At 35.0% G+C, this 144,179-nt stretch overlaps 10 protein-coding genes and 2 non-coding genes across 14 annotated transcripts; 8 read left to right on the top strand and 4 right to left on the bottom strand.

Moving 5' to 3' along the window:
- Nucleotides 1-1,646: 1,646 nt before the first annotated feature.
- LOC132550724 (uncharacterized) lies at nt 1,647-21,958 on the top strand. 3 transcript variants are annotated; one of them, XM_060214815.1, is made up of 13 exons: nt 1,647-1,735; nt 2,917-2,952; nt 3,882-4,028; nt 7,642-7,727; nt 8,518-8,629; nt 9,390-9,509; nt 11,284-11,316; nt 13,508-13,531; nt 15,832-15,940; nt 17,750-17,871; nt 18,972-19,115; nt 19,636-19,761; nt 20,241-21,958. In XM_060214815.1, exons 2-13 carry the CDS (start codon nt 2,934-2,936, stop codon nt 20,981-20,983), a joined length of 1,785 nt encoding a protein of 594 aa, XP_060070798.1. In that variant the 5' UTR covers nt 1,647-1,735; nt 2,917-2,933; the 3' UTR covers nt 20,984-21,958. The 3 variants fall into 3 exon arrangements, with proteins under 3 accessions (XP_060070798.1, XP_060070799.1, XP_060070800.1); XM_060214816.1 differs by lacking the exon at nt 13,508-13,531; XM_060214817.1 differs by lacking the exons at nt 11,284-11,316; nt 13,508-13,531.
- Nucleotides 21,959-39,655: 17,697 nt separating this feature from the next.
- Nucleotides 39,656-45,051, top strand: LOC132550752 (fucolectin-6-like). Its single transcript, XM_060214843.1, has 3 exons — nt 39,656-39,908; nt 43,500-43,739; nt 44,843-45,051. The coding sequence occupies exons 1-3, from the start codon at nt 39,656-39,658 to the stop codon at nt 45,049-45,051; spliced, it is 702 nt and encodes a 233-aa protein (XP_060070826.1).
- A 7,919-nt stretch (nt 45,052-52,970) lies between these two features.
- Nucleotides 52,971-55,488, top strand: LOC132550751 (fucolectin-like). The gene is made up of 3 exons (XM_060214842.1): nt 52,971-53,235; nt 53,932-54,171; nt 55,280-55,488. Exons 1-3 carry the CDS (start codon nt 52,971-52,973, stop codon nt 55,486-55,488), a joined length of 714 nt encoding a protein of 237 aa, XP_060070825.1.
- Nucleotides 55,489-59,286: 3,798 nt separating this feature from the next.
- LOC132550733 (B-cell lymphoma/leukemia 10-like) lies at nt 59,287-64,317 on the top strand. The gene is made up of 3 exons (XM_060214826.1): nt 59,287-59,373; nt 61,388-61,667; nt 63,169-64,317. The coding sequence occupies exons 1-3, from the start codon at nt 59,320-59,322 to the stop codon at nt 63,723-63,725; spliced, it is 891 nt and encodes a 296-aa protein (XP_060070809.1). The 5' UTR covers nt 59,287-59,319; the 3' UTR covers nt 63,726-64,317.
- A 1,704-nt stretch (nt 64,318-66,021) lies between these two features.
- Nucleotides 66,022-71,385, bottom strand: LOC132550729 (microtubule nucleation factor SSNA1-like). Its single transcript, XM_060214821.1, is given in 4 exon segments — nt 66,022-67,556; nt 67,751-67,950; nt 71,215-71,325; nt 71,328-71,385. Coding segments are annotated over 4 exon segments (483 nt in total). The 3' UTR covers nt 66,022-67,442.
- Nucleotides 71,386-74,199: 2,814 nt separating this feature from the next.
- On the top strand, nt 74,200-81,980 carry LOC132550750 (uncharacterized). Its single transcript, XM_060214841.1, has 10 exons — nt 74,200-74,253; nt 75,072-75,336; nt 76,034-76,138; nt 76,985-77,075; nt 77,497-77,588; nt 78,270-78,429; nt 79,038-79,186; nt 80,004-80,234; nt 80,897-80,932; nt 81,880-81,980. The coding sequence occupies exons 1-10, from the start codon at nt 74,200-74,202 to the stop codon at nt 81,978-81,980; spliced, it is 1,284 nt and encodes a 427-aa protein (XP_060070824.1).
- A 2,457-nt stretch (nt 81,981-84,437) lies between these two features.
- On the top strand, nt 84,438-89,121 carry LOC132550754 (PR domain zinc finger protein 12-like). Its single transcript, XM_060214846.1, has 6 exons — nt 84,438-84,537; nt 86,937-87,118; nt 87,569-87,724; nt 88,315-88,429; nt 88,687-88,899; nt 89,018-89,121. The coding sequence occupies exons 1-6, from the start codon at nt 84,438-84,440 to the stop codon at nt 89,119-89,121; spliced, it is 870 nt and encodes a 289-aa protein (XP_060070829.1).
- Nucleotides 89,122-94,412: 5,291 nt separating this feature from the next.
- On the bottom strand, nt 94,413-103,360 carry LOC132550735 (WD repeat-containing protein 38-like). Its single transcript, XM_060214828.1, has 8 exons — nt 103,212-103,360; nt 100,691-100,811; nt 98,795-98,911; nt 98,063-98,160; nt 97,548-97,628; nt 97,040-97,171; nt 94,752-94,949; nt 94,413-94,505 (listed from the first exon to the last, which is right to left on the bottom strand). The coding sequence occupies exons 1-8, from the start codon at nt 103,275-103,277 to the stop codon at nt 94,413-94,415; spliced, it is 906 nt and encodes a 301-aa protein (XP_060070811.1). The 5' UTR covers nt 103,278-103,360.
- A 4,041-nt stretch (nt 103,361-107,401) lies between these two features.
- Nucleotides 107,402-107,516, bottom strand: Trnal-caa (transfer RNA leucine (anticodon CAA)). The gene is made up of 2 exons: nt 107,479-107,516; nt 107,402-107,447 (listed from the first exon to the last, which is right to left on the bottom strand). It is a non-coding gene; the product is annotated as a tRNA-Leu (tRNA).
- A 2,511-nt stretch (nt 107,517-110,027) lies between these two features.
- Trnal-caa (transfer RNA leucine (anticodon CAA)) lies at nt 110,028-110,142 on the top strand. Its single transcript has 2 exons — nt 110,028-110,065; nt 110,097-110,142. It is a non-coding gene; the product is annotated as a tRNA-Leu (tRNA).
- Nucleotides 110,143-114,889: 4,747 nt separating this feature from the next.
- LOC132550748 (deleted in malignant brain tumors 1 protein-like) lies at nt 114,890-126,410 on the bottom strand. Its single transcript, XM_060214840.1, has 10 exons — nt 126,323-126,410; nt 122,075-122,228; nt 121,513-121,730; nt 120,904-121,060; nt 120,187-120,395; nt 119,539-119,735; nt 117,578-117,963; nt 117,095-117,396; nt 115,276-115,661; nt 114,890-115,087 (listed from the first exon to the last, which is right to left on the bottom strand). The coding sequence occupies exons 1-10, from the start codon at nt 126,408-126,410 to the stop codon at nt 114,890-114,892; spliced, it is 2,295 nt and encodes a 764-aa protein (XP_060070823.1).
- An 11,882-nt stretch (nt 126,411-138,292) lies between these two features.
- On the top strand, nt 138,293-138,844 carry LOC132550747 (integumentary mucin C.1-like). Its single transcript, XM_060214839.1, has one exon. The coding sequence runs from the start codon at nt 138,293-138,295 to the stop codon at nt 138,842-138,844; it is 552 nt and encodes a 183-aa protein (XP_060070822.1).
- Nucleotides 138,845-144,179: the final 5,335 nt, after the last annotated feature.

Below are 144,179 nucleotides of genomic sequence, written 5' to 3'. Positions count from 1 at the left end.
GAGAAACCTTGTACTATCAATATCAAACAGAATTGATACTGTTGGCATAATGATCTATTGGAAAAGGGGGGCTGTATGATACTGAAATGTATACACAGTCATCCATCAATCCACATTGTTTCTGTCAGCACAGTGATTGAGTTTCCATTTACCAAAAACCAACTCTACCATCAACTTATACCACATGTTCACAATACTCACATTTCTTTTTCATTGAGCATCAGACATTCGAACTTCAATTATGAAGACTTGTCATTTACCCTAAAGTGAGAACATTTATGTATACAACCCGTACACATTGTTCCCGGCTGGAGAAGACATATTGTTCTACTAAGAATGTATAGAACTCAGCTTCACAGTTATAACAGAGAAATGACGAGAAAAGAATTGAGTCAAATAAAAAAAGTGTACTTTGTTTCAGTTTTTTTCTGATTAAGAGTTGTCTCCCTTACACTGTTCATACATATATATATACGGAAAAAATCATGCTCGACAAATTTTCGATAATCTATCTCATGTTTACTTCAACCCAAACTATTTTTTGACAATGTGATTTGATCGCGCGATAATATATTAAATGCTGCTGGGGTTACGCTCACTATCGCTCTCTACACTCCTGAAACATGCGCGACATCTTGTGGATAGGATGAGAAGATAATTTAATTATTTGATGTACCTCAAACAAATCAAGAGGTCACATAACGATGTGTTGTATTGGCTTCACGAGTTTCGCTCTTTTATAATCTTCAGAGGAGCGTACCAGTCTGTGATTAGTCAGGTTTCCCCCTCTAGTCCACTTAGAGTTGACCCTGGATTACCGATGATGATTCAAACTTTAATGAGATCCTCAAAAAAATCCGTCTTTAAATTTCATCATTTGAATGTCGATGTTCATGATTTTCGAAATGTACTAAATGATTTTTTAAAAAAAAAAGATGTAAAAATAAGGGGTTTGATTTGCCAGGGACGTAGTTAACAGTTATCTACGTCCCTGGATTTACACATCGAAATACATATGTGTATGTATTTATTGAAGATTCTCGCGTACAAATACCAACAATTTTGTGCTTGAATATTTACGACCAGTGAAAATTAAAAAAAAAAAAAAAACAAGAGTCATTTCCTCGTGTCAAATACATACTTCGTGCATTTACAATTACATTGTAACTGTGTCCAATACATTTTTTCGTAGTTATTTAGATTCCTTCTTGATAACAAATTGAACTATATATAACGGTGTTCATGTATAGACCGTATACTTTCCAAGGAAGTTAGAACACTGGCTTATATACTCAAAGGGATGGGGTGGAGAAGGAGGTTGCTGCACTCGGTTGGTTGGGGGCAAAGACGTATATAAAGCGGTTATATTGCTAATCATAGGGTGCACGTGGGGCGGTTGTAATATTTATGCCCGTACAAGCACCATAATGAAATAAGCAGCATTGTCATAAGGTGCAGTATATATGATTATCTACAAAATTTACAACGCCCGCGGTATGGTCCACTGAAGCGCTGATACGGTGTACAATAATTGTAGAGCAATGTTTGTGTGTGTTGCACCTACTGATCACCATACAGGTGTGGTATAACTTGATTGCCTTTGGGCATGCGCCGTGTAGGAATGTAATATGGCGGCAAAGTAATCATAACGTTCACTAAGATTGCAAGACCTGTTGATATTTTGGCTGAGGAGAAGAGAGATAGAAAGACTGGTTCTTTTTCGATCACAACATTTGTAAGTGATACAAAACAAACCAAATCGATGTTGCACGCAATCTCTCGTTTGCTACTTGATAAAAAAAAGCTAGTGGGAAAATGAGGGCACGGTTTATGATTCATAGGCCGGGTTTCCGGGGAGTTCCGGCCTGTTATAATTAGATGGTCTGTACTATTACCTGAAGGATATTGTTCATGTTTCCATAGGATTTTTAAATGTTGAGATTTAGTCATGATTTGGAATATTTGAGGGAGCGATTTTTTGTCCCGATGTCCTCGAAGTTGTAATAATGCACCGTCAGTTGTAGGGTCGCACGGACAGGGCATACTGTATGTACAGTGCATGTATTTAGAGTCTGTCGGTCGATTATCTAATTTGTGTATCTCTCACATAAATGATCTCCTTTTTTACCTGATATACATAGATTTGGAAAAGGAACAAATTCTGAATACTGTAGTTCCCATTGAAATGATCATCATTTTCTTTTAACCTTTTGTTGTAATTTTAGTACAAAATAATACAAAGTTAAATTGCAACATTGTTAGTTTTGGACTCGATAAGTAGTATCGTTGATAATTTCTTTTTCACTTTGTAAAAGTATTAAGTTGTGATATTTTTGTTTTGTTTCAAACTTTATAAACACTAGAAAAAGCAAGTGCTTGGCACGAAATAGCTAGTTAGGCCTATCACAAGAAATAATATGTAAGTTACAACATCAAAAGTCAAGAGTGAAGGACCATATGCCTGCCTGCCAGAGAAAATTGCACTCTAAACAAAGTTATGATGCTTCGAGCAACAGAACTACACTATACGCAGTGTAGAAGAGGTCATTTGAATCACCCCTAACACAAGTAGTCATATTTTGTCTCTGGTGAATTTTATGCAATGAATATTAAAAGACCTGTGAAAAGTACCTACAAAACATTAGAATTTACTGTGAAAGCATATTAATAGTGATCTGAAAGGTAAGAAGTGTTTGTAAAAGTTACATATATTGTATTTACATTGCAAAAATGTCTCAGTTTTGTACTTTTTTCAGAAGTCTGAATGATGTCATTTCACCTCAGAACTTTCACTCAGAACTTTCACAAAATGATAATATATCTTATACCAAGAAATTCTGTTGTATTTCTGGTCAATATTATTTTGTATTGCCAGGTTGTTTGACATTGATTAATTTGTTTTGATACCTTTTCCAGAGAGAAGCAGAGTCAGGATGGCTGAACCAAAGGAAGGTAATAATGAACTGTTTATCAGCTTTATAACATTACTTACAAGGTCATTTATTACAAATAGAACTCCTGCCTTATATTTTCTGTTCAACCTGTAAAATTAACTCAATTATTTGACAAAGCAAACCTTTGTAATTAACCAATAGATAACCAATACATTTACTTTAAACTCGAAAGTATGGGGATGAAACATTCTGATCTTTACTTCCCGGGGATGATACATTCTAATCTTTACTCCCCGGGGATGAAACATTCTGATCTTTACTTCCCGGGGATGAAACATTCTGATCTTTACTTCCTAGGGATGAAACATTCTGATCTTTACTTCCTAGGGATGAAACATTCTGATCTTTACTTCCCGGGGATGAAACATTCTAATCTTTACTTCCCGGGGATGAAACATTCTAATCTTTACTTCCCGGGGATGAAACATTCTAATCTTTACTTCCCAGGGATGAAACATTCTGATCTTTACTTCCCGGGGATGAAACATTCTGATCTTTACTTCCCGGGGATGAAACATTCTGATCTTTACTTCCCGGGGATGAAACATTCTAATCTTTACTTCCCGGGGATGAAACATTCTAATCTTTACTTCCCGGGGATGAAACATTCTGATCTTTACTTCCCGGGGATGATACATTCTGATCTTTACTTCCCGGGGATGAAACATTCTGATCTTTACTTCCCGGGGATGAAACATTCTGATCTTTACTTCCCGGGGATGATACATTCTGATCTTTAATTCCCGGAAATGAAACAGTATAATCTTTACAAGCTATTTTGTCATGTAAATTCTTGTCCATGATTAGTGCCTTCAATATTGACACACCCCCCCCCCCCCCCCATTCCTTCTTTCAGTGTGATTATTATGAAAATGATGTTTATTCAAGAATTAATTAAGATTTTATATTTCTTTTGCTTTCCTCCAGAAATTGTCATGACCCCATCCAAGAAGGGGAAAACAACACAAATCCGTATTGAGAAGAGAAAGAAGTTAGACTTGGGCCTAGATGACAGTGTTGAACATGTGGGTGGTGGAGAGAATGCTGGACTTGTTGTCAACAAACAAGCTGAAAGTGAGTCAAGTCATTTCATTGTTACTACAGCTGTACTTGCATCAAGGCATTTCATTGTTACTACAGCTGTACTCACATCGTCATTTCATTGTTACTACAGCTGTACTCACATCGTCATTTCATTGTTACTACAGCTGTACTCACATCAAGTCATTTCATTGTTACTACAGCTGTACTCACATCAAGGTTTTTATGGTTACTACAGCTGTACTCAAGTCAAGGTTTTCATTGTTACTACAGCTGTACTCACGTCAAGGTTTTTATAGTTACTACAGCTGTACTCACGTCAAGGCATTTCATTGTTACTACAGCTGTACTCACATCAAGGTTTTTATTGTTACTACAGCTGTACTCACGTCAAGGTTTTCATTGTTACTACAGCTGTACTCATGTCAAGGCATTTCATTGTTACTACAGCTGTACTCACATCAAGGTTTTTATTGTTACTACAGCTGTACTCACGTCAAGGTTTTCATTGTTACTACAGCTGTACTCACATCAAAGTTTTTATTGCTACTACAGCTGTACTCACGTCAAGGTTTTTATGGTTACTACAGCTGTACTCATGTCAAGGCATTTCATTGTTACTACAGCTGTACTCACATCGTCATTTCATTGTTACTACAGCTGTACTCACATCAAGGTTTTTATTGTTACTACAGCTGTACTCACATCAAAGTTTTTATTGTTACTACAGCTGTACTCACATCAAGGTTTTTATTGTTACTACAACTGTACTCACATCAAGGTTTTTATGGTTACAACAGCTGTACTCACATCAAGGTTTTTATTGTTACTACAACTGTACTCACATCAAGGTTTTTATTGTTACTACAGCTGTACTCACATCAAGGTTTTTATGGTTACTACAGCTGTACTCACATCAAGGTTTTTATTGTTACTACAACTGTACTCACATCAAGGTTTTTATTGTTACTACAGCTGTACTCACATCAAGGTTTTTATGGTTACTACAGCTGTACTCACATCAAAGTTTTTGTTACTACAGCTGTACTCACGTCAAGGTTTTTATTGTTACTACAACTGTACTCACATCAAGGTTTTTATTGTTACTACAGCTGTACTCACATCAAGGTTTTTATGGTTACTACAGCTGTACTCACATCAAAGTTTTTATTGTTACTACAGCTGTACTCACGTCAAGGTTTTTATGGTTACTACAGCTGTACTCACATCAAGGTTTTTATGGTTACTACAGCTGTACTCACATCAAAGTTTTTATTGTTACTACAGCTGTACTCACATCAAGGCATTTCATTGTTACTACAGCTGTACTCACATCAAGGTTTTTATGGTTACTACAGCTGTACTCACATCAAGGTTTTTATGGTTACTACAGCTGTACTCACGTCAAGGTTTTTATGGTTACTACAGCTGTACTCATGTCAAGGCATTTCATTGTTACTACAGCTGTACTCGAGCCAAGTCATTTCATTGTTACTACAGCTGTTACTCGAGCCAAGTCATTTCATTGTTACTACAGCTGTACTCACATCAAGGTTTTTATTGTTACTACAGCTGTACTCACATCAAGGTTTTTATGGTTACTACAGCTGTACTCACATCAAGGTTTTTAGGGTTACTACAGCTTTACTCCAGCTATAAGTCCTTGTCTTTCCGCTAAATAATTACATCCCATTATTAGTTTTACTTTTAGACTATTAACCTCAGAGACCTTGATATTGAGCCAAACCCTGAGGAGATGTTAATCTTTTAAAGGCGATTTATTGCACAAGTCAGAGGGCCTACAGGTCGCAGATCAGCCTCAACACTTGTCTTTGGATCTACATCCATTTATTTCCAAATTAACTCTGGAGCCATGATTATATTTGATTTTTAAAGATAAATAGCAGCAGTTTTCCACTGGTACTCCTAGAGAGACTCTTCAAGTGTGCACCCTGTTTTCACTGACTCTCCATGTGCCACCTTAGTTAACTGTCCATATGTCATCATGGTTAACTGTTCATGTGTCACCTTGGTTAACTGTCCATATGTCACCTCAGTTAACTGTCCATGTGTCACCTCAGTTAACTGTCCATATGTCATCATGGTTAACTGTTCATGTGTCACCTTGGTTAACTGTCCATATGTCACCTCAGTTAACTGTCCATGTGTCACCTCAGTTAACTTTTCATGTGTCACCTTGGTTAACTGTCCATATGTCATCATGGTTAACTGTTCATGTGTCACCTTGGTTAACTGTCCATATGTCGCCTCAGTTAACTGTCCATGTGTCACCTCAGTTAACTTTTCATGTGTCACCTTAGTTAATTGTCCATATGTCACCTTGGTTAACTGTCCATATGTCACCTCAGTTAACTGTCCATGTGTCACCTCAGTTAACTTTTCATATGTCACCTTGGTTAACTGTTCATATGTCATCTTGGTTAACTGTTCATGCTTCACTTTGGTTAACTGTCCATATGTCACCTCAGTTAACTGTCCATGTGTCACCTCAGTTAACTTTTCATGTGTCACCTTAGTTAATTGTCCATATGTCACCTTGGTTAACTGTCCATATGTCACCTCAGTTAACTGTCCATGTGTCACCTCAGTTAACTTTTCATGTGTCACCTTAGTTAATTGTCCATATGTCACCTTGGTTAACTGTCCATATGTCACCTCAGTTAACTGTCCATGTGTCACCTCAGTTAACTTTTCATGTGTCACCTTAGTTAATTGTCCATATGTCACCTCAGTTAACTGTCCATGTGTCACCTCAGTTAACTTTTCATGTGTCACCTTAGTTAATTGTCCATATGTCACCTTGGTTAACTGTTCATATGTCACCTTAGTTAACTGTCCATATGTCACCTTGGTTAACTGTCCATATGTCATCATGGTTAACTGTTCATATGTCATCTTGGTTAACTGTTCATGCTTCACTTTGGTTAACTGTTCATATGTCATCTTGGTTAACTGTTCATGCTTCACTTTGGTTAACTGTTCATATGTCATCTTGGTTAACTGTTCATGCTTCACTTTGGTTAACTGTTCATATGTCATCTTGGTTAACTGTCCATATGTCACCTCAGTTAACTGTCCATGTGTCACCTCAGTTAACTTTTCATGTGTCACCTTAGTTAATTGTCCATATGTCACCTCGGTTAACTGTCCATATGTCACCTCAGTTAACTTTTCATGTGTCACCTTAGTTAATTGTCCATATGTCACCTTGGTTAACTGTTCATATGTCATCATGGTTAACTGTTCATGCTTCACTTTGGTTAACTTCCATGCCTCAGCTTGTTTAGGGTTTTTTGGTTCTTTTCTTCTTTCACTCTCAATTTCATTATTTCATATGCAGAAATATGAGTAACTCCAGGAATAACAGGGTTTGACCCACAGAAATTTAGCTCTGAACTTCTTTGGTTCATCATAGATTATCAATTACACCACATTGTGAATCTGAAGAGATCTAGGACAAAAAATGTGTTTCCTCACCAAAACCTGACCAACTTTATATCTTGTGCCTTCCCTGGTGTTTTTCTAGTCTGTCTACTCTATATATTGTTGTTATAGATATTGTCTTTCAAGGTTTACCTTTAGTATCACTGTAGATTTTACATTAATGATTTTAACTGTGTTTCAGATGATGACATGGATCTTGTACGTCCCCAGTTACAAATTGGGTTTAATTGTTTCCTCGTCGACCAAAAAACGCAGCACAGGATGGTGGTATGTAGTTTATTGTAGACTGATTAAAACTTGCAGGTATAACAGAATTGCAGGCTACCAATAAAGACCTGTCTACTGATATGTTGTAGTCATTACTTAGGTGAAATTTTGGTCCTTTGTCCAAAGATCTGCAATATAGGAGTAAAATATCTCTTGGCTTGATACATGTCGCATAAAGACACTGATAAGATTAATTTGATTATCCAAGGATATTGAGACTTTTTACATTCATTTGATGAGAAAAGTCTCTGAAAAAGGAAGGAAACAGCTTTTTTTTTTAAGCTTCAATTTCTTAGACTCGTTCATTATCCAAGTCTTACAAAAATGTTTAGGTTGTTTGTGGTGGGTACAAAATTTTCGATAGATTATCATCATGTTTTAAAAAATGAATGATTCATTATAAATCAACTGGGAACTAAAAAGTATATTTATCTACCACAAAGTATTTATTGAAATGTATGAAATATGGGAACATTGACTTGTATGTTAGAATTTATTTGTCAATTTGCATTTTAAGTACATAACAGGTCTGTTTTAAATCACAATAACTCTTAAAAGTGTTAATGTGATAGTCAAACTATTTTTGATCTTAAAAAAATTAAAATCAACTTATTATATTCAGATGTAGAATGTCTAACCTTTTTTAAATTATTTTTGGCAAATTTAGAAACTGAAATTCTTTTCATTCTTGAAAAACATTTAAAGATTTTAATTATCTCCATTGTGACATTGTGATTTAACCAACAAGTTGACTTCAGTTGTTACACAAAGTTATGCGGGTTGTTTTTAGGAATCCAGACGTCTGAAGTTTTGGTATGTAGAGGGAACAGAGTATCTGGACCAGGTGACAACAGCCTATGAGTTCTTCAAAGAACTAGTAAAGCCTGAGAATTTCCCTAGAGGTAAATTAATCATATATTAACATAATGTCAACCTTTCACTACTTTTTGAAGGATGCAGATTACAGATGACCTGTTGCCTTTAAAGGATTTAAGTGACCAAGGTTCAAATATATATACATACACACACAAGAATCTGAGAAGATGTCTTATTACTCAAGTTCAACATATAAGAAAGAGCCAGATTGAGAGATATCTATTAGTTTATATGATGTTCACATATTAATGAACTCTTCCCATGTGACACCTTTTTATGTCTGTTTTTTTCAAGCTACTGCTACACTTTTGTATATAAACTTTATTTATTTTACAACAATTACGAAACAAGTTATGTCAACTTATACTAATCACTCTTGTTAGCCTGGATGTAAGCGCGCTAGGGGTCTTATTTGTGGGAGGAACCCGGAGTACCCGGGGAAAACCCACATGGTCAGGCAGGTGACCACATACCTTTTCACGTCCGTTCCGGGGATCGAACCCGATTGGCTAGGTGAAAGGCGAGTGCATTACCACTGCGCCACCAGACCACTTTTGTCTATGATAACCAATGGAAAAGACTTGACTTAATGTTCTTTGATGGGTTTTTTTTCAGTATCAAGAGCTACTCATCGGTGAATTTCAGGAACTCATTTCTAGCCAGAAATCTTCATGAAATAGAAATTATAGCATCCCTCAAAGTGTATGATTGGAGACTTATTGCCAGTTCTTTCTTAGAAACCTAGATTGAACCTTTTAGCACTATACTAATTAAATTTGGTTTCAGACTACGTTGGTTTCATTAAGAAGTGTATGAAACAGATGCAGAAGCCTGAATACAAATTGGCACAGAAGGTGGACCTGGAAATTAAGCTTCTGGACGAAGAAGATGCACCATTAAGTCCAGGTGAGTTTCCTAAATATTTGATACTGGCATGTTGACATAGTTACCAGTTCACAGTACTTGTAAACATTTAATTGCAAAATGACAACATATAACTATTAGCCTAAATGTATTGTTATAGTGTAGACAGAATTACCAAGAGGCTTTTCCATTAGTGGTAATATTGGCTTTCTCTTCAGGATTACAGAAAATCTGCAGGTTTTTCAAATTGTGTAATTGTTGACATCAACACTGCTAAATAGAGAACTTGCTAACGCTTTAAAAATCCAAGCCTACATAAAACACATAATGTTGATGTGCTATTAAAAAACCTGCAGGGTTTCTCAGTAAAGCCAATGTTGACTGTTAAATGTTAACTGTTATACATGTTAATAGCACTCTAGTTTCATGAGCGAAATATTTTAAATATATTCATAAGAAATCTTGTTCTGAAAAGTGAAACTTGGATATTTTGCAAACTGATATGTGCATAAAGTTGATGACAGAGAATAGCACTGTCACTCCTTTTGTGTCTCGAACAATGTGATATGCATTGGCATGTGGAAAAAGACATGTGAAGTTTGTATGTCAAATTCAGATCATTTGTACAATTAGTGGAATTTTTAATGTGGAAATTAAGTTTTCATGAAATTAAGTGATAAAAGATTTTTATGTATTTGTAATATCGATGTGTGACAATAGATATATATCAGTTTATGATACTCACAAAATTTTGGCCTATTCCATTAACTTTGGTTTTCTTTATCTTTTTATGGTATATATATGTCCATGAAGTTTTATTTTGAATTAAATGTGAATATGACAAAAATCATTTTAAGCATAATTTTCCTCTGACATTGCTCTATTCTCAGTTTCTTGAACTATTTTACTCATCTTATAATTTTAGGAATGTTTTTTTTTTTTTTTAATTTTCATTTGATAATTTTATGTATTCCAGGCACTTTTCAGCTAGTTGACATGTAATTAACAGAATTGATAAATTTGAAAATCTCTTTCCAAAGTTTCTGTTCATGTTTTCATAAGTTGATTAACCAAATTTCATGGGATAGATACCTAGGTATATGTATAGTGAGTGTTGTACATAACAGAGTATTTAACAATGACTAACCTGCCACATCTCAGAATTAATTAGTTTAAATTGAGGATTCACATTCTTGATACTCCAGGGGTTACAATTACTTTCACTCTCTGCACCTATGGTACATGTCATAGCAAATTTGAATGTGCAAGCAAAGTAATTTGATTGGCTAGAGTGGTCTCAAGGAGAAAATACTGATCAATCACAAACTGATACGCTCCATTGATGATTACAAAGGGGTCTACACCCAACTTCTAAGCCAGTACAACATACTGTTATGCAACCTTAAGTCTTGTTTGATGTACATCAAAGGGTCAAGCTAGCCTTTTCGTCTCATCCACAAGGTGTCGCAAGGTGTTCAATTTTGTGAAATGACTTGTTCCAGGGGTGTAAAGAGCATAAGTAATTGTAACCCTGGAGTATCGGGGATGGAGGGTTCATACTCAGCATTGTAAATCTGAACATCTGATCACTGAAGAAACAAAGAAAGTATCTCCTATATTTGTGATGTGTCCATTAATATGTAGTATTGATTCTGGAAAATGCATTTGTACTGTGCATGTACACAGTTGCCAACAAAAACAATTGTGAACATCAGATTTACAAAAAGCTGATCTATCAAATTATATAAAAAGGACCTGTTTAAAATTTGTTATGTGTGATGGTGTAAGTTGATCACTATTGTGTGCTTGTCACCAGAAGGAATTGTTTCCACCATTCTGTCGGAGAGAGGTAGGTCTCAGGCATACCATGTTTATTGTGTGATATCCTTATTTGGTCATGAATCAATTACCGTCGCTTGCTCACACTACTGAAACCATGCCAGCACTTGTCACCAGTTTGAGTTTCTCTCTTTTTCATTCTTTATTTATACAATATTTTTTTATGAAGGGTCATCACTTTTCATTTGTCTTCATAAAGATACAAATAAAGTGATATATATATATGCTGTTTATTTGAGCTGTTAAGATTTGCTTACATTGTATGTTTAAACCAGTATACCATGCATCAGTGGGTATTGTATTACACATTATGTCCCTTGGTACCTGTGAAAATTTATGTTTGAAGTGGATGTTGTATTATTCTGGCTGTTGTTAAATTTTAAGAGTTGTACTTTTATTTCCTATTTTGATATCGCCAATTAATTATGTAATTCTATATTTATATATATATATAAATTGTATATAAAAGCTCTTATGCACCATAAACTTTCTTCTATAGAGGATTGAGTTTAAACTTATTCCTACACATTGGCCACATATATGCATGAGTGGCTTTAACTAGGATATTGTTTTTTTTTGTTGTTTTGAACTTAGGACAAAAGTTTTGTTTCCCATTTTCCCACCGACCCACTAAAATCTGGTGTCGTCAACTTGCCTGATTTCATTCAGCCAACTTGATATTCATTGCATATTGACCAGCTCAAATCATGAAAGAATCAGCTTACATTTCATTGAATTTAACAGTCTTGTTTAAGCATAGCATTTGATCACAATATAAGAATATATAAATGAAACACCAATACTTAAAATTGTGTACAGTATAGACTTTTCAAACAAAGACTTTTTAATATTATTTCTACCTTGATTCTGATGGATTATTGGATCTCTGCAGATTAATAACACTAAAAATCTACTGTTTTAGAGATAAAGGAACAGTATTTATCTTTTCAATAGGTTCAAATGATCCTAAATTTCATAATTGTGCAAACAAACACTTCTTTCTAGTGTTGTAATGTCATTGGCTAAATATAGGTTATACATCTGTAAATTTACGGAGAGGAGAGTCATACCGTACCTCTCATCCCCAATCAATGTCATCACCCTTGCAACATCAATTCTGAAGGGATTTTGATTTAGTAATACACATTTGGTAAAAAACCTAGAATGAAATGCTTCAGATGAGTTCACTTTTTCAACTCGAGATCACTATTGCTTTTAACACAAATGGTAAAGGAATGATATGTTGCTGCATGAGAGAGTGTGGGGATTCATGCCATGCATATCAACAATTACTAATTGGAAAAAAAAAAAAATTCATCCAAAAGTTTTGCCTTTGTTTCTGAGACATAGTTAAGCTGTCTGTGTATGTCCAGGAACGAAAGAAAAAAAGACTAAAAAATTTGAAAATTCATAACTTGTGATGAACATTATTTTATTGCAAATTTTTCACACATAGTATTTTCAGCTCACCAGTTACCCCGATAAAACAGACATTTTGGATATCGTTCATAGCATGAATATTTGTGTCTTTTTCATGATTATGTTTTAACCCTATAAACTAACTAAAATCCAAATTACTGTATTCAGTGAGAAGTACTTGTACACACTGTTTGAGAATCCATCATTTAGTCATTTATTTAGATGTATAAATCTCAAATATTTATTAGGATATTTCAATCAGGAAGCTATCTGTTATATTTTCATCATTTCAGTACTGGCCTGTTTTAAAATTTGAAAACCATATTTTAGAAAATCCTGAATGAAGCACAGTTGACAACAACCGATGATTTTTAGGTTTTCTGCCATTCTGTAATGTAATTATGTTTTTGACGTTGATGCTGCAAGCTAATTTAACTAATTAATTAGAGGCCTTGATGAAGCATACTGATATTACATATCTGTTCCTAGTCATATACCAAATTGCAATATATATCAAATATAAAAAAATAAGCCCTGATATATATATATTATGCACTTATTTGACAGACTTCAAGTAGGCCCAAAATGTACACCAAGTTGGAATATCATAAATATCTATAGCAGGCTGTGACACTGTTCACTAAAATCTACATAGCTAATCTGGAGCAGGCCCCTAAAACTACCCTAATATATCAATTTATTTTTTCATGTATTTGTGTAATGTTCTGATGTTTAGTCCAACTTGTAAAGGTTTTGTTACATATTGATTATATGCTAATCAGGGAGGAATGCTGAGGATATGTTTGGTAAGTACTGTGTTATATCTAACAGGCACTTGGATTGAATATCTGTACAAACCTCTATACCAGTGGTCTTGTCCCATAAGTCACAAGGATGTGAACCTTGTTTCCAAATTACATGGATCAAAGTTTTGTCTCGAGGTCAAACTAAAATCTAAAGCCATTTCTAAAGTCACCTTCAAGATCACAAGAACCTGTCCTTGATTGAAGGTTACAAGGATCACAAGATCACAAGAATCTTAAAATTATATCCTTTGATAAGGAAGCATCCTTATGTCAGATCACAAGGCCTTCTGTGTAAGTGAGTGGTACAGATTTAGACATATATTTCTCTGGATAATTGTATCTGATGGTTGTGTTTTCTACAGTGGTATCTCAACAATCAATGTAAATGCTACATTTCATTTGGAAAAGATATTTGTTATAAAATTTTAAAATGAAGTATTGGAAATGATTTTGATCTGTCTTAAAATGTTGAGATCATTGACAATAAAGTTACCATTATGCACATGAAAATTGATTAAAAAAAATAAAAATGCCTTTATGAAACTGTTTTGGATGAATACTGTTTGAGATATGACGACTACTATGAATGTTATAAGTGATATATTTCCACTCCCTTTTGAATGTTACATGAGCGGTTGTTTTGAAGATATAGTGAAATCTGCAGAATACAGATGTAGTATAACTAAAGCCTATTATCATATGAACATTAAATTGTTCAGGATTATTTCAATTAAAAAATATAAATGAAACATAGAGTATTTATCAGTTTTGTCATAAATAATTGACTCATTTGAAAGAGAGTTTAAATATTGTGTGGTTCCAAACCTTTTTGTGACTATTCACTATATCCTCATTTTATCTGTAATTCCCTTCCATCCCATGACAGTGAGGAACAACAGGAATATATAGCCATCACACAAAATGAAAGCAATTTAGATTTTTCTTGTTCTTAAAAAAAATCTCTGCCTAAAATTAAAATTCAGTGAAATACAATGAGATTACCTACACCTGACATGCAGGCAATACTTCATCAGAATGTTGATCATTATTATTCATAAATAGAAACATGTATGGAAAATGTGATGGCTGCTATAATCCTAATATTGAATGGTGACTGGTATTTTGGATTTAAATGATACTGTATATTTCATTCTATTGAAAATTTGAAAATATAAAAATGTACATCTTTTAAAATGCACTCGAGCATGGAATGTACATATTTATACATTGTTTTATGATGATTTCAAGCATAATTGTTTTATCATAATTATACAAGTACAATCTTTGCATAAATACATTCATTTGCCTGATTTATATTTATTGACATATAATGGATTATAGGGTTTTGATGACCTTGTTTCATTTATAACCAACCTTACAGTTCCAACCTAGAACACAGGAATACAAAAGTTTCTGTTCTGGAATTGACCTTGTGTGAACATGTAATTGAAGTGGTAGCTTATAGTCAACACTGCATTGCAGTTCTATAAATTGTCATGTTTGCGGTCATGATTTCCTTTCGTGTAATAATTTTGCTTATAGTATTTAAATGGGACTTATATTGACGATGTCTATAAAGTGCTCAAAGCATCAAGGGAAATAACTCAGACGAATAACAACATGATTGTGCAGGGTAACTCTTAAAAAGTCTTCCAATAGTTAATTTGTACCTGTTTGATGATTGACTATAGGTATGAACATTGAAAATGGGGATTTTTTAAAATTTTAGAATACAGAAATTCTGTACCATTACGGTTTTAAGTCTACTGATATTATTTGTAGATTTTCAGGTTCTCTGTAAAATATGTTGTACACCTGTGTATCGGTAAATGATGTTATGTTTGGCACAATACTTTCTTGTTTGTAGCACTGCATGGAGTTTATTCTTTTTCACAAGTTTGATGTTTCTAAGTGACTGTTTTGTTTAGTTTTACAGGAAATGACAGAATGATGAAATATGTCTTATTTTTATTTCTGATGGTATACATGTCACTTAAATGGAGTATTGGAGGTTCCCATTGAACATTTTAAGACTTATTGTTTAACATTTAAGGATGACCAGATTAAACTAATGTGAATTTCTAATAAATGATAGTAAATTTTCATTTTATGGGGTAATGTATTTAAGACCAAAAAATGTATGTACCAGTATCCTTATTGTATTTGAATTCTTGTACTAGAACAAGAGTGGACATTAAGTTTACTTCTTGGTGAAAGAATCGAAAAATTAAACACACCTAGAGCGCAGGAAATGGGTTTTTAACTTTTTATGTTTTATTGGTAGAAATTACTATTTTCAGGGCTTAACAGAGAAGATAAAAGACCAGTGGAGGAAATTCTACGAGAAAAGATGCTTCATATCCTTGAGTCAGCCTATCCTAATGTATTGGAGGTGGATGACCTGATCAAGTAAGTCCTAGATGGTGAGATATTCAGGCAATCATGACATATTTAAAAACCATGTTTGAAATATCATAATGCATGAAGTCGTCAAATGAATCTGGAGGATGCATCACGGTATGTTGTACTGGCTTTGAAGTTGGGTGTTTCCCCTTTGTAATCTTCACAGGAGTATATTAGTCTATGATTGGTCAGTTTTTTACTAAAACATTCTCTAGACCAATCAAATTACTATGGACATTGTCAGGAAATATTTCAAGGGTGCAGAGCAAAAAGTGATCGTAACCCCTGAAATATCAAGGATACAAGTGCATTTGTATATTTTGACCCATGCCACTGAAACTTGGCATACAGGTAATGACAGACCACAAAGACTTAAAAGTCCACAAATACTGCTGGACAAAGGGAAAATTCCCACTAGCCAAGACTAGTAGTAAAGATGATGTGAATACTCCACTTCTACATGTTACATATATTCCCAAAGGATACAATCACTGCATTACATAGCATTGTCAGTGATTGAGACCTGATGTAAGACAACTATTTTCATTTGGATTTTTTTAAACCCTTGCTCTTACCTTTTATGACTCATTTTGAAAGTTATTCTTTTTACCAAACTATTTGCCCAACCTTTTCTTCAAATCTACAGCTCAGTACACTCAAATATAATGAAACTTGAATCATTGATATTATTTCAAAGCTAAGATATAAGTTTTCCATAGAATTCTTTTGATACACAAGGTATTTGTACAGCAACAAAAAACATTTTCAAGTCTTACTATTATTATAATTTTTTTTTACATTTAAAAGTTGAAAGTCTTTAGTCAATTCTTGTTTCCATTTCATGTTAACATAGGATAATTGATACATTGTCATTTCTTCATACATCAATAAATGTTTAATTTCAGTGTTTTTGTGTATTATATTGCAATCGCCTCTGGCGTCAAGCATTATGTGTCTGTAAATAATTTAACATTTCCGACTTCTCAAAAACCTCTAAACTGATTTCAATTTTGTAGAAACCATTCCTGGCCTAAGATGGATTAAAATATTGAATTTTATTATCCCCACCCTACAGGGGCCTGAGGGGCGAGGCCAAATTCCAAATTGACACAGATTTCAAAAATCTTCTCAACACCCAGATAGGGTAGATTCAAATACTCTTCATGGATGGAAGCATCTTAATGTGCTTTACCACAACCATGAATTTCATTGCCCCATGGTCTCAAATTTCTCTGTGGGGAGGGGGTAAAGTTTATTATAGTTTATTTGCATATTTGCATATTTCCAGTGGAAATATTTTTAACTTGGTTAGAATTATGAGCAAGGGATGATGGCTAGATGGCATGCATCTTTGATTCTGACTGACCCCCATTGGCTGATGAATGGGGCCAAATTTGACTTGAATTTCAAAAGTTTTTCTCAACACTCTAGTTATGGTAGAATCAAATGCTTTTCATTGATTAAAGCATCTTAGGGTGCTTTAATCACCGAAATGGGTCTCACATTTCTTCCTGCAGAGGAGGTTATCTTTACATTTTTGAGCATAACATTGTTTATTTTCCACTGGAAATAACTTTATTAGAATTATAAGTATAGGATTAAGAGTATTGATGGTATGTGTGTATTGACACTGGCTTATTGTTATAAATGTCACAATTTCATGACACTTAAAAGCTACTTACTAACTTCATAATCAATATTGTCTATCTCAGGTGGCTGGTACAGCCACTAGGCCTCTTGTTAATATAATTACGATATCAATTGAAATACGATTCTTCTAAAATAAAGTAATAATATTTGTAAGACTTTGATTAGAATGACTCAGGCTGATGAGGCCATGGTGATGCTACAGTTGGCGGAACTGAAACAGCGAGACTTGGTACGTGATGTGGAGAATGGTAAAATAGTACGACATGTGCTGGAGGACGACAAGACAAGTGAGTAACTGAAGGCAAATGTATATTTGAATTAGGCAGAACAGAAGTTCTTATACTACAACCAGTAGAAGATTTGAGTGTGAAGTTTCAATGACTACATGGTCACATTTATCAGACAAATGACCACTGTGGAGCATTGATGTACAAAGTGTACAAGATGGTAAGGAATCAACCAACTTTTTCGACTGATCTATAACCCTATGTACACTAAGGTCGAGAAGGTTAATGGATTACAGATCAAAAACATACATTGTCATTTGTCTGATGAAGGTGGCCGTGTAGTCATTGAAACATCACACTCTAAACTTCTACTAGGTATTTTATAGGAACTTATAATCTCTTGACATTACCAACCTGATGAGAATATTCCAAAACTTTTTTAGTGTTAGTTCGAAATGTATAATGCCATTCTACAAGTTTTAACATCCAGGTTTTAGAAAGGATTTATGTCTGACATGATTAAAACCACATTTGATACTTGTAATGACCCTTTCCTGACCTAGTCGGGTTTGAAATGTAGGATTGCCACTATAGATACAAGTCTTCAGATTTTCTTCAGATTTGTTTATCAGTCAGGCCCATTTCACCTCTTGATTTAGTCTTTCATTAACATCGCATGTTTTGAAGCATCAGACAATGAATTCAATTCTTCCATTGTTCTTTTTCATAAGATCTGAGTTTACTTTATATTTTTACATTTAACACTTACTAATTGCAAACATGTGATTCATCATGGTATGAATGCCACCTGATGACATGATGTAATGATTCTATATAACGCTTACTCTGTTCTCCCTTGCCTTTTGAAACTGGGGGTACAGTGTACCCATAACAATGTATTTATATAGACGAGTGCTTGAAAACATGGGGGTTAGGTATTGAATTACATCAATTTGGGGGGGTTTTGTTCCTACATCTGGAGGTAATGGGGAACGTTGTGCAGCTCTGTTATAGTTAGATGATCGGTGTGGTCAAGTTTACATTTATTGTGTCTCTAGTAACCGGTATGATATATATATTTCGGTATGACCTTGGAGAGGTCAACCTTCTTTTAACTATATTTCGCCACTATACTGTATGTTATATTTGTAATTTTCTAGCGGTCGAGATGGTGAAACAGATGCCAACCATTGCAGCCAATCTGCAACCAACAATAGCCGTCATCACAGCCAATTATGGTGAAAAACTAGCTGTCGATGCTATGATGGAGAACAAAACCACTTTTGTTAAATTCAAGTCAGAAGGTAAGTCATACACAGTGTCTATGATTGCCGTCAGCACTTTCGTTTTGATACAGTTTTGTTTTAAATCATCACACTACCAATATATACAGTGTTCACTAACAGGGGTATATTTACTGATAATTAGCCCATACCTTGTTATGAGCCAATCAGTAAGTGTACATTTACGATTCAGTAGAATAAACTATTTTTCTGTCCTTTAATAAGCTAACCTTTCAAGTTTAGTGTAAAGGTATTGTGTTTGGGCCCCTTGCCTATTAGCAGGAGGACACAATCACTTTGATCCATACTTAATGCCTGTATTTGGTAGCTCTGTAGCCAATGAATATAGTCTGGGCTCTGTAGGTCAATACATTATTCATCAAAGAATTGAAATAATATTACAGTGTAATGAGAAGGATATTTTAGGTATTTTGCTGATGATATCAGGGTCATTATTAAATTATCCTGTATTGCTTCATATACATCAGTAAGTCTTAAAGCAGTATGAACACAACTCTTATCCAAACGATTTCTTAAACAGGTGAATCTAATGTGTACACAATGGGCTATATCGGAGAACATCGTGTTGTATCCACCAAACTTCCAGCCATCGGACATGCCCGGGCAGCCCAGATCTCTTCGGGAAACACAACCACCAGACTACTGGGTATGTTTTCCATTCTCCTTGACCATCTTAAAAATACTTTCAATGTTAATATTTTAATCTGAAAACTTCCAACACTTACTTTAGAAAATTATTAATTCTTCTTTTGATTTATATTGTCTTGACAGGCTTCAAGATAAATATTGATAAGCCGTACCACTTAGATTAAATAGTACACATTGTATTAGAAACTCCTATATTTTATATTCACATACATTTTGCTGTAGTGATATTTTGCATTTCCTATTTATTTCCATTCCCAAATATTTTCAGAAGTATGCATGTATGTATAATTCTGAATCTGAAAGAAAAGTTTTTTTTCCTTTCACATGTCAGGTTCAACTGTCAATGTAATAAGCCAAAAAAACCTTGTAATTGCAGTGACCTTTTATGTGAGTTCATCCTGAGATCTTCCTTTGATATTTATTTCACAGCAAAAGGTGTTGTAGGTAGTATAATGTGCTGTAATTGTTGTGTTACAGGGACATTCCAGAACATTGAGCATGTATTTGTAGTGGGTATCGCGGGTGGAGTACCACACTACACAGATTACTTTAAACATGTGCGTCTGGGCGACATTGTCATCTCTTCCTGTGATGAAAAGGGCTACATCTACTATTACTGCGAGAAAGTCTTACGCAACAAGGAAGGTGACATTCAGTTCAAGATGAAGACTTATGGCCCAAGGGAGATGGATCTGCAGCGTGTTGTAGAGAAGCTGCAGGACAGGTCACGAAAGAATCCAGGAAAAACCCCCTGGGACAGATACATCACTGAGGGATTGGAAATACTCAAGAACCAGGAGGCCGACTTCAACCGTCCCCCTCCAGAGAGTGATCGACTCTACATGGGCATTGGGGATGATAATGTGATCGAAGTACAACATCCAGAGGCACCTGAGAGTGACATAAATAACCACCAGGGGACGCCCACCATCCATTACAGCCCATTAGGTTCTGGTCGTTTCAACAGATCAGAGCAAATGAGGCTGGACTTTGCTAATCGTCATGGTATAATGTGTTTTGACACTGAATTTGATCAAGTGTTAGAATCCATTGTAGGTAATAGGAAGGACAGCTTCATGATTATCAGGGGTGTAGCAGACTACGGCGACGGAACGAGGAACAAGGAGTGGGGGCCGTATGCCTCCCTGGCTGCTGCAGCAATGATGAAGGCCATCATAAAAATGATCTCCAATCGGTACCTCAGCGAGGACGAAGACTGAGGTGTTCAAGTTATTTTTAAAATAGAAGAAGAGTTAACCACAAAGACACCATATCTAGACAGAACTTTAGTTACTTTATTGCAGAAACATTTGAGAAAGAACTATAAAGATAATTGTTAAATAAAAAATACTGGAGTGTTTTTCCAGGAACATTGTAAAGTGACTTCAAGCTAAAGAAATGCTATCTCTTGAATGAAGCATAAGACGTTACATTTATTGTTTGAAAAAGTAGGGCATTTGGAGATATTTTAATATTTATTCATTGACAGCTGGCAGAGTTTGTTAACCTGTTTCTCAACAGGGGAGACTTTAAAATCTGCCAAGCAAATTTGTAGGGTTAATTTCATTTCAAAATCGAGTAACATTGAGTAATGAAATATCAAATTAATAAAAAAAACCCAATGAAATAAATCTTAAAAAGTATCAGAGAATATCAATGAGTGTAATTCAAGCCACTTGTCTTTTTTAAGTGAGTTAATTTGAAACTTATTTCTTGTATTTGGAATATTTGTAAGTTTGATGTTTCTTTCATGGCAGAGAGAATTGAAAATTTATCTAAAATTGAATTACAAAGGACATGAATAACATCATCAGGAATCTAACTAGTTCTAAATACTTCAGCTTTGTCCAACGATATGCCTGCTAAACAACTGTCCCAAACGGCAGGTTACTTGATTGAAAAATAGCCATACGCTGGGTTACCACTGATGCAAGTTTCATCCAATCATAGAAAGCACCTAGCATCACTGTTTAGGGTGTTTTGTAGGTAACACTCTACTCATAATCACACAAGGATCAAAATACATTAAGATCCAAATGTATGCTAGTGTCTTCTATTCCCCTGGACAGCTAGAATACATCATTATTGTTTGTAGGAATTTTTCTTTACAGAAATGTTTAAAGTGCTATCCAAATAATCCAGGATGATCTGTAGGATGCATTCATGTTGACAAATATTCTTTAAGCAAAATGATGCAGGAGGTTTTTTTTTTTTTTTTTTTGTTTTTTTGTTTGTTTTTTTTTTTTTTTTTTTGACTTTTTGAAGGTGAACGTATCTATATAATTAAATGTGGTGAAGACTAGATGGCTCACCTGATACCTTTAAATCAGTTTTTGGTATATTTTAGTACAGAAATGTTGATGTGGAACAATGAAATATTTTAATATAGGAGCCAACACTGTATAAAAGGTGAGTGTTATACTATGTTAGAACATCTAGACATAAATCATATATATTGTAACAGATCTGCAAATTGGATGCACTAGAGGTGCCTTTTATGATTATTCATTCACCATGTAAATTTGAAATGTGATTCACTGTGTAACCAAATGAAGACATATTTTTACTGCTGACGCTAGGTCTTGAATGCGTCATAATACTGAACTTGCATGTTGTATCGGTTCAATGTATGATATATACGAGGATTGTTGATGCTCAAAAGATTGAGAAGGTTTTTTGTTTGGTAAACTGTTGAAATTAATAGTTGTATTTCACGATCATGTTAATGTTGTTTTATATCATCACTAGTTGTTAATTGTTTCCATTTTGTATTGTCATGGCAAAACACAAGAGATGGATCTTTAATATACTTGTCCTTTTCGATTTTTTTTTTTTTTGTTTTTTTTTTTTGTGGGGGGGGGGGGGGGGAGGGAATGAGGATAAAGATGTAGGTGTAGATACATTTGTATGTGACGATTATTGTACTTTTAAAGGTAAAATTTTGCTATTGTGAGATTCTGTTAAAAATAGATGCAGATTTATACATGTATAGTTTTTATTGTCTTGGTAATAAAGATTTAAATTTAAAAAATGCAGTTGTCAGATGACACATTGGTAGAGTACCACATATCCTCTTTTATTTGTCAAAATCACTTTTTTTTCTACCAACCTTTTTCAACCGACATTTGATGTAGTTTTCATACTTAAAGTACGGGTGATTCATAACTTGTCTCTAATATTTTATCTTCAATAAGTAAATAGTTCAGGTAAAAACCATTTTGTATTGGAGGTGTTGGTAGGATTTTGAATAGGTAGTTTCTTTTTCTCCTTTTTTTGTGAAAATGTGATGAAAATATTTGAAAATAACAGGTTGTTGGATGGATAGTGTTATTTTGTCTTTTGTTTATAATTTTCAATTAACAAATTTACCGGTAATTGTAAATATTTCATTATAAAATTGTAGAATTTTTATTTTGCCATTTATTTTTACAACACTGGTGCATTTATTTAGTACAGGTTGTTGTTAACAACAGTTAGTGACCATTTACAGAAACACAGCTTATTTATTATTGAAATATTTAATGTATTATCTTGCCACTTTGGCCAAACCATGTAATCAATTCTGTGTTCAGTCGTATTCACAGATTGAACATCAATGTATTTGTAATTATATGCTTGGGAAATATTATTGTTGACATATGCAAATTTTTCTGATCAGTTTTGACCGATTAGATCACGAAAGGGACACAACCATGTATGTATCTGGATGCAAATGTTGCAAATTAGCTTTGAAAATTAAATGTTAATGCGAATGAGTTATATGTAGGTCATTTTCCAGATTTAACTTTAAACAATTCTTGAAATTTGGATGAAAATTTCTGTTGAAAAATTAAATATTGTTTTCATGATGAATAGCTGTAATTATTGAAATATTTGGTGTTAAACAAGAACTTGCCATAGAGTGGTCACTATATAGAAAATTGTTTAAAAAAATTGAGGTCCTTTTCGCCTACCACTATAATCTTCAAATTGAGTTTAGAATTTACAAATTTGTAATCAGAAGATATATTTGGAAGAGTTTTCTCTGCATATTAGTTTAAAAACTAGTCAAATTGGTTCTGTAGATGAATGTGGTAGAGGTTGTGATTAAAACACTATTTTATACATCTATACATTGTTTTTACTTAGATTATTCAGCATCCCAATTCTCTTTAGAGCATTTGATTTGGAATTTGTTTTTCATCCACACCTGTGCAATATCTCAATGATTCACCAATAAATCTTATAATGTAGTTTTTCTTATTTGGGTGATTTTAAAATCAAATTCTACAGAATACATTAACAACTGCGATACCTTTCATTGTTGACTTCTTCAGTCGTAACAGAGTCTGAGGTTTGTTAAATATATTTTCAAAAATGGCTGATATTCCACTTTGTACTGTATATGTAATACCTTGTCAGATTATTGTGTAAAACATTTTTGAAATGTTGAAATAATCGCAAGTTTAAATACAAAAATTTTATATATTACATTGAAGTATTTTTATGTAATCATGCCTTTGTGAGTGACGGTTTTCACAACTAGAATCGTTCTTCCATAATATATGTCTCTACTGTTCTACTTCAAGGCAAAAGCCTAGTTGTTTTTAAGTGCTGTGTAACTCTAGAACACACCAATTTATCAATAGAAAATATTTTCATATTCATTGAAACCAGAAGTGAACAGTTTTCTAATATTGGTTGTCTTTTCTCTGCATACATTGGAATTCTGTGACCTAACACAAGAAGGAAATTTAAATCACGTGCACAATTTAATTTGAAAATTTGAGTCAATACCTGTCTAAAGTTAACAGCACTATGAACAGCCCAGGCCTACTACATCCTATTAGGCAGCTTCATTTTCACAGCTTTCAGGAAATTTGAGTTTTGTAGTCTTGCGTGATGTAGTGTGAAGTAGGTATTAGTTTGTAGTTTGTGTTGTATTATAGTTTTGTTTTTTGGGTTTTTTAGGGTTTTTTTTTCCTATTTTGCATTTGTATCCTAGCAGTATTTGAACTTGGCCTTACAATCCTACACCACGTATATATAACATTTTTGAAATGAAAGTGAACACTTACCCAATTAAGTTGTCTGTATCCATCTCTTTCTGCAGTAATTGTGTATGGTTGGTTTTTAAACCTTGCTAGAGCTTGTTAAATTCTAGTGATATTAGATCCACATGTAGTTCATGGAAGATTAAACATTTTTACAATATTGTTTACGATCAGATTTACACCAGATTTCAAACCAATATGTATCCTCAGCATCAGCAGGAATGTAGATATATAGATGTTAAATGTTTGTGTTTTCCTCGGAGAAGTGTACCATAGGTACATGTATGGCCTGTGTTATAATCCTGCTAATCCTCCACTATTCTGTATAGATAACTATTTATGTTATACTCCTAGCATTCCACTTGTTATTGCCTGTGTTATTTTCTCTTATATTGTCGGGCCCTACTTTTCTTGCTCAATCGTCTACTTGCACCATATACTTCATTTGGTGCTTTTCAATTTCCATACTGAGTCTCAAAAGAGGAAAACAAGCATTGGAGGCATGCAAATCCATAGATATGATACAAGACATAAAGAAAATGCTTTGTTTATTATACCTTATTTTAAAAAAGTTTATTTTGGCAAATTTAATCACTATATTTCTATATTGCATGTTAAATCTAGAAAAATACCTAGTTAGTGTAATGTTGTATATCCAGTTTCTGGCAGTCATACTATATAGTGATGATAAATATATAAGCAACAACTGTTTGATGTTATTTAGTATCGTAAACAATTCTGGACTGTTTGATCCCTATAGGATGTATCTCGGTTCTTTTGAAATGTGAATTCTGCTGTATTAACACATGCCATACACTATTATTGTGGTAGGATTATCCTAACAACCCCATGTCAGATTGTTGGGAGTGATGTCTTTGATGAATTTAACATGATCGTTTTTTGCATTGACCTCATTAATCAAAACTGATATATTTCTATTTTTAGAGAGGCACTATGTGAATTTAGATAACATTTATACAATGTTGGTGTGAAGTTGAGTAACCAAGGTGTGTGTTGGCTATATATATATATAAGATATATTCTTAGTAATATTTAATAGATCATGTTAACGTTTTTAATATGTTGGGTTTTCTTCGTAATTTCAGAAAAGCTGTTGTTACATATTTGTGCTGTTAGGACCCTGCTTAGTCTACTCTCCAGACCTGTTGCTGTATTGTTAACACATTAACTTAATTTCGTATTGTTATGTCCTTATAAATTGTCTTCATAGTCACAAACGAGTAGTAAGAAACACCACCCAAGTGTATTACACTATGAAAACCAGAGTAAACACTGGAAAATTACTGTCTTAACACATTCAACTTTGGAGTTATTATAATCAAAACGCCTCCACCCATATTTCTTGTTAGAAATGCCTTCAAGCCAAAACTGTTAGGTGGGGGGGGGTAAATTAGCATATTAGTAACACAGTTAAGTTTAGTATGGAATGACATTCTGCCAGATTTTTATCTTTATCCTACAAAATAAAAATATGATATATATTTAGGTAAAATTGCACATCATTATTCCATTATTAATTAATACTGTCCCTCAAACTTGAAGTGTGCCATTTTATTCTACTGCATTCTTTACTACTAACTTCAGTGCAAAGTCAGATATATGATTGTTCCAATCACAGAGAATTGCTTTTTCCCATGATCATGTTTCTTCTTTTTAAGTTCTGAAGCAATGAAAATACCAGGAATGTGAGCTGTGTTTGTTTTTTCCATCATTAGTCACATCACAAAATTAATATTGACGCATTAGGTACAGAACAGTTATTGCTGTGGTCAGATACAAGTGCACTACAGGAAGTTACAATTTTTTCTCAGCCTTTTTTTATGGAATGTTGATTTAAACACCCATCCACATTACTTTCCTTGAAAGAACCCTCATGATTGATTTAGGTTGAATTTATTAATTGAAATGAAACATGAAATTTTAAGCCCACCATCTGAGGATAGTTGGTGTTTCAAATCGCCCTACTCTGTGGTTTGTGGCGAGTCCATCATTGTAAACAATTCTTGTAATGCTGTTTTTTATGAAGTACTGGATGGATCTTTCTGATATGTACAAACATAGGTGCCCCTTGCCACCAAGTTGTGGCATTTTGATGTTTGGACCGATCAGAAAATTAAAATTGTGGACATGCCACCCTCTTGAATTTGGCAGTAAAAGACTATCACTATTTCTGAAAGAAAAATTTTCAAATTTAATGTAATCAAGAGTTAGAAGAGAAAAGAAGGAAAAGATCCAACTTTAAATCAAAGATTCAGTAAATATCAAACGATGATGGGTGCCAAGATGCCTGTAGGATCTCTTGTTAACTCTAATTAATATTATGATTAAAAGATATTCCAAATTCCTATGTTCTATTTGAACAATTTCATAAAACCAGCGAGCTTGTCTGTAGGATATATTTCATTGTTTAGATGATATCCGTATTACAGGTAACACTTCTGGTATTTGTACCTGGATATTATCCTTTTATAAAGGAAAACGTTACACATTACATGTATACAACCCATTTTATTACAGCCGCCTGGTTGGGTATACAACTAGAGGCTGTTATTTGTGAAGACCTGGTTGTTTTTTATGACGAAGATACCATTGCTGAACTAAAAGAAGTATTAGACTTGTTATTTTATAGTTGTGGAGGATGTTATCAGTTGTTTGACTCTAATTCTACTCAAGCTTTTAATGCAATAAATTGTAGCTTAATATCATTGTATTTTGTTTTCTGTGTCATAATGCAGGCTCGTCGTCTGTCGGTCTTCAACTTCATAAATTGGCTCAACTTGTCGATGGGACTGATGAGTGTTTGCCATCATGTTAGCCATCCGCCAATTTTTCTATTAAATTACGTCTTATCCAGAACGACTGACGTGAATTTAACCAATTTACTGGGAGTTAAAAGCATTTAAAATTTTGAAATAAAATCTACGGGTATTTGACATATGTGACCGTTCCACAGCTTCGGGTGGGAGGTCAACGTTACTTCTTGGGCTGCTTGCAGGATCGTTGCCGTTGTGTTCTCGTTCTCCTGCTTGGGAGAGCAGGACAATTTCACCAGAGTTCTCCTGATATACTATTCTATCACCTATTTGATGGCGAAGATCATCGTTTTCGGGTCTCGGGAAACTTTCTCCGGTAGAGGGGCGATTTGCTGATGTACGCTGTGTTGGATGTTCTGAACAACTTGCGTATCGGGTGTCGTGTACACGTACAGCCATGGCAATTCTCTGGACGTCATATCAGAGACGCTTCCCCGGGATCGGTTGGTTGAAAACTTGTGTCCCCAGGAGTAGAAGGAAGAATAAAAGATTTCTGAGAAACGCCTGATTGGAGATGTTGAACACCTGGAAGAGGGATCGGGGATGGGGGCGTTAGTGTTCATTGGGGATGATGTCTCAAACACGCTGTCCGATAATGGAGACGACACATATGGTAATACAATACAATACAATAAGCTTTATTTTGTGTCGTATATGATAAACTATTTTGTGTCGTATATGATAAACAAAGTCAACATTAGCTCAGAGGAGCTATTATTACGACAAAACATATCAATATAAAAGAAAAAAAACAAAATGTGAAACATACGTGTATGGACATAAAACATGCACAGAGTAGTAACTCGAGATGTTAATTACGGGATTTCCATTGATTAAAATGTACATAAAGACACAGTTTTTAAGTTATGAAAGCACTAATGGTTATAAATTAAAATGGCCCAGAGGTCTGGTAAGTTGGGCCAATATAGTCCCCACAAACCAGGTCCCTAGTCCATAAAAAATATATAGAAACAAACAGTAAGAAATAAACATTGGCAACATAGACCAAATGACAAACACACACAGAAAACAGATCAAGGTTTCATTTTGGCACAGATAGAACAGGAACATATCGGGCCATCCCAGGTGTGGATCAGCCTCCTGAATTCTGGGTAGTATTCACACTTCCGTAATTCATTCGGAAGGCTGTTCCACACCCGTGCTGCCTCAAAACTAAACGATTTTTGTCCATACGTGGTAGACTTTACATTTGGCACAGTGACTGTGTAGTCCTTCTTAAAATTATAAATAGACTCTTTACATTTCACCAGATCTTAAATGTATTCAGGGGACAATTTGTATAAAATTTTGTAAACTTCACAGCCCATGTCTTTAAGTCTCTTGATGTGTAAAAGAGTAGTTTTACTGTTTGTTAAAAGCTGAATAAAAGACGACTCATAATCACTTTCAACAAATCTTAGAGCACGCTCATGGATCTTTTCCATCTTTCGCACACTTTTCATACTTGTAAAATGCCAGACTAATGGGCAGAATTGGAAATTTGAAAGTATAAAAGAATTATATATAACTTTTCTGCCCTGTTTATTTAAGTAAGTTCCTATTCTTTTCAGAACATTCAATTGTCTGGAGGCCTTTATACATAGCTCCGAGACATGAAAGTCAAAATTTAAAAGTGAATCAAAATAAACTCCAAGCAATTTTACAGTTTTCTCAGGTAAAATGGTTACATTATCTATTTTGAAATTGGCATGTGCCTCCATTGATTTTTTAACTACACATAGAGCCTGAAATTTTTCAAGATTTGCCCTCATTTGGTTCTTGCAAAACCATTTAACCAAGTTTGAACAGTCTGTTTCAACAGCTTGTTTTAGAGTGAGGGGATCTTTGCTAGAGTTACTGATGGTGTTATCATCAGCGTAATTATATAAGTTGGATGACTTGACATAAAAACAAATCATTAATGAAAATATTGAAAAGTAAAGGGCCCATGATTGAGCCTTGAGGGACACCTTTCAGCACTTTCATCCAGTCACCGCATTTGGAACCCAGCCTAACCTGCTGAATTCTGTCACTCAAATAGCTAGAGACCAGGTCTACTGAGTCAGAGCTCAGACCATAAGCCTCAAGCTGTCTGAGCAGCAGATCATGAGGAAAGCAGTCAAAAGCCTTGGATAGATCCATGAGTATGGCGGCGACATACTCCTGGTTATCCAAGGCCTTTCGCCAATCCTCAGCTAATCTCAACAGGGTAGATTGACAACCAAATCCTGGTCGAAAGGCGGCTAGAAAGGAATTAAAAATATTACTGAAGTATTGCCCGAGTTGGTCATTCATACTCTTTTCAAAAAATTTTGAGATACATGGCAAGATACTGACAGGTCTGTAATTTTGCTTATCCATGGCATCTTTCTTTTTATAAACAGGGACCACTTGAGCCATTTTAAGTTGACTTGGAAAAGTACTGGATTGGAAACTGAAATTGATAATATTGCAGAGTGGATAGCTGATGTAGTCTGGCCGAAATTCCATCAAGGCCTGTTGCCTTTTTGGTAATTAACTGCTTTATACTTTTGTGAACATACACAGGAGAAACTGGATTAAAATCAAAAATGTTATTTTCAGGACTTTTGATATTGGTAATGATGTCGTCATCATCTGCGACATCACCACCAATATCACTAGCCACATTTACATAAGTCATTTAAAACATTACACACTTCAGTCTGGTCACAAACAATTGTTTCATTTTCTTTCAAGATAATGTTATTGTCAGCACTATAGCCATTTTTGGAGAGGAAAGGTTTGATGTTGTCCCGAGATTTTGGCCCACCAGCACACCTTTCAATAAAGTAGTTTCTCAAAGACTGTTTTCAGGCCTTTGTCACCAAATTTCTTTGCTGTCTATACATCTCCCAATTATGTTGTTCTGACCTTCTTATACTTGTTAAAAAGCATACGCTTACGATAAATAGCTTTACGAAGCGAGCTATTAAAAAATGGACATTTCTTTTGCCTTACCTGCTTTTCCTTAATGGGGGCATGCTCATCTATAACTTCCATGAATAGTTTTTCATGAGCCCAATAAATATTATCTACATTTTCAAAAACATAAGTAGAATGAAAAGGAATGTTGCCCACATCATCATTAAAAGCTTTTTCATCAAAGTTTTTGAAACTTCTAAAACTTTTCTTTCCCTTGGGCATTGGTTTTAAAAACCCTTTAAAGACAGTAGTGATCATGTTATGCCAATCACTTATTCCCGTGTTAAAAGACATGGTACTATATAAAAATTGACGACTATTAGTTAAAAATACATCAACTAATGATGGAATGCTATTTTTCATGAAGCAAGTAGGATTCTTAACTAGATTTGTCATGTCAAAAAGGTCACATAAATCAGATGAAATATTTTCTGATAAAAGCATATTTACATTCATATCCTCAGCTATTCTAAAGTGATCATACTGTGAGCTGATTCTATCTAAACCAATTGTCAAATCGTCATACACAGATGGTTTAGAGTTGGATGGGGGATTGTATACTCTTATGATGGCCCATTTCCTATTGTTGATGGTTACCTCCAACACTATAGACTCCACCAGCTGGAACTCTAAGTCGGGTCTATGTCTACATGGTAAATTAGAGTTTACAAAACACATGAGGCCACCTCCACGGTCAGACCTATCCTTACGAAAAGTAGTGAAACCTTCCACTTGAAATAGGGATTGGTTAAAAGAAACATTTAATTTAGTCTCTCCGATAAAAAGAATGTTCGTCGTGGACTTTCTGAGGACATCCGACAGTTCATTAAACTTATATCGTATACTGTTTATATTAATGTAGGATAAAATCAAGTTTCTTGCGTATTTACCTCTAAGGTCATACAGTTCTTTAAAAGAGTTTTCCACTGTGTCCGATTCGGTTGAAACATCCTCAGCAGAGCTATCAGTACCACAGTTGTTTACTGTTTGGTAACTGTTTAACTTTTTATTGTCTCTACGAATAGGAGAGGGAGTAGATGCAAATGATAGTGCTCTTTTCGTAGTTGCTAAACGGTTGTCAGACATGTATATTTAAATGTAAGCGAGACACTACAGTTCTCATAGGCGCATACCGTGCTTTGCGTGTACATGTACGTTTTTTCAGTTCACGGTTCACTTGTCACAGGTATGTTACGCAATAGACAACATAAACTCAGGAGGAATTTCCCGAATACAGTGAAATACTTCATTTACATAATAACGAATCAGTTACCTCAATTGGCAGTCGTATACACATCATTACCTCCGTAAAGTTACAATTCACGTATTACTCGCAGCTCTGTAAACACCGTCTACGTCTCCCAAGGGCAAATAACTCCCATCTTATTTGTCGTATTTGTATTTAAAATGATACAACATCCACCAGGATAAAATAAACCGATTGCTATAATTTGAAGTTAAACTTAAATAAATGAAATGTTAAATCCAATACATCATTAGGTCAAATTGTTGACTTCAAATGGTGTGTTTTTCCTATAAATTAAGTCATTGTGACAGATGTAATTGTGAACATTTTATGTTTCCTTCATTTCTTATTACTTTTACCAAATGATAACGGCACTTTGATTTAGATGAAGGATAGTGGTTAACCTATGGACATTTTTGTCATTTTGCCGTCCATATAGTTTATTTTGAACCGTTTCAAGTTGTTTGCCATTCATAAAAGGGTGATAGTTAACAATTGTATAGGATGATCATGTGATTTCACCAATACATTATGTAGTGGTATTAATTACGCAAATATACAGTCATTGGAATGACGAAATAGTTATTGGTGTCATGCCACCAAAAGGAGGGGTCTTGTATGGTGTTTAGTTTGTATGCTTGTGTGTTGTGTTGTACGTATGCCGGTTTTTGTTGGGTAGAATTGTGTGAGATTCTAGATTTTGAGATTGTGGTATTGGTGATGTGTTTGCATTTTGGCCCTACAGCCGGTCTTGAATAAACAGTTCTGTATAAAAGTTATAGAGAACTCGTTATCCCCGTTACCCTACCTAACAAGGTTTCATATGCTACCAGCCACGGTAGAAGACCCGAGTCCGACTGCCAACTAGTCCATGTATCCCGAAGCTCCCTTTATGTTTAATTTATACTGGACGCAGGGCCTTAAATGTGGAGTTTGTTTGTGTTTTTTCCTTCCTATTAAGTGGTTTATTTAACAAAGATTTGAAAAGGCTTGTTTACTGGTGTATGCTGTTTATTTTTGAGTACAACTTCGGCACTAGCATTCCGCTCGGAAAACTCCTGGGTACACAACTGCCTTCGCTGTATGTGCACACTATCTTACAAATGTGAATGCGGGGGTTGGAGCACAGATGAAGACACCATATACCTCAGGAGGTGTCAGTATGCACCAATGAATGAGGGGATCAGTAGTAACTCTCCCTGGTACAGTCTCCCTGGGTATCCTGGGAATCCTACCTGTTGTGAATAGTGTTGTGTCGGTGTTGGATGTTTTGGAAGTTGTCTCCCTTCGACCTTTCGGATTACCGTTTATATTTTATATAAGTAGTCGATATATGCACTAGTGACATGTGACTTGATGTTGAAACCTAGCTGGTGAATGTATCATTGGATTCTTATTCTTTTGAATTTGGCAATGAGATCCTTTCTTTCCTGATCGAGTCTCTTGCAATACATAAAAATACAATCAATTGTCTCTGCCGTTTTATAACGCGTACAATCTGGTGATATGCCTTTTGTTGGTTTTGTCTAAAATTTCGCTGCTAATTTCCGGAGTGTCTTATTTCCAGGACGGAGTGAGATTGGAATAATTTCTTTAATTTTAACTTGGTCTAAAGTGTGTTCGACAAGAAGTTGGTTTGTTACATGGTTATATGGTGGTTAATCGTGTTGTTTTAGTTTATCTCTATATTTAATGTTCTTAGTTTTTTTTCTCTCCTAAGTTTAAATGGTATTTCACCAGTTTCCGCATGTAGACTTATGATGGGTGTGTTTTTATTGCCCCTGTTGCTATTCTTAATGCTTTGTGTTGTATTATAACTAGTGTTTTCGCGTTATCTGAGGCCGAGGTATAAATTTGACATTCATAATCTATTTTTGACCTAATAAATGCACTGTATATATTTAAAAAGTTTACTTTATTTGTACCAAGTCTGTTTCCCGAGCGTTAATCATTGTACTTCGAGCTCAATTTCAATTTCCTTTAATGCTATCTATATGGGGTGCCCAGTCTAATTTTCGGTCAAATATCATTCCTAAATATAGTGTTTTAAAAATAAATTTGATGTTTTGGTTGCCTAAGTAGAGCTCTGGTGTTTTGGCCGTTCTTGAAAATGACATAGGTACGGTAGTGCCTTTTGAAATTTTAAAACCTCACTTATCAGCCCATTCCTGTAGGGTATCTAATGTTCTCTGTGTTATTGTACCATTGTATGGTGTAACTTTATTTGTGTGCCAAATACTGGTGTCATTGGCGAACTGTCCTGTCTTCCCTAGATTTTGTTTATTTCTTTATCTAATTTGTTTATATATATACGTTGAACAAGGTAGGAGATATCATACTATCATGTGGGACTCAATTCTCTAAGGTTAATTAATCGGATTCTTCACTGTGTTTTGCTATCTTTTAAAAAGTTTCTTATGAATTTCAACATATTTCCTGTAATTCCTACTTTTTAATAAAAGCAAGAGATCCTCATGCCAAACCATGTCATAAGCCTTTCTAAATCTAAAATTCTGCCAAAGTATGGTAATTTTTACGTAAGGAGTTTTTAATTTCAAAAGATAGCCTTACTTATGAATCAAAGGCGGATCATAATTCCGGAAACCGCTTTCATTTTGCCTTATTACGTTATGGGTGGTAAGGTAGTGCTTTCATCTATTATTTATTATTATTTCTACGGTGGGATGTTAAGGATATTGGTCTATATGATGCCGGATCTTCCTTTTCCTTACCCGGATTCAGGAATAACAGTAGCCCTGTTCCATAATTCTTGGTAATTTCCTGTCTCACGAATAGTGTTAATGAAGTCCAAAACAATGCGGTTTATGTTGGTATAGGTTACACGGGGTATACTGTGTTCTATATCTATGATTGTGTTTGTAAGAGTTGTTGTATATGTATCTACATTATCATTTTTGATGGAGTGTTTATTTACTTTAGTACATACATTTGGAAATTCGTTCCTATCAACCTTATCGAAAATCCATTGAATGTAGGGTAGTGATTTGATCCCAGTGTGCTGTTGCTAGAAGTACATGTGTTGAGAGTGGTATTTCCGGTGACGCTAATGTAAGATCTAGATTTGATATTTTTTCAGTTATTATATCGACCGTTGTTGCCAATTCAGGGTCGTTACGTACAGTGATGTCGTTATCAGATATCCAATTTTCTATAAGACACCCTCTTTTATTTGTTTTATTTCTACCCCATGAATTGCTTGAAGCGTTAAAGTCCCCAGATATTATGAAATTATGATATCCATTAATGCTTTTTTCTATGTCTGATTTCTCCAATGTGATACTTGGGCTTATGTAGATATTAAAAGCATGCTGTAACTTTGGTTGGTTTGTTAGTTGGTACCAGAGACGTATATATCATGATATATACGTCTCTGTTGGTACACAGGTTTTTCGTCTCCGCGACTCCTCCCGTGTTCGGGTATGTCTCACCGACGAATGTCAGTGTTCTGGCGACGTGAGTGGGCGACCTGCACCCCCTTCAGATGGATGGAAAAGTCTGCAGCAGTGATCGTTTGATTATACCTGAAGACGGTTCCAAGACATTTGCCCTGGTAACTTTGTTGATCACCAGGCTTTTATCAAATGTGCTCATAGTCACCAGATCCTCATTGAAAGTCATGAACAGCAAACTATAAGCATTAAGATATGTATGGTGTGACCAATTTTGAAACCCGCCGTACCATTTTGTGTTTAGACACAATGAATAAATCACCTAACCTAGTTAACCTATGCATAACAAAAGGTAAATTGTCTGCAATGTGTTTCGGATTCAACTGATCATATCAATATGGGAGTTGAATAAAATAATTAAACCAAGTGAACATTCCCATTCCTTGTTTAGCACATACTTTAACTAAACCAATATTTTAATCCGAAAAACAATCAATAAGAAAGCACACGGATGAGTGCGTTTTGTGAAAGTTGATATGATGGTGGTAATTAATAATGAATCAAACCTATAATTAAATCCATTAGTACATTATTCCATTTTTTGATTAATTAAATTATAATTATCGATCCTCATAATTTCCCCCTAAATACAAGATAGCTTTCCATAGAAAAAAAGAAGGGAAAAGGGATTTGAAGTGACGTTATTGGCTATTTATCTGACAGGTTTTACGTCCATTATTACAGCCTTTCGGACACTCAGCGGACGGAAATAGAAATGCCTGTGCTTGACCTTTTTATAGTTACCACACGATCACGTGAAGTTCATTTTTCTTACATCCGACTGGTAAATCGGCATTGTGATTGTGAACAAATGTTTTATGAACTGACAAAACAAACTTATGATTTAGTCCTTATCCTTGCCATTATCTCATGAAATAGTAAGGACAGAAGCTTGTGTACTGTAACAGTACCTATTCAAAAGCATTTTTGATTTTTAGATTACATAGCATTATCCGTCATTGGTAATACATACCCCGCAGTGTTGGCAACACATCGATCGGTGATATTTGCAACAAATCCATTAAACCAACAATACTGCATACAACATTTCCATTATATATCGACTTGTATGTAGCTATTTAATAAGAGGCAGTTTCATGGCAAAGATTTTTTTGAAGGACATCAATATTGTTGTGATTATGCTACATTACAAAAGAAATTCCACTCTTCAGTTACATGACGACAAGTTCTTGTAAATCCCAAGCTGTTCTTTACAGAAACCGTGAACATTTAACTCGGATTTATACGAAAACAAAACTTAGCATTTCAATATCTACCTGACATGTTTAATCTGCTCAACTGCTATATGTGCTTCCAAGTCTAAAATTATTGGGATGAATTGGGATAGTAGTATATAATTAAAAAGCAAAGAGTCTAAGGATATATCTCTGCTTTTGCCTAGTGCGCATGTTGGTGTGTTCGGTAACAAGATCCTTGCATCTTTCGCCTGCATCGTTCGACGGAAACACCCGAGTGCAATTGTTTTAATTCCACCAATCGCAACATTCCGAGTTTCCGGCATTCTTCGGAAATAAATAAGGTTGCCGGAATTTCCACGCGCTGTTTAAATTGTTAGTAGTTTGAACATACTGAATTCATTTAAGAGAGTCGAGCAAAAAAGTCTCAGCGTAAAAGTCCTTTAACGGTACACGATATTGACACTGTGATACACTTCTGTACAGCTCCAGGTGCTTGTACACCGGACATCGTATCAATGATTCTGGGGTAATGGAAATCTGAGTGTGCGCAAGTTCATTATATCGAGCCGAGCTATTGCAAACACAGGGACAAATTTAAATACAGCTTTAGTGGAATTTGGTTCTACGGCTGAATGCTCTTTGACAAGCCTGAAATAGCGATTTCGAGCTAATGTATAACGATACAATCATGGAGTGCGTACGTATTCTTCAAAGCATGTACATGCTAGGAGTGTTCTGTGCTTCATTAGCTCTGACAGGTAAGCGGATTTGAAAAAGTGCTTTGCTATCTCATTTTTTAAAACACGTAAATGACAAGCACAGAATCATACAAGTAACGTTTTACCGTTTCCTTTCAATATCTTAAAACTTCTTCCGACTTCAAGTTTTCCTCTACATTAATAGAACCTTCAAGGTAATGTATCAAAAAAGGCATGAACAAAAGAGATATATTTTTTGTTCAGATATACTGATATTGTATTTTGTGAAAAGTTTTGGGTCTTTTTTGTTAAATTTTAAACGTACCAAAATGTTCTTTTTCTAAACAGTTATTAAAAGAATAGGCGACAGAAGTGTCATAAGCAAACATTCTAGCTAGAGAATACAAGTTGTCTGATATGTCACTTAAGATTAGAAACAAAAGTGGCCTTTGGTATTGACCCTTGTGGATCTCCGGCATTATTGTCACTTACTGATGAACATGCTTCTCTAATGAAAAACTTTTTGTTTGTTACCACTCAAATAATCTTTTAGCCAATGTAGATGACTGCCCTGGATACCATTACAATGTATTTTTGTCCGCAGATCCTTTTGCTAGACTCTGTCGAAAGCTTTTGGAAATGTCGAAAAATACCATACATGTCTGGGGTTTACTATCTAATTCTAAGCATAAATTATCATATATCTCAATTAGCTGATATACAGTAGAGTGACAAAGAACAAAACATGATTGATATTTATATAAAAGGTTATTGGAAAATTATGTAAATGTTTATACACAGCCCTTTCGAAGACTTTACTAACAGAACTAAAAAATGAAATCGGCTGTAATGTACCTGTAAAAAAGTTCATTCTTTTGAAATAAAGGCATAACCACTGCAGGTTTCCATTGTTGGGGAAACACTGATTTAGAGATAGATTAAATAATATTTTAAGAGGTTCACAGACTGTCTCAATAGTGTTCTAAACATATTGTGGCTAATTTTATCATATCCAGATGCCTTATTCAATTCTATTGCTTTACAATGTCATGTGTTTCGTCCTTTGTTACTGTCTGTGTTTCTAATCTATTTTCGCACCTGGAAGTGTTGCGACGCCGCTATCCTAGGTTGCCGAACAGAACTACCTGGCATGAGCCGGGGGGAGTGGGGGGGAGGGTACACATATTTGCAAACTCCGTTAATTCGGAAGTAAAAATATCATATGCTTCATTTGGTGATTTTAAGAAAGGCGAATTGACATTTTTATCGATCATAACTTCATGTTGAAATTTTCTCTCATTATTCCCGGAGACTTAAGATTTAAAAGTGTAGCCGAGTGATCACCGATATTTTTATCAATAGGATAACTGACGATTCAAACAAACAAACACATACTAATGAATATAGGACCAATTAGAGTACGGGTAGTGTCCGTGACACACGATAACATTAGTTAACAATAAATCCATTGATTTTATGATTTATACTGTTAGCATATCGTTTGTCACCATAATAATATCACTGAGTAAATGCTTTTTCTATTGAATATTGAAAGTTGTCCCAAAAAGGTGTAATATCACCTTCAGGACGGTATACAGTGCAGATTAGATAAGTTCTGTTACTTATGTTGTTTTCCATCCAGATAACTTCACCACTGATAAATTCTAAATCATTTCCACGTTTGAAATGTACATCGTTTACTATAAACGGATACCCCACCCCTAAAACAGTTCCTGTCAAGCACGTGAGGCTCGGAAAATCCTTCCAGTAACAGGTCAGAATTATCCACAGTGTAATCCAAATGAGGCTCTGTGATAGACACTACGTGATAATCATGGACAATAGTTTCGATAGCCGAGAGCTTATTACGAATGTTTCTGCTATCTAAATGGGAAAAAAGAAATTCCACTAAAAGCACAAGGTCCCGGATTTGTTTCAAAATCATAACCAAGTAATAACATTAGTAAAATAGCTGTAACCATAGTAGACTTATTGCTGTTCTAACTTTGTGTTTAAAAGAGTCTTATTGAAAGGGACTAAAGGGTTAGATTTTAGATTATTTTCCCCATGCGTTTGATTTCGGGCAAGTGGATATATTTAAGATAAGACTGTTCACAAAATTACAGAGCTTTCTGAGAAAATTGGAATGATATCAGCTTCAAGCTGAAATTGGTCGGCACTCGTTGTTATGCAGTCTACCACGTTCATCACGTGACTTTTCGAAACCTCGTTTTAACCCGCCACTTTGTTATGACTTTCGCAGTCTACCACGTTCATCACGTGACTTTTCGAAACCTCGTTTTACCCCGCCACTTTGTTATGACTTTCTAATTTATAAGACATTTTTTTACACTCTCCGAATATAATGATATGAAGAATTGCTTATTTTCTACGCAAAATTATTGCAAATTCCTTATGTTAAAAAGTATGTTTGCACACAGGATCAATTGATATACATTTATATAATTAATGCATTTCATCACAGAATTCCGACAGAACTTTTTCCACCTCGACAGAGGGTACGATAGTAAATTACCTGAAGACGGAATAAAGTGGAACTTCATCGTGTCAAGTCTCGCCTCGTGTGCACTGGAGTGCTATCACCACACCGATTGTATATCTATGTTTTACAAGGATGGGCAATGCATTGGATGGAACACGAGACTGAACGACCTGTCCCCGACTTCGCTAGCCGACAATATGCGATATTATGAATTGAGAGGTAATAACGATTTTTTTCATCAGTCCTCTTGACCTGTATCATTCGTTATTCACATTAGACATGCCATACTACAAAAAGAAAAGAAACAAAATATCCCTCATAAAAAACGTCCGACTTTATCACATGTAATACGTTTTCATTTCAAAACCTCATTTCTAGTTCTTTTTAAGGGTTTTAAACACATATATAGAATCATGATGGAGATTGAGACTATTAAACGTTAACACATTTGCATAGCTCTATATACAGTACCAGCTTTTCAAATCAAAATTCTCTGTAGCGCAAATACAGTACTTTAAAAAAAAACATGATGTCGTGATATCAACAGACTATCATTTATAAACGAGAGTGATCTTCAATGAAACGGTTTAATAGCATGCCTCAATATGTGTTTCTGTCACGAATGTAGTTATATATGTAATGTCTGACCTTTTTACCACTACAAGACCTCATCATGAGTAATTGACAATATGTAAATTAAAACAAAAATGACATCACCATGTCGCCCCAAGTTAAAATGCTAGGAATTATTAGACAAATGGAACAGAGTGTTTTTTCTTTATGTTTTAAGGTTGATGTTTTATACCCCGTCACCGAACTCTGGAAATCTTTTTTAAATATGACAAAATCCAGTATTAGTTAGGACGTCAGTTAAATATTAATAGGTAATTAGCGGAAGTGATGAGCTCAGAGTAAATTGTTAAGTGTGTCGATGTATTTATTAATAAATGTAAATTGCATCATTACAGAAATCGTTCGTTATAATGAGTTTTTATTCATTGCATCTATTTTCATTTCGAGTTCGTGATTCGTAAATTTAATAGATATATATTTGGAATGGTTATCTCCATCTTTTCTTGTATGTGTAGTTGAATACAAAAAATGTATACCACGGAACAGTCTAGCTTTCATAAAACCCTTCGTTCAACGCTGAATCGTGTTTTCTATTTTGTATTTTGAATAAGATAAAAAGAACATGCATTTTGTATGTTACACAGAGCTAGTACAGTATATATTGATAACATCATTATTCTGATATCAGTCTTAGGCATTACCAATTTGGAAATAAAACACAATTTGAACATCCTCTAAACTTTAGCAAAATATGAAGGAAAGATATATGCATGGTTGCTTAATAGTGATACCTTTCCCGAAATTAATAACTGCATCATATAGCTGTTTTGTCCTTCCTAGAATCGTCAGTGATGTTTGGGTGGTCATGAGTGTTGAGACAACTTAGCAATTCCAACACTGACCATGTGTTATAAGTGCCTGCATATATGTTCCGTTTTTAGTTTAAGATCGGGTTTTTATAGTTAGTATATCGTAGACTATTTCCGGTGATAACGTTACTTGTGTTGGCTTGGTGATAATTGAGTGTAAATAGTAATTATACAATTAAAGATGTGGGCGTTTATTTTAGTAAACGACATTTGTTATTTGGTTCAAAGTTTATCATTTAAATTTAATAAACAAGTCTTAGATGGGGCTCATCATCACCATACATAAACATAAAGCAATACAGTTAATACAAGTCAAGAAAACAAACATTGTACAAATTTATCAGATATGAAGGAAAACTTTACAGCATATAACAAGAACATGACATACCTGGATGTTATACTAAAGGGTAGACAATTTAACATTAATTGTGAATTATTGAATGGTACAAGTTCAGTAACCCAGAGACATATATATATATATACATCTCTAAATGACCTAATCAACAACTCAGGCTTAGGTAATGACTTTATGAAATTACAAACTTAACACAGCGGATATGACGAGTCATGTACATAGCATAAACGCTTGGAAAATATATATATATATATATATATATATATATATATGAAGGACACTTCCTATTCATATTTGATGGAAAATTGAAACTAATGAAAAATTCTCATCATCCAAGTCTGGAACAATTTAAAAGAAATGAACAATATATAAAGGCTCAAGAAAAGAAAGGAGGAAAGTAGGGGATGGTGGTGGGCTAAAATTGAATGAAAATGTTTTAGTTTACCAATGATATAAATAGACTAATATAAATTAAATAAACTGGCCTTGACCGTACGAACCTTGTTCCGCCATATTCTGCTGTCAGCTTCTGAATAGAAAATGCTGCGTCATTTATATTTATAGCGGTCTAAAATTAGCCAACGAATTAGTGCGCACGGGCGACAGTTGGGCCACCTTGCTCCACCCCCAAATTACCTCCTTCCGCTAATAATTTAATCCTTGTATATAATCACAATCAGCCTGTATAAATAACATTAAAACTAGTTTTAATTTGCATTTATACAATTAAAGATGTGTCAACGTCAGCAGAGGATCGTGATATCGACCGAGTTGCCTGAACCATTCATCGTTCGGTTGATGTTACCTTCAGAGCTCTATATAAGCAAATTAATTAATTAATTGGTATTCATTTGGTCCTTCGGCAAGTGAAAAAATTGGCTGAAAAATTCAATGGAAAACAAAACGAGAGGTTGAATTCCTTTATCCTGAGCACCTGATCTTATTCTAGCATTTTTTCGTGAGGTTCATTACCTTAACAGGAGATGATTGATATAACTTTTCCTTAATTTTCCAGTAAGTGATTTTGTTGGTTTATTTATTGCAATAGATGTGATTAAACATAGTTTTAGTTCAGTGGTAAAAAATGACAGGTTTTATGTACATGCGTACATTGGATGAGATTTTTCTTCATATTTGTGAGCTATGGGAAGCGTTTAGTTTGCCTATTTAAGAAAGCGTCAGTTACCTATACTTACATGGCTACCATAGTCAATGAAGTGAAAAACGATTCCGGGACACCTCTGATCTTATTCTCTCTCTACCTTTCCCATGACCTCCGTTTATATTACAACGAAATTCATGTAATTGTCTAGATTTTCATTTCGTATTTATTTAAAAATACAACTATTTTACATTTTTCCCCTAGTTTTTACTTTAATATTGGAATATCTAATTCACTTTCAGATGAACTACTCAATGAAATAAACATTTAATTTAAATTAGTTGTTACCGGATCTTTTTTATGGGGAAAAAAGTTTAGTACAGTGTTTCACATACTTGTTTAGCAGTAGAAGGGGTCGGGTGAGAGTTTTAAAGGAAAATCATTACTAAGTGACGAATACAATACCGTCGTGTTTACGGAATCGCCAGTCTATTTTTAGAATATTTGTTCACTGCTACAATCAATTGTACAGTAGCTTTATATCATGCATAATAATTAATCATTGTTTGTCAGGTAAACATCAGCAATCTGTAAATTTTAAACATTACGTAACCTGAGTTGTGATGTACTTCCTGTTAATTTGAAACATTGGTAAATCAATCGTGTTATTCATAGAGCTGTGTAAAATTCACTTAATGTACTTATATAATGATCACAGGGCCCTTTCTTTATTTGATAGTTCTATGGCTTGAGATCGGCTTCGTTTATCATTTGGTATAGAATCGTTATGTCAAACGGGGTGAATGATTTCATAGCCCTTAACTACAATAACGTTTTATACCCTGTATAATGAAGTTTTATTCCCTATAGAAAGGTCTATTATGATGACACTATGACGATCCATTATACAGGTATATATGGTAATGTTGCTAAAGGAAAACCAGCGGTTCAGTCATCCACCTTTCCGCCTTTCCAAGGATCATACGTCGCTTCCAAGGCCGTGGACGGAAGCAGATATCCCGTCGCTTTCCAACCGGACGATTCCTGTTCGTGCACGGGGAAGACGACCTTGGAATGGTGGCGGGTTGACCTTTTGGATACCTATCTAGTGACAGACGTAGCCGTGCTGAAGAGGCAGGATGATATATTTGGTGCGACATTTATCTTCCTGATGTAGCTGTTTTATAAAATGATCGATAAACTATTGTAAAGATTTTTCAAAGATTCAAAGTTTCGCAAGTAGAAAGAAACAGTCGAAACAGCACCATTTACAGAACAGTACTTCAGAAAAAACCATTGTCTTAATGGAGCTAGTACAATTTCTATATATTTAAATAGTCTATGGAGCCATTGACACTGACAAAATACCCATGCAGGAGGAGCTGTCATTACTAAAATCATATAAGTGATATTCATTTCCCAGATAGAAAGTTATTTGTATAAAACGCGTGAAAGATGACCCTAGTACAGTTCTTGTTACACATTCCATAAAACTTGTTCAGTTATCTTTTCCACATTTTTGTCTATGATAACAAATCTTTCAACTGAAAATGTTTTAGGTATTTTGTTTGCGTTCTAGTTTTCGAAGTCAACCTTCCCTTCCTTATTTATGTACTTCATTTCACGTATTATTGAGAACTTGTTTGTTTATCTGTCTGTCCGTGAGGCGGAGAACTTGTTTGTTTATCTGTCTGTCCGTGAGTCTGAAAACTTGTTTATCTGTCTGTCCGTGAGGCGGAGAACTTGTTTGTTTATCTGTCTGTCCGTGAGTCTGAGAACTTGTATGTTTATCTGTCTGACCGTGAGTGTGAGTACTTTTTTGTTAATCTGTCTGTCCGTGAGTCTGAAAACTTGTTTATCTGTCTGTCCGTGAATCTGAGAACTTGTTTGTTTATCTGTCTGTCCGTGAGTCTGAGAACTTGTATGTTCATATGTCTGTCCGTGAGTCTGATAACTTGTTTGTTTATCTGTCTGTCCGTGAGTGTGAGTACTTTTTTGTTAATCTGTCTGTCCGTGAGTCTGAAAACTTGTTTATCTGTTTGTCCTTGAATCTGTGAGTCATCGATACAAGGATTATCATCAGGAATGCAGTTACAGCTGAAGGACTTATTTATTTATGATAATACAGTGATAAGTGTTTATGTTGCATTAACAGTCGAGAATGAGCGTGGTCTTGTATTATGTTTCATATATGTCGTTGGTGATGTCAATATTCTGGTATTTAAGGATCCCAATTTGTTTTGTGTACTTTCAGGGATGACTCTGGTAAATGTCAGTATCGATGTTGCCTTGGATGTCGGTGGTCCTTTCTCACATTGTTACAACACCGGTCCCACATACTCCGTGATGAGATTTGAAACGTTTACATGCCAGACGCCAATTTATGGACGTTATGTAAAACTCTCGAAACTTGTACAATCTTATTATTGTATGTGTGAGGTTGAAATATACGTTCTAGCATAAGTTTTGAATGAAAAAAATGATAATTGTCGTTACTGTTGTTGCTGCTCTGGAAATTTCGTCGACTACCAGGAACATTTTTTCCATTCCTAACCAAGCTTTAACGGCACTTAGAAATATATAAGCTCACGAGTTGAAAAGCTCCAAATTTAAAAGATGAACAACACCGATAATGTAAGACCACGGCACTACAACAGTAGAAACAACAGCATAAAAGATGAAACATCGTTTGTATCAAGATTCTATAAAAAAAAAAAACCTTATCGACTTCCATCAGCACTGCTACTGATGAACGAATTTCCTTGATGTATAAAAGCAACTGAAGTTTCCAGGCAATTAAGTAGCATTCGATTATACATATTCAAACGAAATAGTCTAGGTACGAGGTTGTTATTGGAGCCCATAGTTTCATTATCATAATAGAGAGCTTCACATTTCGTGGTTTTATGATAACAGAGAGCTTTACACTCAGGACTCGCGTGTTTACCAAATATTCCATGGTTTTATGATAATAGAGAGCTTCACAATCAGGACTCGCGTGTATACCAAATATTCCAGGGTTTTATTAGGATAACAGAGAGCTTCACAATCAGGACTCGCGTGTTTACCAAATATTCCATGGTTTTATGATAATAGAGAGCTTTACACTCAGGACTCGCGTGTTTACCAAATATTCCATGGTTTATGATAATAGAGAGCTTCACAATCAGGACTTGCGTGTTTACGAAATATTCCAGGGTTTTATTATGATAATATAGAACTTCATAATCAGATTCACGTGTGTATCACATATTCCATGCAAATTATTTTAACGTCATTTTGTTTTATGTAATAAAAAGCGTAAAATTTCCAAAACAGGATGTTGTATATTATGAAATTATTTAACGCCAGAGATAACTTTGGTCAAATAGCACAATGTAGCCGCATTATATGTCAAGGTAGGCATGAACGTGTGTTAAATACTTAATATCACTAGAAATATGAAAAAATGTAAAAAGAATCTGAGCAAAATGGATAAAAGGAGAGTTGAGCAAAGAGGTACTGCAAAATATCAACATAAGGATTATTATTCCTACAGTCAAACGGTTTCGGTCAATCTCGGAGCTATTTGTACCTACATTGTTATTCATCAAGACACAAGGTCACTGCCAATCTCGTGCACTATTAGTCCCCTAGACACAAGGTTACTGCCAATCTTGTGCACTATTAGTCCTCCAATCACAACATTACTGCCAGTCTCGTGCCCTATTAGTCCTCCAGACACAAGGTTATTTCCAGTCTCGTACATTATTAGTCCTCTGGACACAAGGTCACTGCCAATCTCGTGCACTATTAGTCCCCTAGACACAGGGTTACTTCCAATCTCGTACATTATTAGTCCTCTGGACACAAAGTCACTGCCAATCTCGTGCCCTATTGGTCCTCCAGATACAAGGTTACTTCCAATCTCGTACATTATTAGTCCTCTGGACACAAAGTCACTGCCAGTCTTGTGCACTATTAGTCCTCCAATCACAACATTACTTCCAATCTCGTACATTATTAGTCCTCTGGACACAAAGTCACTGCCAGTCTCGTGCACCATTAGTCCCCTAGACACAAGGTTACTGCCAATCTCGTGTACCATTAGTCCCCCACTCACAAGTTTCCTCCAGCTAAACGAGAATGTCCTGGCCTCGAATACAGTCAGTCTGAGGAGTCAACCATCTTGAAATACAAGTTTGACGCCCAAATAACAATAGATAGATTTACCCTGTGACCTTTTCATATATACTTAGTGATATAAACGATTGAAGGAAATTCATTTAAAAAAACATAATTCAAAAACTTATATAACCATATGTCTCTACGTTCATTCCCTCCTTATCACACACTAAACTTCTATTAGGTAAGTGCCAATAGTCACAGTTACTCTACTTCTGTTGCTTCCCAGATACACAAGGTTTTTAAAATGTTTGATACTTGCACAGACCACAGTATTACTGCTATTTCAAACACTTCTGGCAAAGTCATTGTTGCTCGACAAAGCGACAAATTATTTTCTTCAAACTGTCAATTTTATATAAAGCAAATTGTAATATTACTTTGAAGATGTTACTGATGTTGGCATGGCAATAAATCATGCATGCACGGTGTTATTTTAGAAGTAAGGATAGAAATAGACCGCGAACGCGATAGGGTGGCATTCAAAATGCTCTAGGGCTTGTATCCAAATAATTCATTCCATACTGAATATTATTTGCGGAAAGCTTTTAAATGATGCAAATTTAATTACAGAATACTAGAAAGGCTGCTTAGTCGTCATGGCAATCTTCGGTGACCGTGTGGTGTCTCTGATACCAATTTTGAGAACATGGCAAAGGCAGGCTTTTATCCAATTTCCATTTCCGTCGACAAAATGACAGATGCTGAAGTTTTCTTGTATAACTAGCATTATTTATCAGTTTATTGATTTCAAAATTGCTTTTGTTAATGATGAGTGAGCAAACATCTTTCAAATCAATGAGGAATAAACAATAAGTAAACAAAAAAATAAGGTCAGCAGCCCTTTCTGCAAAGCGCGGCAGTGGATATTTTGTCACAAATCAATTTGGTTTCGTACGCCTTTGTAGCAGTATCTATATATCGTTTCATTGGGATGATGTATTTTGCAGCAATATCTATGTACCTTTTAACTCGGATCATTTATCTTATAGACGATGCTTGGTTTCCTCTCGGCAAATATCTTTTCAAGAGCTTCCAACACCATGCTGGCCTTCTTGTTCTTCAGGTGTAGCACCGAAGTATTGCCTGAAAAGTGATGCACCACCACTAATAAGGAAGAGGTGTCATCGTTATAGTCTATGATGTTGGAGACATGTTCTCAATCGGGATCCCACATGTAATCCACTGCCTGTGTCGAACCAGTCTTCAAACGCTGTAATGATCTTGATTCTGCCACCAATCGGTGATCTGTGATAGACTTTTAACTATTGATACCCTCGTTGAATGTTTTGGGGTCGTGAAACCCAGCGTGTGTTTTGAGTCTTCCTCAGAAAATCTGCTTTTTCGACAACATGTTTTCCCTACAACTCGCGAATGGTTATAAATCTATAAATGATTTTCTACAAACATCTAAAATCAGTTCTTTGTACACAAATTTTTGGAAAATATTTCACAAAATAACAATCCTGGTATTGTCTATATAATTTATCGCTTTCTGATAATAACTTTTTGTTTTTCGTTTTTTTCGTTGTTTTGTTTGTTTGTTTGTTTTTGTTTTTGATTGTTTGTTTGTTTTTTTTTAATAATCATAATCGGCAATACCCAATTTTCTTTTTCTCAGTTTTCACCTCGAGTAAACTTTAGTTTAAACTTTATTTCTTTCTTATTACATAACATATTACAGAGTACTTAGGTATACAAAAGAAAAGGATTCAGAAACAAGTGATGAACACTTATATAAATCTGTCTCCTTGATGTGATTCTACTTAACAGCACTGTAAGCGCCGATACTGATACTATATGTATATAAATATTTAATTATCATACAAAAATAATGTAACAATCATTCAAATCTTTTAGTGCGTAAAATGTAATTTTGAACACTTTGAAATACTATTTCGTTGGTATTTCTCGGTAAGTTAGTGTTTCCATAAACTAAAGTATCCAAGGTTATCTGTAAAGGTAAAGTAGCAAAACAGTCTTGTCTAATGTTTCTATATTTGGTACATTATAAAAGATAATGTTCGACAGTTTCATTTGATAACCTACAATTACACAACGGAGATTCAACAATTTTTTTCTTAAATAAATGGTCATTTAGGGAACTACATTCCATACGCAATCTAGCATGGTATATTTGTCCAAGTCTAGTTCCAGCAAAATAATATGTTGGCACTGAAGTAGCATTGGCACTTAAATACAATTTTAATTTTGAAAGAGAGGGATTATTTTTAATAGCAGCGGGGAGATCATTCCAAATGTGGATTGTTGAAGATAAGAAGGACTTTTTATATGTATTTGTTCTGCAGCGAATTGGAAGAAAGTTATTGGCTTCTCTAGTATTGTGACCGTGTATATTGGAGTGTCTCTGAGGAAGTATATCTTGTAAATATGGCGGTGTTTTGCTATGGACCATTTTATGAAGCTGGATAATTTTATGATAGTTTCTTCTAGTTTTAAGTGGATCCCATCCTGTCTCTTTGTAAAGTTTTAAAATGCTGGTAAGTTTGGTTGTAAACTTTGAATGGAGAACGAATGATTGCCAATATAGTGCAAGCTGAATTCGACAACATCATGGAAATCCTCAGGGCTGCAAATGTTTTGTATTCACAGATTTGTTTGCTCGTTGCTAGAGAATAAATTGTCAACGGAATACTGGTATGGTGACAAAATATCACAGATCATGACAAAATATGACAAAATTATGACAAAGTCGTGACAAAATAAAGGCAAAGAAAAAGACCACAGATTTAACAGTATTATTTCTTTTAATTTTGTTTAAATGGACACTTCCGATTCTCTTCTTCATAAACTTTAAGATAAAATGATAAAATGGACACTTGCGATTCTCTTCTTCATAAACTTTAAGATAAAATGATAAAATGGACACTTCCGATTCTCTTCTTCATAAACTTTAAGATAAAATGATAAAATGGACACTTCCTATTCTCTTCTTCATAAACTTTAAGATAAAATGATAAAATGGACACTTCCGATTCTCTTCTTCATAAACTTTAAGATAAAATGATAAAATAAACACTTCTGATTCTCTTTTTCATAACTTTTAAGATAAAATGAGATCCAGATCCTCATCCTTATCTACCTCACTACAATCATTCGAACCATGCTGTAATTCGCAGAAATCGTTGCCGAAAAGTTACAAAATTTGGTAAGTAAACAAAAATGATGACGTCACACAATTCTATGTTGATAAGTGAACAAAAATGATAACGTATCACACTCCCATAATGATAAGATAACAAAAGTTTGGACGTTACACACTCCAATTTGTGCGATTGGTGCGTTTTCGAATGTTGTACTACGACTGATGCGTTTTCAAATGTCGTACTACGACTGGTGCGTTTTCAAATGCTGTACTACGATTGGTGCGTTTTCGACTTTTGCATTACGATTGGTTTCCGAGTGTACTGAACAGTTCTAGGAGACTTTAATAGAGGTTGAGCAGGTAGGTGCTCCACGTTGTGAAAGGGATTTATTACATTTCTTCCTAAGTCAGGAAGTAACGGAAGCGTTTCCTGGTAAGTCTATACCTTTCTCAAATTCTCGCGCACATGCTTTTGAAAATAAAAAGAAGAGACAAGAAATGAAAAGATAAAAAATCAATTTTAACTGTTGGACCAGGTGTGTGATTTTATGAAATTCACATCTCCCTTCAGTTAGATACATGTTGTCTTTCAATCTTCTAGACATCAAAGAAGTAGAATAAATGCAAAAACAAAGACAAAGACCAAGAAGACAGATTCAACGATATCATTTTTCATTTTGTTAAAATGTACACTAAAATTCAGATTCTCTTATTCATAAATTTAAAGATAAAATAAGATTCTGATCCTCTTCCTTATCTACTTTACTTCAAGTAATCGAAGCATGCTGTTCTCCTCCACTTTCACTTTCAACCACTCGATCCATGCTGTAATACACAGAATCTTTTGCAGAAAAAGATATGGAAATGGTAAGTAAACAAAACTGATGACGTCACACACTCCAATCGTAGAACAACGTTCGAAAACGCACCAATCGTAGTACAACGTTCGAAAACACACCAGTCGTAGTAGGACAACTGAAAACGCACCAATCGTAGTAGGACAACTGAAAACGCACCAATCGTAGAACGACAACTGAAAACGCACCAATCGTAGTAGGACAACTGAAAACACACCAGTCGTAGTAGGACAACTGAAAACGCACCAATCGTAGAACGACAACTGAAAACGCACCAATCATAACGTGAATACCACGATGAAAAATTGTACAGAAAGTGAGAAAATATATTCTACTACGAAAAAGAAAATATTATCCGGGGGAAAAGAGATATATCAACCCGAAGAAAAATTAGGCATCGAGGTTTACCTTTAAATAAGTGAATCTACGCAAGTGTACAGCCTTGGTAACGACTGTGTCCTATAATTTTTCATGGTTCCTCACACCGTAACTATAGTAAAGGAATTTAGTTCAATTGCTCTGCAGCCGCCTTCAACGTTTCTAATAGAGACACTAGACAGCAAAATACGGGTTTTTGCCATATCGGCAACAATATCTACAAAACAGTGTTCAATCCTTATGTTTGTGTCGACATACGTAATTCCCACAGATGTTGTTTCAGTGAAAATGTAGTACCAAGTAAGCATGCTATTTCTATGACATATTAGGATTTGTCCGAGATTCTACGTAATTAACTAAAAAGAAACATTGGATACTTAATGAAATGCTTCTTTAACTGACGTTTTCGTAGAGAGATATGTACTAACCCTCATTGGAATGAAACATTAACAATCAACAGTGAGTGTGATTATCTTAAACTAATATTCTACATGTTTTCTGATGTAAGAGTTACTTACTATAGAGTTGGAGTACTTCTACTTTTTAAAACCTTAAGAAGTGGAACTTTATTTAAACAAGTTTAAACTCCTGATTCCAAATTTTGATCCAAACGAGTGTTAATTTTTTCATTTTTTTGCAATAAAACATTTATTTAGTAGGAAAAAAAACCAAACGTTGTATGATTCTTTTTATTCAGGTAATTTTAAAATTACATTAAACATAATGATCAAGTTCTGTTACCAGATTGCGACCTAGTTCATGTATATAGATTGTGAAAGAATACTAGTATTAAACCGCCTAATGAAATTATAAAAACATGACCTGAAATGGAAAAACAAGAAAAAACAATATCTTGATAAAATCTGTTCTCTACTTACATTGTTCATAATTGGTTCTATCAAGGTCTAGATACCACTTAAATTCAGATAAACTTTCTTATTTTATTTTACCTCTATGCACGATTTCAAGATTTCAAGATGGCGGACGATCGCTAAGCAACCCCCGACCTATATAGTATCACTATATCATCATTGGTTACTGGAGGAGGCTTTGGTTGGGGGTCACTAAGGCCTCCATCCTGATTTGCCATCCTGATTTCGTTAGAAACGAAATCCAAGGAGGCAGAATTTTCTTAGTCCCCCTTCCCCAGTAAATCCTTATCATCAATTTTTATTAGTATAGAAATTCGCCCTTGTGAAAGGTAACTCCTACCTTGTTTCACAGTGCGTAACTTCTCTCCATTTTATCTCAAAATCATTGTACCCAATGCTCTTGTGAACTCATTCTTCATTCATCATTCGAACGTCGACGATAACAATTTTTTTCTCGGGAGTGATTCACCTTAGATACACACACCCAAATCGATAATAGATTACTAAGTAGCCTGGTTGAATAACTGCAGTCATTCAAATCGTGTTGGTTGTTGTGCTAATGGAATAGATGAATACTTGATTGCATGTTTTATGAGAAAAGTTGTTTGGTCCTGGTACCAATAATATGTATATCGAATGATACAAACACTCATCTATTAACCATGTACATGTTAAGGATGCTCTGTGTTACTTCAGTACTGGCAGGTAGGTATTTGTTTTGACTTATTCAAAAATTGTTTTATCTTCTGTCATATCATGGAACAAATATTTCCTCCTATTGTGTGAAAGAATGCTGATAACGGCTGATTGACTTCAATTTTTATTTCAATATTGTAAATAATGTACATGATAGAAGCATCAGATCACTTGTATATATGATGTAATTAATTAATTCATGTTTTATTTGTTTGTCATACAAAAAAAGTATTTTGCTCCATGAAATCTTCATATCACAATCATCATATCACATCACAATGACCATATCATATTACAATCGGAATAAACATGTTATTTGTACTTCTTTTCCTATCAGAATTTCGCCATAACCATTTCCATGGCGATAACAGATTTGATAATATTTTACCAAGTGGTGGAATAACGTTGGAACTCGCCGTACCAAGCCTATCTTCATGTGCACAAGAGTGTTTTTATCAGGCAGATTGTGTATCCGTGTTTTACAAAGATAAAAAGTGTATAGGGTGGAACACGAGAACTGACGATCTGTCCCCAACCTCACTTGATGAAAACATGCAATACTATGAACTGAAAGGTAGTATTTTCCTCCAGATTATTACTTTTTTACTTACACATTTAACACATATGATCAATACATGTAATGTCTACGCAACAATTCTGTCAGGTCTTTCGTTGCTTTTCTCCCTTGATTTAGGAAAATGCTTCAATACGCAAAATGAATGTTAATGTTGTCATTGATCGTAATGTCTTTATAAACCGAGATAAATACTTGTGTTATTACATATGTACGTGCATAATTGTAAACTGTATGGTAATAAACGCAATATGTTAATGATATGTTAAGATGATCGTCGAACTAAGTGGAATTTGGTCAAGTTTCGATAAATGCAAAAACTGAAGACGGCATATTGTGCATTTATGATAGGAGGGAGTAGAGCCAAAAACAACTTATTCCTCCTTCTAGCGATGCTAAGGGCCTAAATTATGAAATCTAGAAGAGTTTGGAAAATCAAAATTGATCGAAAGAAATGTCAAAATATAAATGGGGAGGAGTACTTGCCCCAAAGCTAAAGCATCAGTGGCCTTAACCATAAATGCACCACTTTTTAAACTAATCAGTATTCACCAATTTTGTGCGACAAACATCATAAATTGAAAATGATATTTCTCATTTGAAATGTATAATTTCATTTGGTTGATATTAAGGTTTTTAGTTCGCCTATCCATAACAATTTTTGTCTTTGTCCTCATGTCTATTTATATTATCCAGGTGTTTATGGTAATGTGGCTGAAGGCAAACCAGCGGTTCAATCCTCTACCTTTCCACCTTTCTCCGGAATTTACAGTGCATCCAAGGCCGTAGATGGTAGCAGGTATCCTGTCGCTGTGAAACCTGACGATTCGTGTTCTTGTACAAACAAAGCAAACTCACAATGGTGGCGAGTTGACCTTTTGGATACCTTTCTGGTGACAGACGTAGCCGTGTTGAAGAGAAAAGATGACGCAGATGGTAAGTCATTTCGTCATGTTTATTTAGGACAAATTTATTTCCGATTCAAGGACCGAAAAATAACATACATTAAAACCAATTATGAAACACATATTGCACAATTCACACTTTTTTTTTACACAAATATTTTCACACTTTATAACGTTTTGCTGATGCATGCATAGCCTAACTTTCATGATACTACCAAACCTAGTCAAAAGACCATCAAACATACAATTTACAAGTAGCTGTAGATTCACGGAGGACAAGTTTTGATATCATAAAGCTGAGTGTACTATCTAATATGTAATAAAATGCGTGTAGTACTCTGAACTTCTTTCCAACAGTGAATGAGAATACAAAATTTGTCACATTAATCTTAATTCCGCGATTCACTTTTACATTAGAACAATTGCGGTATATTTGTTTCAGTTGTGATGTTGTAGGATGTTTGTTAGAATACATATCAAGTTATCGCCACCATGTTTCAAGGATGGCACATGTAACGTGTTCGCTACTCTAGATGCATATACTTGCCTATATCTAAAATTTTATTCAGGCCGATATTGATTTCTCATCTTAATTTTCAAACTTTTTTTTCCTAACATCGCATGAAACTCCGGGACGGACCGGTGTTTTGTTCACCTTTATTCTTTTCGTATCGAAAAGTAGCAATGTTTAAAATATACACATTTACTTGATGTTGTATTGCGATTATCAGATAAATGAAAATTACGAAATTCATCGAATTATGAGGTTAAAGCACATATATGGATTTGACAAATCTTGCAATCTTGATTTTCTTCAATCGTCTCCTAGGCTTCAAAACTGCATCGCTGTCGAGTCCTAGAGGACGAGACAGCTGTAAGATGCTGTTTGATGATTTACTTCTACTATATCCAGTTTTAAATGTTTGTTTTTTTGTACAATGTATCATATGCCATTCACGTAAGCGTGTTCGGTGAGACTTGTGGATGGTAAGCTCTGCTGGTAGCTTTCTGTTCCAAGTTTTACTTTTCATCCTACATACTACGGCTTTACCATGTGACATAATTTAGTTCGATGATGATCATTTCATAACATTTTGACTCTTTAATGAGCATGTCCATTACCTCTTAATATCTTTCAGGTATAACGCTGGTTAATGTTAGCATTGGTGTATCCCATGCCTCTAGTGGCCCCTTCACAACTTGTTATAGCACCGGAACCAAGACTAGCACCACGAGGTTTGAAACGTTCACATGCCAGACACCTGTCTATGGACGCTATGTAAAACTATCCAAACTGGTGTCGGATATTCTATGCTTGTGTGAGGTAGAAATATATGTTCAAGATTAACTTTCTGTCTTTCTTTACTAAGAAAATGACTTCATGAAAAACAAAATGCTAGAACTGCATTGAAATGTTCATATTTTGCACTAGTTCTATCGATTTGGAGTTGCCATGCCAGTATTTGTTCTTTTGTTGTTCTAAGCAACAATGATGCGGAGAAACTACGGATTTTAGAACATGTTAACGTGATACATGGACCTTTTGAATTGTTCTATAAACAACAATGAGCGGGGCTACATTTGAATTAATCGTGTTCTGTGACTTTTAGGCCCATTTACTTTATTAATATGTACAAGGTACAAGTTAAATTGCCATTTATTATAAACATCTATATTAAGGCATCAGAGTTGTTGGCGCATAATACAAGGTAACCTGCAGAATGTATATAGCAAGGACCTGCGTATTGTAATGTTGCTATTTATTAATGACGTCATGACTTTTTTTGCTCACTTAAGCACTTTGAAATGTACTTCCACAACAAAACTGATTTCCTGATAAAACAACAGAATTATTTATGTGTATATAATTGAAAATTAGTTATGTGATTAGAGGAATTGATGCAGACAACATGCGTGATTGTACGTATAGATATATCGATGATGAAGATTCGGGAACATAAGATTTATGATATGGTTTGAAATAAACTCTCTCTCTCTTTGGAAGCTTACACAACTTTGGTATTGTTTAAAATAAAGGTTTTGGAAGGTAGCATTACTTTGGAAATTGTTTAAAATAAGCGTTCTGGAAGCTAACACAACTTGGGATATCGTTTAAAATAAAAGTTTTGGATGTTGTTGAAAAAAAAGTTGTGGAAGTTAACACTATTTTGGTATTGTTTAAACTAAACGTTCTGGAAGCTAACACAACTTTGGGTATTGTTTAAAATAAAAGTTTTGGAAGTTAACATCACTTTGGATATTGTTTAAAAATGAAAGTTGTGGAAGTTAACACTACTTTGGATAGTGTTTAAAAAGACGTTCTGGAAGCTAACATCACTTTGGATATTGTTTAAAATAAAAGTTGTGGAAAGCTTTAATGGTTCTTGCTGAGAAGTCGTTTGCGTGTTCCTTTTCTTTCAAAAACTATTCGCCATGCCTGTAAAGTAATCAATAATACAACGTGCACCCTCCACTAAAATAGATATAAACACATCTAATAGATCAACTTACATCTAAATGGGGCCTTTCTCATTCTTATTCATTTAATTAGTGAAATAGACCGTAAAATGAATTAATGATTTTAGGTAAAAAATGTATCACATGAGGTGACTACTGTATTTCAACACATACCTTTATCGATCCTTAAGCAATGTATCGATAAATGAATGCATGAACATGTCTTTCACATTACCGTAATACTGGTCGATATTCCCACACCTGTGACAAAGTCTATAAATGGTTTCTCTGTGTAGTCTTTAAATATCCATCCTTACAAATATTTTCCCTGAAAAGAAACATTCTGGGGCAAATGTAATAGAGGATTAGCAAAGATTGACCTACAAAGGGTTTGAAATCGAAACACCGTGTGTTCATATTGAAACTTTTTGTTTATGTGTAGAGTGTAATGTTTGGTGTGTAAAAAATTTTGTCTAATATCATGTATATTCACTTGATCTTTTAACGTCACTTTTAGAATCACAAAGCTATGTGTGAACGTAACAGAAACTTCCGATTCCAAAAGGTCACATGGTTCATAAAATGCTGTCTCATCAACCGAGACTTCGCTTTGAATCGGTAAGGGAAGTTACCCGTGAATAATACACAGAATAAAAAATAGACGTAAGATACGTGTGTAAATTGATCTATTCTACCTGGTTAGGGTACCTGTTTGATCATCAACGCATGACAAACTTCCTGGCTTTAATTCATGGTAATGGAAACATGGCGTCACTTGATAAATGTTTACTTGCGATGAGAGATAAAAACACTTCAAATGATAATGGAATTGTTGACTTTCACAACATCTTATTAAAGCCCCAATATACGTACAAATCACTATAAAAAACAAACTTTATCTTATTTTCCACGTAAAATATGTAACAAAACAAATACTTTCCTTTAGTTATAGAAAATAAAACTGACTGTTTTCAATTTAAATAAAAATTGAAAAAATCGGAAAATAAACAATGTGGGACCCACAATAATTCATACATTACCGCTCGTAGCGATGACATTGCGCATGCGCATATTCCGTGTGTGTAAACATGGCAGACACAGTATAGACGTTCACCATTCGCTTCCTTTTTTCCAATCATACATCAGGCCAGTTCTGAATTCTTACGTTATAATTGTGCATCGTATCGTTTCTAAACTAATTATTCCTTCTTATAATTTCCCAAAACTGAATGTTTATCACAGGAATACCTGAAGTTTACGACAAGACTTCGCAAACAATGTTTGTAAACAAAAACTTACCAAAGACATATCTGCATGTGCTTCCTCTATAAGTAGAAACCTCAACTCTCGCGAGATCAGGTCATGAACTTTCCGACGTGGTTCGGCAACAATCGTAAGTTCGATGGCGGCGTGTTTAAAATGGAGGTGTGTTTACAAATAGCGAGTTTCAACTGCTCATATATCAATACTTTATGCATAAAGTAATGGTAACTATTGTTTGAATAACTTAATTTTAACTACATCTTAGAGAATATCTCAATAATTATGTGTGATTCTACACTAAAGTTTTGGTGAATGTTACGTATATTGGGGCTTTAATGAGTTGTTTTAATTATGAAATTCAGTTTCTGATAAAGATAAATGCAACTGAATAAGATCGCTTTTGAAATAGAGTTATTAAACGACACGATTTACTAGAGAAAAAAATATATATTTGAAATAATGTTATTTCAGTAGAACGTAGAATTTCAGGCCCGTCAGTTAGAGATGTGAGGTGTGAGGCTCGACGCCCTCTGTTCCTGATGTGTTGTGTTTGTCATCTCATTATCTAATGAATGAAAAGTTTAGTGTACCAGTACGAAGTAAAGTTTATAGCTGGCTAAATCAGATTGATGTTATTGTTTCCCGTTCCAGTGACTTGTCATAACACGTACAGCCAAAAGCTAACTTATTGATCATGCAATGAAGTGGATAACTTCATAAAAGGTTTACAGGGCTGTTAAACTCGAAATGCTTCTACTAATTTTAGGCTATTGCGTGATAATTATTTTTTCGTGTATTTGTCTGTTACGGAAGAGCGTCAGTAAATTGTGGTAACATTTATCCAATCCGTTTGTCTTTTGTTTGCAATAAAATGCCCCTATCGTCAGACAAAATACAGAATTTTTTATCACATTATGTGGTCAAAGTACGTTTTATTTAAAACAAACATTTGTTTTAACATTTGCTTAATTGTTTAAAGCTAATATATTTGTTTTTTATCCCAGCCTCACGATTCGAGTCACTAGACTATGTGTTTTCTCTCATAGATAACATCTTGTTACATCATTTGTTACGATAGGGAATGTCGGACGACAACGTCTTTGACCAACAGAAACGCTTATTTTGTGCTTATTACAAAATTAATGCATTGCCAAATATAAGAATAGTATAGGTAAAAATATACTTAAGTATATCCACTTAGGAGAGCGTCTGAAAATTTACTTATATTGGTATTCTCGTCGACAATTGTTCCTGTAAGCATTATGCGGTTGATAAAATATATGAAACTGTAATGTATTATTGCCAAGTAAGTATTTAAAGTCACCCGCCAAAACTACCTAATATGGTTTTCAAAATAGAAGAGTTTCAAAACCAGTTGAACAAGGAAGTATTCAAATGTTATTTCCTTATCGTGTTAAGTAAATAGTGGGACTTATGCGGAAGTAGCTGGTAGAGATTGATGAAAATGGGGACACCTACAGAAGATGAAGTCTTAGCTGGAATAAAACGACTGGTATGTACCTGCTGACGTAAAATAATATCTTATATATACTATCTACTGTGATTACAATAGTATTGAATATCACAATAAAAAAAACAATCTTTTACGTCTACAATACATGTCGATATCGAGGGTACTGATATCAGCTCTGAAATGTTAAACCTAGCACGCTAAATAAAGCGTTTGACTAATTATAATATTATATAACGTATATAAATCAGACCTCCCAGCATGACTTCGAGCGGTTACCCATAAACTATAAACATGCCTAACTTTAATTTATGCCAGTGTCAATACGTAAGTATATGTTCTATGTTGAAATCTACCGTATTTTGTACTAGGACATACCTATATAGCCACACTGGCCATGACAACCGAACTTTTTAAAAGTAATAAAACCACCCGAGTTGATAACAGGTTTTAATTGGAGTTACCTCCCCTCAGTCTACGTCTTGTTGCATTGGTGTGTATTGTATTATTTCAATATACATGTATATTTACATACTGAATTTTCGTTTTGGATGATTTAAGATTTTTTTTTTATTTATTTGTCTAAATATATATATATAAACGTTAGAAATAGAAATGTACCTTGTCAGTTCGACAGTGGTAATTTACAATTATCTAGCGTTTGACTATCATTTCAATTTATATTCAGCGAAATTTGATTTTTACAAAAAATATTGTTTTTTCTTAATGATACAGTTCGATACTCTATGAAGAGTTGATAGATTTTACCGTAATATATTTCAATTTCTACCCAAATCAGACTCAATGAACCTACTAAATGTGATCCGTTTCATTTACCAATGAATTTGACCACATTAACATTGCCAGGGCGTATCTTTAAGGAAAAAAAACAATATCTTTTGAAAAAAAACAATATTTTTGGTAAAAAAAGCAAGGTGATCCGTTACAAATACTGTTTGTATAGTGTATGACTGAAACAATCGAGATGGACAGTCCTACATTGATTACTTCATAAATAGTTACTCATTCTAAATTTAAAGTTCGAGAAAAGCCTTTACCTTACAATATATCAATAATGTGTACGTATTGATTGTATATAGACATGTATGTAAAATATTGTGATATCCTAATTTATCGCTACCAAAGAATACCATTGTCAATATATATATGTCAGGACGTAAAACTGAACAAAATAAACACCACGCCCAGCTACACGTTATACCATTACTTTAACAGTTAACGTTTAAATGTATCAATATACATTAATAATGATAGTTTCTTACACGCATTGTGGTATGACGTCATGAATGCTGGTATCCCCGTAACGTCATCATACCACACGCTGGGCAGGAATTTCCGGCGTGTTTTAAAATAACCCCGCGAAGTCGGTTGGAAAAACGGTCCTTATGTCAATCTTTAACAAACTTTTGGGGATTTCTTTTCCGGGATCTCAGTAGAATAAATGCTGGAATTTTGTATTTAGAAAATGATATATGGGTATACGTAAAACAAATGATACACGAAAATATGTGAAATATTCAAATAGATTGCTCATTTTCTCTGGTCCCATTGTAGACGACAAACTGAATATCTATTTAGGTATTTTTCAGAAAACTTTGAAATGAATGTAAACGCAACTGTTAATGAAAACCGTAAATATTAAATATAAACTTTATATATTTTACAACAATTGCGAAACAAGTTATGTCAACTTATACTAATCACTCTTGTTGGCCCGGATGTAAGCGCGCGAGGGGTCTTATTGTGGGAGGAAACCGGAGAACCCGGGGAAAACCCACGTGGTCGGGCAGGTGACCCCGTAAATATTCAGATTAACTGCGTAAATTTTATATGACCGGCTTCGCAAGTTATTCAATTTATCCCATATCATTTATAGTTACCCTTTAAAAACCATAAGAAAATAGAAAATAAATCTTTAAGTTAACAAAGTAATGTTTCATGAAGAGGTGTATTCTCCGGTTATTGGCCACAATTTCAAACGTAAGTGGATTTCTTCATACTAATACAATACTTGTTTTCTTCTCTCTTTTTTTAGATTCTTGAGGAAAAAAGAGATATACTTTGTAGATATATGAATCCAGAACGTTATTTCGATTATTTGAGGTCAAAGTTCGTAATAAATGAAGAGGACAAAGAGGAGATAGAGTTCGAAAAAACGAGGAGGAAAAAGGCTAGCGTTATGATTGATATTATACTGAAAAAAGGAGGCGATGCTTACGACATATTTGTAAAGGCGATACAGGCAGATCGGACACAAACACACTTGGTGAATTTACTTCATGAAGAGTACGAGAAACGCAAAAATAACTACTTTGGTAAGTCAGAAAAGAATATAATGCCCTTGTCTTATGGTAAATCAAATTTAGGAAAGTGACCGATTCTCGGGTAACAACTTACCGTTGTCCATTATCATTATAGATGTGTGTCATAGGGTCATTCATTCGTTTATTTTTTCCGTGAGCCATCCTACTCCTAGGTTAAATAACAAACACATCATTACATAATGTGGAACAAATATGAAAGAATGTTATACAAATTAGGTTAAATGGAGAGTAAGCTTACAATGATACTGTAGTGTACAATTAGTTCTATCAGTCACTAAATTCTATGTTTCCTTAAAAACATTTGGACTTCTGTGATAGAATTGTTTGATATATTTACGTCTCAGATTTTGGTAAAAAGGACATTTTAGGATAAAGTGAAATTCGTCCTCACCAGAGGTACAACGAGTACATGATCTATTTTGACGAAAAACATTATTCCGTCTACCGACTTCAGTACTTAAATTATGTGACGACAATCTGAAACAAGTAATAAGACGTTTGTACTTTGCTTCTATAGATTTACATTAATAAAATTGGAGACAAAAATTTTCAACAAGGTGCTGATACAGAAAACCCTTAGGTGACCTAGATATGTTTGCTAACATGTGATTGTTCGTGATCGTCACAGGGATGTTGTTCAATGTGGTCACTGTTGCTGGACACTGGCGATCTACACATCTCCAAATAACACCTATTATTACGTCTAGTCTTAATTGAATATTTGAATCCGTCTTGAACCAAATAGAGTCCAGCTCTACCTTTGTCTACTCTTACTTGTGCATAAGCCATTTCATATAGGTAACGTTAAACAGTTCAAAAGTCAAATATATTATAACTACATAAAAATAGTAATAAAAAAACCCAGAAAATTATTGGGGCAAAGTAAGTAATCTTTTACTCACATCTAGAGTGAAAAATAATTATTTTTATGTCGACGATTTTATTTTACTTTTGTAATCAATGTTTTTATAAACCAGTATAATGACATTCACAAACCAAGGAATGAGAAAACAAGTTATAAAAGTTTATGTTGAAAAAACAGAGTGAACAATAGTGATACTATGTACTTATGATTGTTTCTGTTGTATAAACAACTAGTCCTCTTCATGTCTTCATATATACGGTATATATATCTGTCTATAAAAATATTTATTTAAACATTTTTTTTATATCCTTGCCTTTACTTTTCATTTTTACAAGTTTCTCATATCATGCTTATAGTTGACCAGGTGAATTATGCTAGTAAGTATTGAAATAGACTATACTTATTTTTGTCCACGTATTTTTTTAGAAGTTGGCCGAGTGGGAAGGAAGCCTATCGCTTAACGTTTCATCATTCATGAGTTGTGTATGGAATGTATTTAGTTTAACCTTTTACCAATTTATTAAATGACTCTTGATTAAGTTTGTGAAATATCACATCCTCAAAATCTTTTGGTAAATCAATTTGATTTTTATATTCTTTAATTCAATGGTATCTTTATTCTTATAGCTTTGGTTAAAAAACAACCCGTGACTACGGCACCTATCAACGATCAGTTCCTTCCGAGACCACCGCCACCTCCACCAATGGCAGGTTTATGTTCTGATGAAAACAACCAAAGAGATTGCCAAGTTCTTCCCCCTCCTACAACTACAGCACCGCTCAACACTCAAGCGAGAACTAATAATAAACCGTCCCCATTACTGGTGGGACCTCCTGTCAGTGATGGTCGAGCCAGAACTGAAGCCCCACCAGAGCCTTTGGTTCCGTCCTCAGTTAGGACAGAAAATCGTATTCCATCGGTTGTCCACGCAACCACATGCAGACACACACCGTCTTCGACAAACCAAAGTGCTGATACTGAATCTACGAAAGACCAGAAGGATCAGACGAATCGACACAAATTAAAATTCACCTCCCGTTCCGCAGACCACGCCGATATCGACGAGGAAACACATAGAAAAGAAGTGTTTTCACGCGAAGGCGAGGAACACACAGAGTCAGTGAAGACAGAAAGTGACAGTTCTTCAGAGTTTTCCTCCGAGTCTACAAAACCAAAGGAATAAAACTGAATGATCCAGTTCGGAAATCTTAATAGCGCGACATTTGTCTACAAATTTCAAACATTCAATATTTCAAAAGGATGTATTCGAAGTCTGGCAATGTTAACTCTGTTGCTTGAACATAAAGATGAAAATGTCTGACATTTGCTTTTTTGCAGATTTCGCATGGACCGTACCTAGTTTGTTCTCATTGTACACGTGCTACGTGAGTACGGCACAAATATGTCGTTATGAGCGACAAATGGAATAGGTTCAGAGAAAAAGGGGCGGGGTTCCACAGTTTTGGTATTTTTTAAAATTTTCTTATTACTTTCACAATATGTAATCATCCACAGTTAAAACGTCTCCATTTCTGGTCGTTTCGATTGTGTTAGTGTAACATCAAAAGTTAAGTTTCGCCTCGACATTGCTTGATGTAACAAAAGATGAGTTCACATGAAAATGCAACGCAATATTCTTTGAAAATACAAAATCCTAGGTAAATTTGTGGAATGCGGTTTCTATTGTCTATAAAATTTCGTCCCTAAAGTATTTGTTAAAAAGGAAATAAACGACACTGATGCATTACAATCATATTAGCAGCAATGCTATAATACTAATCACGATTACTCAAATTATGGTTTAAATATAAAATATATTTTTTTAATGAATAACATTCTTGTTTGTTGTGTGTAAGGGTATCGCCTGCATTACTTTTGAATACTTGAAGGTCCACTGTATACCATAATTGTTCTGTACGTCTGCACACGGACGTTCGGATAAGGATAGAAACAGCTGAACTTAAACTTGTGTCTATATTGTGTCCGTAGTCAGTCCTTTCCGATAAAAGAATATATGTAAGCCACGTATAGCCAGTAAAAAGGATTTTCTGTGTGCTTACTTTGAGCCGAATGAAATGAGAAAGATAAACATATATTGTTAAATTTAAATCATGTATATAAACAGACAGTAAGTTTCATACCTTAACATCATTTTCCCCACAAGATCGAAATATGAACATATGAATTTTCCTTGTATTTAAAGATCACATCCTTAGTAAGACTAAATTTTAACCCTGTATACAGATTTGACCAATTCTTAGAGTTCAGTTCTGTTGACGAGAATGCTTTGGGGAAAAAACCATGCTAAATTAAACCGATCAAATTTCAACAAATTGCTCTTACTTTAGCATATCATAGTTGGGTCCGCGTAGTGCACCATTTCGTAAGTAATAATCGAAAATGTAAGCTTCTCTATTGAAATTAGAAATACAAGTAAGAAATATATTTTCATAGGTGTATTCTCTGAACTGCCCTCCTTTTGGAAAAATTGTACATTAAAAAAAATTCTATATTCCCTGAAAGTTCTGATTTATTTCATAATAGCAACGTGAATTACATCCAGCAACTGGTGCTTGGACCGACTCTTGCATCAACACCAACAAAGAGTGTCCTTCCGGTCTAATACTGTTAACGATAACCGGTTTTAGTATATACATCACCCCTGCTGTCTACTTACAAAGCATTATATCCATGATAAATATTTCAGCAGAGATGACGCGGGATGCGTTGTATTTGGTGGATAAAGGGACAAAACTCTCTACATGAGTAGTCCCCATTTCATTATCAAGATAATCGTCTGTAAACGGCTCACGCCATTTCAATATTCTTGAAAAACGTATTGAAATAATAGAGCTCTTCATTATTCTTCTGAAAAATGACCTCATTAGTTTATAGGTTGTGTTGAAGATTATATCGCGAAAGATTGACTTTGAGTAAACAACCACCTTCACTTTTCAACTACCGACGTGTGATTCATATACTTTAATAACTGATAATAAACTGGCTACAATATTAGGAAAGGAGGTTTTTTTCATGCTAATGGATAAGACACAAAACAGTCTACAGCTGTGGCCTTTGTTTGTGCAGTCAGGGATGTCGACATAGTTTTGCAAGACGTCAACTTTGGCCCTGACTGCCAGGTCAACTATTGGTGTCCGTGAGCCGTTATAGAGGTGTACTGAGACTTAAGGAACATCTCTGGTAGATATGGGTAATTATAGGCTCCCAGAGTTTCTGTCCTTTGTTTCACACATTTGGATGGTAGAGCGATAAGATAAGAGAATACATCAAGGTGCAATGGTCCTGGAACTTAAAATGTGACAATCTATTGACAAACGATACACAAATAGACCTGTTGAGTCCCTTCAAGCTGTTTCTATCAGGGACTAACAATTTACTTACTTCATTACTTTTTTTTTTATATTTTATGTTTGTAATAAAGACAAAAAACAATTAAGTATTTATATCATTTACTCCAACGTATGTCATACAACTGTAAACAAAATTTACTTTGTCAACACTGTTTGATAAATATTTTGCATGATGGAATTTGACTTTGCAATTTTCAACTGTGTAAATCTTTTTCGCAAAAATGTTTCCACAGCTATAACTTGCCCAGAAATGACAATGAAAGTTATAATACCTAACATCATTGACATATATCCTTGCAGAAATCTTATCTACTTCTACAGCCAGTGATGTACATGGTATATGTATCCATGTATGTAGATGGAAATTATAGCCATGCTAGTCGTTTACTCATCAATTTCTTTCATACTCAAAACTTTCATCTTCTCAGTGAAACAGGAAAAAGCAACAAAGAAATCTATACACAAGGAAATATGCTGCACAAGGAACCAGCAAGTACAGTTCAATTAGAAATAGATTTTCAGTATTCATACAAATTGATTCCCCACTTCATATTGTGAGTGATAAGAACACATCTGCAAACCAGGAAAAATGGATCTGATATCTTAACACACAACAATATTTGATATATTTGTACATTTAGTCGAATTAATAATAACTGAAAAAAAACCTTGAATTTTGTGGAAATTGATATCCATTGATGACTTGGTCATATTGAATCTTTGTGTTTAAACTACAAAACCCAGTTTTGACTGTAAAACAAATACAGTGGTGTGTATTTTAAATAAATTATCATTACTTAAAGCACTATTTCTATGATACAAAGAATTTTACATCTTTCAGCTTGAAAATGTATTGTCTTATTTATCTAGAACACAATGATATAACTCATGGAGAAATAGGAGTTTGTCTCTTTCTTAAAAAGAACTGTGAAAGCAAATAGTGCAAGTGAAATTCTAAAATCACACACACAGAATTGTATCATATTTATACGGAATTTACACATGATTCAAATAACTAATAAGTAAGGACAAATATTATAATAATAAAACTAACATCCACATGTATATACAGTAATTGTTTATCACAGTTTAACAGATGAGATATAGTTTGACACAACAATGCTGGTACAAGATGTTTACTTCTCTTGCAAAAGATAGTATGTTTTGCTTCAATTACAATAAGGTCAATGAAACTATAAAAAGATTATATAATTATAAAGCATTAGGTTGAACAAACAGTGTAAGGTTTGAATAAAAATACAATATATCTGAACTGAAATGCTTTCAGAAAGTTTACTCTTCACTGAACAGTTTGTTAAAAAATATTATCATTTGTCAAAAGAATGTTTTGAAACCTGATTTATTTAAAGGTTCAGTTTTCTACAAAAAATGTAAGACAGATGATGTGTAATGGTACCATCCAAAGGAAGCCATTTCCTTACAGAGTCTACACTAGTGATCCAGCAAACAGGTGTGCAAGGGAAATAACTCAGCTACAACAGACTTTCTCGTTTTAAAGGATGTAAAGATCATGTTTGGGTCAATGTTCTCTGTGACGTTCCTCCTCCCACTGTGCTTTTCTCTCGCAGACTTTGGGATTCCCTTTTCAACACATTTAATAATGTCTGTGAGCTTTCTAATATCTGAAAATACAAATAAAACAATACTCAATTAAAATTCAAATCCATGTTTTAATATTATAGAAGATCAAATTTAGTGTAGAATAATTGGTTTATTTTGTTTTCCCTTTATAATCAAGTAACACTGATTGCTCTAATTTGAAATAACTGCTGTTTATTCATTTATTTCTGTTTTTTTTTTCAATTCAAATATTAACCTTCATGTAAGCTGCTTCTGTTTCTGCTATCGTCTTGTCAAACTCATTTCGAGATGCCATCTTTTTACTCAGACTTTCGTTAATCTTGGCTAGTCGTTCTGTGAGGATGCGAATGTCATTCTGCAGTTTTTGCTTTTCCTCTTCCTCTTGGAGGATCTGCTTGTGAATGTCATCACGTTTGTGACACAAATCATTTATACCTGAAATGGAGCTCAAAAAATTAGATATTCAAATCCAATGTATATATCAGAATAGAAAAGGAATTATTAAATATTTATCACTACCAAACAGACACCCACTAATTCTTAACAAATATTTATTACTCATTGTAATTATTTGCAAAGTTTCAAAGGATTATTTGAACAAAATCTGAACCACAGCTGTACATCTTTTATAATACATCAAAAGTGAAAATCATATATTCATGTTGGACATGTCCTGAGATTTAATGGACACGCCTCTGATATACCTGTACAAAGAAAATGAAATGTCTAATTCCCTATAAATTTTCAATATTTTATACATGGGTTAAATCTGATCAGGACAGAAAATGAAGCTTAATTAGAAAATTGAGGTATGATTATGAACAAAAATAAAACCAAGCATTCTGTACAAGCACATTATATACCTACTACACATCATGACAGACAGCTCTTGAACTACTAATTATAAAACATGTCTGTAGTTGCTACAGTGATCAAGTACACTGTAACATAGATACATGAATCAAATAATTCTTTACTTTTAATGCCTTAATTCTGCCTCTGATTTCAAACTCCTGAATTTTACCATTACAAACATAAAATGACTTATCAGTTGGCTTATCAAACTGCTAGACAGCAGTATAGCATGGTAAAGAACCAGTATAAATAATGTCATGTGACCCTATGGATTTAATGGCTAATTCAGAGAGCTACACTTAAATACTGTGTTAATATTACCTGTCCATAAAAAGTCATGGTCAAATCACTGATTTCAAATAAATCACTACTACTTGTTACTAAGTCATAAAGATGTCCTGCCAAGTAGTTGGAAATCTGCAACTTTTTACAAAATATGTACTTCCACTTGTCAACAATATCAGCACCACTGATATCAAATGAATAATTTTGAAAATGATACAGAATGTCTGAATATGCCTAGGAATGTGATTTCGAAGCTAAATTTTTTAAAATTGAAATGAAGAAGGGATCCATCAAAAAATCTGGAATAACCTATTCAGGTGTTAATCTAGATTTCGAGTAAAACTACCCATTGTGAAAACCGAGATCTTTTTACCTATTTTAAGAACTGGTGAAATTCCAGACTGCTGTTTTGGTCAGAATTCAAAAGAGGGATGGCGTTGAAACATATGGCTTAAATGAGAATCACATGAATGAAATGTTGATATTTCTCGTTCATAATTGCATTATTTGGAGTATGTTATGTAGAAATATACTAATTAATTATTACAGTAAAAACATTTTCCCTATTTGGGGGTGAGTATTTTGGGGAAATTTCCCCATGTGATCAATTTTCAGAGGGTAAAACCACTTAGAACCTTATACCTCTAGTAACTTGTAAAATTAGTCTAGATTAATCTCTGATGGTCCATTGGTCATCATATTTTTGAGTTTATCCATTCACATACAGATTCTATCTCATAATCAGGAGATTGGACTACTGCAGTGCAACAAATTTAGGTGGAAATTCTTCTTGTATTCAACGGCAACAGATATGGGTGATTTTATTACCAGGTATGGTGCGTTCATTGCCTGATAAATACAATGACTGTACCTGTTGTGTGATGTATGTGTGAAAATATAAATTTTGATGTGATAATCTTCAGGGACTTAAACGTTTTTCATGTCTTTCAACATGACTGAAATACACGAGTGAACGGATGGCATACATTCCTAATCAGAAAATGCCCAAAACTATTCCCAATTAAATTATATTTTCCTGATTCCATTCCAAAGACTTAAGTTGATAAAATTATTACAAACTCTTTGACGGTATCATTCAAAGTCTAGGACTTCTTTAAGTGAGAAATGATTCTTTTTTACTGACAAAAATATTATGTATTTGAAAATGTACATATTATGCATGAAGGCGAGAAAGATTATTCTGAATTCTGAATATATAAATGTATACAATGAACTTGCCAAACCTGGCGGAAGTTTTCAATTTAAAATGTAAACTGGTCAGATCTATTATTTTGTAATGATTTCCATTCTTTTTTTAAAAAGGAGATAATGAATAAATGAAATTAAATCGTAGGTAAATACCTTGTTGTATTGTATGATGGTTGAGTACTGCAATGTACATGCATATAACATGTTACTAAGTAAATGGATTGATTCCAATTTCATAAATAATACAACATACAGTTTTTGGACAAAAGTAGTGGAACAATAAACTATTCTTATATGTTAGTTTCCGTGTTGTTTACGTTGGAACTGTATACATGATACATAAATCTGTCAGACATTGCTTACAGCATCGGAAACATCACACACAGTCTGGTGCTTTAATTAGCATTCTATTATGTCGTCTGCTCACATGGATTTGTTTTCAAACAGAACCAAAATGGAGCCAGTCGATACACAAGTGAGGGCAAGAAACAAGGTGTAGTATGTATGATTCAGAAAGACTTATCTCTACAAAGCATTGATGACTGATTGAATGTGCCTAAGACATTTGATTTACAGGAATTTCTGTGAACGCAGGAGTGTGTAAAATGGTGAAAAACTAGGCTAACTCAAAAATTCAACCACACGTGACTAAAGGAAAATTTTAGAGAACTGAAAGCAGACAGACAGCCTTTGGCAAACATTTGTAATAATGTTAACAGAAATATTTCCAGTAAAACTGTATGGAGGTTTTTAAAATCAAATGGATAAAGGAGAAACAAATCAACATTTCTCCTGTCAACAGAGCAAAACGGGCTAACCTGGCGCAATGAAAAATGTCTCTACACAGAGAATTGGAAGATTTAGGTGATAGCTTGAAAATTGGTAAAGACAAAAGAGTGTAGTTAGAGGAAATCTGATGAAGCATGTTGTCACTACTATGGTTTCACGAAGGTATTTATAGAAACAGACCAAACACAATAAGCTGGTCGACCAAAATCTGTTCATTAAGAGGTTTTGGCCTTAATTGTAATTCAATGTTTCGCGTCAAATCAATGGATCTAGCTATATACACTGTAGACCTTAGTCGATATTCAAAATCTACTTGTAACTTCACACAGATCAGCAACTGAAACTAAACAAAATAGTGTACTTCCCAACGTTAACAAAAATATTCTTTAAGATACGACAACACTTACTTTGATTTTTTTTTTATTCTAACGGTAATCCCACATAAACACACCATTAAATCGACGGACGGTGACATATGACAACAATGAGAACTACGGGTCGTGAAAATCAAAACTGCACTTTCCAAGGGAAATAGAGGCAGTTCGGTAAAATATAACTTACATTTCACTAATTCATTGTTGTAGCTCTGCAGAGCAGCACCTTGCTGCGACATTTCAGCAACAGCTGTAAATTTTCCTCCTCCGAGATCCCCTTGGCGCGTTGTAACTTGTCTTTCCGTCCACAGGCTGTTGATAAGCGTAAAACGTCATCGTTTTCTGTGTTGTTTAACATAAAATAAGAGCCGTAGGCGTCGAAGCCCAATTATCCGGATACGTTGAATGACGAATCGAATAATAATAATAATAATAATAATAATAATAATAATAATAATAATAATAATAATAATAATAATAATAATAATGTTACATAAATAAATAGTTAGAAAATAAATAAATGCAAGTTAATAGAAAAATGTATGAAATAACAATAAAAAATGAGTCTATAAAATTCATCAACAGATTTTCACTAAAGTGTGGATCATAGCCACATGTTTACTACTATATGTATATAATATGTAACCGTTATGCATAATGGAAAAAATATTTGAAAACCACATATTCATATTTCCTTTAGACAGTTTTCCTTCTATGCTCTACTTTTGAATCAAATGTACAAGAACAAGAAGAGATTAATGAAACGAACCTATTCAATTTCATTTTATCAAGACTCTAGTGACGTCAAATGAAAAAGTAGTGACGAGTTTCAGAAATGTCACATGAAAGGGAAACGAATGTAAGATTTTCTTCCTCACATAACTTATTTTTATATTATATAATAACAAGGTTTAAGAAAATTAAAGGGGGGGCGTCATGACGGTTGTGTGTGAACGTGTGTATTCTTGTTTTTTGTATGGTTTTGTTTTGTTTCATTGCTTAGGGTTTTTTGTTTGTGTTTTCTGTTTATTGTTGTTGTTGGTTTTTTTTTTGTTTTTTTGTCGTTGTTGTTCTTTGTTATTTTTTTGTTTTGTTTTGTTTTTTGTTTTGTTTTGTGTTTTTGATTTAAACATATTTTTATTGTATCAAATAAATACAATGGGGTCGGTCACAAGTTTTCCAACTTGTATCAAACCCGGCTCCCAAATATAATGTACAACACCCTAAATATTTACACAAGATGATATAAATCTATATATTAAATAAACGATTTTTATGGGAAAATAGGTGTGCTAGGGATTGAATGCAAACGGATGTAAGAAAATGTATGCGGAGGGGGATAGTGGGGGTCTCCTTCATGTTCACTTTTTAAGAATAGTATCGAATGTAATGAATGAATATAATAGAATATAATAAATTTTGTTATAGGTTGAGTGAGTGAGTCTCTCCCGAATCAACAGGCGCTAATCAACACTCCTCTATTCCGTTCGTTCGACTTTTCACGTTGTGTTTTACTTAAGACCATATACAAGTTTATGAGATTACATGCTTTTGGTTTTAATGATATGTTCCCAGATGATAATATCTAACCACAGTGCTACGAATATGGCATTCCACCGGGTTACATTGTGTGGGAAGAAAGAGTATTTGTAGGAACCAAAGCGAGTTCCCGGTGTGGATCAATGTACCAGCGTGTCTGAGGGGACACCTAGTGTTTATTACCAGGTTTGTACTAATGGATGAAGAACTTTATAGAAAAGTAAAAGTCTAAGAAATGTTCTAGGTCTGAAGGGTCACGGTTAGAATTTCCTTGTAAATGTATTGGATACCGAGCTGGTGTTATGGTAAAGCTGTTGATTACTGCCATTGATACTTTTGTAAACATAATCGGAAATCGTATTTTATATAACTTTTAATTTGGCAATATATTCAGTTCATAGTTCTTTCTTTAGTGACGTCACAATATATCGAATTTATTTTTTTTCTCAGATCGGACATTGATTTAATAACTAACGTAATTATACTTGTACACTTATTTCAATTTATTTCTGTAAAAAATACTTCACCGACCATTGTGTAATGTCGAGAGTACTTTACAATTGCAAGTATGAAGCATTTCACGCCTTTTTTTTTTTTTTTTTTACATTTCTGTTAAACAATGGTAAACTCGCTTTGTTTAGTATTAACCGTAAATACATCCGGGCAATGCTGTTAGAACATGTACACGTCAGTAAATCGTGTATATATCCACAATACACCCTAATATCTGTACCTTAAAGGTCTCGGTTAATATCAATATATACCTTGGTTTACTACATCACCTTACATTGTATATGTAAGATTTATTCTTTCCGTAGTAAAATATTAGCGTTCTACATTAAAATTATCTTTGAAGTATTTGCACATACATGCACATGTATATGTCACATGTTCGTGCAGTCCCAGTGCAAAGGGTCCATTTTTCAATCTGTATACTTAAATCATGCTATGAGCCGTTAGGTCGCTTGTTGAACGTGAAGTCGACCTCTGGATTTTCTTTGCAAGGGAATCTTGACACGTACTATTTGATCAACGGGATAGTTACCTTTAGTACATGTGTATATTCCTTATACTCTTGGCAACTAAAACTGCGCGTGCTCCGTACGTAGATCATGTACAATAAGTACACAACTGAGGACCGCTGGTGTCGGTGATATAAGATACTGTGAAGAATTACCATGTCACTTTTCGCCTTCGTTTGTCTGTATTTTATGGTAAGTTATCACAGGTATTTTCTAAATCTTTTCAGGTTTAGCGATGTTGCATGTTGTACCTAAGTAATTGTTACAACCGTTATTATAGTCATTATTTGATAAAACGCAATGCAGTAGGTGATTCTCTGAGAAATGACTGTGAAAAAATCAAGAAATTAGGTTCAGATTTAGCTACGGAGACATCTGGGGAAATACCATCGCCAGTAGAATGGATCAGGACAAAGGGATATTGTCACAACCAGCGAACTCACGAAAAACAGGCATTGTCTTTCCCCCCGTCAGCTGACTGAAATTGATATATCTGATGACTGACATCATTTGATCCTTCCAGATATGTTTATGTTATTTTGCGAAAGTGGGAGATATTTTGGTCTGCTAGAAACATGAAGTTTTTTGTGTTTTTTCAATGCTTTAATAAAATGTTAAACAAAATTCTGACAGCAACTGGTTGTGCTTCCGCCTCTTTAAAAAAGGTAAATGATATATTTTATTCACCATGAACACGCCTTGGTATATGGACAGTAGTTTCGAAATATTGCAAACCATTAGAAAAAATAGCATGGCCTGACGTGTGGTACTGAAACAAGAAAGATCTTCGCCGATAAGTAAAAAAAAAATCAGAAACCACTAATCAAATCTGCAGGACCACATGAAAAAAAAAATAATAAAAATACATATCTTAGTTGTCTAGTTGATCTTATATTGACGAATGCCCTGTCGTAACCAAGAATATGGGGCAATATGATAGACTCTATCGCAATGAATGGCATTTAAGTACTGGTGGCTCATACAGGTGCGGTTTGAGCATGTTTTTACACATTAAGCACTGCATGACATTGACGAAATTAAATAGGTCATTATTCACATTTATTACACAGTTACATATCAAATATTTATTTTTCTAGCGTATACTGAGTAGGGAAATCACAAAGAACATATATACGTGCCTGTAAAATTTTCTGACTATAGTTGTGAGCACAAACCATTTTTCACGATTTTATCACCAACGATTATCTCGTTTAGTTTATTTTCTTACATATATTCCGATATCAGTCTGTACCGTTAAATTCCTTGTTTTACCGACGAGTTTGTCAATATCTTTACAACATATATCACATGCCCAGTACTGGTATTAAAATTAATTTTGAAATATATATATATATATATATTCTTACATCAATCAGTTTCCGCATTTGGGAAACCCATCCCCAATGAAACTAGAAGCACTGGCGCGCATCGCATTCTTTAATTGAAGGGTATTGTATCAGCAATCTTGGTTTGTTGTATATAGGTTCCACTTCCAGTTTATGGAAATGGTATCATCATGTCACCAAATTATCCGAACCTGTATCCACCTAACGTCACAAAAACATACTCCATCTGGAACGTGAGTCAGAGTCATGGAAACGACGTGTCCATATCGTTACAATTTTCATATTTTGAGATCGAGCAATGCACTTCATGTTCTTGTGACCGTGTGGAAATTCTCAGGGACGGAACTGTTACAAAGACATTCTGTGGAAGTGTCTTACCAAACGGAGATGGTCTTGTGCAAGGTGAGTCTGGTTACACTTATCAACCTTATGAGTTAACTACAAATACAAAATGACTTCCAGAAATTCCCGATGAGCGTGGCATTTTGAAGATTCCCACTATTTGACTCAGTGTTATCAATTACAACTACTGATTCACGAACTACTTTTGCCCCGGTATATTATGTTACTAAGTTTATAATTAACATCAATCGTTTCAGTTTCTAGGGAATTAGATTATGCAGTACAGAATTCTTAAAACCCATCTGTGTAAACTTTGCATAACAAGCAATATAATATAGCAAATTCCTACCTTATGTAATTCGCCGGTTGCTAATAATTAATAAAGATTATTGTTGTGAAACATCAAAACCGGAACTCAAACTTACAGGGCAGTAGTAGAGACTAACGTAATACATAAAGAAATGGTAACTTTGATAGCCTTGACCAAACAATCACACATCATCTCAACCAGAACATTATTTAGTCACGGTATCAATTGTGTCATCATCTAGTTTGATTTCATACGGACTGGAAAATACCACAATTGTTATTGATATCAACTACTACGATGACGTCAATGTGTTATATTGTTGATGTTTTAGGTGGAGACGGTCAGATCATGGCTCTGATGTACAGTTATATCACATTTCTTATAACATCAACTACCACGATGACGTCAGCGGGATAATGTTTTAATGTTATATTGTTGATGTTTCAGTTGGAGACGGTACAGAATCAGTTAGTGTCAGATTTATATCAGATTCCAACACCAACGTAAAATCAGGATTTTTTGCCAAATATAACATATTTGTGGTGCATCAAGGTAAAAGTGTTTACTTTATCAAAATGACATATTTTGAGAATTCTTGGTCAATATTATATCAACTGGTAACGAAAAGTTTGCCTGGTTTCTGATTTGAATAAAAAAAAATCGTGCGGTTGCAATTCAAGAAAGATAACCCAATACTTTGACGTGTTTTATCAGTGTATACATAATAGTTAATGCTACAAACATATGTAATAGTTAAATTTTAACTGTATATTTTGAAATAATTACATGCGGAAATATGATTGATGATTGGTCTATCATCGAATTCTCTATGTACAAACTCCTTCATAAATCATTATGAATCAAGTGATTTATGAAGATTGTGTTTTTAAATCGGATGTATTCCTTATGAAGATGTTCGATATTATCATGTTATGCTATGGGAAAAGAAAAATAGCTCGATAATCTAATAATTATAATAGTCGTTTAGTGAAATACCGTACAGTTATAAATATCATATCAACATCTAAAAAGGATGCCTTTTCCCCCTCAAAATCTGTATTCAAAATAGTAATGCAAAACTAACAATGATAATGATAATTAAGCCTGTTGATGAAGGTTAGTTAAGTAAAACAACAGCTAAAAAGGGGTTGGAATGCAAACAAAATGTAAGCGATTTTAAGAATGTTTATATTGTATGGCACGTAAAGTTAATATGACTGCTAGTAAGATATCTTTACTTATGCACACATATGAATTTTGACTTGAATGTAATTAATTTTATAATTCAAAATAAAATTGAAACCTGTTTAATACGGAACGATTTGAAATCTCTAAAAGAGCTGAGAGTTTGCAGGGTGACATTATAAAAAAAAATTAATATAGGGATTTTGTTACCAGCTACTACGACACCTATCACCACTTCAACTATGCCATCTTGTTTACCTGTTGTCTGTCCTACTTGTCCCGCTGGTGAATCGCCTACCTACCGGTAAGTCCTTTACATAACGAAATGATTCTCTGTTTGGTAAGTGAAGTTCAATATTCAAAAACAAAATTCATCAAACACATGCTTTGGGTATTGTTTAAATGATAACTTCCTTCATTCACACACCTGGACAAGAAACTCTCAACAGATGGCAAATAAGTTGTGTAATTTGCAACCATAATGAAACTTTGTCAAAATGAAATGATATGCGCTTTTTATCACCTCATTATAAAAAAAAATGTTTCGTTTGTGACGTCGTTCATTTAATATTGAAGTACTTTTCTTCATTTAAATAAGTGCACAATATGTAATGTGCTTTTGCTCTGCTGATCTGGAGAATCACGTGTGTGTATGCGTTTGTATGTTAATGATGGTTGATTTGTCCTTGTATCTAATTGATACTTACCTGTTTGACCTCTATCAGGTACTATAATGACCGTTGTCCAGCTTTCTGTATATGTCAGGTTTCTTCACTTCCCACGGAACCTGTACCGATAGGAACGGTGGTAAGTCGAGGTAAGACGTGACCTATCGCCAGGTTTAGATCTTGGTAAAGCTGGCCATGATTTTGTACATAATCATGATGTACATGTATGTTTAATCGTATTTGAGACATGTTTAACATTCGAAAAACATGTCATTCCATTTTTCCCCAAAAGTCATTTATTTAACTTTTCATCTTAATGTCAAATATTGTGTTTATTATTTATTTGCTTTACGAAAGGTTTCAGCAGTAAAAGCCATACTGTCGTTATGGATTTGCATACCAGCAAATACCGTACAGTTTTAACTATCAGACCAAGACCTAACCTTTTGATGTCTATTAAATGATTTTCTTTATCATTATTATCATTATTAACAGTTTAATCATAAAATGGAAAATAATATCGCTCTAGATAAATAACACACGGTAGGATGGAAACTTTTAATTCATAGAAGAGAATAAAAGACTTAAGGCTAGGGGAAGGTTGATTTCGATACTATTTTATATTTACTTACCTTAAGAAATGAAATGAAATGATCACTAAATAGTTCAAGGAAAACAACAATATCATGCTTCCTGTTGCAAATTTATGGAAATGAAATAATCTTTCACTAAAGTAAAATCAATATGATTTGATTTCTGTAGCAATCCTAAAATACATCCATGTATACATTAAACACTTATTTATCTGATAATGTGTCATGTGATTTTAGATTATCCAATGGAGAACAATGAAACATACATTTACCAGGGTTACATAAGGACCCCCAGTATGGCCCACTACCCTGGTCACTATCCCCTGGTCTATACAACTGATATCAGGATCGACCTCGGCCAGGACCACATCTTCAAGGACAAATACGTGAAACTTACGTACGAAGTCAGTTACCTTAAGTTTTGTAAAGGACACTTTACCATCCAGTTTTCACATACATTATTTTCATAATACAGACATTTCTCGTTCGGTTTTAGGTATATTTTCCAATTAAATTCAACGTATGAAGATCTATCAAAGCTGACCATGAAATTTTTAAAAAAAAATTTTATCGCAAACTTTCAATCAAGAACCATTGCCTTTTCAAACTTTACAGGTTGTATATTAAGAATTTTTTAAAATGTTCTAGAGCATGAAAGTTAAATTTTATTTACTAAAGAATCAATAAAGTGCGGCAGATATTGGAACACTCACTTAAAATATTTCATTGTTATCCTATTGATGTATAATTATTCTCTTATACTGTTAAAATTGCTGTTTTCGAAACATAATCTGCTTCATTAATTCAGTGGAAATTAAATCATGTTTGCCTTAAAATCGATAAAACCACGAAAATACCATTTTTACATTATTTTGACATCAGAATCCTGTAGTCAACCTTTGTGTCAAAAGCGAATTTAAGTATAAACACTCATGCGTTTGGATATTACAATTATTATTTCTTAGCGATAAAATGCTTAAATTACTAAATTTTCTACATCTCCAGGTTCCTTCACTTCGATATTGATCATTGTAAATATGGTTATGACGGTAAAACATGCCGCTGTGATTACATCACGTTCAACAACGTTCAAGGGCTTGAGAATACTCGACTCTGTGACAGTAATAACATCACGATGAACCAAACCTACAACTGTGCGTGAATCAGCCTGGACAGTGTTTTAGTAGTTTAGATGTTTTTAGTAGTTTAAATGTTTTTCAGTGGATAGAAGTAAATGTGTTTGTATCCTTTCCAATCAATGTTTAACATGTAATTATATTTATCGGAATTTAGAAAAATACAAAATTTATATATTCATACACAGTATCTCCCAGTCTGCTGAAATGGTTAATTTCCAAATAATTTGTGAAAACATCATACAAATACTGACCTGACACGGGCTTATCAAACCAAAAAGATTATTTTGCCAAGGCCAGAATATATTTCCGGGTTAATAGATCCTTGTATTCATCTGAAAACAGGTCAATGTTTTCTTTATTATGTGACTTCTGATTGGTCCGTTAAAATATGTACCATTGATAAGCCTGGTAGTTATTCATCTCGCGTGCACGTATTCTACTGCCTCTATGTAACATCGCCAGATATTTAGATGTTTTGAACAACCAGTGTGTATAGGAAAATTGTAACGATATGATAATAGTTTTTACAGCCCGTTGCGGGTAATGTAAAATGTGCAATACTTATGAACACAATATCAAAGGCAAGTAGAATTCATAAAACTGTGCTGATAAAAAAGTCATTGGCGCATTTCATGCTGAAATGTATATTTAGTATATTATTTTTACATGATTGTTTTTTATATATTGCTGGCCTTAGTTAGTACTTCTAATGGTGTATCATTCTATAGATACGTTTCATTGCTAAATGTTATCGACAATAATATGTAACTTGAAAAGCAATATGCATATAGATATCTTGTATAACAGATGTGAGATATTTCTAACATTTCAGTACGACCCGCGAGCAGGTCAGATAGATATCTAGAGTTTACATTCACGTCAGACGTTTTCCTTGTATTGACCGGTTATGTGATCAGATTTGAAGTGGAGGACGGGAAAGTTCCCACTTGCCACGAAGCTGACCAGGTGTGTAATGGGACACATTGTCCTTTGGGATACAGGTACGATTTCGCTGGATGTCGCATGTGTGATTGCATCACCACAACAATCCCAACCACCACAGGTAAGTCATGTCCATACGATAAAACATTCTGGAAGTATATTAATAAAATAGAAGTTCTTATAAGACAACCAGTAGAAGATTTGAGTGTAAGGTTTCGATGACTAAATGGTCACCTTCATTAAACAAATGACCACTTTGGAGCGTACTAGCGTTGACATGCGTAGTTAAACAAAGCGTAGCCGAATTGACATTACCACCGTGATGAAAATGTTCCAAACTATGGAAGATATACTATTTACCATTGCTTCTTTATCTCTTATATATCTAATTATAGATTACTAATGAGAAATTATATTTGCGTTAACGATATGAAATCGAATAGATAATAAAATGAGATAGTAATAATAATAATATAATGATAAGATTTTTATTCACGTGGTTAAGTATGAAAATATATTCGTGGAATTCCTCATTCTTGTATACTTAAAATACATAACATGGTATAGATGCGCTATTTTCAAGCACCTAATGAGTGAATTAAACATGGATACTATTGCAGGCAAACTCCATAATTAAAAAAAAAACATGTAAGTATACTGTTGCTATATTGCCATGACTAAGGTTACCTTATCAGTAAAGATAAACTGGTGACTGTTTTCATCAGAAAAACATTAGGTAAAATAATTGATGTAAGCAAATATGTGTATTTTCTTTTGTTGTAGTCACTACTACAACTCCTGCACCGACAACACCTAAGTGTAAGTAGAAAATTAAGAAAATAAAAGATATTAATTACACGCCCAGAGTGTATTTGTTGCTAATAGCATAAGCAATAAGCCATATTTGTGTTGTCATCAGACCAATCGATATGGAATATTATTACAGTTGATATTTCTTAGTTATTGCTGATTATGTTTATTACGATATATTATCATGTGTTAATATGTTTATTAAATGCTGCAATTGAATTCAAAGAAAACATATGCAAAATATGGAGGTTATTAATTCATATGTAACATCGATTGTAACGTATACTGTTTATACAGCAAGGTTACTATTTTCGAGAGATGTTTCCTTAACTATTTTCAGTGTTAATATAACACCGAAAAATACACAGAAAATTAAATTAATAGAGAAAACAATAGCCCACTTCATGACTTTGCTGAAAAATGCACCCTTTTTGCATCATGCTTTTGGTAAAAACTCGGACTATCGTTACAACAATGTTTATTCTATCTATATAGATACAAAAGCTCTTTTGAGCCAAATGTGTCACTCTGAAATAATCATTTTTCTGTTAAATGTCAGAAATATGTTTAACCTTTGATTAAGTATTGGATCTGCTGTCCTTTCTTTTTTCTTTTGTATATGCGATGTATATTGACAGAAATCTGAGTTTAAGTTAAGAAAAATATCCGTCAGAGCTACATCTGATTAAAATTGGTTTATCAATTATGACATAATGATTGTATGTAGATGTAAAATTGAAAGGACAACCAATTTACAGCTGTATGGACAAAATGCTTTAAAACAGAATTGATCAAAATGTTTGTTATACAAATGTAATGCGTTTTGTTTATGTAAAGCAACAATGATGAAAAATAATTGAATTGGTTTTCGAAATGAGAATTAAATTATATCACACGCTGAGTTTGATAACAAAACGAGAAATGGAGAAATTAATTAAACTTTTGTTGAATTTCAGTATTTAAATCGAAACTTCTCGATCGAATGATGGAACTTATACATGGACTGACCTCACTCTACAATGATATACGAGACAGCAGAGTTATTGACTATGCGTGATTATATGCAATATATACCACGTGACTGACTAGACACGTGGATGCACATTCATGAAATAACATCTGAGTTTGTATGAGATGATTTGAAGTAAACGCAGAGTTCTTCAAGAAGTGATGAACTATGAATTAAAACCTTAAGACTTACATTGTACTTCATTCGTTGGATGTAACGCGGATCTATCAAATTTATTTTTAACTCAGAAATCAATTTTAAGGAAAGTTGGAGACACTGAATTTCAAAATGTGAATTTAATTAATAAAAAAAATATTCATATAGATTCCGGGTTAATCTTTCATTTTTGAGAAAGTCCACAACTGAGACTAAAGGCATTTCGGAAACACTTGAAAAAGTCCCTTTTGCCGAAGGCATTTAGCATATGAAACATAAAAAGCCACGCACACTGTCGGGAGAAATAGTGCTTTAGAATACACTTGATATACTAAGTATACTAGTATATGTTGTTGTAACGTACCCGGTTTCCGTTTATTTATCAAGGTTTTACTTTTATATACTTAAATATGTTATATACAAATTAAACATCTTATCTATTCATTCAATATGTAAAGGAACGCTATCAGTATCTGCCAGACGTGTCAAGAAAGCTAAGTATACAGCCAAATGACGAAATCCGGACTAGTTTAGGACGACTTAAACGTTCACAAACATACTCGAATAGAGATCTTTAGGCACATTGAACGAAATTATGAATTTTCAGAAGACAGGGGGCCTGCTTCTTCCATCAGTATCGAAGTGTGAACCATTTCTTTAAGAGTTTGCCATTTTGTCCCAAACGACACCGGGATACTCTAATGATGGAGTAATAATTATACGGATATCAAGTTTCAACGATGCTACCAGATCCTTCCTCTGGCTCTAGCATTTATAATAACCATGTAAAACGATCCATACCCTCAAAAGCCTTCCAATGGTTGGGGCGTTATCCGCGTCTTATTCGTCAAAAATGCGGGTCGCTTTGGGCAGAGATTTTCTCCGCGATGATATGCGGGCCTGAATCAACTCTTCAAACCGAATGCTTTTAATTAGCCAATTGTATTGTTTTACTCTAGCGAATTTATAGCTATGTTTGTCCTTTAATGAATACGCCGAGCTGTGAAAAAACATTTTTTAATACAATGTGTCAGTTCAATACACCCGCAAGTAGTTCGTAGAAGCCTATTTGCAGAAATTGATAAAAATTCATTAAATACAATAAGATGCGGGATAGGAGTGTAACCATATGCCATTACATATTTAAAAATAAATTCTCTGCGGACATGAATAAATAACAGATAATGATCCGGGATCTCCCAGAAGGCCCCCACAAAAGACTACCATTTCCTCAATAACAAATGGCTAGGGTCAAGTAAAAAGACAGTTACTTCCCGGCATTGGGAACATTCTGTCAAATGATAATATTTCATCAATAATTTTATTGACTATAATTTGTAATCAGATTTATTACTTTACACATACAGCTAAATAACATGCATTACTCATTTCACTTAATTTGGTTTACTAATGTTTAGGAAAGCTTGTCCTTTTTAAAATAAATTCGCTCGTGCACCCGATTTTTCTGATGAAACATAAATGAAAGGATATTTTTGTTAGAAATGACATGATTATGATAACTACAAATCTTCCATCTTATAACATTGCAGCTTTATTTCAACTGATCGATTTTAGTGTCATTTTCTTAAATTTCACATACCAATGATTTCATGAATAATTATATAAAATCCTATGCATTTGTTGACAACAATTACGTTCTTGCTCTACGTCTTAACACACTATCACATTTGGTAATTTGTATCGCATGATATGGCATAATTTACTGTCATTTTCGCGGGGCTTAATTTTCGTGATTTTTCAAAACAAAAATTGTTGTTTGGCACTTTAATTTGTGGATAAATATAGTTTAAAATTTACTCATACTTACCTTTAACAGTTTCTGTGCGTACAGATTTTGGATTAAGTGTTAACGAAATAAATGAGTATAAGTTCCCAAAGAAAATTAAAGATTTTACATTAAATTTTAAAATATCGCAAAATGCAAATTTAACAGGAAATCAGTTTTAAAATGAAAATCACTTCTCCAGAACGAAATGGCAATTTTATAACCAGACCATGGAAAATCAAGTACGAGCGAACTTTTTAAAAATAATAACTAATGAGCCCCAGCACAAACCGATATCAAAAATCAACTGCGCGTTGTTTTTGTGGTGACGTGGTCGACATGCGGGTAGATGTATTTGCCAGACCGTCCCATTATCTCAAACGAAACTAATAACCAATCAGAAGATCTCTCCTACTAAACGGATCGACAGTTTTTAGCATCCGGGTAGTTTGGAATTATAAATTTTTATTTTTTCCAAAATAAATACCGTTAAGGTACATTTTGCCGTTATTTGATATCAAATCTTCCAACAAGGACACACACACAAGCAGAGTGTCGACGTCATGGACAACAATACTATGCTCACTTTCACGGAAAATGATCTGAGATTTGTTCTATACGGACAAGATTTGAGCAATGGAAATAGTCAGAAGGATATTGTTTGTAAGTATGCGTAAGGATTTTTTGTTTTATGTTTTTTTCATCTCGTTAGAAAACATTTGTTCAATGAAGAAAAATGTAGAGTGTATGTTTTTATTCAGCCTCGTAAACCATAATGTAAACTTCTGAGTGAAGTAATGTTAATCTTTACAGTCAAATACTTTGGTCGAAGGTGGTCAATTTTCAAATATTCTTGTGTTGACTCATTAAAAAGAATACGAGTTTTTACTCCTGGCTGTTAAGTAATTCACATAAAATGAAAACCGCAAATAATATTACAATCGAATGATTTCGATAAATATATTCGGATTAAAAGTCCCTAATTAATTATATTGCGTAATCATTCAGACTGGTATAATTTACATTAAAAACCCTTAATTAATGATATTGCTTAATGATTCAGATAAGTATATTTACATTAAGAGTCCCTAATTAATGATAATGCTTAATGATTCAGATAAGTATATTTACATTAAGAGTCCCTAATTAATGATAATGCTTAATGATTCAGATAAGTATATTTACATTAAGAGTCCCTAATTAATGATAATGCTTAATGATTCAGATAAGTATATTTACATTAAGAGTCCCTAATTAATGATAATGCGTAATGATTCAGATAAGTATATTTACATTAAAAGTCCCTAATTAATGATATTGATTAATGATTTAAATAAATATATTCACTTTAAAACAAAGTCCCTGATTAATGATATTGTTCTATGTTTTAGAGAAATATGTTCACATTAGAATCCCTGATTGATGGCATTGCTTAATAAAAAAGATGTTTTTCTTTTAAAGATAACATAAAAATGCAAAAATTGAATTATATGAAGTGATACATTGTATAGAATGCTTTGTTATAATATGGATGTATCATATTTTAATGCAATATATACTGCCAATGCATTAACATATGATACATTCATGTTATTTTCTATTAGAATATATTCTTATTACATGTATTTCGTGTATGTTCTCACTTTAGTAAGACATTATCTATTTGTTTTTATTCAAAAACAAATTATTATTTAATCTAAAATTCCTTCAAGTAACTTTGATATCAGAATGCACCTGTGTCATGACAATTGCTTTTTTAATGAAATGCGATGACATGAGTTGTAATACATAAATACATATGTTAACGAAAGCAATATTTATAGAACCTGTACAAAATGTTTATTTTTTTGCTTTCAACACGCAATTTAAATGCAAATACTGAGAATTTTATTATATATGCTATAACCTAAACGATATTCATTGACTTGTTTACCAGCATGTGAATCTTATTTAATAAACTAATCTAATGAAGAGAAACCCACAATATTATTATCATCAACTAGCTTTCCCTTATGTTCTTTTGCACTAGGCTAGATTTTCGTTGGTCACGCTCTACTGATCACCCATCAATGTATAGTGACAATGATGACGAGGGGTGGCATCTTTACATGTCAACTACACTGATACGATAACACATATCAACGGTCATACATCATGTGTTTTCAAAGCACAACCCTCACCTCTTCTAGCTACGCTTTAAGTGCATGGGCAGGAACATTAAAATTCATGAGTTTCAGAACAAGACGTTTGTCGAGTGAACAGATGTATGAATAGGAAACCCGCATTGCAGTAGTCTTCGGCATATGTCGGGAAGTTCCGTCGCCTTATAGCAATAGAATGACTAATTATACGAAAGGAAATCGGTTTTTATACCAACCACAGTTAAATGAGGGAAATTACTGTGGAGATCATATGTTACGTTTTGATAATTTTAGTCATATTCCGCCCCAATGCCATTAACTTCAATATTCAAAATTAATGTTTGTTTTCTTGTTTATGATTAAACGTTGATATATTTTCGACATTTTTGAAAAAAAATTACGGTTAGAATTTACAAGCAATGGGGAAGATTAATGTTTATACAATGTATGATAACATATATGTATAGATATTTTCATACAATGTCCTTTTCCTGCGTAAGTTAAATGGTGATACAATGTATGATAACACATATGTATAGATATTTCATACAATGTCCTTTTCCTGCGTAAGTTAAATGGTGATACAATGTATGATAACATATATGTATAGATATTTTCATACAATGTCCTTTTCCTTTTTGAGAGCTCTAAAGCATTTCTGTATTGGGGTTATTTAATGAATGCAGGTTGTAAATTTGCATTTCATTTTAAAATAAAGAATGATTTTATTTACTCATCATGTCTTCTTTAAAACAGTATGATTTTGGAAAAGTCTACAACGTGTTGGTTAAGTAAACGGTTTACAGAGACACGCAATATAAGCGATAATACCAACCTCAGTAGAAAACTGTTTCATGTTTTTTCTTCGTCGGAGTATTCCAGATACAGTATTCTAACTTGTAACCTGTTTAATATTCGCAGATCCTTCATACCTACCTCTCCCACATCAAGTAGTGATTGCTCGATCGACTTTACCCGGTGCCGGGCTTGGCGTGTTTGCAACATCCAAAATAAAGCCTGGTACAGAGATGGGGCCGTTTGTGGGAACGATTTTGCACCACAGAGATCTCAACAGTAGTATGGATAACTCAAAAACATGGGAGGTAGGACACTTTAACTTGCCAAAGATATGATATCCCACTGAAAAAAAACCCGTTAGCTTAAAAACAAAATATTTTATCTGTCTGTCTAGATGTTTGACATTTGTATCTGACTGTGACTATCATAAATCTATTATGACGTCATAATATGGATAATAAAGTTATGTCATGAATTGAAAATGGCACAACGGAAAAGGCTGCCCCCGAGTGATTTTGCCATCAACATTTTATATTTAAAACCTTTTCTCAGTTATGTGATGAAAGGTAAGGTTTCCATTTCATATGACATTAATCAAAATCGTTTCGAATGTTAAAATATTTGCTTGTCAAGAATCGAAAAAGTAAGAACTTCTATGTCGACTTAAAATAGCAAATGAAATTGATTATCCTAAATATAGTTAGAAAAAAAATCAAAATTCCTTATTTCAAAAGAATGTCGTTGATCATTAACAGGTATTCGACAAGGATGGGCGTGTATTGTATTTCTTGGACGGCGGGACGAGGAATCCGGCCAGCTGGCTGACCTTTGTTCAATGTGCTCGATCGGAACTCGAACAAAACTTAGAAGTTGTCCAAGCGGGAAAAGACATATACTACCGTGCATTACGGGTAGGTATTTACTCTGTGCCGAACGAACAATTTTATCAGTTATACTGTATCAACTTCGCGAAATTAGTAGCACTGTTATGGAATTGTTGTACGTACAAACCGATTTCTTTCTGGTAACAATTTTCTGCTTCCTTTTGATACTCATTCATTCGCAATAACTACAATTTTTATTGAAATAACGGTACCAGTTTCATACTAGATTTTTTAATGTGTTGATAATAATAAATCCTTTATCAGTATGTTCTCAGAAAAGAGAAATTCTTAACGTGAACAAGCAAATCACTGATGTTACTAAAGACTTTTGAAAATTCTTTCAATGCTATATTCATGAAAATTTGTATTCGCGATCGAAACAAGGACCATCATATTCATGTTTCTTATTAAAATCTTCGCAATAACAACGGTACACTTCATTTCATATTCAGTGTGATAAAGTCCTGCGTCATCACGAAAAATAAATTTTATATAAAGTACTCTCTATCACACGTTGAATTTGTCTTGTTTAATGTGAATGATATAATACTATGCGTTTATGCTCGAAATATAATCACGTTTTTTTCATAAATGATATATTTTTTGCGATTGTTTAGGATATTGAACAAGAAGAAGAACTTTTGGTTTGGTACGGCCGGTCTCAGAACCTATATATGGGAATACCAGACCCAGACTTGGATGACTTAAGCAGCATGAAAAACAATAACAAATGTAAGTTTTACAATAAAATCAACTAGCCAAATCAGTACTTAAAAGAATTATTGACATAAAAACGTGTAGAAAAAATGTAAATTTAATTGTGTATGAACGAATAGCCAAAAAAAGCAAATCGATTATTGGTGAAAAATACCCTATCATAAATTCAAAGAGATGTCAACAAAGTCCGTATAGTAGAAACGTTTTAAGATTCTACGAAAAATATTTTCAGTGTCAACAGTATGCATTGTATTCGTGTTTTTTTTAACTAGTGGTTGAGGTAGAGAAACGGTTTGATGGGGAGGAAGCCGATGTAACGACAGGGAAACTTCGTTGTGTGCTATGTAGACGTGGTTTTAATTCAAGAAGTAACCTGCGGTCGCACATGCGCATTCATACCCTAGAAAAACCATTCACATGCAGATTTTGCAACAGACGATTCAGCCAATCTTCGACATTACGAAATCACATTCGACTACATACAGGTTTGTAAACAGATAAATATTTTAATATTGCTGTGTGAAATGTTCTTGAAAATTAAAAATAATATTTTTTTTTTATTTTAATATATGCTATTTTAATACAAGCATTCTCTGTTTGCAGGTGAGAAACCATACCGGTGTCAGATCTGCACCAACTCTTACTCTCAGCTGGCAGGTCTAAGAGCACACCAAAGAAGCGCTAGACACAGGCCTAATACTTCGTAAATAAACTACCCGCCTGGGTCTGATTATTACATTCAAAGATTGGGCATGCTTGAAAACCTTGAGTGCTTGAAAGATACTTCGTGGGAATACAATATGTATTTGTTCGTTCGAAAAGACACGAGTCTTACCGAAGACATGTAACGAATTGGTGATTTTGTTGGCCCGTGTAGTGCTTTTTAAAGCATGGATGAGACAATCACACAAACATTCTGACCGATTTCTCGTGTTACGCCACACAAAGATCGCCACGCAAAACAGACTGTCGGAGATAAGACGATAACGCTTCACTCATCTCATTTGCATGAACAAAACTTTTCTTTTCAAAATCTGCAGAAAGTGTTGATCGAAAGTAATGGCTTATAATGTCAAATGTGAATTCATCATGGACATACATATTATGATGATAAAGTAAACCTTTATTTTATCGTGTGCAATTTTAGTTGTGAATGAGAACAGGTACGAAAAACACTTCACAATAGCACATCATACAGAGTATGCTTCTTGGAACTTAATCGTCTGTGATGCAAAAATCTCGAAAGTTAGAAGTATCAAAAAGGAAGCTGGTTTACAGTATGTCAGTTTGAAGATGCTGATTCTCTTTTTTGGGGGATTTCGGCAGTTAAATGTAGGTGTCGAATTGTGTATGCTGGCATCCTGTTTTACTATCATGCTGCACGCACTGTGGTGACCTGCTGGAAGCATGAACTCACCGTTACTACAACGGATCAAATGTATTTTTGGCAAATCATAATTTTTATAAAGTCGAGGATAATTACAAAATATTAATCAGTTATTTATTAGACTGTCATTGTACATATTTTGTAATAAATCATGATATTATCAACTTCTTGATTATCCAGTTACTTCTATATGTCCCTTTTTCATCAGAAACGAAATTGTCATGTATACATGTACATGTGTTAAAGCTAAAACATACTAAGCAATGCATAGTGGGTTAACATTAATCTTTTCGCATGCGGAGTTTTCCACCAAGTAATTAAACATATTAGAGTAAATAAAATACATATTGATTAGTGTTTAAGTACAAAAAAGTCTTTAGATATGATATTATCGAAATTGGCAACTGAACGGAGTTAAAACATAATTTCTTTTGTAACTAAATGAAATCGGAAGAAAAGCTTGATGTAAAGTCTACGTCCTATTACAGTCGCTTATTTCATCAAGTGTCGCGTTTGGGGTGACAAATGTGAAATAGGAACAATATTGTCAAATACGTAATGAACTAAAATGTAACAAAATTAGGCAATTTTTATAAAACTGCAAAAATTTTTTTTCATTTTCGTTTTCAACTTGCATATAACTATTAAATTTACATCATCATATTTTATCGCAATTTGTATATCTCAGTCTGATTTTTTACATTAATGTCGACCCTTTTAGATTGTCGACGATCATTTCTATAGGTTTAAGACTCGTGTATTTCAAATATGTGATTTGTGGTGATAATTCATGCAAAATGTTGTCGAAATCTACACGTGACTTCCAGAAATTAATACGCAAGAGCGCATCTATATTGAATTATACATTATGTTGACACTGGTCACCGAATAACGACGTCAACTACGAACTAAGTAGTCCAAAATTAAAAATAAATAGATAAAGCACCATATTTCGGCTTAAAGACATTACTTGCAAAGTATGTAAAGACACAAGAGTCCAAGATACTACGCTGGAATTCATCTCATACTTGTCTATTGAATTAAGAGTTCCGTACATCCTTAATCAAGTTCATGGTATGGTGTTGAAATGGAAACGTTGTTCATGAAAAAGATAAACTTCCAGTACTGAAAGGTTTATTTTGGTATAAATAATGTAATGAGAATAAACAAAATGTGATTATATATAAATAATAAATATATAAAGAATATTTAATACATTTCTTTTCAATAAGAGCAATGTCAATACCTGATTGATGTCTGAGTACAAATTCTCTTTTACTTCATTAAGAATATGACCAATTGTCAACAGGTTACCTGGGTGAATAAGTTACAGATAGCATTTCGATACTGTCTATTATTAGAAATATCTGAGTTTTCCTGGTATTCGAATGTACATGTTTTTTAACAAAAGCTATTATGACATACCTAATTTCTTCGTTGATGAAAATGTTTCTTCAACTTCTTTTTCATCTTTTTAAGCCATCAGCATATCATTCTTGAACAAATTTCGTAGACAGACATATTTCAAAATTGCTTTGCAAATATTTGCATAGATGTGTTACAGTAAGCAGATAAAAATATGTCAACGTGTCCATCCCAACAAATTAAAAGGCATTATTTATTTCTACTCTCCCTGCTAAAAATGAAATAAGACTTACTTAACAATTCTATCTGGTCGTTCAATGTACTAGCATATACATTAGCAGGTTGTTTTTTTTTTTTACTTCCTTTTGGCAAGACTTGAAATTAAACAACATTACATTTCAATAGTCAATATGATCCTGTTTTCATCATTCACTATCTAATGCAAAATAAAGAGTGTTAAATCTGGGCCTTATTAGGGTTTTTAACATCAAAATGATACAGGTTTGTGCAACAGAAGGAATAAAAATACATTGTCTACACTACAAAAGCGCTTGTGCCATATATCGAAGAAAAGCATAAACACAGATAAACATGTAAATACAGAGTGCTTATTGTTATCAGCCTTACAAGAATTGAGAAATTACCAAATAAAAGTACTTAATTTGAAAAATACATAAAATTAAAAAAATGTACACATATATTGGAATTATATTAAAGATAATGGAAACAATTTCAATTAACAATGAGTTTTAAACAAACGCGTGGACAACAAAATTACGTGCCAATGACTAGACTTGCAGTGAGAACAGAGACATAAACAAAAAGCAAAAATAAACAAAAGAGGACTCACTTTGATATATACAATACAAAAGTCTTATTTAAGGCAGCTGTTCTATCAAAATCCCTTACTCGGAATAACCTCTTTAAAATCACTACATCCCATTAAAAATTAATGTTCATAGGATGCAAGTGGTCCGGGGTTTTATTACAGTATATTACAAATTATTATATATTCTTTAACACTACAATCCGGGAGATACAAGGGAAATTTACATCTCCTTAATTTAACCAAAGCTTCAAACTATGAACGTATGCGTGTAACGTTTACGCAATAATACGACCGATATCAGCTACATTTAAATTGAAGAAAAGAAGTTCTCACATCTTATATATAACAAAGACTTTGCCGTTTATTTTGCTAGTAGCATCAAAGAATTCTAATCATTTCTATAGTTCAGAAATGTTGAAGCAATGAAATTAAACATGAAGGGATGAACACAGAATGATGGTCATGTTAATCATTTCATTTACGAACACTCCACTTTCAAAACTATATTCCGAAATCTCCATACAAAAGTGAAATTCGACATTGTTTAACATAGATTTCATAGTTGTCGTTCCACACACTTTAATTTCTTTGTAAAATAAGATTATGCAACGAAATGCACTTTTGAACATTATGCAAGATTTGTGAAATCCTCTGTTTTTGATAGCATTTTCACATACACTTTAATGACAAGCATCATAAGTTTCGTTAGTAAGGCTATTTTTACGCTGAAAGTACTGCACTGAAACACGATTGCGCTGAGACCAATTTCTATATGTGGTCTATCTAGCAATTATTGTGGAAGTATAAAATGGTGTATACACATTTACGTTACCGTACAATGAATACTTAGAACGATTGACTAGGTATACTACACAGCATGAATCAAGGGGAAGTTCTGAAGTCTGATCATAATCAACGATAAATAATATGTCGGCGATGTTCAATGGATTCCACACTATCTTACCTCAAACTCCAACACCGATGTATGCTAATATCTTTCAAAACCAAAAATTTACTGCAGAAAGTATGTACATGGATAAACAGATTTCTCAATATGTTTATTCCCAATGTGCAACAAGTTCATTAGCCAATAAAACACATGTATCAACACTTTATAATACTTCAGTCCACCAAAGTTTACGATAAATGCACTTTGTTGATACAGTTGAACAACGCACAATCTATAAATTGCACAATGTACCTTAACGCAAATATGTGTGTACAGTATTCTTATACAACATATCTTAACACCAAAGTAAATAAATTATTACATAAAAATGTTCGTATGAATTCCTAGACAATATGTTTCAGAATCCTGAATTTATTGGCACAATTTAAAGCACATATCCTAAATATCAAAATATATTTTTCACATTTTTTTTTTCAAATATCCATTTTTTGTATCAGATGTTGGCATCTCCAAGAAGACACTACAGATATTTTTTTTCTGGTTTTTTATAAATATAATTATCGTATGAAAACCATGACCATTACAAAGATATGTAATAACATGCCAGAATCATTTTGTGTCGGATGCTTGTAAAATACATTGGTTGGAAGTAAAAGAAGTTTGCCAGCGAGACAATTGGATGATTACTGTTCACTGGCTCTCAAGTGTGGCATAATTGTCACAGTACCATACAGGTACCCTTCAACAATTAGGCCATTCACATACTGACACTTGATCTGTTATTCATTTCGAAAAAGAAAGTATATTTTTGGCAAACATAATCATATTTAACTTGAATCATTTTCTATTTATTATTCAACAAGTTTTTTGATACTACTTTTACCGTCCACACACAAAAACCCTTCTTCTCTGTGCTTTTATGATACCAAAACATCAATTGTGGTATGTGATAGGTGCTGGCTATGCATTATAATGGTTTCTGATACTGGCATGAATTTGTAGGAAAAGCTTTTGATTATGAGGTTTTGGAAGCTATGCAAATTTGGCTCCATTTTTTGCAAGCTAACAAATTTCAACAATAAACTTTGGGTGATCTGTTGAGACTGTAACCAAAACAAATCTGGAATAATAACACACACATCCCCCCCACCTCCTAACCCCCACCCCCACCACCCCACCCCTCCCTACCTCCTTACCACCCCACCACCCCTATCCCAACTATTTTTAATATCATTATGAAAAAATCCGTCTGTTATTGAAATATCTATATTTATGAATAAGCAACTTAATCTTGTCCTTTTCTTAGGATCACAATAATAATCAGTCAGATAGGGTCTTTTCTTTCAACATGAGACAAAATATATTGCAGCAGTCACTTAAATGTAAATCAATTCCCACATAATACCATGAAAATACTCATAAAACATTATGTCCAAATACTCAAGTACATAGCATAACATTTGTAGTCAATCTATATTTATATATAAAGCTAAGACATATGTCCACGTCACGTCAGCGATAATGTTACTGATGCTGCACCAGAAGCTACAAGAGCTCCCCCTGGTGTGAATGCACACTGATGAGCCACATCTGTCTTACCCTGCAGTAGAGAAACAAATACACATATCAATTAGTATCACATAAAAAGTAAGTGTCTTCTTCAATTTAAAATATTGCAGGAAAAATATGTAGTTTACAGCTGGATAAGAAATATTTAGATGCAACAGATCACATTTCAAGAGATACTTTCATGGGGTTTTTTCTGTTGGGATACATGCTTGCTATGACATTTATGCATTTTGATGGCGAGAAGGACACAGTAGTGAATCTATCAATCAAAACTTACCTCTAATGTTTTAATGGACTTGCCGCTGTAAACGTCCCAGACACGGACAGTGTCATCGTCGCTGGCACTGGCGACGTAAAGACCGTCGTTAGAGAAGGAAATAGCTTGGACCCAGCCAATGTGACCTTCACACACGTGAATGCATTTACCATTACTAGGGTTCCACATACGCACTGTCTTATCCCAAGAACCAGACGCCTAGACAATGAGATATGGTCGTTAAGTTTTAACATCTGCTCCAAACACTATCTATCAACAAAGATCAGTTCTTACAAAGATCATTTGATGATAAAAGCTACTAACTGTAACTGTTTGTTACTCTGTCTATTAAGACACCTGTAGGTAGGGGCCGTTACTCCATAAACACAACCTGTCTAAACAGCCCATCCCTTTTAACAACTATCTAATGACATAGCAATAGTTTTCTTTATAATCATCTGCCTATAAAGACACTTGTCAATAAAGAATGTTTGTCAAAGAGGCCATCAGTCCATAAATCAACTTAAAGTATATCAATAACCACTTAAAGACCACATACTTACAAAATGTCACCTGTCTTTAAGTACCACCTGTCTACAAAGATCACCTATATATAAAGACCACATGCTTACAAAATGTCAACTGTCTTTATGTACCACCTGTCTACAAAGATCACCTATGTATAAAGACCACAAGCTTACAAAATGTCACCTGTCTTTAAGTACCACCTGTCTACAAAGATCACCTATATATAAAGACCACATGCTTACAAAATGTCACCTGTCTTTAAGTACCATCTGTCTACAAAGATCACCTATATACAAAGACCACATGCTAGCAAAAATCACACATATATAATTACCCTCTGTAAATAAAGACCATCTCTCTATAAAGATCACCTGTATATAAAGATAACCTGTCTATAGAGACTACATCTATATATAACAACCACATATATATAAAGACCACATGTGTACAAAGGTCACCTGTCTATAAAGATTACCTCTCTATAAAGATCACCTATATAAAGACCACATGCTTGTAAAGGTAACAAGTCTGTATCACATGTCTAGAAGTATCATCTGTCTTTACATGAATAGAACAACCACCTATTTATAAAGATGACATGTGTACAAAGGTCACCTGTCTATAAAGACCACCTATATATAAAGACCACATGCTTACAAAGGTAACATGTCTCACTTTTCACTTGACTATAAGTACCCCCTGTCTATAAAGACGACATGTGTACAAAGGTCACCTGTCTATAAAAATCATCTCTCTTTAAAGATCACCTATATAACGAGCCCATGCTATATCAGTAACATATCTGTAAGTACATCTGTCTATAGATATCACTTGTATATAAAGACCATCCTTCTTTCAGGACCACATTGATGTAAAAACCACCTGCTTTCAACAACCCTCTAATAATATTTCAACAGTTGTCCTTGTAATAGCTCAACTATCAAGACCACATATATATATAATTCAGTAAAACTGTGTGTGCTCTCTACTTCTGGCTGTTTTTTTAATAGTGAGGTGTCGTAAAGTAAGTATATATTTTAAAGAGTGGTTAAGGCAGTAGTGCCCACCCTGTTTGTATTAGAAGGTCGGGTTGTAGGTTCCTTTACTCTCCAGCTGGATACCCAAGGTTGCAGGGTGACTGAGCAGTAGGGAAAATCAAGTCAGAAATATCACTCACCACTGTAAGAGTAGATACTTTAACTTTTTTAGTACATCTACCTGTTTCACCTTCTCCGAGCTTCATAAGGACTTCTGCAGACTTCATTAGGATGCCCGGAGATGGCAAAACCAGTAGATGGTAGTAAGTAAATTAAAGTACCTTCTCTGATGCTGTTCTGCTTGATATCTCTAACTTTATTTTAAAGAATGATAGAAGAAAATGATACTGATAATACCAGAGAGTATAGCCATTTTTTTTTAGTAATTTGCATAAACGTGATGGAATAACAAATGTTGTATTTATTGTTAAAATATTTTTCAGTATTAAAATACTTTATGCAAGCAACTTGATCATATCAATACAAATATCAGGATATAGCCATCCACTAGAAAATTTAATCTCACAAATCCATTCATTGCTGACTCATGTTTTAAATCTATATTAGTCTACACTAATTAAACACTTTAAAAAAAAAATTGATACAGAACCTTTCAAACAATTTAAAAAAAGTGATCACACTTATTTTTTAAGCAAATCAGTACAATATACAACATTGAGGAGATGACATAAATTGAAAAAGAAAAAAGGGTACATTTTTCAGAACCATTAATGACTGACATACCAGCATGCCATCCTTAGAGAATGCCACAGCATGCACGTTACCGTGGTGACCCTTTAAGACCTTGACATCCTCTTCACCTTCTGTGTTGGTCAGAGTCCACACTCGAACAGTGAAATCCCAGGACCCTGTTGCCTAGAAACCAAAATATTGCATAAGGAATTATGTCAGTAACAAATTTATGATAAATCTAGTATTCAAGAATTTTTTTCAAAATAATAATGAAATTTTGAAATAATTAAAGGTTTCTAACCAAGCATTACCAAGGTACTTATATTAACTTTATTTGAATATCACATAACAAAGCATCTGCATTTTTATTCAGAAACATCCTCTATTCATACACTGTCCAGGTATCAATTTTTATAGTAGATGGGTATTATAATGTTCAGTTTTTTTCCTGTCTCTCATATTTTATTTTCAAAGATTTCACAAATTTTTTCAACCAGAAAAACATGTACAGCAATAAATGCTAAACTAAGATTGTTAATGAAAATGAATTACTACTTACCAACCATTTGCCATTTTGTGAGAATGCAATTGATTGAACTAAGCTATCATGTCCAGAAAATATCCTAACTGGAAATCCTTTCTGGAAAAAAAACACAACAAAATCTTCACATGGAAAGTTCAGGTATGTAAGGAGAAATCTCCAAATACTTAAACCGACATGGATATAGTAAGCTCTGTTTTTCTATAATTCTAACACACAGAGATTTAATTAGCTTTGTCTGTCATTAATTTAAACCTACAAAGGTACAATCAGCTTTGTCTGTCTATAATTTTAACCTACATGGAAATACTAAGCTTTATCTGAATATAATTTTTCTTTTTTTCTCTCTGCTTTAAGATATTGTATGGGATTTGCTTCAGTAATTACAAGCCTTTCAGGAATTGTCAACCATGATGTGGTGCTTGGTCACATTTTATTTTTTCGATTATCCAAAAACAAACATTGATAAACATCTGTATCTTCCTCACAGAGGGTCAACAATTGTCAGAAAGACTTAGAATAAGACCTAGTACCTCAACGTCCCACAGTATAGCAGTCCTGTCCCAGGATCCGGAGGCGATCTGAGAGGAATCTGGAGAGAATACTACCACTTCTACACTTTTAGTGTGGCCTGCCGATCAACGAATCAATACATTTATAATTCTCATAATTTAAATCAAATCATATGGTATTGAATGAAAGCATGGATATATCTCCTCTCAAACCCCTGAACAACTGAATACCTTTTGTGAGGGAGATTTATTTAGCCTTTATAATGGGGACTGTCACTTCATTTTTTTTATCTCTTAATAAATGAATGATTTGCTAAAAACATATAATCCTGATATTTAACTAAGCATCATCATCCCCATGCTCAAGAATAATCCCACTGCCTTATTTTTTTTTTCACATTTCCTCTGTATCGGCGTATGTTCAGAAAAAAACTCACACTTTAGCTGATTAATCTTACATCAATTGGTGAAAACTCACTTTTCTGGTAAGTATATGCAGGTACATATATGATTTTTCCTTCAATTTTACTTTAACTTTTAAAGTGTTTGATCATCAGTATACAACATTTTGTTCATTCATGTACCTACATAGTATAAGGTAATGAAGTTTTTTTTCTTGATAATTTTCTGATTAAATTCAATATTTACATTTTAAATCTTGTGTCGCAAACCAAAAATCAAAAATCCAAAAGTTTGACGATAACAGTATTCAGTGCTAAAAGCTTCTAAAAATACAGATATAAAAGTGCTTACCAAATAACACATGTAGTAATTCAGCATCCCGGGTCCTCCAAAGTCGGATTGTTTTGTCATAAGATCCACTGGCAAATGTCTTACTGTCAGGACTGATAGCCACACTTTTTATAGCACCTGGTCAAAGGGAAATAATCACATGATGTCAATTTCAGAATATTATTATTATTATTACAATCTTAATGGCCCGTCAACACATTAAAGGTCATTAGGGTCATTAACTGGTGCAAAGTATTTTATAAATTCACTAATCATATCATATTTACCTTCCATTACTAGTTCCTTAAACATAAAAGTAATCATAGCTAATATTTTGGATTTTTCTGTTTTTTCACAAACAAGCAATTACATCCTCAATTTTTAGGTTTTTTAGAAATGCGTTTTTGATAAAGTACATGTAAGATACAAATCTCTTTCAAAAGATTCAAAAAAGAAAAAAATGCAGTCAAGAAAAAAGCTACAAGTACATTGTGTTTAGCCATGTAGGTACACATACTGGTATAGGTATCAGGAAGGAATTTATTACATTTTATTTAAAATTGAAAGCAAAATCTTGTAAAGGTTAACTTTATCATTTATGAGATTTGAGTTCTCCAGAAAATTGATCAGAAAAACTTGTAGAAGAAATTATTCCGTAGATAAAAAATGCTTATAATACAAGAACCGAGTGTCTATCTAATAAATACTACCAACAGACAAACTGAATGTCTATATAATAAAAGCCACCAACAGACAAACTGGGTGTCTGTCTAATAAATACCACCAACAGACAAACTGAGTGTCTATATAATAAAAACCACCAACAGACAAACTGGGTGTCTATCTGATAAATACTACCAACTGACAAACTGGGTGTCTATCTGATAAATACTACCAACTGACAAACTGGGTGTCTATCTGATAAATACTACCAACTGACAAACTGGGTGTCTATCTGATAAATACTACCAACTGACAAACTGGGTGTCTATCTTATTAATACCACCAACAGACAAACTGGGTGGCTATCTGATAAATACTACCAACAGACAAACTGGGTGTCTATCTTATAAACACTACCAACAGACAAACTGAGTGTCTATATAATAAAAGCCACCAACAGACAAACTGGGTGTCTATCTAATAAATACCACCAACAGACAAACTGAGTGTCTATCTAATAAATACTACCAACAGACAAACTGGGTGTCTGTCTAATAAATACCACCAACAGACAAACTGAGTGTCTATCTAATAAATACCACCAACAGACAAACTGAGTGTCTATCTAATAAATACCACCAACAGACAAACTGAGTGTCTGTCTAATAAATACCACCAACAGACAAACTGAGTGTCTGTCTAATAAATACCACCAACAGACAAACTGGGTGTCTATCTAATAAATACTACCAACAGACAAACTGAGTGTCTGTCTAATAAATACCACCAACAGACAAACTGAGTGTCTATCTTATTAATATTACCAACAGACAAACTGGGTGTCTATCTAATAAATACCACCAACAGACAAACTGGGTGTCTATCTAATAAATACTATCTAACAGACAAAGCTGCTTGGTACAATAAGGAGTAAGTGAAAACACAAGAATTAAAAGACCATCAGAACTGAACATAATATTAGAAAATTTCATTTTTAAAAATTCAATAATTCAATAATTCCTCACCAACACAATGATATTTTTTCCACATCATTCTGGCATCCTATCATACTGTTCTTAAGTTGAATCCAGATAAACATACACAAGTTGATAGAACATCTGAATGATTCTGACTTAATGATATCTTACAGAAAGACAATGAGTATTGTTTATTAAGTAGATATCCCTGCTGCTTTCTAAAGTTACATAGAAAAGGTTGTTAATTGCTCCTACAAATCTCTTTTGCTAAGGTTACCTGTATGACCTTTGACCTTGCACACCATGCATCCCGTCTTAGCATTAAATAATCGTACTCTTTGATCATCACATCCTGTAAGCATTATCTGGAAGTCCAAGGAGAAAGCTACACTGTTCACCTGGAGAAAGATAATGAATAAAAATCATTGGGCTTTAGATGAATTATACCATGTCATCATAATCACATTTACTTTCTTCTTTCAGTCACTGATTGAAAACTAGATACTTTAAAGGTGCTTACAAAGAACTGGGAGCTTTTAAGGGAAAAGCATTTTTGTCAGATCATTTTAGCATAAAAAGTATTAGATACCAATGTACATAGTTTCAAGAACTAATTCTTTGCAGAAACTCTTTGAAAGTTTCATAAGATCATGGATAATAAGTAAATGCTATATGGGTCCATACTGTGTTGAGGTCAATTTGACCCCAAACTCAGGTTTATCTATTTGTTTGCTGGGTTTAACGCTCCATAGCAGCCCTGGTGTCTCCATGTATCAGCTGGTGTTAATTTCATTGAACAACAAACGGAAGGCCCACAATACACTATGCAGAGCACTAGGGGTCAAGTGTCTAACCTGACGACATAACTACCACAGCACAGGACGATCGGTGATATCTGGAGCTTCCAGGCAAGAAACAGCCCTAGGACCTATGTACTCCACCCACGTACACCGTGACAATAGATTATCAATTCCCTGATGGCCTCTACTCAAAAAGCAAAACTAGTCCTATATACTATAAAACTTTTTTATTTTCATGGAGGTTTTATTTTCCTTAATTTCGTAGTTACTCTCAATATACATTTTTATACAATTTACACTAAACAAGTGCCAACAAAAACGCATGTAATTGTAAAACCATTCATATTGAGCCATGAACAAAAATAGACAGTATTACAGCAAAGTGGGTTAATGCCTTACTGAGATGATTTTGTTACACTTAAATCATCTTGTATGTGCGGCCTGTATCTAAAACTATCATGACCAGTTAAAAATTTACCTAGTTCTATAAAAAAGGTCCTTCTGTGGTGCAATTCAGTCTACTTTTTACAATGTAATTATAAATCTACCTTCTCCTTTTTATCGGTTAAGATATTTCTGGTTTTTGTTTTTACTTTACTGTAATAATAACTTTACTAGTCCTTACTGTCCCTGCAGAGAAAAAGAGTTTAACAAAAAGAATACTATAAATGTAAGATGTTTTTATTAACTTTTTTTGTATAGTTTCACACACTTATACATAAGGTCTATATTATCGCAGTTCAACCAGAGCGGTTGGATGTTAGTAATTATATTTTATATATATTTCCTTGGCTCAATATCAAAGATGTATTAAGAGAGGCCTACTATTAAAATCTACCAATACATGCCTTTAGTTGTTTTAACAATGAACAATAATAACTGGGTCACTGATCGGCACACAAACCAACGCATGATTATATTTATAAATGTACAACTAATTTTTGTCTATAGTTAGAAAAAAAAATTAAACAATTATGATTAACATTGTGATTTACAAGTTTTAGCAGCTATTCGATAAAACCAGGAAAGCAATACACACACAATATTACAGTTGTGTATTTCATACACAAACTATTCTTACATGATTACCTTTAATTATGACAAGTCCCTGTGGGTAGACATTTTGATAGTCATCACAACCAGAGACAAAAAAAATGATTACATAAATGATAAGTTTGCCTGTGTTTGAGTTAACACATTTGTTAAAAAAAGGCAATGTTATATGTTTTGTTTGATGTGTACAATGTTCCAGATCAAGGAAGATAAAATTAAATCATGGGCCATTTCAATACATTTCATTAGTATATCTATTACATACGCTAGTATATACTCGTCAGCTAGATGCTGTTTGATTTCTCACCTGTACATTATATCAGATACACAAGAAAACACCCCAGGATATCTCACAGTAGCATTCAGCACTTCAACCTACCATTAGCTCTTAAAAGCAATTAAAATAAAGGAATACGAAATGTAGAGACTTGATTGAAACATTAATTGAAATTAAAGTGTATCCTTATTTTTTCATATTTTCTATTTCTTCTTGGACACTCCATATAATCACTTTATGTCTCCTCAATTTTCATTACTTTGATTTATAACCTATATTTTGAAGAAACTGAAGCACAGTTTAATGCACCAGTATGACAGGATATCATGAATTAAGTTTAATTTTCTAAAGCTATAACAGATTCTTTGTCCTTCATTGAATGTATCTTTTAAATATGCCTAAGGTATTGGTTGCTTAAAAATAAATAACACCCAGCTGTATACATACTTCAGTAAAATGTGTAACAAATAAATCATGTGCATTGTTCAAAAATACAGTTGAATATATATGAAATAAAATGATGTTGGTTAGGAATCAAAGGACTTGAAATATATATAATTCTGTCCTTTAATGCAAATGAAATTAAGAAAAATATTTTGAAATCATTTTTCTTCAGTTTTCTTAATTCTGATTTGAAATAATAATTTACGCCTGAAATACATTCTTACCTCATCTTTGTGACCACCAAACTGCTTCAAATCTAGACTAGAGAAGTCCCTTGGCCCTCGCAACATGATTCGTCTGTGACAACACTTACAGTACCATTAAAACAATATCAGTAACTCCCATTGGTATGAATAGATAGAACTGACATTTGTCAAATCCAATAAGTAAGTTTTAAGTTAGTTGAAGGTCTTGTAATACCTGCTTACATAGACCTACAGATACACATACATGTTGACATGGAGAACAAAGGGGATCCGTTGACATTTAATGGCCTACAAATCCTTTTGATGACATAGGTTATAGCTTGGCATATCCATATATATATAAACTAGATTCAGCACCTTGTTCACGTCACCACCAATATATCTTATGCAAAGTGGTCTCTTATCTTTGGGCGACTTCCAGTTTTAGTTATCGACCGTGTCGTAAATTTTGCGCGTGGCCCAATATTCATTGATACACATCTTTCATCATATCCATAGAAGGAATATCTAGCACCTACGTTTTACCTTGTGTCACAGTCATATATAAATTCATGTCTGATACACATATGCACGTCATACAAAATTGGTTCTAAAATCAAATGACTGTACTAAAAATGTTGGTGTATATTAGCCTAAACGTACGTGTACTATCGCATATCGATCGGTCATTTCAATTGTACTGTTTAACATTCTGATAAAACAAATACGTAGAATAAAGACACAACACGAGTCCTTCAAACGATAACTCCAACGTGATAAGGGAAATGATGAGTGAAATCCTAATGGTGAATGGTAGCCATGTTGTTTACAGTAGATACGTTTGTTCTCGTTATTGGCGAGACTTCAGACTTCATTGAATCCTGGAAGAGTTACCACCCTTCATCTGTATTCTACTAAATTTACATAGCATCTTGTATCTAATTGGGAGAATTATGATTATTTTGGAATGTTTCTGATAATGTCACATACTTTCTTATCTATGTTTTCATAGAGGAAAAGCTTTGAATAAAAGTTTAAAGATTTTACTTTTAATTATCAAGAGAAAACTGAAGGTTGAACAAAAACCAATAGCTGAATTGTTTCTTCTGTGCGAACTGGCTAGAACGAAGTGTATTTTTCTCTGTAAAGCATCAAAATAGTTTCATTGATGATTCTTTATAAAACCGAAAACAATATTTTTTAAAACTTTTTTTTCTAATTTATCGGGACATTTTGATATTAAATTGATAAATAAAATAAACTTTAAAACCATTATCAAAAGTGTGGGTACGTTTAATTTTTTTAAAAATCTGTACATTGTTTTGCCCAGGACGATGACATAACAATTATTTATCTAATGGGTTTTATGCCCACTATTAAGGCCTTTCGGCCTTTTAGCGGTTAGAGTGTATAGGATTCTCCCACAGTAAGTACTTCCCTTCATTTCATTTGGAAGGTGTTGGGAAGATACTAAACAAAAAAAATCATCGTTTTTTTCTTGATAATTCAGAATGTCTTGGCCAAAAGTCAAGTCAGCTTACCAGTGACGTAACACAGGGAAAATATTTGTCCCTAGTTTTGTGAATAGTACTCCTTTCAATATAAATTTAGAATTAGCTACTGTTGATACAGCTGTTTTTTAAGACCTTCCAGTGATGCCAAGGGCCTTAATTTTGAAACCTAGGAGGAAAATCGAAATTGGTCGAAAGCGAAATGTCAACAGCATGATTCCACGAATTTGTGCAGTTTTCCATATTCTGAACCGTGCCACTATACTTGGCAAATCTTAGTGACAATGAATATAACAATCTACCAACAGTGTTTATCAAAAAGCACTGTAGTGTTACAACAATAAAATTATAAAATAGCAGAAACCATACACATTGTAAGAAATACGCGAAACTTGCTGCCTTTTGAATTTAAACGTAATCAAAAATTATATGCTCATATGATCCGGACATCAACACCAATTAATGTATTTAAAAAGTCCAAAATCACCATAAATTGCAACGGGAACAATTCCAATTTCAAAAGCAAATTTTGTTTTAAATCATATATTTTCTAAGCAGTTATTTTAATTATATAATTAACCTATTTCATCACGTAATCCATCTATTATCAAGCGAATATTTGTTTCATTGGTTGCTGTAGCAACAAGCCCTTGAAGCTATCGTCAGAGTCAGTCGAAATCAGTTGTACATGCGATGTCATAATATGGAAGATGACGTCGTAGATCAGTAAAAATGGCATTTGTAACAAAATGTCCTACACAAATGTTTAAATTTCAGATTTACGTGAAAAAAATGGGTACAAGAAATATGATGTTATGAAATTAGCCAAGGCTTGCAAAAATAGACACAGTTAAGATGTCGTACTAAGTAAAACCTCCATTAAAATATATAATGTATAGATTTTCTCGTGTTTTAGACGATACTTAGGATATACATGGTGCTAAAATAACACCCTGTCAGGGTCTACCAGGACTAATTCACAGCGATATATTATCTTCATTGCCTGATCAAACAAGTTATATCTAACACAATCGACTCCAGCACTGTGCCGGAGGTGTATTACATAGCATTATCAAACACATAGCATTCATATTAGAACCGGCGGCACGCGTTACTCAGAAATCTACAATAGATATGTATGTGTTTATAAAGAGATCGACCATTGTATTAAGACAATAGAAACCGATTATTACTCGATTCAGGAGAGATATGTCAGGGCGTTGTGTATCTATGAGTGGTCTCCAGCACAGGCACTCGAGGCCAGGATATTATTTTTTAAACGTTGATTTTTGTTTTAGCACTCATGACTGACGTTATTTAAACGAAATATCAGCAGAATTCAAGTTTATGTGCCGGTTGACAAATCCGAGGTCCACGGTCATTAAAAATACACAAGGCAAGCAACTCCAGATTTTAAAAAATCGACCCCTCGCTTGGAAACTGGCTCAAAAAAAGTAGTTATGATAAGTTCCTTGTAAAACAATATGTATCCGTAGGTAGTGTGTATATTTACCTTTTATTTGGTGCATAACATTACAGGCAACGAGAAATTCACAATACGTACATGAGATTAACATCTCAATAATCGGAGATTTTATCGTCCATGTAATTATCTTTGACGGAAGTAACATGCCATTTCAAGGGCGGTCACTCCGACTTTTTGGGAGAGGAGTTCCGGATAGCACTATACCAGTGAACAGGTAAGAAAGGTTCCGATGTCATTACGCGCGTAACTTCAAAATAGATATTTTTATTTCTACAAATACATTTGCGGGGATGGAAAAATAATGGCTGGGCATTTAAAAAAAAAATAGAAAAAAAATCATTTAATTTCCAATTTCTAAGTTAATATATTTCCCCCACGATATTTTTCATAAATTGCGCCCTTTTTTCATTATCTGCATGATTTTTTTTTTCTATTTTTTTTTTGAAAAAAAATTCTCATTACCGCCAGCTTGATTGAAATTTGATGCATTCTGTATAATCCCTTACCATGATATTGTATCCGAGTTGGCAACTGTGGAAGCCATTATTTTTCCATCCCCACAAATGTATTTGTAGAAATAAAAATATCTATTTTGAAGTTACGCGCGTAATGACATCGGAACCTTTCTTACCTGTTCACTGGTATAGTGCTATCCGGAACTCCTCTCCCAAAAAGTCGGAGTGACCGCCCTTGAAATGGCATGTTACTTCCGTCAAAGATAATTACATGGACGATAAAATCTCCGATTATTGAGATGTTAATCTCATGTACGTATTGTGAATTTCTCGTTGCCTGTAATGTTATGCACCAAATAAAAGGTAAATATACACACTACCTACGGATACATATTGTTTTACAAGGAACTTATCATAACTACTTTTTTTGAGCCAGTTTCCAAGCGAGGGGTGTTTTTTAAAATCTGGAGTTGCTTGCCTTGTGTATTTTTAATGACCGTGGACCTCGGATTTGTCAACCGGCACATAAACTTGAATTCTGCTGATATTTCGTTTAAATAACGTCAGTCATGAGTGCTAAAACAAAAATCAACGTTTAAAAAATAATATCCTGGCCTCGAGTGCCTGTGCTGCAAATCTGTGAAATGACGATGTAGGTGTGGGTGAGTGAGTGTGTGCTTTCTACACAAAATTGAAAAGAAAAATGAAATAATGTTTGTGCATTTTTCATTCGTAAGTAGTATGGGTAAGCTATTCTGTTCACGTTACAAAATTTTGTGTCAGAAGTGGGATTCGAACCCACGCCCACATACGTGGACCAGAACACTCGCCCCAATTTAAGGGAAGGAAAGAGCCTTGAGTCTGGCGCCTTAGACCGCTCGGCCATCCTGACTTGTAAAGCACATGCTGCTTGACATTTTATATCTCAGAGTTATACTGCTTTTTCGTTTCTCTCTGTCGGGGTTAGATAGTATAGTGAAATGCTTGATAGCCGACAGGGGCCGAGAATATGGTGAAAGGTAACAAGTTAGCCTGCTCGGCCATCCTGATTTGCTTTACCTTCAAAAGGTATTCAGGTTTATTTTAGCTTGGTCCTTCTTATGTACATTTCCTTTTCTTTTTTAAAAAAAAAAAAAATCGACAACCAACGAATATGGAGAGTCATGCCAATTTATTTTTCATCAGATGATGGTGATGATGATGATGATGATGATGATGAATTTTGCAATATGAATTTTAGTTTCGGTGCATTTATTACTGAGGATGAAACAAATCTACATAAATGCTGCATGTGGTTAACTCCCGGTGCCGCAAGTGAAGGATGTCTGTAAACACTGGGGAAAAAACTAGAGAATTGCACTTGAAGGGAAATAACTCTCCAATATCTACGTACATTTTAAATTTGGGAACCAACATATTGACTGTAACACTTCATACCGATACTTAATTGGCATTTGATGAATATATGGATTAAAGTATACAGTGCAAAATATTACTAAATCAGCGAATAAGGTGTTATATGCTGTGTACACCAAGTTATTATCTGTATCGTATTCGTGTCAAGCCTGTGCTATACTAGGGACAGCAATACGGGGAATATCAAAATGGACATGTAAATACACCTCCAATCCTCCTCAAGGCGATATGGGATTCTTGTCAACAGATCGCACGCAAATTATAGAAGTTTTACGTCTACGTGTTAGACTACAGGACGAGGTAGAAAATTGCTTAACTACAAATATTTACAAGACTTCTGACCTTATTGCAAATTCGTAGCGGAGGGAATGTGATGATATCATCAACTCTGAATTAGCAGACACTATGACCAGTCAACGCTCTGCAAAAAAGAAAAATCGTGATATTAAACGGATACTGGATGACCATGACCAGATAGATTGGAGAAGTGGTCTTTTCAATGATATTAACCGCTTATGTAAAGATAAAATTGAAACAAATTATCATGTTAAGAATGTTCGAAACAGGTTTCATAGATGAATTTTATCAAATTGTAGAAGTGATTCTTGATACTCTAGGCCAAAAATACCTTTACAGATAATAAAATGTAAATAATGTACATTAAATTATGTTGAGGATGAAACAAACTTTTTTACTAATTCTGTTTTCACTCTGATCTTAGACAATTACTTTATAAATATGCAGAAATAAAGTCACAAAATTTTAATGTTTTAAATATTGATGATAGAAGATGATTTACTGAGAGGTGTAGCCAAAACCTTGTTTTATATGTTCCAAAGAAGACAAAATTTCCTATCAAATAGTCTTTTTTAATGATCGTTTGTGAACTCGAATGTGATAGTCTCATAAGCCAAATATGTCAGGGTATTGGTGCAGTTCTAATACATTGCATCTTTTGTATTTACTCACGGATTGTATCAATACCTGACACTTAAATAAAAATGCCTGTATCTGGTAATCCAATCGCCTCCACCGTTCTGCCATGACATAATACACAAAGCAGGCCCACTGGTATCTGATCTTACAAAACAATTCCTTCAGCTTTGATGTCAATAGAATAGAAGTTTTTATAACACAACCAGTAGATCTTCTATTCTAAAGGTATTTGTTTTGTTTAGTCAGCATAATACGGCGCTGTACAGATGACCGGTACCGATTTGCTATACAGCGCCATGGTACAATGTGCTCTTTCCTTGCATTGTGACAGTGAATTCTCAATAAACAATAAACTGCCTGGTCGTAACACGGCTGCTTCTCAAATAAAACCATGCGGTGTGGGATTGCCGGACGAGATAATTATTTTAGGATTTTGATAATACAACATCAGTACGTGAATGATAAAGATTATCTTATGCTACACGAATCACAACCGGTGCTGTGCAGTAGATTCGGAGTCTCCGTAAATAAATGAAATTGATCTTAATGCCTGTTCACAGACTTGGATTTGAATCATTTTCAACGGCTATTTTACCACGGACTTAAATATAGATCTACAAATTACATTTAGGTCAATGCTTTTTTTACATTCCCGCAGCCCACTGTTTAAATTATTTTTTAAAAAGAATTACATGAAAAAAAAACCTTTACCTTCTACTGCAGCTTTTGGAAACACCGCAGGCCCAAAGAGTAAACGGCTAAATAATAATAACAATGTAGGACACGATACGACATCCTCTCTAGCATTAAATAACCTTTCACTGTTCAATAACAGAAATCGGGTTAATACTTCCTTTGGTTTACCGAGATAACAAGAAAACAGCTAGAATATAACAACAGTCTTTGCAAGGAAGGAGGGGAAGTTGATTGGTAACTTGATCGCTGAAAAAAAATCACAGCCACAACATTTTCTCTTATAAAAGATCGCGTAATAGTCTATTTATAGATTGTAAACCTGATCTATATTGTATAAGCGGAAGCACAAAGAGTAGTCAGGATGGCCGAGCGGTCTAAGGCGCCAGACTCAAGGTATAACCTTCCTGTTAGACAGGTTCGAGTGTTCTGGTCCACGTATGTGGGCGTGGGTTCGAATCCCACTTCTGACACTGTTATTTTATTATTTTATTCAAACCAGAGATTGATTTTGTTTCTTTAATCAAACCACAGAAAATTATCTGACAACTCTTATAAAAAGGATTTTAAATTGCATCAAATACGTGCTTCTACATTTTTTTCCACAGATACATATATACTTGTCTCGTTGGGCTTCTTCTTTTACATGTAGCCTATCTGTAAAGTTCAGGAATTCATAAACATCAAACATTAAACAAGCGATTTTGTATTTGTTTGGCATTATAGCTGTTGCGCTGGGAAAATGTTTCATCAATAATGATAATTCTTAACTGTTGTTTATCACCAAACAACTAATTCTTTTACAGCGACAATAAGCAAGTCCAATAAGATAATTTCTGCCTATAGTAGATATGTTTTTTGTTAACAAATGCTTACAATAAGACACTGCACCCATGAGCAGTTATATTGATAGTCTTTCTTCCGACTTCTACTAAAATATGTCAATTTGAGATTTAAAAAATAAGAAAAAGAAAACACTCACAAAAAAAACAAACAAACAAATGGACACACAAATCTGATAATGATTTTTAATGGGAAAAAGTCTACAAACAAAAACCTAATTATTACAAACATGGAATATATAGAAACAAGCAAACTATCACAGATTTGAGTTCAGGGCACACAGAACATAATATTCAGGAACATGTCAGTAGAATCTTTGTGTCCATCCGTAATATTTAAACCAATTTAAACCAACTGTAGAACAACAGATACAAACATTACTTATTTCATTGCTAACAAAATTACTTATTTCATTGAAAGCTTTCGTGGCACACAACCTCCGTTCCACGGGCCACCGGAATTATACACCTATGAAAAACACGTGTACTCACTGCGGACCGTAGAGCGGGTAAATTGCCTGTGACACTTCCCTGTAGATTTGGATAAAGGATACTTTGTATATTCGTTTATAAACTTTTTAAGACGTTACGATAAGGTACTAAAAAAAGGCTCCCTCATTTGGATTCCCTCATATCTAAATAATAATAACATTGATAAATGAAATAAACGAGAGAAAAAATCCCTACCAAGGATTATTTAAAAAAAAGTCACCCAATCCCCATCCCAACCCTGTCTCGTCCCTTCTCACCTACATCCGACTCGATTTCTGCGCCTGGACGGATCAACATTGGGTACAAATGACATGTCTCTACGTGGTGTATCATATGTTACTAAATGTTTTAAATGATATTCAGGTGCAGTTTTTTGTTAGATGTTGTAAATTGTGGATATTTGTTTTCCAGTATGTTGTAAATCATACATGTTGATTGGCGGCACTTTAGACCCGATGTCGATTTAACCATTTACAACCTCTCGTGACTTTCTGGAGAGATCAGGTGACTTTCTTTCACCTAGAAAGTAACAAGTAATAGGTCCTTTAAATGTTTAAATGATGGCGATTTTTATACATGTATGTCATCTTAAAGTTTAATTAAACTTAAGTCGAAATTGTTTTCAATCATCGATATTGTACATTATGATATACAAAGCAAATATCACCATAATATATGAAACAAGAATAAACAAATAAACAAATAACAAGAAATTACTACATACCAAAACGGAGAGGAAAGCATCATAAACACAGGTAACTCGTGTAGTCCAATAAAACTGACTTTTGTAATATATCTAAAGACTGGCCAGTAAGTTGCCTTTACAAACGCAATTCTTTTATTATTGTTATCGATAAATACTGGCTGACTTCACGTGAGACCCCTTGCTGGCGGTCAAATGTCACTTGACTTGAGGCAGGTGATTAAAAAAAATTCTTTTATTTACGTGTAATGAATATGATACTTTCCTCGTAGATGAAATATGAGACATCAAATTCAGAATGTTGGTTAAGTGAAAAGATCCCTATATTTCAGACGTTTGTCAAAATAGCCCATGTACCACTTGGCCCATCGTCATTAAGTTTACCCGTGTCCTGGACATAGGCACTAATTGCTATACGCCTCTGGGCAGTTAACTTTCACAAGTCTTTTTTTATCCCCGTCTGTCCCATTAGAAATGACATGATAAAAATGGCCAATTATAAATTTACTATTAAAGGGTGCTACAACTAGTAATTTCCAAATTTCATTATTGCTACATTGTTTCAATTATTTAAGTTAACCACGAGTTATCAATTTCCTTCCCAATCAAACATGATCAAACAGAGACATTTTGGTCGCAGATTCAAAAATATAACAGACATTTAGCCCATGGACATATTACGGAGTGTAGTGGATGCCTTTCTGGTGTTAACTTTTGTTTGTTCATCGAGACGTGAAAATAGTCCATTTGTTATATTTATCTGTGCCCCATTCACTACAAAATATATGCTGTCTTTGCACTGACCGGCCTGACCAGAGCCAATTTGTCGAACAGTGAAAACGGAATCTCATTTTCGTAACAAAAAATAATACAAATATATTAAAATTATCAATAATAAAAATTACATTGGTTAAACGGAAAACTATTGTGATTTTTAGTGCCACGGATTTACAAATTACCTCGATTACTACTTCGATATAGGATGATATTTCAGTTGTGAATGGTTCAACACGCGTTTTGTTTGTTAAAAAAACTAAGTAAACAGAAATATTGGTCATTAAAGATATGGAGACCAATTTGAAAATTGAGATTTTTACTATAGCGTTTGTTATGAACAGATTGATTAGGAGATTTTGGAGAAAAATGGTGTATAACCACACCAAGGCTAATTGACTCTAATTGATACAGTATTTCAATTCAAAATATTCCAAAATACACTCATCGTACTGAAAATATCAATTTATATGTTAAAATTAGCACGTTTCGATGCAATCGTAATAATCACATATAAAAATAGATACAAACATGCATTTTCTAGCATTTGAAACAACGAAGAAAAGTAGAAAACAGTCTCAAATCTCTCTTCTATACGTTTTTGATTTTACCCGACATAGTTGACTTTCAAGACTTGGTTCAAAGAAGCTTTCATTATGTTGGCAGGGCTCATTTAGTACATTGTATATCATTACATTGGACTTGCAAAAAAAAATAACACGGGTTTGTTGCTTGAAAATTGAGAACATGGATTAATGTTGCAACAACCAAGCAAATACATCACATAAAAGAATTGACTGCTGTTTATAAATGTAAGTCGTAAACCTCAATGAGAAATAAATTGTACGAGTTCCATGAAATCGAGATTTTCTCTGTATTATGCGTTTGTATTGGATAGAGGTGAGGCCACAGTAGAGAAAAACTGGGGTTTTTTTTTCAAATGCCGTGGTTAATCAATTTCTAATCATTGTCAGTCTTTTCCTTAGTGTAATGGGTTACTTTAAGATATAGTTAACGGTAGATGCTGTAAATCGCTTCCGATCCGATAATTCGATGTAATAAAATGTTATGGCTTTATTCAATAGATATTGTTGAACTGAATTGTAACACCTTGATGTTATAATAATCATAGGAGGTGGCTATTTTTTGTCTGTAATTTTGAACATGGATATCTATGCTATAACAGATTCAAATATTAAGTATGTCCAACATGTTATGTACCGTAGGCTACAACAGATGCCTGTATAACCATGGTTGTACAGGTCTCCAAGTAAAACGGTACCTACTAAGTCCGTATTAGTACAGATCACTCATCCATGACTGACCCCATCCCACCTGTGTGCTTTCTTTTTTGGAGCTTAACGTCCTTGTTCCGGTTATAACCGAGCCTAGAACACTAAGGGGGAGGGGGCTGGGAGAGCCGAGGCATAAAGGTGTGCAATTTCGCTTTTTAGTAATCGTCAAACAGGTCTAATGTGGGGAGGGCAGATCCGGCTACTTGTATACCCTAACTTCTAAAAAAAAAAGTGGGGGGGGATGGGATTTTGGACTGTCACTGAAACACCTATTCCTACTCTAGTCTAACTCTATGTTTACCTATTAAAAACCTATACTCTGTGGCGGCTAGCAATTAGCCTTCTCTTTTTCGAAAACCAGCAGAGGATCTTTAATGTGCACGGCGTAACTCACCGTACACCGGACCCCCGTTTAACGTCCCTTCCAAAAGACAAGAGGTTTAGAAGATAGCGGGAGGGAGCGTATGGGAAAGTAGGAAATTGGAAAATAGGTTAAGCTTGTTAGCGGGTATAGGTTTGTTATTGTTAGACGGGGTTCTAGCCACCATTTGACTTAGCTAGTCATGATGTTCTAGAGTGGGTTTAAAAGTGGGGAACTGTGTTATTAAGTTCAGTTATGAGAGTGGATGTGATGGGATGAGGTAAAGAATGTGCTGGAGTTGGGTTAGCGTAGATTACTTAAAAAGAGATCATATTGTATTTCTACAGCGCCCCATGCTAAGGGCACGGTTTCTCTTGTTTGTGACCATGGGGGATGTATGTGTTATGTTTATGGTCTTGTTTTATTGTGGTTGTGTTTAGTCATACTGTCCTTGGTCCAGTGTTGAATAAATTGCTCTGCCATTTATCCCAGTTGCCATACCTAACTGGGTTCCAGAAGCTACCAGCTAGTCTGCAAAACCCTTTAATGTGAAACCTATGCTGGAGGACATTTGGTGTGTGTGTTTTTTTTTTTTTTTTTGTATCGCTGTCCTAGATTTTAACTATTTAATCAATATCAGTCAGATAGGAGGTCAATTGGTCGAATATATGTTTCCTATGTTGTTTAGGAGGGTTGAGTGCCGTTTTAGAATGTAGCTTCCTGTGCGCTCACGTGCCTACGACGTAATAAACCCTAAGGGTCGTAACCCATGATATCCCGCAGAAATCGCTGCATATGATACAACAGTACCATCATCACCAAGGTAACAAAGGATGCTCCCGCGTGCGAAGCTGACGATACATTCTCCACCAACATGTCATCTATCAAGGTATCCTCAGCAGGATTCTCCTCCACCTCACTTAGTTTGTGAAGCGATTCTGCTGGCTGAGCCTGTAAGGAATAATAATCTGAGTGAACATGAACTAGCCAGTACATGTATTTTAAAATAGCCTATTTACGGACTATTTAAGACGGATGTTTTAATTTTAGCATCAAAGACTAGAAATTTTATGTTAAAAATGTAAATTAAAAAAATTGATGAAATACAACACATTTTATATACAGCTAAAAATACGAACCGTCGACTTGGTGACTGAAGCAGAGCTGCCACGATCTGGATTGGATGCTGCCTGGGTGGGACTATGGGGCCTGGGTGTACTGGGTGTGGCACTCCGGGATATGGACACACTCGATGGAGTGGTTTTCTGAGTGGGACTCTTGGACTTGGTGACGGTTGATGTAGCCGCTGCCCTCGTGGCACTCCGGGATATGGACACACTCGATGGAGTGGTTTTCTGAGTGGGACTTTTGGACCTGGTGACGGTTGTTGTAGCCGCTGCCCTCGGGGCATTCTTAGACATGGAAATGTTCGGCGGAGTGGTTTCTGGGGTGACATTTTGGGACTTGGTGACTTTTGTTGTAGAAGCTGTGGACACAGCGGAGACCACTCTCGATACTGCCTGTGCTGTATTAACACAAAACATGAAATTGTATAAAAATTACATTCACATATGTTTTAAAGCTGTAAAGTAGATGCATATACCTTTAAAATTGATTTAAGTAATACTGAAGACTTTCATTTGTGGATCGTCCTGTCATCAGTCATTCTACAGTCTCCTTATATAGTAGCCGTTAAACACTTTATCTGACAACATACGAAGTGTCCGTCGTGTGCCATTCAGAACAATAACGACAAAGTGAATTGCTTAAGGACACTACAAAGACAAAGTCCGGCCTGTTTCTCAGGTTCATGAGAAGCACAAACCGCTACGATCAGGAAGCGTCGAACCACGCACCTCGATCGGATCTTCATACACGCACCTCGGATCTTCACACACGCACCTCGAATCTTCACATGAGGTTAGCAGGCAATCGCTCTACCGACTGAGCTATTGTGGCTCAAATTTCTGCTAGGCATATGTCGTAGTATTTTTATTCCAGACATGTGACAGAAGTATACAATGATCAAGCTGACGAACGAGGTCTGGGCGTAAATAACAACACGAACAGTGTCATTTTTAGTCAGGAAGTTACCTAAATTATCTTGTGTCTCTTTCCTATCCACAAAGGTGTCTGATATATCTGCATATAATTTTAAGAAATGGAGAATAATGTAATATTCCTCACTATCGCCGTAGCATTGCCCTGTTTTGTTGCATACCAAATACCGGTGATTTATTTGACACAGGAAACAAGAGATTTCACCATTTTGCAACAAAAAGGTTCTTTTATACGAGATAAGTAAGCCACAGATGAGAAAGTTTTTAAAGAATCTTGAAAAAGGAAAGTGAACAAAATACACATTGATAATCTTGATTATGGTTTATTCTGTGTCAATTTAATTGGCAATCTGTCCTGGCTATTTAGTCGAGCAACGTTTTTTCAATTCAGCTGGAAATGAAAATATATGTGACCAGACTAACAAATCTGTACATAATACATGATTTCCTTTCGAAAGGAGTAAACGTGAAATCAGACTCGCCGTTTCGTCACTTGATGTCTCCATATCGCGTGCATTTGTTTACAAATAGTCTTCTTCCCGCCAGAGGGGGCAGCGTTTCGCGCTATATTTGGATTATCGCTATTTTTGGCTTCCCAAGATTTTAAACTGACCACACTGGACATTGGCTACGTAGGAGAAAACTATTATGTACAGATTTGTTAGTCTGGACGCGTATATTTTCATTTCCAGTTGAATAGAAAAAAACGTTGCTTGACTAAATAGCCCCGTTAAGATATATCATTTACTAGGTATTATGAAGTCATTGCTATACATTTGTATACTTGTATTATGGAGAGGGCAATGAGTAGTTTGATAACTTGCGTCTGATTCGTTTGTATATTATCTATGTAATAACATTGACTTCAGTTTAATAATGTGAAAGCGAAAGATGCTACCTGTATCTCTGTCAATGATTGGATCGTCCAAAGTTCCGTTGATGACTATTCCAGTACTGACAGTGTAAATCCATTCATGCGTGTCTCTTTTTTTCCGGATTTTGGCATCTCTGCGACGGCGATTTATATCTCCTGTTTGACAACTTCGGTCACAAAGCTCATCTTTTTCAGTTGCCCCACAAATGACACTGGAACAGTGAATAAACACTTCCGGAAAGCCTACAAACCGAAACGCCTCGAACCGGAATCCGACGAAGGTTTCGTTTATGGGTACCATGGCTAACGTTTGATCTTCTTCACAGCTGAAAAGAAAATCATCAGTTTTATATTTTTAACGTTAATATTTGTATCCGTGTCGCTAATCCTACAACTTTGCCATTAAAGCGAGAAGGAATATTGTTATGCAAATTATATACTTGAAGTTGTTGATCTGACTTGCTGATGTGAACATTTTCCGGACAATTAAACCAAATAATGACTCACGCCTCCTCGAATAGAGTGTAGTGGACGGAGTCTGTCCATTGGCCAGATGGTGTTGCGAAGCATGTTCGTGCCACAATCTTCAGTTCTGGTGAATTCGTCGACAGTTCCAGAGACACCGATAACATTTGCCTCATTTTCACGGAACTTTGCGACGACAACCGTTCTGTGAAGTAATCATCTTCAAACAAAGTCATAACGACTTTGAATTCCCCCAAAGAACTCACAGGAACAACAGAAGGCACTGCCGTGTAATTTACAGCGTTTGTTTGGTTTCGGGGAAATGCACAGGTCAGCGCGACGTAGTACAACGTCTTCCGCGTGATCACATGGTTACCGGTGACGTTGTAGATCAGGGTTTGATTGAAGAATATATGAGAAGCATTGTACTGAAATGAATCAGATTAAGAGAGATTGTATTTTGTGGAACACTGATATGGTCCATTATAATGTAAATCAATAAAACAGTCCGATTCTTTCTCCATATGTTTACCGCTTCATCCTGTACCACTTACTCCTCTACAGTGTACACTTCTATCAGTTATTCTTCAGCTACATATTCCTTTACACTTACTCCTCCACCACTCTATCACCATTTATTCCTCCACCACTTACTCCTTTACCACTTACTCCTCCACAACTTACTCCTCTACACTTACTCCACCACCACTCCTTCACCACTTACTCCTCTACACTTACTCCACCACAACTCCTTCACCATTTACTCCTTCACCACTTACTCCTCTACACTTACTCCACCACAACTCCTTCACCATTTACTCCTTCACCACTTACTCCTCTACACTTACTCCTCCACCACTCCTTCACCATTTACTCCTCCATCACTTACTCCTCTACACTTACTCCTCCACCACTTACTCCTTTACACTTACTCCTTCACCACTTACTCCTCCACCACTTACTTTTTCACCACTTACTCCTCCACCACTTACTCCTTCACCACTTACTCCTCTACACTTACTCCACCACCACCACTCCTTCACCATTTACTCCTCCACCACTTACTCCTCTACACTTACTCCACCACCACCACTCCTTCACCATTTACTCCTCCACCACTTACTCCTCTACACTTACTCCTCCACCATTTACTCCTCCATCACTTACTCCTCTACACTTACTCCTCCACCACTTACTCCTCCATCACTTACTCCTCTACACTTACTCCTCCACCACTTACTCCTTTACACTTACTCCTTCACCACTTACTCCTCCACCACTTACTTCTCCACCACTTACTCCTCCACCACTTACTCCTCTACACTTTCTCCTCCACCACTTACTCCTTTACACTTATTCCTCCACCACTTACTCCTCCACCACTGACTCCTTTACACTTATTTCTCCACCACTTACTCCTCCACCACTTACTTCTCCATCACTTACTCCTCTACACTTACTCCTCCACCACTTACTCCTCTACACTTACTCCTCCACCACTTACTCCTTTACACTTACTCCTTCACCACTTACTCCTCCACCACTTACTTCTCCACCACTTACTCCTCCACCACTTACTCCTCTACACTTTCTCCTCCACCACTTACTCCTTTACACTTATTCCTCCACCACTTACTCCTCCACCACTGACTCCTTTACACTTATTTCTCCACCACTTACTTCTCCACCACTTACTCCTTCACCACTTACTCCTCCACCACTTACTTCTCCACCACTTACTCCTCTACACTTACTCCTTCATCACTTACTCCTCCATCACTTACTCCTCTACACTTACTCCTTCACTTACTCCTATATCACTTACTCCTCCACCACTTACTCCTCCACCACTTACTTCTCCACCACTTACTCCTCCACCACTTACTCCTTCACCACTTACTCCTCTACACTTACTCCACCACTTACTCCTATATCACTTTGAAACATACGGTCTTTATAGAGATGTTTTTTATAGAGAGGAAGTGTGGTTTAACTGTGCTTACATTAATATCAGTGCCACACTCGCTAAATGGAATCAGCATTGTGATGAGGTCGGTTGTTTCGGAGTATGTAGGATTGCACGAGGTAGAATCTCTGGCATGCCTTACAGTTACTCGACTTGGTGTCAGGTTAGCGTCATCTGAACGGCTAAATTTGACCGTAAACTGTTCATCCTTACAGTCTAAATAGGGTTCCGGCACTAGAATATATACACACAAATTAGACAGTTCTTGCAGTCAGTCTAATTGAATGAAATATACTCACAAAGTTGATATCTATACAGACAAATTATACAAAACAAGTTTTTTTCAGATGATTTGGAAAGTGAAAATTTCTAAGTTATGCGTAAATATCGAGCGTAACAGGAGATCAGCGGCATATATTTTCAAAACAGTGAATTTTTTTTTAGAAAAAATTAAACATCACATCCCTGTTTTTCAAAGAATAAAGATGAAATATATAAATCTTGCTCGTGATATATTTATCTTACACTGCTTACCATTTCCCCTTGCAACAGCTGTTACTGAGCAGACTATAAATACATGTATACAAATTCACAAACATCTTTCAAGCCCAAACAGGTTTTCATAATCAATGAACATGTATCCGGGTGTCAGAGTGTATGTAAAGATGAAGGTTTTAAATGATACCTGTATCGGTGTTATCCTGGATCGGGGTACATGTTACACTAGCATACTCCCCAAAATCACAATTGTGCACTCCTAACCCCCTGTGTTCACACGCAAGAATGTCCGACTCGTAGCCGGTGCATCGAACGTCATCCAGCAGGAATATTTGGCTAACGTTTTGCTTCACGTAGTCAATATCGTGTCTTGATCCAGTAAGTGAGAGTGCCGTGCTGAAAACGTTAGAATTCGAATACACATCCAACTTTATTAGTGAATAGTTTACACAGTCGATTGTCTTATAAATCTGCCTACACCTACAGAGGTTTGTATACTATTTATGAAAGAAACTGGACTAAACCACACAAAAACATCAAAAGAATTTTAAATTGGATTGATAATAGCTTACAATGAGTTGGAAAAGACAACGCGGGTTTACGATGCGCTTTGGGAGATCTATCTATTTGCTTTATAATGATCACTAGGATTTATAATCTACATCTCTAAAATGACCTGGTAAACATGATCTCCTAATACATATTTTACTGAAAATATGCGATAATATTCAATATATTATTAACAATAATTGTTATTCATTAGAAATATCGGATCTTATTTAGGACAAAAATAAAACATGCTACAATGTATATCTCTCTGTGAAAAGAAACTGCCAACCTGTTTCTTTTCTTTTCATTTTTAAACGATAATTCCCAAAAGATTATTTAAGACAAAATTACTTACTCGAAACAAAGAGAACTACACACTACCCTAGCCGCTTCTATGTTCCATAAGTCATCACAAACTGCCCACCACGTGTTGTTGTATTTGACTTCAACAAATCCAACACCAATTGTGTCATTGGGACCAACAAGTCGAGTGTTCGGGTTATGATCCCCACCTATTAAACGATAGATCAACTGACAATTGCCAATCAGCAAACCTCATATATAGATGGAAATATAACGATGTACGTCTCACCTGAATTATTGGGCTTTAAACATATATCGTTAACAACATTTCAAAACTGTTTTTGCACCTATGTATACATACTTTAGAGGGAATGTCAAATTTATGTTTGGAGGATCTGAAACGAATATCATAATACAGCGTTCTTTTTTTCAGGGAAAATACAACATATCACAGAGAGTACATGATGACATGGAATCATGTAAGTTACAGTATACTGTTTTCGCTTGAATGCCTATAAAAATCACAATATCCAAAAAAAAAACGACTGTTATTTTTATTTCTTCTGTAAAGTACTGTTAGAATACGATAAAATCGTAAAATGTCGTAGAAGTTACATATTGATTTAGCACTGATTTATTTCGCACGTGATATTAAACGTACATTCGTTAGGCTGTATCACCGCTGCTCTTGCCAAAGCTGCGGACTCAGATTTTTTAGGCTCACAAATGACTCCAGCATCCTGCTCGTGATCACAATTATGTGAGCCGATGTTGTTTGATGGGCATTCACCGAGGTTAGACTCCGTGCCGGTACATTGTAGGTTGTCCAACCAAATAGGTCCTGTTCCTTTTCCAAAGGTGTGGCTTGTTACACCATCCCTACATAAAATAACATTTTTGATTGTTTTTCTTTCAGAAGGCAACCAATTAATAAACTGATCAAAGGTACGTGTTTTAATTGATTCACTGTACCGGTCCAATGCCATTCGATCTACTAAGCCGTTATTTTATGTAATAAAACTTGAACACGATGCTATCCCTTTAATAAAATATTAAACCAATTAGAATCGGAAAACCGTGCTCTCTTGGAGAAACAGCACCAGAAAAGAAGATACGCCGAAGGCGAATGGAATATCATGCTACCATATATTTATTTAGATTTCGATGATTTGCTAAGCCCAGTCAAGAATCTTGTTTCCAAAACTGAAGCAAACACTACTTACTCATATCCCATGTGTTTACAGATGACTTTCGCATCCAAGCCATCAAATTGATCGTTACACACGGTTCCCCATGTGCCGTTGTATTTCACTTCAACACGCCCTTCGTAAACCGTCGACCCTCCGGAAAGACGGATATCTTGAAGTATGTACTGGCCTGTAAAATTATGTTACTGTAGCAAGGTAAAATAATTCATTTTATCTAAATGTAATCGGTTGCTCGTGTAAAAAAACTAAAATGAAAACAAAAAACAAAACAAAAAATACGCGCCTGTGTATTATGCCCTATGTTATAATGTCACGTTAACAGGAGTGTGTGCTCGTAACGTATGTTTTGTGACGTTGATATGGTAGGGGGGGGGGGGGGGGGAGGGGGGGGGGAGGCGGGTAGGGGTCAGGTAGAATGGTTATGTGTTTTGATTGGCTAGCTCTATTGTCTATGTGGTTTGGTTCCGCTGGCCAGTTTCGCTTCGCGTGTTTCTTTGTGTCTTTGAAGATACTTGTCAGTACCCTTTGTGGTCTCACAGGTGACGGACGTACTTGTAAATGTAAGTGTTTTGCTCAATTTGGTATTATTTTTTATAATATTGAATTGCTACATTAATTTGAATACTTTGAACTGTTTATCGCACTGTGCAAATGTTTTTATCAAATATGAGTTGTGATAAATTGTGCGTAAGAAACTTTTCTATATGTTTATGTTCTTCATAAGAATATTGATTAATGTTAAAGATATATTTATGGCTCTGTGCCAAACACAGGTCTGATTCAACGTGTATTTGAGGTTTTTTTTCGTTATTTTTTTTTTTTTTTTGTGGGGATATTTCATTTGATAAAACGGTTTTGATAACGGTTATTTCTCAAATGATGATTTTTATCAAAATAATATCAATTTGTGATAATTCGTTATGTAATTGAAAAGTTAAATACGATTAGTAATAATGTGACAATTTGTAGTGAAGTTTTACATGTATTTCTGTAGGAGTTTTCTCCCTTATATTGATAATTTGATTAGATGACGGTGTATGGATGTATCAGGCCTGTGGCATGCTTACAGATTTGTCTTATGTGTTTTCCTATTGGACTTAATATGATACAATTGAACCAAATAACTAGAAACTCTAATGTTTTTTTCATCAGCATTATCAACCGTAACACAAAATTAGTGGGCCCTTAAAGCGACATCACGCTGATACTTTTGTGTTTGATGCAGCATCACTGACGAGTCCTAGAAGGACGAAACAGCTGTATGATGTAGCATCACGGACGATTCCTAGAAGGACGAAACAGCTGTATGATGTAGCATCACGGACGATTCCTAGACGGACGAAACAGCTGTATGATGTAATTGTATTTGGCACTACTTTATCTCGCTCTAAATTTGTATTGGAAGGTTCGATTCACTTGCACGTCTTTTGTATAGTCCCTTTCCGAAGTAGGTCAATAGAGGCAGATTCCCTATTTACAGGTAGAGATGAATGCTGACCTGATAATTAAAATGAACTACCTAGTGTAAGATAAAGTTCTGCAACCTTACCAAGCGATGAATTAGCGAGTTAAATAATAAAAAATGTCTATCAAATGTAAATTTTAAAATACTAGCCATAATGCATTTGATTTAATAACGTGTATATAATGCAAACATACTCGTTAGTCTGATGTTACACAGAAACACGTAGCTAACCAAGGAAGGAAAGCTTTATTTGCAATAAATAGTAAATTTAAGAATACTAATAATCTAAGTACTGATAAGATGGTGGAAGATGGTAGAGAATTTTGAATGTAGCTAATTTTAATCGCCTTAGGCTAATGCTTGTCGATGTAATGGCCATAATGTATATATTGAAAACAAATGTTGAAAACATTAATTTTAAACATGTAGGAAATAGGAAGAAATGTACTTTTTTTATATATATACTGGAAGACTTACACAATGAAATACTGTTTCTGTTTCCAGATTGAAACTAATTTTCGATGATGTTGCTGAGGAAGTGATTCTTGAAGACAGCGGATTAAACCCATTACGATCTTTTGTATCTTTTCTATGACAGGTTTTTGTTTTGTTTTTTCTCGCTTTCTTGTGTTGCGTTCAAAAACTGATATTCAAAAGAGAAATGTACACGGCGATGTTTGAATTCTTTTGTTTCACATTTAAAGAAATAAATCACTTTTCTTGTAGCTGAGCAGAGGTTTGGTGTTCCGGTCATTGTTCATTATTTACAAAGTGTATTTAACTTGAAGCCTTACGGCTCATAAGCATTCATAACAACATCCTTTAACACTAGTTGATGTATACATGTAAATAGAGCGACGCGGGAAGTTTTCGTTGTTCATTTAAAAGTCTGAAAATTGAATTTTGTATGTATTTATAACACTGACAAGTGATAATTAAAATGATTACACAAATGATGAATGAGGCCAGGTGCGTAGCCAATTGAGGATGCAAGCGACAGCCAGATCAGTGACAGATGTTCATTTCTTAATGAACGGAGTACAAAATACCGTGTTTTTGTTTTAAAAATGTTTTAGCTGAGATCATAGAGGGTTTAGTTGAGTAGGAATGCTGCCCCCCCCCCCTCTCTCTCTCTCTCTCTCTCTCTCTCTCTCTCTCTCTCTCTCCCCCCCTCTCTCTCTCTCAATGTGGTATACCATCCTCGATACTCCATGGCATAATGTAATGGCTTCGAAGAAGTTGGGTGCCGCTCCTTTGTAATCTTCAAAAGGGGCGTGTCAGCCTTTACTTGTCTATGACGGTGTATTCACTGTTTACGAGCGAAGGAACAATTGGCAAAAGGCCAAATATTGCACTACGACAGTATGAAACTGTACACTATTATGTATGAGGACAGTTATAGCATAATTATGTAACAGCTATGACGTCAAATAAAAACTAAACCTTGTAATTCAATATGAAGGTATATTTTCTGCAACGGGTAACCTTGGATTGACATTCAAACTTTGAACGGAACTTTGCAAACCGTTCGTGTGTTTTTTCATTTAAATCATTCTTCGAAAAAGTATCATTTAAAAATCTGCGTTAGTTTAGACATATATACATATACTTAAACAATTTCGTAAAACATTTTACACAGATATGTCATATCAGAAAATCGTTACTTTACAATATCGTTTCTCTACAACAAAATAAAAAATTACGAAACAGCGACTATTTTGTCGCAATAATAGCTCTTCTGAGCTAATGTTACATGATTTATTGTATACGCCAGAAAATAAAATTTCTTGTATCTTGTAACATGACGAATACATCGGGTATATATGATTTTTTACTGAAACAGGCAAGTAGAACCAAATGGTCCCACTTCCCCATAAAAATCAAAATATTCGGTCAATATGCTGACGATAAACATCGATTCACTGATAAACAATGTCCGGCAGTTTTCACCACCTCGGACACAATAAGCAATGTTTAGGGATATCGACGGTGGAAAGATTGATCCAATCTTATTTCCGATTATGTGAGAAACCTACAAGCAGATTGTACAAAAGCCACACAATGAATGGCACCTTCCAACAGAATTTAGAATTTAATATAGTAGAGTCAAATAATGAATCAAACTGAATCATATAGTTGTTTCGTCCTTCTAGGACTCGTCAGTGTTGCTACATCATACAGTTTTTCGTCGTTCTAGGACTTGTCAGTGATGCTATATCATACAGTTGTTTCGTCCTTCTAGGACTCGTCAGTGTTTCTACATCATACAGTTTTTCGTCCTTCTAGGACTCGTCAGTGATGCTATATCATACAGTTGTTTCGTCGTTCTAGGACTCGTCAGTGATGCTATATCATACAGTTGTTTCGTCGTTCTAGGACTCGTCAGTGTTGCTACATCATACAGTGTTTTCGTCCTTCTAGGACTCGTCAGTGTTGCTACATCATACAGTGTTTTCGTCCTTCTAGGACTTGTCAGTAGTGTAAGGACAACTTTGCGGCTTGTTTGAACATTGATAAATCTCAATTTATAGATTTGACTATTTATTGTTGTCGGTATCACTTTCTCTCAAAGTATGTGGTAATGTCCACATGGTTATTTCAAGTAATGTTTTCTAATATACGGATATAGATTATTTCCTTGTCAAAACTATAATCAAATATTACATTATTTTAATCTATTTGTGATTTTGCCGAATATGACCGCCCATACAATTCTTAAATGTATATGCCTTGTATTACACAAACAACACTTGTTTGCCTTGTATTACAAACAACACAAAAACAGAAACAAAACTTACCATATGATGCCTGCAATATCAGCAGAATTCCAAAGATGAACTTTTCGAATTTGCTTGATAAAAAACCAATTTCAAACGATTTTGTCATGTTGATTTTTGACCAAAGCCAAACTCAACACAACGGCCCCTAAAATGACAGTCGGTAGCAACCGCTATGCCTTTTCGAATGAAAGATTGCGGTATAGCCAACTAGTCCAAGACGTGTTTAGTCGTGTTTAAAACGAGTATTCCGCGAAAGGGTTAATTGTCGTTTGCAAGCTCGAATGCACGTTGTAACTGGACTGTACATGCTATCTTTGTAAGACAGCTTACATGTTTATTATCATATATACTTCGATGACATGGAAATGGGACTCGAGATATGAAGGTTCTGCTAGAATAGTCTGGCCACGGTGAGTAACGTTTTGTTTTATACTTCGATTCTTATACAGGGATATATGCCACTGTAAGTGGAATAACGACTACTAGCAATTTGTTCTGTTATCAAGAAAAATGGTTGTTTTTTTGCGAGATATTACGCTGTAGGTCGATTTAAACCATCTGATTTCGGATCATGTTCGACATAATTAATTGTATGCACTTTGATTTTAGGTTAGGATGTAGGTATATGTATGTCAAATTCTACTTTTGTGTAACAACAACGGACTGTTACATTATTTCCGCTCATGTTTGTTGCGTATGTGATATCATCCCTAAGTGATATAACGTCTGTATGTGATGTCAGTCTAACGTGATATAACGTCTGTATGTGATGCCAGTCTAACGTGATATAACGTCTGTATGTGATGCCAGTCTAACGTGATATAACGTCTGTATGTGATGCCAGTCTAACGTCACATAACGTCTGTATGTGATGCCAGTCTAACGTGATATAACGTCTGTATGTGATGCCAGTCTAACGTGATATAACGTCTGCATGTGATGCCAGTCTCACGTGATATAACGTCATTTCGTGATATCACCAATAATTGATATAATGTCGGTATGTGACGTCACCCATCAATGATATAACGTCGGTATGTGACGTCACCCATCAATGATATAACGTCGGTATGTGACGTCACCCATCAATGATATAACGTTGGTATTTGACGTCACCCGTCAATGCTATAACATTAGTATGTGACGTCACCCATCAATGATATAACTTCATTATGTGACGTCACCCATCAACGATATAACGTCGGTATATGACGTCACCCATCAATGAGATAACGTCGGCATATAATGTCATCCCTAAATGATATAACGTCGGCATGTGATATCACCATTAAATGATAAAAACGTCAGTTTTTGAGGTCACCACAAAAATGATATAATACTGGTATGTGATGTCATTCATCAGTGATATGACGTCGGTGTATGATGTCACATCTAAATGATAGAATGTCGGTGTATGATGGCATTACTAAGTGATATAACTTCGATAAGTGATGTCATCCCCCAGTGAATTTAACGTCGGTATCTGATATTACCACTAAGTAGTTAACGCCAGTTTGTGATATCACACCTCAGTGAATTTAACGTCGGTATCTGATAATACCACTAAGTAGATAACGCCAGTTTGTGATATCACACCTCAGTGACTTTAACATCTGTATCTGATAATACCACTAAGAAGATAACGTCAGTTTGTGATATCACACCTCAGTGAATTTAACGTCGGTATCTGATATTACCACTAAGTAGATAACGCCAGTTTGTGATATCACACCTCAGTGAATTTAACATCTGTATCTGATAATACCACTAAGAAGATAACGCCAGTTTGTGATATCACACCTCAGTGAATTTAACGTCGGTATCTGATAGTGCCACTAAGTAGATAACGCCAGTTTGTGATATCACACCTCAGTGACTTTAACATCTGTATCTGATAATACCACTAAGTAGATAACGCCAGTTTGTGATATCACACCTCAGTGAATTTAACGTCGGTATCTGATAGTGCCACTAAGTAGATAACGCCAGTTTGTGATATCACACCTCAGTGAATTTAACATCTGTATCTGATAATACCACTAAGAAGATAACGTCAGTTTGTGATATCACACCTCAGTGAATTTAACATCTGTATCTGATAATACCACTAAGTAGATAACGTCAGTTTGTGATATCACACCTCAGTGAATTTAACGTCGGTATCTGATAGTGCCACTAAGTAGATAACGCCAGTTTGTGATATCACACCTCAGTGAATTTAACATCTGTATCTGATAATACCACTAAGAAGATAACGTCAGTTTGTGATATCACACCTCAGTGAATTTAACATCTGTATCTGATAATACCACTAAGTAGATAACGTCAGTTTGTGATATCACACCTCAGTGAATTTAACATCTGTATCTGATAATACCACTAAGTAGATAACGTCAGTTTGTGATATCACACCTCAGTGAATTTAACATCTGTATCTGATAATACCACTAAGAAGATAACGTCAGTTTGTGATATCACACCTCAGTGACTTTAACATCTGTATCTGATAATACCACTAAGTAGATAACGCCAGTTTGTGATATCACACCTCAGTGAATTTAACGTCGGTATCTGATAATACCACTAAGTAGATAACGCCAGTTTGTGATATCACACCTCAGTGAATTTAACATCTGTATCTGATAATACCACTAAGAAGATAACGTCAGTTTGTGATATCACACCTCAGTGACTTTAACATCTGTATCTGATAATACCACTAAGTAGATAACGCCAGTTTGTGATATCACACCTCAGTGAATTTAACGTCGGTATCGGATAATACCACTAAGAAGATAACGTCAGTTTGTGATATCACACCTCAGTGACTTTAACATTTGTATCTGATAATACCACTAAGTAGATAACGCCAGTTTGTGATATCACACCTCAGTGAATTTAACATCTGTATCTGATAATACCACTAAGAAGATAACGTCAGTTTGTGATATCACACCTCAGTGAATTTAACATCTGTATCTGATAATACCACTAAGTAGATAACGTCAGTTTGTGATATCACACCTCAGTGAATTTAACATCTGTATCTGATAATACCACTAAGAAGATAACGTCAGTTTGTGATATCACACCTCAGTGAATTTAACATCTGTATCTGATAATACCACTAAGAAGATAACGTCAGTTTGTGATATCACACCTCAGTGAATTTAACATCTGTATCTGATAATACCACTAAGTAGATAACGCCAGTTTGTGATATCACACCTCAGTGAATTTAACATCTGTATCTGATAATACCACTAAGAAGATAACGTCAGTTTGTGATATCACACCTCAGTGACTTTAACATTTGTATCTGATAATACCACTAAGTAGATAACGTCAGTTTGTGATATCACACCTCAGTGAATTTAACATCTGTATCTGATAATACCACTACGTAGATAACGCCAGTTTGTGATATCACACCTCAGTGAATTTAACGTCGGTATCTGATAATACCACTAAGTAGATAACGCCAGTTTGTGATATCACACCTCAGTGAATTTAACGTCGGTATCTGATAATACCACTAAGTAGATAACGCCAGTTTGTGATATCACACCTCAGTGACTTTAACATCTGTATCTGATAATACCACTAAGTAGATAACGCCAGTTTGTGATATCACACCTCAGTGAATTTAACGTCGGTATCTGATAATACCACTAAGTAGATAACGCCAGTTTGTGATATCACACCTCAGTGAATTTAACATCTGTATCTGATAATACCACTAAGAAGATAACGCCAGTTTGTGATATCACACCTCAGTGAATTTAACGTCGGTATCTGATAGTGCCACTAAGTAGATAACGCCAGTTTGTGATATCACACCTCAGTGACTTTAACATCTGTATCTGATAATACCACTAAGTAGATAACGCCAGTTTGTGATATCACACCTCAGTGACTTTAACATCTGTATCTGATAATACCACTAAGTAGATAACGCCAGTTTGTGATATCACACCTCAGTGAATTTAACGTCGGTATCTGATAGTGCCACTAAGTAGATAACGCCAGTTTGTGATATCACACCTCAGTGAATTTAACGTCGGTATCTGATAGTGCCACTAAGTAGATAACGCCAGTTTGTGATATCACACCTCAGTGAATTTAACGTCGATATGTGATGTAACCCTACAGTGATATAACGTGCCTAAGTGATGCCATCCCTGACTGAAATACCGGTGGTAAGAGTTATGCTGTTTTACAGCCAGTTCTGGATCTTGAGTTTTGTAATGATCATAACATTGATTCTATCAATGATTCTAACAGCAAATATGAGGACTTAGCTCCTGTCCCAGCCCAAGCTGATACCCCGGGTGGCCATGACACCATGTCCGAGTTGAACCACTGTCCTATGTCACAATCCCAGGTGATGCAGTATTCGGATATACCCGATCAGAGCTTTATTAGTATGTTGGATGAGGAACTTTGTAATCTCACGAGAGACTCATATGTAGAAAAACTGTCGGCCTTGTAAAAACTCCTTTTGAAACTGTTGAGATTTGTAAAATTCTACATTACCTGAAAGATGTTGGTCTACATAATAGACTATGACGTAGCATTTTAATCTTTTGTGTTAACATACCCATTTAAGATTTTTAACTTTTAGCTTTTGGTTTGTTTAATGCTATTTCTTGTTGGATCGCTGTGTATTTTACCGTTGGTGGCCCTAATAACCTTTTATGTGTTGACGGGCCTTTAAAAATGTAATAATAATAATCATTATAATGGCGTCATTGTACAGATCTGTATTACTGAATAGAGCGAGACCGCTCGAGGGGTGTCCAAAGGGGGAATTTAGCAGCCAAAAAACCACAAAAGAATGCAGGGGACTGTCAAATACTGCAAATGTTCGTCAATGGGGATAAAAGTGAAAATGAGTCCGTGTTTTCAAAACGACAAAATACCAGTGTCCAATCTAGCTCCAGCAATCAGGTTTGTGTGATACAGAATAACATAGACATAGCAGGTAACCTACGTGCGCTAGTGGTTCTTGAGAAAGGCCTTACTTCTGGTCATACGCGCCAACAAAAATTACAGAGAGAGGTAGAAGCGCTTTCTGAGGAAAGTTTCGTGATTCGTGAATCAGTTAAACAGTACACGGAAGAGACGAGAGCTAAGCTATGTCACATCACTTCTTTCAGTATGACAACTTCTAATGTTTTGAAGTCTGTAGATGATTTCAACTTCGATATATACCGTACGAACATATCGCAATTCTCTGAGCAAATTCAGAAACTCTCGAAATCGGTAAATAGAACTGTCTCTGTCGTGAACCCCACGCTTACTACTGTTTACAGCGAGAGTGCCGAGCTTGGTCAACATTCCTGTATGGACAATAGACAGTCGTTGAACGCACTCCAATCAACGGCGATAAACTGAATGCAAGCAATTCTGAGTACATGCAGTGACTTTAACGCTAAAGAGTCAGGTCAACATAAACAAAAGGTCTCTGTTTCTCAACCACTACTGTCATATATTGTATCCAGATTTGTATCCCGTAACTCGGCTCACAATTCAGAAAAGAAGGCAATAATAGCTATAACAAAGAAACCCGAGGAAATGAGGCATCAAAGGGTGCACGTGTCGAATCCTGGTAGAGTAGTAAGTCCAATAATCACAGCAAGTCTTATTGTGCTGATCGTAATGAATACAGAGTCACTGAGCCCTCAACTCACGTGGACAATGGCATATCGGTCAATACCTCTACGAACAACAAGAAACCTGTCTGTATTGACAGGAATGCAGCTGCTCCAGAGCCTACTTCAGCTGCTGCTGACGTATTCCTTGGTGCTTTGCGTAGAAAAATTGTGCAGTTTTATCTCGGCGGTATCGACGAACGGTTTACCAAAACTGGTATTACGAACTTCCTCTCCCGCAACGGCGTCGTTGTAACACAAATGTTTATGTTTAATGTTAGGAATGGTCTTATGTCTGCAAAAATTAACTTGCCATCCGATCATGCTAATAGATTTGAGGCTGCTGATTTTTGGCCCGATAAAGTGTTCTGTCGAAGGTGGGTTCGCAAAAAGAGTGGTACAGGCGTTTCGACAGCAAATACTATTATGGAGACACGTCATCATGGGGACGTTCACCAACCTACTCGTCTTTCTTCATATAGTCCTATCCCCCCTATGGCCCCGAGGCTGCTGAAGCTGAGGCGCAGCATGCTCTGTCCGGAATGCGGGCCCTCCGGGCCGATGTCTCCCGTATTCTTGGGGCGGAGGTTTGCCCACCACCTTCAGCTTCGTCGATTCCCGAGTCTACCATCCTTTCAGGTTCTCTGGTGGCCCCTCGGGCATCCGGTCGGTCAGATCGGTCTCTGCCAGAAGGCACTATCGTATTTTCGGCTTTGGCCACTGCCCGGGCCCGGGCTATGGAGAAGAATTCTTCCTCTACCCGTGCTCCCGCGTTTGCTGGACTGTAACTCGGCGTTGGTGATCTGTCAGAGGCTTCTGCCAACGACTATGCCACGCATGACGGGCAACTAGCCTCTCAACTAGCTAAGCTGGAATCGAGAGTTGCCGGCCTGGCCCGGCAAATCGGTTGACCAAGTGATGTTCGGTGCTAAGGAACACCACACAAGATCGAGGGAATGTTGTGTCTCTCCATCCAGATTCTGTCGTATATAGACTACCTGACAGTATGTCTATATAGGGTGTCCGACTTGCCTGAGGGTCGGTTATCCGAGGCAGAACAGGCCGACATACAGGACAGAATCACCTCTGCCCTGAACACGGCTTTGAGAGCATCGGCGGCCTTGCAGGTCTCTTTGCTCTCCGTCGTGTTGGCCAGGCGGTTTTCAGTATTGAAAAACCGCCCGGTTGAGGAACCCTACCTCTCCCGGTTGTTGACTGCCCCATTCTCGAGCTCTACCCTGCTCGGGGGAGCATTTCCTTCAGTACAGAAGGACATGAAGGAGGACTCGGTCGCCTCAGCATTTCTTGTGAAGAGGTTCAAGACTGAGAAGGCCAGTGCCTCGCAGGGGTCAGCGCCTCCTAAGAAGAAGGCAAAGTCTTCGGCTGCTCAGTCTAAGCCTCTCTTCAAGGGCAACAAGGGGAAGGGTAGGAAGGGTAAGAACCCTCCTGGGGGCAAGAAGAAAGGTTCCTGACACATTCAGCTCCTTGGCGGCGGCAGACCAAGAGCCGGGTCTTTCCCTCTCAAACTCTTGTCCCTTCCCACTCAGGATTAGGCTCCGGGTGGGCAAACGATTCGCAGGTTTGGTTTGGCAGGGTCTCGATCTGCCCCATCCGGCGCTTCCTGGGGGGGGGGGGGGGTCTCTCCGCTTTTCTCCACGGAAGATGCTTGGGCTTTGTCGGTGGTCAGGGAGGGTCTAGGTATCCCTCTTCTTCGGGATCCGCCCCTCGCCGCCCAGCCGATTTTTTTCCTCCTCCGGGGGATGCGAAAAAGGCTCGGGCGCTCCAGGAGGAAGTAGGGACCATGCTGGCCAAGGGCGCGGTAGAGGAGGTTCATATGTCGGAATGCACTACGGGCTTCTACTCCAGAATGTTTCTGGTTCGGGGCGTGGCGTCCGATCATATATTTCAGTGCCTTCAACAGGCATGATATTCTCCTCACCCAACGGGGCATTATGGCCTCAGTAGATCTGAAGGATGCCTACCTCCATATCCCCATCAAGAAGTCGGCACGGAAGTTCTGTTCTCCCTCCCTACTTCTTTGGCTGTGCTGGATTGGCTGCCTGGCTTCTAGTCACCACTACGGTAAGACGAATTCGCATACTAAAGTTATGGTAGTTATTACTGAAATGAAATTGAGGTTTCTTCATGTAAAACCAATTTTCATGAGGTAATACTTACCATAACTTTATGGAGTCCCATTCTATCCTCCCCTCTTCCTTATCTGCATGACTGCCCCGTAATGGTTATTAGAGGAAGGGAGTTCACTCTATGTTCCTGCCGTGATGGCTCATGGATCGTAGGGAGGGCGGGATTATTTGAATCTTTTGTGGTTAGGATACAAAGATGGGTGTAGGTACTGTATTTGCATACTAAAGTTATGGTAAGCATTACCTCATGAAAATCGGTTTTACATGAACAAACCTCAATATGCATGTATATTATTCGGCAATGATAATACCACTTCTATTCATACATGTTGAATTTAAAACTTGTTAACACTTGTGGTGTTTACAGTATTTAAGATGCAGACTACATGGATCCCAACGAAAGCTATTCGTAGTTATACATTGGTGTAGTCATACATGTATTGTGTGTTACAAGAATGAGTGACGTAGCACACCGACGTTACCGCTGAAAGAGCTGACGTTCTATAGCAATATTGGGAGAGCCATATAGTAGTAAGTCAAGACTGCATACTAAAGTTATGGTAATTATTACTGAAAAGAAATCCACCGTTGCCAACGATCTGGTGGTATTGTTTGAGCGTTTTAAATAACAGCTGTGTCGAAGCGGTGTATATGATATGGCAAATACGCATTACAAGTCCGTGAATGGCCTTCCGGGAACTGGCGTCTTCGAGGAGGTAAAAACATAGCAAGTAGTGTTAGGTAAACAAGTACCCCGCAACGGTATCGAATTTCAAATTCAATGAAATCAAACCGGCGTAAAATCTTGTTTCGTTTTATTCAACAGGAATCCACATGGCCACTGCATTACAGGGAAAAAAACCTGAGTCAATGAATAACAACACACAGACACAATAGATCGCACAGAAAATAGTTCAAGACACAGCCTTTTCATGCAACTTAGGAATTAGATACAGTAGCACAAAACAATGAATTAAACTGCGTCATAACTCTATTTCATCCTTCTAGAACTCGTCAAACTGTCAACAAAGTACCAATATGATACATTCGGAACTCAGTCTAAGAAATAGCGTGAAGGAGTGCAGTCATAGTAACGTGTAAAGTTACGATAACGCCTTGGTTTTTTTTTTTATCTTTTCCTGGAGATAAATCCCATACCCTGCGATATTTCAGATATCTAAAATATCGCATGGTTCTCTCTGATTGGTCCACACCTCATTAGGGAGGTGGTGCCCATTTCCAAGTGGGCGAGACAGATAAACAAAGACAAAGTAAAGATTTCAAACAAATCTTTAATATATAAAAAATATATATATATATAAAAAACAAGAGAGATTTTGTTTAATTTATATTCGTCGTTTTGACGTTAGTTAACACATTCAAACAGTTATGTACAACGCGTTACTTACGCCAGATCAGCACATGAACACTGTATCTACGGATGGGTAGTGATCAGGCCAATCGTTGTAGGCTACCAAAGAGGAGAAAGAACGACTTGTGACACCTGGATCTAGCTGACAAAACAAGTAAAACATTGTCTCACGCTAAAAATGATCAAAAGTTGCTTGATAAATTTAACTTAAAAAACTAATGAGTATCTGACACCATGTCAACACGTGTTCGCATATTTCGTCAGTATTTCGTAATAATGCATATTCACGTCTATTTGCGAAGCAGATCGCCAATGCAAATGTAATTCTGATAAACCAAAGACGGTTTTAGACTGCACAATAATACTTAGATTTTAAAATGAGTCACCTCAAATAGGGATCAGCGTAAACAACAGAATGGTTGTGTGTCTCGTGCACTCTCGTCCACCCCACGATGACATGCTAAAGAATCCTTGGTCACCACTGAATTGGCAGTTGTGTGAAGCTGTATAGTATGATATCGGATTTCAACTTAAATAGAACATTGTCATTTGTGCAGTCTGTCGTTACATATATTTAACATTCGAAACAAGCTCAGTTTAACAATTGTGGATAGCAAACAATACATTTCTGGATGACTGAAGTGTCGTATGTAAAATGTAACACATCTCGCTCCAAACTCAAGAGGGTTTTGATTAAAACAAAATAAAATCGAGAGAGAGAGTCTGGCAGGCAGACAGACAGACAAACAGACGGACAGACAGCAGGCTGACGAATGACTTTTCACGAATATAGTGGCTAGTTCCCAAATGATCCGCTGCTTCTACGTTAACCACAATGTATTGATCTGATAATCGTCCCGCCCAATATGTGAATATGTTACAGAAGATTGTGTAATCAAGGATTTCATGAAATTTCCTGTAATTACTGAAGAAAGTAGTGTTTTTATTACACAAATTTACTTGGCACTTTTTTAGGAATATTGTGAAAACAGAAGTTCACTGAGCACTTGTATTAAACTTGGTTTAACAGATGTTACAGTAAGATTATTAAACTTAGTTTAAACAGAATCCTTTCACTGCTTTGATTTCACTTTAAATGACAAGCTTGTGATCTAGCAATTAAGTAAGGCAGGCTTGGTTGCTATGATCTCCCTTTGAATATTAATCACAAGGCTTTGCAAGCTTCTTAATGAGGATGAAGTGCAACTGATCTGTTAATTGCATAATTGCTTACTGTTTAACGGCCGAACGCTTATACTACGATGAACAATCCTTAACGAGGATTAAGTGCAGTTAGGCAGTTAACTGCGTACCGATTGTCGTCACAAGGTCCGTGGTCAAGGATTAAAACAGACCAAATAGTTATTACTGGCTATATGATATGTGTGTAAGGCAGACTGGGTTACTCTTTTCTTCCATGTTCATCACAATGGCACACCTAGCTTTGAGACGGAATTTATTTGACAAATACTCTCAGTGTCAAAAGAATCTTATTCCCAAAGAATATTACTTCAAGATCATTTTCAATTTCAAAATAGTTTATTGTCAATACATATACATTACAATAATTGAATTTACAAGAGAAAGTACAGTATACATGTGTTAACAAAAGGAATTGGACAACAGGCTTATAGCCTATATAAGTATTTTCCTACAAGTTACAAGATCATTGAGTATATGAAAGATGCAGCTGAAATTTCCACCACAAAGTCACGTCATCACTACCATATTCTGAAGAAGTATGAAGTTCTTCAGTGTGACGAGGTTGAAAAACTGATCAAAAAGAGGAATGTAGTAGTCTCATTATTTGGCAATATTGCTTTTAACATATTCGTAGTACTTTAGCTATATGTTTTCGTATGTAATAGAAATCAGCCTATCGTAAATATTGTACGTGGCGCATTGTGGCAAAAGTTTTAGCGCGCACACGAGTGCGGAAATGCGAGTGAGATACTGAGCGGATGTGATATAATGTGTAGTAAATCTGTTTGTCCAATAAGTATTGTCTATTTATAGTAATTGAGTGTTGAATGTTGGGAAGTTTTACCTGGTGCACTGGTCACTTTTGGACAGAGCGCCCAGAGCTTCAACGTCGTCGAAGTATGATAATAGCCAGCCTAGCGACCATGAGAGGTAGCGGCACTAGAGCCTAATAATTATAAACTGTGTGCTGAACGAGCCAGTCTGAGGGCTCGGCGGACTTAGTTCCGAGAAAACCTTCTTCACACTGAAGAGGGTTTTTTTATTGTATTATTAAAACTGTGAAGAAAATGAACACATGAGTTGTTTTGATGAGGTTAAAGACAACTATTACAGGAAGTCACCAAGAGAACGCTCTACGTACTATGCTACCATAGAAGACACATACGACATCATCAACACAAAGCCCACATTGCAACGGGCCATGGTGGTCGTGATAGGATTCTGAAACATCGTGGGCAGAAGTGCGCCAACATCACAACAGATACTGTTGAACTGTTCAAGTTCTACTGTCTTTTGCGTCAACAGAAGCGGAAACGTCAAAAGACTAACTGTGTTGTGAAACTTATTTTGTCTATGGGAATTTAACTCTCGAGCTTAAGTGGATCTTATTGACATGCAGTCTTCCCCACAGGTCAGTTCAAGCGGATCATAGTTTATCAGTGCTCACAAAATTTGTCATCCTGAGGACAATATCTTCCAAGAGAGCGACAGAAGTCGCCTTTCAACTGCTGGACATTTTTCTCCCCTTCGGTGCACTTGCCATCCTTCAGAGCGACAACTGCTCAAAATTCACAGCATCACGGAGCTCAGAAAGTTGTAACCTGAACCCATCATGGTTCATGGCAAGCCTAGACACCTCCAAAGCCAAGGCTCTGCTGAAAGAGCAAATAGCGACATTAAAGATATTCTTGTGGGCTGGATTAGTGACAACCAAATTCAGGACTGGACAGTGGGGCTAAAATTTGTCCAACAAAAGAAGAACTGTGCCAATCATGAAGGCAACCGAGCACCAAACAAGGTCAATTTTGGAGAGGACCCTAAAGTCGCCTTGATATCATCTAGCCTCCCACCTGAAATCCTCGACAGGCCTCAGTCTGAAGATGGTCTTCTGGCCCTCTATCAGCCACCACTTCCGACCAGAGCTGAGCCATCGATCCCTACAACCACTGAACCACCGCCTTCGACCACTACTACCACTGAAACACTGCCTTCGACCACTACTACCACTGAAACACTGCCTTCGACCACTACTACCACTGAACCACTGCCTTCGACCATTACCACCACTGAACTGCCTTCGACCACTACTACCACTGAACCATCACCTTCGACCATTACCAGCACTGAAATATCGCCTTCGACCACTAACACAACTGAACCATGACCATCGACCATTACCACCAATGAACCTTGACCATCGACCACTACCAGCACTGAACCACTGCCTTCGACCACTACCACCACTGAACCACCGCCTTCGTCCACTACCACCACTGAAACACTGCCTTCGTCCACTACCACCACTGAACCATCGCATTTGACCACTCACACCACTGAACCTCCGTTAACTTCTTTATCCCTTCTTGATATCGCCCATCAAGCTAAAAGAGCACGAGCACGAGAGAAAGGACTGTGAAATGCTCCTGTATTGACACAAAGACGGGTAAAGCTGGAGATAATGTTGCCGTGCCCATTCCCATGATGGACAGATGTGGAGGCAACCCAAGTTGGAGTAATTGTTAATCGGGATGAAAACGACATGTATAGAATTGTGGTTAAGCTGGTGTTTTGAAAGCTAAGTATGCCAGGAATCAGTTCGATCTCTGTCTAATGGCGGAACTCCATCAAGTACGCCAACCAAGTAATACTGTTGTAAATAAATGTACAAACATTAATGATGCTTCAGAGGACAAACCCTGGTTTGATTGTACATGTAAAAACTTGTATAAAAAGTATATAGATGCATTGAAATGTTTTAACAGGTGTAAAACTGCTGTAAACCACACCAAACTTGTGTCGTGTAAACGTATATACAAAATAACTGAAAATAGATTAAAAAGGACTTGCATGTGTATAAGCGTGCTGAAGGCGACATAATTGAGTACCTGCGAAAATATAATCCAAAATGTTATTATGCTCACTTCAATAAGGAAAAAAAGAGTAAATCTTTAAATGTATCTTTAGATAGTTTTATGAGTATTTCAAGGGTTTAGCTAGTGGCGTCTCTGATCAACTCACTACCGTAAACGATAACGTATTAAATGATATTGTTTTTCATGAACTTGAAAACTGTATAACATCCACGTAAGTCAAAACAGCTATTGCCAAGCTGAACAAAGAAAAAAGTCATGGCTCTGATGGTGTTTTGAATGAATATTTCATTGAATTTTGTGACTATTTACTGCCTTCTCTGACCACTATTTTTAATGCAATTTTCACTATAGGGTATTTCCCGAAAATATTAAGTAATGCTTTAATTGTACCTGTTTACAAGAAAGGTGACTCTTCTATTCCTTGTAATTTTAGAGGAATTAGTTTATTAAGTTATATGACTAAGTTATTTACATCTGTATTAAATACAAGGCTACTAAAGTGGGCCGAAAATAATGACGTTTTAACAGATGCTCTGTTTGGTTTTCGAACAGGAATGGGATCTGTTGACGCAATCTTTGCTTTACATACACTTATTACAAAGACATTAGTGTCCTCACGTAAAAGACTATATTGTTGCTTTGTGGATTTTCAAAAAGCTTTTGATTGCGTAAACAGGTCTCATTTGTGGTTGAAAATTTTAAAACTTGGCATTCGTTGTAAGATTTTTAATGTTGTTAAGTCTTTATATACCAACATAAAATCAAGTGTATTACATAATGGTAAATTATCACATTTTTTCAACAACAATATGGGAGTCTTACAGGGGGAAATCATCTCCCCTTTACTGTTTTCTCTATACGTAAATGATTGCGAATTTGAGTTTTTAAATAGTGTTGTTACACCTATTAAATTGCAAGAGTTATCTCTCTTCCTAATCATGTATGCGGACGACATGGTTCTTTTCTCCGAAACCACTGAAGGCCTCCAGGACATGCTAAATACACTATCTGATTATACAAAAAAGTGACTTAAACTAAAATTGTAGTCTTTAGAAACGGAGGAAACATAAAAGAATGTGAACGTTGGTTTTAGCAAGGCAATCTTATTGAAATTGTTGATAGTTTTTACTACCTTTGACTTGTTTTAAACTATAATGGCAAATTTAATGTCACAGAAAAGCACCTCGCCACTCAAAGTCGTAAAGCTTTATTTAGACTTAAAAAGAATACTGTGTCAATGCAACTCAGCTATACAACCTATTGTTCATTATATGATTGTGAAATTAGGGTTCTTTTTTAATAACGACGACTGGTTCAATGGTATTGGGATCAAATTTATTGTCAGCACAAAGAAATCCCTAAAAAGACAGAAACACGGGTATACAATACGAGCACATAAAACTACTTTTACAAAACGTTATCGAACGCACTACACAATTATTTACAATACAAAATGCGAACCACTGGACATCTGAAGTAAGAGTTAATATATAAAAGACTGAACTTGTAAAGCAATAGTAATAACTAATGAGTAATAATCATTTACAAATAGTTCACGGCAACTTACCCTGCATGTGGTGCTGGAGATGTATACTTGGATTTCAAATAACGTCCAACCCCTTTGAAATCTGCTGCCCAAGTGAAAAGAAAGACAGAAAAGCGGGAAAGGACAGGAAGATTGACAGCGCGCATGTGTCTGGAGTGGTCAGTCCGGTCAACAAAAGAATACAACACATCACATCACACCACACACAATTACACACATTACATAACCATACTCAATATGCCTAGCACGGGCCGCAATGCAAAATACATATAAACCGAAAGTGACGGTCACGTGATCTGACGACACGACGCGATAATGCTAATTAACAATACCTACAACTGCCATGGACAGTATTACCAAAGAAACTATTACCGTTTCAAATAATAATTATTTAATCAAGGTGCCACATGATACTTATGTCAGTAGTGTCTCAAACTATGGATGCGAAATATGGTGCTTCCATACCGCACCAGATATTGAAAAGCTACATTTAGATTTTTGTTAGAACATTTTAGGAGTTAAACGATCAACGGCTAATGCCATGGTGTATCTTGAACTTGGAAGGTTCCCTTTATCTTATTTACGTAAATTGAGAATATTTAAACTCATGAAATCAGATAACTGTATATTACGTAATTGCTACGATTATATGTATATCTAGTCCAAACTGTAAGAGTTGGGTGTCACTTGTTAAGAACGAGTTATGTTCTCTTGGTATGTATGACCAGTAGTTAAAACAGGAGTCTGTTAATATAAAATCTTTTTTAGCTGTTACTAAACAAAAAGTGTCTGATCAACTCCCATCAGGATATGATGAGTCGTATAAATTCGTCCTCCAAATATGTATTGTATAAACATTTGGTTGACAAAGTCTCACTACAACTGTACCTGTGTAAGCCTATTCCTGTTAAGTATAAGAAACTTATCACCAAAATACGTTTGTCTGCTCATTGTTTAAATGTAGAAACAGGAAGGTATTCAAATATTCCAGTGGAACAGCGCACTTGCAAACTTTGTAATTCTGACATTGAGGATGAATTCCATGTTGTACTTAAATGTCCTTTTTATAACAATTTGTGTCGTAAATATATTAAATCATACTATAGGAGTAATCCCTCCGTTTTCAAATTAGTAGATTTACTTTAAACTCCTAATGTAAAAGACTTATGTAACTTGGAAAAGTATTTGTATCATGCTCTCAAACTGCGATCTAGTCTATTGTAATAAAGTCACTAAGTTTTTGTATGTAACAATGATTATAGAAACAATCTTTCTCTCTCTCTCTATCTCTCTCTCTCTCTCTCTCTCTCTCTCTCTCTCTCTCTCTCTCTCTCTCTCTCTCTCTCTCTCTCTCTATATATATATATACGATACATGTTGTATATTTATGTATTAGAATCCATAAGCTGCATTGCTTCAGAACAATAAAGAAAAGTAAAGTAATCTCTGTCCACAGCGATTATTGAATGACTATGATGACAGTACAACCACACTTCGTTAGGCTCTTAAATCTACAACTTCTAGTGGACAGGGATTCTTTCGTTGTGACTGCAGCAAAAGCAAAATACAGTGTCAGACAAACAGGTGCAAGTGCTGTAAAGCAAAGATACTTTGTAATAGCAGATGCCACAATAGCCTTACTTATCAAAATAAGTAATGTGTATACAGACAGGTATGATAACTCTGGATATTTAAGAATTACATGTATTTTTATTTCACATTGAATGCATTTACAGTATCAACTTACTTATATACCCTATATATCAGAAACATAGCTACTATTTTAAATCATAGAAAAACATAGGAATATCAGAAAGTACACATAAAGCTACTAATTTTCAACTTTTTCAATTATTTATGTATATACACATATATAGACACATAAAGTAGCTTGATTTCAAACGTCCCTTTGAATAGGAGTATTATAATATTCTGTGCATCCTCTATATCATAAATTAAAATCACCTATTAGTAATTCAATGGTAAAAGCTTATAAAAAGTGTCCCCATACAAAAGGAAATTAATTAATTCAATTCAGTACTAGAATGTTTTTTTTCACAGCAGAATTTTTCATAACTGATATTTCTTTTTTGATGAAACACATGCAGTTTATTTCACTATTTTACTGTAAATGCAGTCGATGGGAAGCAGCATCAGCATAACCGAGCACATCAATTTGTCCATTTCTGTATTGGTTCTTTAGTTGATTGAGGCGATAGTCTATGTGGTGGTATTTCCTTTTCTTTGGTCTTGGTTTACCTCCGGTTGAAAGTTGGATCATCTTTGCTTCATCGGTAGTCTGAATTTTCTTCAGAAGCTGAACAGCCGCAAAGATGTTGAAGTGCGCATGCTGACAGATCTTGTTGACCTTGCTGTGCTATCCCTCAATATGATTTGTTGTCCGTGGGCCATCGTTGTCATAGTGGTTCCACAAAACTAATGACCGGGCACGGTCTCTGTACACATTTCCAATAAACTCTATCATGATAAGAATAATTGAAGCCCAGACAATATCAATACTTGTTCATGATAAGAACCATTGTAGCCCAGACAATATCAATACTTGTTCATGATAAGAATCATTGTTTTCCCAACAATATCAATACTTGTTCATGATAAGAATCATTGTTGTCCCAACAATATCAATACTTGTTCATGATAAGAATCATTGTAGCCCAGACAATATCAATACTTGTTCATGATAAGAATCATTGTTGTCCCAACAATATCAATACTTGTTCATGATAAGATCCATTGTAGCCCAGACAATATCAATACTTGTTCATGATAAGAACCATTGTAGCCCAGACAATATCAATACTTGTTCATGATAAGATCCATTGTAGCCCAGACAATATCAATACTTGTTCATGATAAGAATCATTGTTTTCCCAACAATATCAATACTTGTTCATGATAAGAACCATTGTAGTCTCAACAATATCAATTCCGTTTTGATAAGAATCCCCAGACAATATCAATACTTGTTCATGATAAGAATCATTGTTGTCCCAACAATATCAATACTTGTTCATGATAAGAACCAATATCAATACTTGTTCATGATAAGAACCATTGTA

This window comes from Ylistrum balloti, unplaced genomic scaffold (assembly GCF_031769215.1).
Source record: "Ylistrum balloti isolate Yb309-2 unplaced genomic scaffold, AGI_CSIRO_Ybal_v1 Utg370142, whole genome shotgun sequence".
NCBI lineage: Eukaryota > Metazoa > Mollusca > Bivalvia > Pectinida > Pectinidae > Ylistrum > Ylistrum balloti.
Note: the sequence above shows the minus strand (reverse complement) of the source record. Positions and strands in the feature narration are given on the sequence as shown.

What these genes read in the sequence shown, in the direction of transcription:
- LOC132550724 (XM_060214815.1), top strand. An exon ending in GAATGCTGAGGATATGTTTG is followed by an intron (nt 13,532 to 15,831) that starts GTAAGTACTGTG and finishes TACTATTTTCAG; the next exon opens with GGCTTAACAGAGAAGATAAA. An exon ending in GCTGGAGGACGACAAGACAA is followed by an intron (nt 17,872 to 18,971) that starts GTGAGTAACTGA and finishes GTAATTTTCTAG; the next exon opens with CGGTCGAGATGGTGAAACAG.
- LOC132550752 (XM_060214843.1), top strand. Translation starts at nt 39,656, where the DNA reads ATGCATTTCATCACAGAATTCCGACAGAACTTTTTCCACCTCGACAGA. An exon ending in GCGATATTATGAATTGAGAG is followed by an intron (nt 39,909 to 43,499) that starts GTAATAACGATT and finishes TCCATTATACAG; the next exon opens with GTATATATGGTAATGTTGCT. An exon ending in GAGGCAGGATGATATATTTG is followed by an intron (nt 43,740 to 44,842) that starts GTGCGACATTTA and finishes GTGTACTTTCAG; the next exon opens with GGATGACTCTGGTAAATGTC.
- LOC132550751 (XM_060214842.1), top strand. Translation starts at nt 52,971, where the DNA reads ATGTTATTTGTACTTCTTTTCCTATCAGAATTTCGCCATAACCATTTC. An exon ending in GCAATACTATGAACTGAAAG is followed by an intron (nt 53,236 to 53,931) that starts GTAGTATTTTCC and finishes TATATTATCCAG; the next exon opens with GTGTTTATGGTAATGTGGCT. An exon ending in GAGAAAAGATGACGCAGATG is followed by an intron (nt 54,172 to 55,279) that starts GTAAGTCATTTC and finishes AATATCTTTCAG; the next exon opens with GTATAACGCTGGTTAATGTT.
- LOC132550733 (XM_060214826.1), top strand. Translation starts at nt 59,320, where the DNA reads ATGAAAATGGGGACACCTACAGAAGATGAAGTCTTAGCTGGAATAAAA. An exon ending in TAGCTGGAATAAAACGACTG is followed by an intron (nt 59,374 to 61,387) that starts GTATGTACCTGC and finishes CTCTTTTTTTAG; the next exon opens with ATTCTTGAGGAAAAAAGAGA. An exon ending in ACGCAAAAATAACTACTTTG is followed by an intron (nt 61,668 to 63,168) that starts GTAAGTCAGAAA and finishes TTATTCTTATAG; the next exon opens with CTTTGGTTAAAAAACAACCC.
- LOC132550750 (XM_060214841.1), top strand. Translation starts at nt 74,200, where the DNA reads ATGTTAAACAAAATTCTGACAGCAACTGGTTGTGCTTCCGCCTCTTTA. An exon ending in CGGAGATGGTCTTGTGCAAG is followed by an intron (nt 75,337 to 76,033) that starts GTGAGTCTGGTT and finishes TTGATGTTTCAG; the next exon opens with TTGGAGACGGTACAGAATCA. An exon ending in AACAATCCCAACCACCACAG is followed by an intron (nt 80,235 to 80,896) that starts GTAAGTCATGTC and finishes CTTTTGTTGTAG; the next exon opens with TCACTACTACAACTCCTGCA.
- LOC132550754 (XM_060214846.1), top strand. Translation starts at nt 84,438, where the DNA reads ATGGACAACAATACTATGCTCACTTTCACGGAAAATGATCTGAGATTT. An exon ending in CATGAAAAACAATAACAAAT is followed by an intron (nt 88,430 to 88,686) that starts GTAAGTTTTACA and finishes TTTTTTAACTAG; the next exon opens with TGGTTGAGGTAGAGAAACGG. An exon ending in TCACATTCGACTACATACAG is followed by an intron (nt 88,900 to 89,017) that starts GTTTGTAAACAG and finishes CTCTGTTTGCAG; the next exon opens with GTGAGAAACCATACCGGTGT.
- LOC132550735 (XM_060214828.1), bottom strand. Translation starts at nt 103,277, where the DNA reads ATGTTGCGAGGGCCAAGGGACTTCTCTAGTCTAGATTTGAAGCAGTTT. An exon ending in CTATACTGTGGGACGTTGAG is followed by an intron (nt 97,629 to 98,062) that starts GTACTAGGTCTT and finishes TTTTTTTTCCAG; the next exon opens with AAAGGATTTCCAGTTAGGAT. An exon ending in AGTCCATTAAAACATTAGAG is followed by an intron (nt 94,506 to 94,751) that starts GTAAGTTTTGAT and finishes TCTCTACTGCAG; the next exon opens with GGTAAGACAGATGTGGCTCA.
- LOC132550748 (XM_060214840.1), bottom strand. Translation starts at nt 126,410, where the DNA reads ATGACAAAATCGTTTGAAATTGGTTTTTTATCAAGCAAATTCGAAAAG. An exon ending in CCAGGATAACACCGATACAG is followed by an intron (nt 119,736 to 120,186) that starts GTATCATTTAAA and finishes TATATATTCTAG; the next exon opens with TGCCGGAACCCTATTTAGAC. An exon ending in AATCATTGACAGAGATACAG is followed by an intron (nt 115,662 to 117,094) that starts GTAGCATCTTTC and finishes GTGTTAATACAG; the next exon opens with CACAGGCAGTATCGAGAGTG.
- LOC132550747 (XM_060214839.1), top strand. Translation starts at nt 138,293, where the DNA reads ATGGTTCATGGCAAGCCTAGACACCTCCAAAGCCAAGGCTCTGCTGAA.